Below are 136,205 nucleotides of genomic sequence, written 5' to 3' on the forward strand. Positions count from 1 at the left end.
AATATCTTCAGGTTGATGACAATAGTTTAAAACGTGGTGGCTGCACATCAGAGCGACCGGACTGTGAAGTTGTATTTGAGCGTCATCCAGGATTCCAGGTGCATTTTCATTGTTCGTTTAGCATTACCACACCCATCCAGGAGGAAGATAATGATTAGCGCTTGTTCCGTTCCACGCCCTGAACAAAACGCCTCACCCACATATGACACGCGGGGCCTACATCACGAGCACCCACATGTCAAAACAACAAACCGGCTCGTGGTCGACACGAACCTGTGGCCGTACCCTTTTCTTCCGGCCTTCCGCCCTTCCCTCCCACTGCCTGCGGTGGGCCTGCCACGGATTTTTTTCCCCTCCCAACCCGGCGCCGCCGCGCCGGCCACTGCTTCCGGCGCACCGCGTCGTCCTTTTCTCTCAGCAGATCCACGTTCAGATGTCCAATCAGCGGCTCCCGCTGGCGCACGCTCGCTCGCCGCTGCCTTCCCTATCGGCCTATCCGGCCCGTCCGTCGGTTGGTGTTCAGCACCACCGCCGGGCCACGGCACAGAAGTTGGCCGCCGCCCGCTGATGGAGTGATGGGACGTGTCTACTTGAGGACCTTTCCGATCTGATTGCGCCGCGCCGAAAGCGCCCGCCGTCGAGGTCACCGTCAGCGTCTGGTGTCCGCGCGGCGCCGCGCCCACCCTACCGTGCACCCGCCTTCTCGCGCCGCCCGTTCCCCGGCGTCGTGTCGGGACGGGGCGTGGCGTAGGCGCGTAGCTCTCGTCTCCGCGCGGAGTCTAGACGACGACGCTGTGGCCCGAGCCGCGGCCACGCGACGCGATGCGAGCAGTGGTTAACGAGATCTGCCGAGTGCCACCATTCGCAGTGAGTTGGCCTGGCCCCGCGCCTATTTATTCAATCGGCGCCTTTTTCTCTCGGGCGTCGGGATTCCGGCGAGCTTTTCTTTTGGTGAGTGTGGAGCCGTGGATCGGACTGGGGGCAACCGCCGCCTGTAAAGCGCAAAGGCTGTTCTGTTTTTGGGGGACGCAGGTGGCCGTCGCTGCGATGGACGACGGATCGCGCCGGTGGGCGGGGCGCCTTTTGGTAAGGGAGATTCCGGCGCAAGTGAGGGGAATCATGGCGCTCCGCTGGGCGCACGGGTTGTGCCTGGATCGTGCTCGCGCGAGCGCGCCGGCCACGACTCGATGATTTCGATCCGCCTGCGGGCGGACCCACCGGCGCAGAGAGTGCCTGCCTGCATCTCCGGCGTATGAGCCGCTGGACGATGGTTTAACGCGCACGGCGGCCCGAGCTGGGGCTTGCGTGCGCTCGTGGTGGGCCGTGGACTGGAACCCTTCCCTCGACGGGGCTCCATGACAGTTGAGCGTGGCGAGGCCCACTTTACCCCCATTACATTCCGTGGTTGTCCATGGCTTTCAATAAGCAAGACGAGACAATTGAGCACCAAACGGGCCGTGTACACACGCCGCAGAAGCATGGTAAGGCCCACTTTACCCATTACATTCCGTGTTGCTTATTAAAAGGAAAGTTACCGCATGCATAGTCGCGCTCGCACCGGGATGTGCGACCCCGCATGCCATGAGCGCCCCACGTACGTGCGGTTGTTCCGCGAGCTTTGTTGGCTTTTTACACGAAAGGTAATAGCTAGGTTGTTTGGACTGACATCAACGGATGTAGCTTGCTTCACCCATATATTTCAGGTCTTGATTAATTAGTTTAACTTATTATATACTTTTTATTTATAGTTTATCTTTTTTATTCTGTTTGCACCATCATATTTCTTAATAAATACAATAAATAGTATTATGATTATATATGTTGAAAATATTTTATATATAGCAGCAAGTTATATATAATTATTATATTAACTTATGGGACTTGTGTTATCCACGTAAGTTGCCACGTTGTTTTTGGCATAAGTTGCTACTTGACATACAACACAACTTATAACATGTCATTTATCTTTTAGGGTTTTCTATAGTTTTGGTTTTGTAGTTAGGTTTTTAGGATTTCAAATTTATGGTTAGGATTTTAGAGTTTTTAGAGTTTTTAGCTACGTTAAGGTGATACATTGTGTTTTATTTAAGTTGATAGCATAGCTACACGTAGTTGAGGAACTTTTAATACAAAGTCAGAATAACTACATGTAATCTTTGTATATAAGTTGATACACAAACTCAACACGAGTTGATACAAAATCTACATAACATGACAATGTTGTTGTATATAAGTTGCCAGTACGAGTAAATTTAATTCAAAACGGTCTTGTTTTGTAGATCACATCGTGAGGAACACAATGGTACAAAATGGACGCTTGACGAGAAAATTATCATCTTTCAAAGAAAATAGAATAATGAAATAAAACATGATAACATTGTTTGTCCACTGCTTCCTACCCTCCACCTGGTGCCAGCCGCAAATGCCCTTAATGCCGACTGTAAAAGGTCCGCGGTTGCTGTGTTCGGCTGTTTGCATGTATGGACACGATTTTTGGTTGAGGATGGGTCGCGCGCTCGCCTCCCGCGCGACTGGTCGCGCATTAACGTGCTCCTTATTAAAATTTGGAAGAAGTCCATTTTTGACCATTAAACTATCACGTTTGGTTTTGGCCATCCGACTTCAAAACCAGGAATCGACCATCGAACTACTAAAACCGTTTACATTTGGCAATTCACTAGTTTTGAATGGTGGTTTCGGTGATGTGGACGACACGTTGAGGTAGGGTCCACATGTCAGGTCATTTTTCTCTCTCCTCTCTTCTTATTCTTTCTTCTCTCTCCTATCTCCATGCCCAGCAGTGCTGGCCCGCGGCGGAGCTCGAGCTCACTCGACCGGTCGCGCTGGCCCACTGGGGAGTTGCATCTCGCTGTGGAGCTACAGCTCGCTCGCCTGGCGGCGCTGGCCTGCGACGAAGCTCGAGCTCGCCCGACCGGCCGCGATGGGGTGCATCCCCTGCTCCTTTCCACCTTGTTTCGTTGCCGCCTGCGTCGCCGTACTCCGGCTCTACGGCGGCTCAGAGGCTGGGGCCCGTAGCTCCAGCGCTGCAGCGGCGGTGTGGAGGAAGGGTCGGGCTGGAGCTGCCGCCTGCCCGCACGCGTCCACTGCCGGAGCGGCTAGCCTCCTGCGAGCCGCTGCTCCACCCGCCCACGTGCCTCCACCGCCAGAGCACCCGCCCACAAGCTGCGCGGTCGCCACTATCGCCCGGAGTGCTTGGGCAAGAGAGAGGAGAGAGGGGGAAGAAAGAGGGAAATAGTAGAAATAAGAGATAAAATGAGCTGACTTGCAAGCCCCACCGTCACGTGGTGTCCATATCACCCAAACCACACACCAAAACAGCCCGATGGCGAGATATGCACGGTATTGATAGTTCGATGGCCAAAGATTCCTGGTGTTGGTGTTGGATGGCCAAAATCAAATCGAAGCGATAGTTCGATGGTTAAAAATAGACTTTTTCCTTAAAATTTTGCATCCCACAAAAAAAATTATAGTATTGAAACTGGGTACATTTTGTGTGGTAGAGATAGAAATACGTAGAATAACTTAGTACATATGATATGGAAACTGTAAGATTTTTTGAGTACCACAACGGTTTCCTTTCAAGATATGTGGCAATGCCAATGTTACATGGGACTAAGCATTGATTAACCGCACGATGTTCGGTGTGTTTTGGGCACCGATATAGATGAAGAATTAACGGTGCTCATAACTATTCCTTCCGTACCAAATTATAATTCATTTTAAGTTTTTTAATTCATATATTTTATTATGCATCTAGACAGACATAATGTATATCTAGATACATTGCAAAACATACGAATCTAAAAAAACAACTTATACTTAGGAACGGAACGGAGGGAGTAGTAGTTACAACAACTCTCACTAGCTATTTTTTTTATGGAGGAGAATCTGGAACACACAATCTCCTCACTAAGGTCCTCGTGATGGAGAATCTGGAACACACAACTCCAGGAGGAAGGTTAACAACGGGGAATTGTATCAGAGCCCTCTAACAACGTGTTTCATGCTTTCATTCAAAGCAATCTGCTCGTAGCTGGTAGTCTCAAAGAAGCCAGCTGCTAATGCACATGATCTTAACGTGAAAATGAGGTGCCGAAGAATTGTTTCGGCCGGCCACCCGAGGAATATTTGAAGTTCAATGTTGATGCTGCTGTGCCAAAGAAAGAAAATGAGGGTGCAAGTGGTGTTACATGCAGAGATGCAGCAGGTAATAGTATTATCACTTTATCAGTGAGAGTCTTTGTAGCTCACTGACAATGTACTATTTTTAGATGTTTCAGGGGGTGTTTGGATACACTCCATTAAAGTTTAGCAACTGTCACATCAGATGTTTGGATGCTAATTAGAAGTATTAAACATAGCCTAATTACAAAACTAATTGCACAGATGGAGTCTAATTCGCGAGATGAATCTATCAAGCCTAATTAGTTCATGATTTGACAATGTGATGCTACAGTAACCATTTGCTAATGATGGATTAATTAGGTTTAATAGATTTGTCTCGCGAATTAGCACAGGGTTCTGCAATTAGTTTTATAATTAGCTCATATTTAGTCTTCCTAATTAGCATTCGAACCTCCGATGTGACACTACTAAAGTTTAGCACCGAGTATCCAAAACAGTGTGTAAGGAATCACTGCAGACTTCAATGCAGTGAGAGTTTGTAACTTCAGACTGGCTTGTGGTGCGGTGAGGAGCGTACACAGGATGATTCCAGAGGCAAGTTCTCGGCAGTAATAGGCTCATAGATAAGCACGGATTACTTACATAATTGTCACTCTTCATTATTCCGACAAATAATCACCAAATCACGTATACATCATTCACGTAATAAACTAATGAATTTTATCCACCGCCACCACACCTAGGTCCTAGCCCATCAAGCATAGCTGCACTCGATCGGCGGAACACGGTTGGGACATAGTTGGCCATTTGGCTCGCGGCCCGTGGGCTGGCCTATGGCACGGCACGGTGGCCTTGCAGGCTGGCCTGGCCCAGCCTACACCACGAGCTGGGCCTGGGCCGCTGCCTCAGTCTGTGGGTTGGCTCGACATGGCATGGCCCATCTGGCCCGTGGGACAGTAATGGGTGGCACGGTCTGTTTAGGCCTAACAGGCCTATTTTGATTCGGCTAAGAGGCCAACCCATATATAACGAGGCCATCTATACCTCCCCGATCGAAACCCTTCCCCTTCCCAGGCTCCCAGCCGCTTGACCGCCTTCCTCGCTCGTCGCTCCCCTACTCCCTTGCGACTCGCGAGTCGTGGAGGCTCGCGGCGCCCTCGCCCATTCGCCTCTCTCTACCCCTGGCGGCCCGACCAGCCGACCCCTCGCTCGTTGCGGCTTCCGCGGCCTCCCCTACCCTCGGCCGGCAAGCCCCTCGCTCGTCGCATCCTCCGCCGCCTCCCCTACCCTCGGTGGCTCGGCCGGCCAGCCCCTCGCTCGTTGCGGCTTCCGCCGCCTCCCCGTGCCCTCGGCCGGCCGGCCCCTCGCTCATCGCATCCTCCGCCGCCTCCCCCTGCCCCCGGTGGCTCGGCCAGCCGCTTCCCCCGTGCGGTCGCGCCCCTCCGCTGCCTCTTCCCGTGGCCCTCCGCTGCCTCTTCACGCCCCTTCGCCGCCTCCTCCCACGGGGCCACGGCCCTCCACCGTTGCCTCCACGGTCGGGAAGGAGGAGCTAGAGCCTTGCCGCGGGTCGGCATGGGCACGGCGAGCCTATTAAGGCCCACCGGGCTAGCGGGCAGGCCCGACCTGCTACCTTCTTAGGCAGGTCGTGCCTGGGCCGCTCCTTCGGCACGTGGGTTGGTCCGACCTAGCACGATTACTGTGCGGGCCTAAACAGGCCGGGCCTAATCGGGCTCGTGACAGGGTGGGCGGGCCGCCCATTTGGCCATCTATAGTTGGGAACCTGTCCTTGTCGGCGCAGTAGTGGTAGCTCATGTGGTTCTTCCTGACGCCCTCGTACGCCGCCCGCTGCTCCGCGGTGATGTCCCGGTACCCGCCGCGGTTCCACCACAGGTCCGGCGAGTCGCATGCGTCGTGCTGCCGCCGCTGGCGCAACTGCTGACGTCGAACCCCAAGTACGCCGCCGTGAAAGGTGCTTTGGACCAGTCCACCTTGGTCCGCCCGCCATCCGTCGCCCAGTCGGAGCCGTCCCAGATGCTCGCGCGGATCAGCATCGCCGGATTCGCCGGGAACTCGTACCCGGGCACGGTGCCGGAGAGGTTCTTCAGCACCCGGACCGGCGTGTCGTCGACGAACAACCTGTGGATTGTTGGCATGCAGGATGTGCCTTAGGAGCCGTGGAATTCGTCGTCTGGGACGTGAAAAAATAAAGTTCTTTTGGGGGCTTATTACACGAGCTGGTTGGTGTTCCAGTGGATCTTGTAGTCGTGGAAGTCGGCGGGGGTCGAACCAGAGGTGCAGCCGCTGCTCCTTGTTCTGGCCGTTGAGGATGACGTTGGTCTGGAGGGTGACGGGCACGCCGCCCTTGTCGCCCAGGAACTCGAAGTCCACCTCGTCGCGGCTGCCGTCTTCCGGTTGCGAGATCAGCTAGTCACAAGAAAGCACACGATCTTTGTTAAGTTAATCGAATGAACTAAAAGCTTCGATCTGCAGCAAGCGGATTGTTGCGCTCACATAGAAGGTCGTCACAACTCCGGCCGTGTACCCGGACGGCACCTTCATCCTCACGTGGAAGAACCCTGACCCGTACAAGGACTTGGAGCGGAAGCCGGCACCTGCACAATCATCAATCGCAAACGGCAAGGTTATGGTCTGTTGTCACTCTCGTCGATCATTCCATGCTGACAACAAAACGTAACTATGCATGTACCAGAGCTTTGATCCAAGGTGAGATGGACCTCCGTCCCCTGATTGACCAGGTTTACCCCATTGCTTCACGTAGTTGTCGTCCAACGATGGCGCCGGCCCCGCCTCCGCCACCGGCGTCAAGCCAGCACCCGCCGCTAGGACGAGGAGGAGGAGGAGAAGCCATGGGCGCACCTTGGAAGCCATCTCAAGAGCCAAGCCCAAGAGAAACCGCGCTAAGCCTCTAACTTATTACTTTCTTTCTCTCTCTTGCAAGGTTCTGCTGCGAGGGTTCAACTCGCCTATCAGCCGCGTTTTATGGCTGCTGGGAGAGCATGCACGCTGGCAACAAGAGCGCGGATCGGAGCGTGTCAAGTGTGTGTCATGGACACGCTTGTTCACCTACTCGTTGTGCCTTGTCTTCTCGATCCACTCAAAACTGTTTTGCACAACCAGAATAACTTTGGATTGTTAGTGGAGGATTGAAGGTCATGTGACGTCGTCTCCGATCGTGGGCCTTGCTTGGCTATCACAATTCACAAACACCGGATGGATTTCCACTTATCAGTCAGGAGGCATTCCTACATTTATACATCTTCGAATAATCAATGGATTCTACTAGTGTTAGCCACAATGTCAAGATAGGGAATATGCTTTTCTTTTTTTCACGCGGATCAATGAGATATACAAGGGAACAGTCGAGTCCACGTACGCCAATGCTCAAAATGTCACCAACCAGGCAGCCACAACCAAACATACCACTATGTGTTGTGAGTAGTGGTTGCTATAAGTTTCTCCAGTGCTCGAAACGTAACGCATAAGGCAGATGGTTCAATCTGGGAAACGCAAGTGATTGGAGCTAGTAAGGTGCCAGCCAGTAGGGTTTTCCATCGATTTACCGCGTTGTCTGTTTTAACGTGGCATGCACAGAGGCCTATGATGGCCCCCTTCAGATTTTGCTTTTTCCAGTAACTCTCTTTTTTTTAAAAAATGGAATTGTCTTTGACCTCCGTGAATTCCAGTAACTTTTTAAGAGATAAGGGTACACACGGGTCCCCACTGACCGGATACTGGTCGGTCCTGACAAGTGGGCCCGCCCGACCATGCCATGCGGGTCAAGGCATGAAAACGCGTGGAGCACAAGCTAGGAGGCCAGGCGAACGGATTTTGCCCGGATATCACGGCATACTTGTTGTAAACCGATTCAGATTGCTTTCCGGGTAACAACAGGATTAAACCGATTCAGATTGCTTTCCATGTAACAACCGATTAGTATTAGATCCTATCCGATTGTAACCCTAGGACGTCAGCCAGACGACCAGGGACGCCCCCCAGGGTACATCAACTCTTCGCATCCCATACCGGCAATACAATCCATCAAAACACAGGACATAGGGTGTTACTCTCTAGAGGTCCGAACTTGTCTAAAACCTTGTGCCCTTGTGTTACCATTCAAGCTCTTTGTCTTGCGATCTCCTCCGTCTACAAATCTACCACCTGGGTAACCCCCTGGTGGACTGCTAGTTACTAAATCCGACAGTTGGCGCGCCTGGTAGGGGTGATCGTGAGATCCTCCCCAGCGAGCTCGATGGCATCCAGCCCTGGCGTCATCTTCCCCGAGAGCATGAAGGACTTCCTCACCAAACCGATCCAGCTCTGCTTCGAGAGCATGCCGGTGGACTCCGACTCCACCGTCTCCTTCGCCGACTTGGCGTCCGCCACCAGCTCGGCATCCGTCGGATCTGCATCGACGGAGCAAGATCTTCACCTCAGGATCATCACGCCGCTTGCCCAGTAGGTCAGCGATCTCTCTCTCTCTTAGAGAGGGTCCCACACATGCTTGTGTCAACCCGCCCACCCACACCCTCCGATCTAATCGCGGGGCTAGACCGCATCAGTAACACCATTGCTGAGTGAATCAACCTCTCAGAGGCATCACTATGCCCTAGAAGGTCGATGCATGAGGAAGGTTGCAACGACAGGAATCGACATTGCAGCAGGCGCCGCCAAAAGGAACAAGCTAAGCCAGTCCATCAGCTGCCTGTCGCCCACTCAGCGGCCGGTGCACCGCCCGCCCCACCAGCACCTAACGGCGACAACAACGACGACCAAGGGGGCGCTGGAGGTCGACGCTGGCATCCCTTACGCGCCCGCAATCTCCAGGCCGACCTTGAACAGGCCGATCATGACGTCTTCGCCACACCTCAGGCCAACCTGGGAGCTGTTTTTGCTGATCTAGAAAACCTTCCGCATTTAGAGCAACTGCAGCGGATGCGGGCGCGACTCCGTGTCGCTAACACCTAGATCAAGGAGAAGGCCCAGGCCCCAACACGCTCAAGGAGCCGGTCATTGCACTCCAGATCTACATCTACCCAGCACTCTCAAAGGCGATCTACTCAGAGTAGATCCGATTGTAGCCGAGCCGATCACGACCGCCGAAGGGGAGGTTGGCTGGAGCCCATTCAAGAGGAGGAGGTGGACCAATCCTAGGTTGATGACCACCATCCCAACGATGATGATCGCCGACCAGATAACCACCACCACGACAACCGCTACCATGACGGACGAGGAGACAGTGAACGCTGCAACAGGCCTGGTCAGCAACCTAATTGCGACCTCCGCGACCGCTGCGACCTCCATGGTGAGCTCAACAACCGTCACTGGGAGCGGGATGAGGCAAAGCTTCGATGACATGCCCAGTACAACTGCGACTTCGATGCTCCAGGGGTCGGCAACCAGACAAACCACAATGTGGAGTAGGAGGCCCGCAACCGTTGGGAGGAGGAGGTATGCCGCCACGACAATTACGACCATCGCTATGGAACCCCTGGCGACGCCCACAATCGACCGCAGCATGACAACGACGCACGCCCTAGGCCTCGCCGGTACAATACCACCTCATGGAAGACGACGACATGGACATCGACGGGTTCGCCGCGTCCACCCCCCACCTTAGGGCTATCCAATGGCCACCACCTTCAAGCTAGCCATCAATGAAAAGTACGATGGTTGCTCCGACCCGACGATCTAGCTGAAGACGTACTCCACCGCGGTCAAGGCTGTGAATGGCACCTACGACCAGATGGTCGCCTACTTCCTGGTGGTGATGGAAAGCGCACCTCTCCTATGGCTCGAGAACCTCCCACGAGGCTGCATCAACACTTGGGGTCAGCTCGCCAGAGCCTTCACCTAGAACTATCAGGCTACTTATACCTAACCCGAAAACATGGAAAACCTCAGCCAAGTCCGCCAACGGAAGAACTAAACTCTTCGCGAGTACATCAACTGCTTCTTCGACAACCACAACAGGCTGACCGGCGTTGAGAACCGCGACGTCATCTAGTACTTCCGTACCGGCCTCAAGAACCGCTCGATGTTCTATACCATGTTCCAAGCTACTCCCAAGATGGTCGGACACATGATGCAAATTGTCAACCTTCACGCCGACACAGATGGGGCCGAGAACGTCCAATTCCAGGATGGCAAGAATCGCCACAATGATGACTACGAATCGCCGACCCATCAAGACCACTAGCAGCAGCCTCGGCCGGAGCCCTCCCAATCTCGGAAGAGGACCCCTAAGGTCCTTGCCGCCGAAGCTGACCCTGTGAGGCAGACAACCTTCCTCCAGGAGGAGTTCGATGATACGTTGAACGCCCCATGCCCCTTCCACAAGGATGCATGCCGCAATCTTCTAGACTGCACGGTGCTAAAGAAAGAGGTCGGTGCCCCGGTGGAATACAAGTGGCCTCAGTGGAACGACTATCACAAGGAAGACAACCGCCGCGACAACCACCACCATGGCAACTGCGACAACCGCGACGACCAACGCAAAGAAGAACACTGGGACCAGCGCAACCCCGATGCCAACCAGGGCACTGGAACGACAATGGCGAGTTCTAGCGCGCCAAGCAGGAGGTGATTATCATCATTGGCAGCCCTAAAGCTTTCTGTAGCAACCACAAGCACAAGTTGCAAAGGCGGGAAGTGCACTTCATCTCCGTCACACCAGTCTAGTATCTGCACTGGTCAGAGATGCCCATAATCTTCTCCAGGGAACATCACTGGGTGCACCTCCCAGACCCCGGGTATCACCCGCTAGTGGTGTGCCCCACCATAGATAGAGTCCTCCTCTCCAAGGTGCTGATCGATGGCGGCAGCGACCTCAACATCATCTTCACTGAGACCCTGAAGTGCATGAACTTCAACTTCGAGTGGCTCCTTCCCTGCGAAGACTCGTTCTACAGCATAGTACCCGGCAAAGGATCCTATCCTATCAGGAGAGTCGTCCTGCTGGTCACATTCGGCACCCCTGACAACTACCGCACCGAGAACCTCACCTTCAAGGTTGCCAACTTTAGGACCTCCTACCATGCCATCTTCGGCAGGCCAATGCTGGCAAGGTTCATGGTGATTCCCAACCATACCTACCTCTTCTTCAATATGCTGGCTCCAAACAGTGTCCTCTCCATTTACGGTGATGTTGGAACATCCTACAACTGCGACACGGAAGCCATGCAGCCCGCCGAGACCCTGACTACTCGGCCAATGCCACCATGATGCTTGCCGAGTCTAGGAAGGTGGACCAGAACCAGCTAACGATCACAGAGGCGGATCCGATGCCCATGGCGCTGTAGCTCGACCCGCAAGTCAAGAAGATCAGCCTCGACCTGGAAGACCTCTCCAAGACAGCCCTCATCGGGGCTAGCCTCACACCTAAATAGGAAGATGCGCTCACCAGTTTCCTCTAGGATAACTCGGACATATTCACGTGGAAACCATACGATATGCCCAGTGTCCTGTGGCAGCTGGCTGAGCACTCCTTGGAGCTGAGAAAGACAACAAAGCCGGTCAAAGTAGAAGCTTCACCGTTTTGCTCAAGATCACAAGGAGGCCATTAGGGTAGAACTAAATAAGCTCTTAGCTACCGGATTCATCCGTGAATGTAAGCATCCTGACTGGTTAGCAAATCCAGTCCTTGTAAAGAAGAAAACCGATGAATGAAGAATGTGTATGGACTACACCGATCCCAAAATACACTACCCTCAAGACCCCTTCCCTCTTCACCGCATCGACCAAGTCGTGGACTCCACGGCCGGTTGCACCCTTGTGTGCTTCCTCGATTGCTACTCAGGCTATCACCAGATCACCCTCAACCCCGCCGACCAAGATAGGATCACATTCATAACGCCCTATGGCATCTACTGCTACAACACCATGACTTTTTGGTTAAAAAACACCAGCGCCACCAACCAGAAGGCAATCCAGGGTTGCCTCAAGAAACAACTCGGCAAAAACGTAGAGGCCTACGTCGATGATGTAGTTGTCAAGACCAAAGATAAAAAAAACTTCATCGCTGACCTTGCCTAAACCTCCGACAACCTCCGAGCCTATCGATGGAAACTCAATCCAAGCAAATGCGTCTTTGGCGTCCCATTTGGAAAGCTCCTAGGCTTCATGGTCAGCCAACGTGGCATCAAAGCTAACCCTGTAAAAGTTGACGCCATCAGGAACACGGCGCAGCCGGCTAGCAAAAAGGACGTCATGAAGCTCCCATGCATGATGGCAGCCCTTAGCCGTTTCATCAGCAACCTCGACGAAAAGGGACTCCTCTTCTTCAAGCTGCTCAAGAAGGCAGACAAGCTCGAGTGGGATGACGAGGCCCGCAAGGCCCTTGAGGAACTCAAAACATTCCTATCCACCCCTCCCATCTTGACAACCCCGGCCGACCAAGAAACACTGTAGCTTTACATCTCCGCGACAACATACATTGTGAGCATGGTGCTAGTTGTAGAACGCGAAGAACCCGGCCACGCCCACATGGTGCAAAGGTCGGTGTATTATGTCAGCGAGATCCTAAGAGGCTCCAATGTCCACTACATGCAGGTCTAGAAATTGCTCTACACAATTCTGATCACCTCCGTAAGTTGCGTCATTACTTTCAAGCGTACAAGATCCGAGTGATCTCCTCCTACCCAATCGGTGAAATCCTACACAATAGGGATGTCCATGGCCGAGTCGTCAAATGGTCCGTGGAGCTTAACAAATTCGACATCGACTTCTGCCCATGTCATGCGATCAAGTCCTAGATCTTGGCCGACTTCGTCGCTGAATGGACAGAGATCCAAGAACCGCCCTTCTTGGAGAGGCTGGAGCACTAGACGATGTACATCGACGGCGCCCTCAACCTCGAAGGAGTTGGTGCGGGGGTCCTCTTCATATCCCCAAAAGGTGAGCAGCTTAAGAACGCCCTTAAAATCCACTACAAGGCTACCAACAACAGCACCGAGTACGAGACCCTCATACATGGGCTTCGTCTCGCTGCCTCGCTTGGAATTAAGCACACCCTCGCGTTTGGCGACTCCAAGGTTGTCGTCGAGCAGGTCAACAAATCCTGGGAGTGCACCAAGGAAACCATGGATGCTTATTGCGCCGAGGTTCACAAACTCGAGGTTCACTTTGACGGTTTCGAGTTTCATCATGTCCCCAGGGAACACAACATCGCCGTCGACGTCCTATCCAAGGTCGGCTCAAAACGCGCCCAAGTCTCGGTCAACATGTTCGTCCAGGATTTGAGAAAACCCTCTATCAAGATATTGGACCCGGACCAAGCTGACGACAATGCCCAGACTCAGGCTGACCTAGCGCCCACCGATGTCCTGATGATCGAGGCGAAGGAAGACTAGCAAGCACCTTTCATTGCATTCATCACCGACAACATGTCCCCAGAAGACAAAGCTGAGCACGAAAAGCTCTCACGATGCAGCACCAACTACATTGTGATCGGTAAGGAGTTGTCCAGGAAGTCCGCATCTACCAACATTCTGATGAAGTGCATCCTCCGCAACGAAGACCTTAAACTCCTCGATGAAATCCACTCGGGTTCGTGCGGGAACCATGCCGCCTCGGGCAATTTGGTCAGGAAAGCATTCCGCTCTGGCTTCTACTGACCAACTGCTATCACCGATGTAAAAGAGCTTGTCCAGAGGTGTAAAGGGTGCCAATTTTTCTCCAAGTAGCAGCACCTCCCAGCGCAGACCCTGCACACCATCCCACCATCCTAGCCCTTCGCATGCTGGGGGCTAGATATGGTCGGACCTTTCAAGACCACTCCGGGCGGATTTACCAATATCTTCGTGGCAATTTATAAATTCACCAAGTGGATCGAAATCAAGGCTGTCACCAGTATAGAGTCGGTCAAAGCTACTCAATTCATTGAAGAGCTCACACACCGCTTCGAGGTCCCCAATGGGATCATCACGGACCTGGGAAAACAATTCACAGGATCCAAGTTCTGGGATTTTTGCTAGGACAACCTCATCGACGCATACTACTCCTCAGTAGCTCATCCACAATGCAATGGCCAGGTCGAACGTGCGAATGGGATGGTCCTCCAATCTCTCAAGTCTCACATCTTTGACGACGCATCCAAGTACGCCACCAAATGGCTCCGTAAGTTACCCCACATCATTTGGGGCCTCCGTACCCAAAAGAGTCGGGCCACCGGCTACACCCTATTCTTCCTCATCTATGGCTCAGAGGCTATACTGCCAATAGATGTAGCCTTTGGTGCCCCACGGATTCAATACTACGAGGAAGGGGAAGTAGAAAAGAGTCGTCAGGTCGACATTGATAGCCTGGAAGAGTATTGTGTGGTGGACCTCATCCAGTATGCGCGGTACGTGCAGCAGATTCGATGCTACCATGACAGGAAAGTCTAGGAACACTCATTCAACTTCGACGATCTAGTGCTCCGCTGGATCCAGTCCACAAAGGACATGCACAAACTGTCGGCCCCATGGGAGGGACCCTTCATCATTTAAAGAAGTCATCCAGCCTGACACTTACTAGCTGTAGTAGGCGGATGGCTTAGCATCCCTAATCCGTGGAACATTCAACACCTGCGACACTTCTACCCTTAGGACATTCAAGCTATGTACTCTTTATACCTTTTCAATTGAATAAATACAACCTCAGAGGTTCTTTGTGCACCTACTACCTTCTTGCTTTCTTACCCGAGCTCTTACTTGCACTCGAGGGCTGTCCGACCTGATCGACAGACCATACCCTCACTGCCATGCTCGGGGGCTTCCCCTGTTATGCGCCAACCTCCGGGTCTCACCTCTTCTCCTACCCTTCTCATGGCAAGTATGACTAACTCATGTGGATGGCGTCCTAGCTCGTGAAACCCAGACAACCTTGCATCCGCCCTGTCTACAAGCTTGAGATCCACTCTAAACAGAGTGCTAGCCAGCCAAGGCTACGCTCTTAGCGGCTACAAGCCTAAGCTACACGATGTCCTGTCGCATAAACCAAAGGAGGGATGGAGGCTTTCTATTCACATAAGTTAATCAACAAGTTTACTTGTCCCATGACATAGATTGATACATTTTACCATTTTTTATTACAGGTCCAGTTCTTTAACTATGTCCTCCGTGTCTTGTTGATGTTGCTTGGCTAGCTCCGGAAGGTTATTAGCATCAAAGTCCTCGGCAACGCCCGTTCCGACTCGCTCCATGGCCAGCAGGGGGAAGTGCGTCTTTAGAAGGGCCATGATGTTCTTGGCGCACTCCATGGTGGTCTCCTTCATCAAGGCCCTCAGCCGACTTGGAGCACTCTTCAAACGGTCCAGTAGCGGTATTGGCTCGTCAGGGTTGGCCATGGGCTGGATCATGTCCATCACGTAGCCCGTGGCCGACCTCAGATCTTCCAGCTCCACCTCCAACCCTGCAATGACCACCTGATCATGCTGGAGACTATTCGTAGCAGCAATTAAGAACCAGTCCATGTCCTTGCGCAAGCCAACCTCATAGGCCAGTTTCTACGACACGGCATACTCACGGTTCACAATGACATCGTGGTCTTGCTGAAGTGGGGCATTGGCTTCCTCGCATGTCTCCCTTAAGCCTCTCCTCTTTCTTCTGGACATCTGCAAAATAATGAAACTGAAGGAAAGATATTGGCCTCATCTACCCAAAGTAGATCTTCCATAAGGAATGAAGCTGTACCAGTCAGCAAAGAGCTAAGGTTACCCTGGACCTCCCTGGTGATCTTCTTCTGCTCCTCGATCTCTTGGTCCTTTTGTCAAATCCTCTCTATGGCATCCTCCTTGGCCTTCTTAATCTCAGTTTTCAAGCGCTCGACCTTGTGGCGATACTCAGCATGGTGGATGGCATCGGCTAGATTCTATATAAAAGTTACTCCAACAATTCAAAGAAGGAAGATAGGGGCAGAAGTGAATAGCAAGATTGGTCAACCAACTTACGTATAACACCTCTCCAACCTTGGCCGCAGCTTCCTTCAAGACGGCAAGATCTTTCTTGTCGGTGACAGCATCCTGCGGCTGGGACATCCCGGAGAAGTCCAGGGTGATGGATCATCCTCGTGGGCATCGATGTCGACATCGTAGCCTGCCGCCTCCTTATCGATTGGCGCTTCCCTAGGGGTCTCCTCCATCTGCACCCTGACACTAGCATCTGTGGCCCTAGGCACGGATATAGCAGCGTCCTCGGTGACATCCTGGCACGGTGAAGACCTTGGCCCAAGCCCCTTAGGTCCCGTCACCAAGTTCCTCTCGCTCCTTGCTTGGATAGACGTCATAGATGCAGCCCCTATGGTCGCATCAAGAATCTGACCTTCTACATAGGTCCCAACGCCAGCGTCCTACAGGCTCGACTCGTCCTCGATCACCGCCTTCCTGCTCGGACACCGAGGCATAGAGATAAAGCGAAGCAATGTACAAACAAAACTTCCAACAATATATGATGCCATGATCATACTCACAATGTGCTCTTCTTTGCTCAGAACTTTGGGCGAAGAGGTGCTGGCAGGGGCAGGATCGGCTCCTTCTGCTTTCCCCCACGGATATCCATCTTCAGCCGCTCCTTGAGCCGCTCCGCGTCAGCTACGATCGCCTCAAGGAGCTCGGCCTTCTTCTTCTTTGCGGCTGGGCTGGGAGATTCAGAGTCGTCACTTGGCACCCCAGACGAGGTCTCCGTAGGGGATGCCGCCGCCACAGCAGGTGCCTTCGACTTCATGGCACCCCTCTTCTTGCGCTTCTTCTTTTCCGCCTCCGGCTTCTCCACCTTTGGAGCCTTGGACTCCACCACCTTGCGAACAGCCTAGCGTATCTGCCGCCCAATAGGAGCCATGCCCCCGGCCTCCATCCTGCTGCCCTGGACCGGTACATCCTCGTTGGAGTCGTTCGACTCCCAGTCCAGGGCGGCAGGTGGATGGTCGGTCTTGGTGGTCAGGCGAATCTTGGGTTGCTGCTGCTCGACCCCTCTAGGAAGCGGTGTTGGATAGAAAAACTCATACTCTCGGCTCTGAAAAGTAAAATAAAATTAAGCAGAAACAGACGCAAAAGCGAAGCAATCAAGCCAAATGATGAAATCAAGAACTTACTGGATCGGCCGACCTAATGAGGGAATACACCTTTGGTCATTGCTTGTTCTTCATGACCCCATAGAAGAACTCGTTAACTCGACCGGCAACCTCTCTCCAAGTAACCTTCCATTGTGCCTCCCAGGTCGGATCCAATGGTCCTGAGTACTCATACGTCGGGTGGACCCTATCCTTAATGTGCTTCGTCAGCCTCCAGCAAAAGTTGATGCTCACAGCCCCGATTGTGAGCCCATGACCTTTTAGGTCAGCAATCTCCTTCAACAGCTACTTCACCTGGACCATTTCCACGGATGTTGGCTAGTTTGACCACTCCGGCGTTGTCACAGGTGCATACTCGAGGCGGGGCGACAGCTCGGGCTTCTGATTGGCGACAAGGAACCATTCCTTATGCCACCCCTTGTTTGAGTCCTTGAGCTTCAAATTGAAAACTCTTTGACCGTAATGAGAATCCATACCCACCGATGACTCTCGGTCCCTTCCCCTTTGTCGCCACGATCTTGAGTTGGTACAGATACCGCCAGAGATCGAAATAGGGAGGAATGCCGAGGAAAGCTTTGCAAAGGTGGATAAAAACTGCGACATCCAAGATGGAGTTACGGTTGAGATGTACCAACTCGATCTTGTTTTAGTTGAGCAGCCCGCGGAAGAAATCTCCCGTGGGGATCCCGAATCCATGCTCGAAGAAGGCTACGAAGATGACGGCCTCGGTCCTATCTTCGGTGGGGAACTCCTGGCAAGCGGTCACCTTCCATTCCAGGAGGGACTTGGTATCGAGCAAGCCTTGGTCGACGAGGGATTGAATCTTCTCCTCCATCATCATGAACTTCACCCAGTATCTGGATGGATCCACGGGTTTCCCCTTAAGTCTCACAGCGTGCCTCCTTGGCTTTGCCAGTCCTCGCGCTCGGGGGATGGCCGCGTATCTTAGTTTGGCGTGCCTTCGTGGCTCTGCCAGTCCTTGCGCTCGGGGGCTAGACGCATATCTTAGGTTGGCGTACCTCCATGGCTCTGCCAGTCCTCGTATCTCAGATCAGCGTGCCTCTGTGGCTCCACCAGTCCTTACTTTCGGGGGCTGGACGCCTATCTCAGGTCGGTGCACCTCCGTGGCTCCGCCAGTCCTTGTGTTCAGGGGTTGGGCACCTATTTCAGGTCAGGGCGCCTCTGTGACTCTGCCAGTCCTCACGCTTGGGGGTTGGGAGCCTATTTCAGGTCGGCGTGCCTTTGTGACTCTGATATTCCTCATGCTCGGGGGCTGGGTGCCTATTTCAGGTCAGCGTGCTTCAGTGGCTCTGCCAGTCCTTCATGTCGGCATGCCTTCATGGCTCCACCAGTCCTCATGCTTGGGGACTGGGCACCAATCTCAGGTCGGTGTGCCTCCACAGCTCCGCCAGTCCTCATGCTCGGGGGCTGGGCACTATATTTAATTCTTTTTGCTATGGAAACAATATATCATTTTCTTGACCATTGGATTGATTAGTTTAATTGCTTCAATGCTCAAGGGCTACTCCATATGGAGGGCATTGCAATGGAGTGTGTATTGTGATGCCCTCCATGTGCTTCCCTTCGATCCACAGGATGCCAGACATCCCGGAGCTCAGCAGTCGTACAACCATGCACATTTGGTCATACGCTGTGGAAGCTTCAATTTTTCTTTGTTTTTTGAGCACTGCGCAGCCTCTCCATCACTATGACGACACCGCAATTTCAGCCAAGCACATTACAAGCTTTGTTTTGCATTCGTCAGGTTCCTATTCGGCTCCACATCGCTCGGGAGCTTCAGTATAAGGGTACCCATGGGTCCCCACTGACCAAGATACTGGTCAGTCCTGGGTGGATTTTGCCTGGATATCATGGCATACTTTTTGTAAACCAATTCAGATTGCTTTCCATGTAACAACCGACTAGGATTAGATCCTATCTGATTGTAACCCTAGGTAGTGAGACTATATGGCCAGGGACACTCCTCCCAGGGTACATCAACTCTTCACATTCCATACCATCAATACAATCCACCAGAATACAGGACGTAGGGTGTTACTCTCCGAATGCCCAAATCTGTCTAAAACCTTGTGCCCTTGTGTTACCATTCAAGCTCTTGGTCTTGCGATCTCCCTCGCCTTCAAATCTACCACCAGGGTAATCCTCTGGTGGACTGCCCGTCACTAAATCCGACACTTTCTTATCGGACAATTTTCTATATTTCTTTCGAAGTTTTTCTATACAACTTATCCAAGTAAGTTTTCCATGGAGTTATATATAAGTTTTTAGACGAACTTTGAAAATGCATTTTTTGGTACAATTTTGTCAAATAAGTTTTTGAGAAAATTTATTAATAGCTTTTTTAAAAAAAAACTTGTTCAATAGAAATTTGTACAAAAAGGAAGGCTAAGTGGGAGAGTAAAATGCTTGGGCAGTACATGAACTTGGCAGCTAGTGTCATCTAGGTCCTTAAACTCCCAAAATGCACATTAACATCCCTAAGCTTGCTAATTGGTTCATGTAAGGTCCAAATCATAGTTACTTAGATTAAATGCCCACATGTCTGCTAACGTGGAGCTAGGTGGGGCCCCTTACCCTCTCTTCCTCTATCATCTCCTCCTCTTCCTCCATGGCTCTCTCCCATAGCAGGAGTATAAGCAGCATGGGGACTCAGTTGAGGCAGCAAACTCACGGGGGTGGATGGTGGGTGTGCGTGGGCGGACGACGGCAGCAGCAGCCTAGCGCAGGGGAGATGGCGGTGGCAGACTTGCGCAGGCAAATGACGATGGTGGTGGACCCGTGCTAGTGGAGCAGACGGCGGGGGCGGCCTGACACGGGAGATGGTGGCGGCCGCGTGGGACCCCATGTGGGTGGAGTTGACAGTGGTGGACGTCGGTGAGAGGGACATCGACGGTGGCTCTTCGCAGGATCTCAGGGAGAGAGAACAGAGGAAAGGGATGCCCAAGTTGCTGGTTTGCTTTTCTTGCGATGGAGAAATCAGAGAAGGGAGAAAGAAGCTAGATGTGGATTGTGGCTGATTGATTCCTGCAGTGGAGGAATTGAGAGATTGGAGAGAAATCAGAAAGAGGCGTGAGGGAAATTCATGGCTTGCTTGCTTGGTGGAGTGGAATCAGAGGAGAGATGGTTTCCCGACCGCGTGCAGCGTGCTAAACTGCCTGCTTGCTTTCTTCGCACATTGGAGATGGAGATCAGAAGGGCAAAGAACTGCACGCTGCTGCTTGTGTTAGAACTTGGGGGAAGAAGAAGGCTTCACGGTGAAGGAAAGAAAGCTGCTCGGTGCGGGGGGATGACACCGACAGCCAGCGGCAGCGGCGGTCACGCGAGAACGATGACAGCTTTCCGCGGGCGAACAGGCGGGGTTGCGGGTCGACGCCACTCATTGCTTGACCTTATCAGCGCCTCGCCGCCATCAAGAGATCGAGATGATGGGAGAAAGAAAGGGAGGAATGAGGGAGATGGTAGGTCAATCTGACATGTGGGTCTTGCATGTTAGGCCCATGTCAATGCACGGTCAACATGCCACGCATGCAGTTTAATGCGAGTTATAGAGATTTGGACGTTACGTTATCCAATTAGCAAGTTTAGGGGCTCCAATGTGCATTTTAGGAGTTCAGGAACCTAGATGACACACGCTGCCAAGTTCATGTACCGCCGATGCATTTTACTCCTAAGTGGGACAATAGGTGTGCCTTGTTCGACATACATCTATAGACCCACCAGAAGGTTTGGACAATTCTAAATATGGGGCTGGACATCGAGATGCATCTGGCATGGAGACTATGCCACAGGATGGCGTAGTCTATATGGAAAGACAAGAACTAGTCAAGGATTAGGAAATTACTTGTAGTAATAAGAGTAGAACGACGACACCAAAGTCATCTACTTCCCCATCTACATGGAGGCAGCGCCACTCCAATGGCTCGAATTGTTGGACAAGAACTCCATCGACTTGTGGAATGACCTAAAGGTGGCATTCACCAACAACTACGTAGGGGCAATGAAGCATCCTAGCAACAGGATCGACTTGTCTCAGGTCAAGCAACAAGAAGGCGAGACCCTGCACAGTTACTTACATCGCTTTTTTGATAGAAGGCCACAATCGTGGATATCACAGAGCGTGACGTCATTGACTGCTTCCAAAATGGCCTCCACGACCGCCGGATATTTTAGGATTTCGGCCAAAGACTCCCCATTGATGTCAAATCTCTCAAGATCATAGTACAGACGTGGGCAAATGAAGAAGACTGGGAGATCGGAAGGTTCGAATCCAATTGCAATAAGGGCCAACACAATAATCAGAATAATAGCCAACGCAACAATAAGAACCACAACGATCGCCCCAACAATGACAACTAAAATAACTACTCGTGGCGGCAAAAACCAAGATAGGACCTCATTCAATGAGCTCCAGAAGAAATAGTGCACATGGTATCCATACCATAAGCACTCTGCGATAAATTATTTCAATCTACGCAGAGTCATGAAGGATCTGCCAGAGCCATCTGGCACCAAAGACAAGAGCAAGGCCAAGGAAGACGAAGATGATGGTGACAATGGTAAGTTCCAAAACCCATGCAACACCGTCAACGTCATCTTCGGCGGAACCCCAGGCACTGCTACTAAGCGGTCCCAGAACCTCACTCTTCGAGAGATAATGTCCATTGAACCCGCGACACCAACGTTCCTCAAATGGTTCGAGGTGCAATTTACCTTCTTTGGGAAGGACCAATGGACTAGTTTCTCAGACCTAGGATGGTATCCTCTCATCCTAGACCTGGTTATCGCTGGCTCCAGACTTACTAAAGTACTCATCGACGGTGGTAGCGGTCTCAACATAATGTTCGCCAAGATACTAAAGAAGATGGGCCTCAATGTCACCAATATGCTCACCCTAATGAATTCTCCCTTCTATGGGATCATCCAGGGCAACAAGGTTGTACCCCTCGAACAGGTAGTTTTTCTAGTTACATTTGGTACCAAAGAACGCTATTGGATAGAATACATCCTATTCGAGGTAGCGGACTTCGGAACATCGTACCACGCCATCCTCAGAAGACCAGTATTAGCCAAATTAATGGTTATCTCGCACTATGTGTACTTAGTACTCAAGATACCGAGACCCAAGGGAGTATTCTCCCTGTGCGGAGACTTGAAGAGGTCATACGATTGCGACACAGAAGCTGTTGAGCTAGCAGCAACTACCCAAGTACCAAACTCGATAATGCAAGTCTTCATCGCATCCAAGAAGCTATCCCCGCCAGAGCTTCAGATTCTAGAAGAGAAGTCGGGGCCAACCAAGGTCAAGTCGGCAAGTAAAGTAGATGTCAAAGCCATTGACCTTGAGACTAGTGATAGCACCAAGACAGCCCTGATTAGCATAGGGCTGGATCCTAAATAGGAAAGTGCACTCGTCAGCTTCCTCTGGGCCAACTGAGACATCTTCGCGTGGAAACCAGTGGACATGCTGGGGGTGCCCAGGGAGTTGATCGAGCACTCACTCAACATGAATCCAAAAGCTACACCAAAAAGGCAACGCTTACGATGATTCACCCAAGATAGAAGAGAAACTATCAAGAAAGAGCTGGCCAAACTACTTGCAGTGGGTTTCATAAAAGAAGTCTATCATCTAGAGTGACTCACCAATCCCGTCCTTGTGCGAAAGAAAAACAACAATGAGTGGAGGATGTGTGTCGACTACATAGACCTCAACAAGCATTGTCCAAAGGGTCCCTTTGGGCTTCCTAGGATTGATCAAGTTATCAACTCCACAGCTGGATGCGCCTTCCTCTGTTTCCTCAATTGCTACTCAAGGTGTCACCAGATAGCTCTCAAAGAGGAAGAGTAGATCAAGACCGCGTTCATCACCCCATACAGAGCTTTTTGCTACACAACAATGTCTTTCAGGCTGAAGAACACCGGCCCGACATATCATCGGGCCATCCAAGAATGCTTCAAGAAGTAGCTACACCACAACATGGAGGTGTATGTGGATGAAGTGGTCGTAAATACTAGAAATTTCGATGACCTGATTGCGGATCTACAAGAAACTTTCACAAGTGTGCGAGAATTCCAGTGGAAGCTCAACCCGACATATTGCATTTTCAGCGTGCCTTCAGGGAAACTATTCGGGTTCATCATTAGTCACTGAGGCATTGAAGCTAACCCGAGAAGATCTCCGCCATAACTGATATGCATGCCCCATCAGGCATCAAGGACGTCCAGAAGCTGGCTGTATGCATGGCGGCCCTCAACAAATTCATCTCAAGGCCTAGAGAACGGGACCTACCCTTCTTCAAACTACTCAAGTGGCAAGACAAGTTTTAGTGGACTGAGGAGGCGGATCAAGCCCTACAACAGTTAAAGGACTTCCTATCAAAGCCACCGGTCCTCACGGCGCCAAACCCCAACGAAGACTTGCTGTTGTACATCACCGCGACTACCAACGTCATCAGCATTGTGATCGTGGTTGAAAGACTAAAACTAGGCCATGTATACAAAGTACAGAGGCACGTTTACTTCGTCAGCGAGGTGTTGTCAGATTCCAAGGCCAGATACTCGCCGGTCCAAAAATTGCTATACCCAATACTACTCACCTCGTGAAAGCTATGACACTACTTGCAGGAGCACAAGATCTCTGTTGTCACATATTTCCCTCTTGGAGAAATTCTCCACAATCAGAATGCAACAAGAAGAATATCTAAGTGGGCGGTAGAACTCAGAGCATTGTCCCTAGATTTCAAGTCAAGGACTGCAATCAAGTGCCAGGCCCTAGTCGATTTCATGGCAGAATGGTGGGAGAATCAACTACCAACACCAGCAGAGCATCTAGAGCATTAGGTCATGTATTTTGACAGATCACTCAAGCTCGAGGGTGCCGGTGCAGGAGCACTCTTGATACTTCCAAAGGCGAACAACTCTGTCCTTCAAATCTTCTAGGAAATATCCAACAACAAAGTTGAATACGAAGTGTTTCTGCATGGGCTCCACCTGGCAGTCTCACTAGGAATCAAGCGATTGTTGGTCTACGGTAACTCACTGGTGGTGTTCAATCAAGTCAACGACGAGTGGGATAGCCACAAAGAGAACATGGATGTGTATTTCCTAGAAGTACACAAGCTAGAGAACAAATTCTCTAGTCTGGAGTTCCACCATGTAGTTCGCAACAACAATATTGTCGCGGACATCCTATCCAAGTTTGGATCTACTCGTGCTCAAGTTCCAGCGGGGTTTTCATCCATAAGCTACACAAGCCATCCACAACGGAGGCAGCACCATCAACAACCACTGATTGAGGTCCTATCGCACCAGATCGGGAGGTTATGATGATTGACATAGACTAGAGAGTTCCCTTCATTGGCTACATCAAAGAGCACAAGCTACCGTCAGACAAGATAGAGGCAGAGCAAGTTTTATGGCACAGCAAGAACTATGTTCTAGTTGAAGACAAGCTTTACAGAAGAGGCGCAATGTCAGGAGTACTCATGAAGTGCATCTTACGGCAAGATGGCACGGACATACTGGAGGAGATCCATAAAGGTGTTTGCAGCAATCATGCATCTTCACACACGATCGTGGGCAAAGCTTTCAGAGCAGGATTCTATTGGCCTACAACTCTCCCGGACGCCAAGGAATTAGTCCGCTGATGCCAAGGATGCCAATTAATCGCCAAGCAACAGCATGTCCCTGCCTACAAGCTGATCACCGTACCACCCTCTTGGCCCTTCGCATGCTGAGGGCTTGACATGACTGGCCCACTACCCACGGTGCGTGGAGTATTCAACCAAGTACTAGTGGCAATTGACAAGTTTACCAAGTGGATTGAGGTGAAGCCAGTAACCTGCCCTAAGGCAGACAGAGTACTCGACTTCCTCGATGAAATTGTCCATTGCTACGGCTTCCCCAATCGCATTATCACAGACCTAGGCCCCAACTTCAACAATCATGAGTTCTATGAATATTGCGACAACAGCAGGATCGATGTCCGATACGTCTCTGTCGCTCATCCGCGGGCCAATGGCCAGGTTGAGCGTGCTGATGGGATGATACTGGAAGCTCTGAAGAAAAGGCTACATGATATCAAAAACATGAAAGGAGGCAAGTGGCTCAAAGAACTACCCAATATCCTCTCGAGGCTCCGTACCCAGCCGTGCAAGCCTAGAGGGCAATCACCCTATTTTATGGTCTAGGGATCTGAAGCTGTCCTACCTGCCGACGTCATATGGAAATCCCCAATAGTCAAGCAGTACGAGGAAGGTGCAGCAGAAGAAACAAGGCGTCTAGACTTAGACAGCCTTGAAGAAGCTCACTTGCAGCACTCGTCCAGTATGCAAGGTACCTTGAAGAAATTCGCCGCTATCATTATCGCAACATCAAAGAACTTTCATTTAATATAGGCGTATGATCCTGAAGCGTATCCAAGACACCAAGAGACTGCATAAGCTAAACTCACCATGGGAAGGACCGTTTGTCGTCTCCAAGGTCCCTGGACCTAGTTTGTATAGGCTCCAACATCTCTGTGGTGAAAACATTGACAATTCATGGAACATCGAGCAATTCTGTTGATTTTATCCCTAATTTAGATTCTCATATTCATGCAAATAAGGCATCGGCCCTAGTTGTAGATCTACAATTCAATGAAGCAGTCATATTTTTTGTCATAATACGACTACTTATTTTTGCCTTATCGCGGCTTGCAGAAGCAAGTTTGCAGAGCTATTCAGCTCCCTAGGCAAAACCACCCAATCGCGGCTTGTAATAACAGGTCTGCAAAACTCCAACGAGCTATTCAGATCCCTAAGAAAAAATCGCCCAAATATAGCTTGTATTAACAAGTTTGCAAAATCCCAATGAGTTATTCAACTCATTGGACAGAATCATCCAATCACGACTTGTAGAAGCAAGTCTGTAGTCCACAGAAGAGGTTATTTAACCTTATTGGGACAAATCTATCCAATTGCGGCTTGCAAAAGCAAGTTTGAAGCTAGTCAAGGAGTTATATAACGCCTAATAATAACTTATTGGATAACTCTGTCCAATGCGGCTTGCAAAGACGAGTTAGCACTTCTTTAGGGATTACCTAATCACCTGACAAACTACCCATTGGGCTATTTAGCCTAAGTCATGGCTTGTATAAACAAGACCGCAGTTACAGGCTTTCTAGAGCGTAACATCAATACAACTCAGAGAGGTTGTAAAGATAGGCTCTAGTCATTGAAACCCTGAAAAGACCTATATTAAAAATGTCTACACCCTAGGCAGCTTGAGTACTCGTGCACCGCAACAAAGGAGCACATAACAATAGCACTCACAACTAGCATAAATGAGGCTCACCAAAGAAGCCTTATGCACATACACTTACATCTACCATATGAGAAAATATCAGGGAAGATTGTAAGATGCACTAAAATAACAAGTTGAAAGCAGCAGAGATTGCAACAAGACTTAGAAATATTTACATTGCAAAGCATTCATATTATGTTTTAAATATAGAACTAATGTTTGCTTTAATACAGAACTACTCAAGGACCAGATGATTGACTACTTCTTTTGCAATGGGGTCTATCTCCTGCAAGTACTCCTGAAAGAGTTCGTCAGAGCAGTCCTCTGCTATACCCTCTGCAACAGGAGCCAGATCAGCTTGAGGATAGAAAGACTTGATGAAGCTCAGCAGTTGCTTGGAGACAGACTTCGCCATCTTCTGAATATAGCCGGCGAATTTCCCTAGCATGTCCTTGAGTACTTCAGATAGCGAACAAGGCTCTACACCCTCAATTGGAGGTTCCACCATATCCGCTATTGGCTGGGCTACTTAAGATATCTCCTTCAGAGCGAGTTTGGAAGTTTCCAACTCAGCTTCGCGCTCTCGGATGGTCTTCATGACATTGACCAGATCAACCTCGCCATCCTCATGCATCCACGTCTCCTTCTCTAGATCTCACTCCAACTTCTCACCATGATGCACCAGCTTGTCATGTTGATCTGTCACCCAGTAGAAAGCATTCTTCCAATCGGTGATTGATGCTTGAAGCTCTAGTTCCAATTTCTTATATTATGTGCAACATTAGCACGGAGTCAGCAAGATCATCAGACAATCAGTAGTCGAAATACACCAAAGGAGAGGAGACTACCTTCAATTTTCTAATTGAGAGACTTATTGCGAGCAACAAGATGATCCTTTTCATCCTCCAAGTCTTGAATCCGGCTCTGGAACGCTGCCATCGTGCTATCGTGCTTCATGATCTAGCGGGAGGTATACAATTTTTCCTTGGCAAGCTCTTTCTCCAGCGCTTCAGCACGGAGTATGGTATCACCATACACCTCGAGCATATCTGACTTGCGACGTGAGCAATTGATTAAGTCCTGGAACTCAGAAATTAGTACTCGAACCATCAAATGAGTACAAGCTAGCAAATATTGCGCCAGCAAAGCAAGGCAAATTCAACTCACCTCCGCATAAGTGCCGAGATGATGGTGCATCTCCATGATAGTAGCTATCATCTCTGGGTTCAGCAGTAGATCATCGATCAACTGGATGTCCTCCAGAGTCATCTTCCTATCAGTGCTAGTCCCAACTTTCGTGCTTGCATGAGGGACCATCTCAAGACTTGTCGACGTCCCCACTTGGGAAGATGCATTGACGGCCATGGCATCAAGAACTATCATCGCCTCGACTTCTATCTTTGGCTCTAGGGCTACATCTGCAGCCATGGTGCGAGTGGTAATTGTTGCTTCACTAGCAATCTGTTGCTCCAGGGCTACAGAAGTAGTCACCACGTCCACAACAGCTAGCGCCTCCTCGGGTAATTGATGCTCGGAGGTCGAGATATCAACATTGGTCGCCGCACCAGAAGCAGCAATCGCCTTTTTATGTACTTGTTGCCCAAGGGCTTGCACTACAATGTCAGTCAAAGATGATATGACATTTTGCATCAACGTTGCTACAAATGATACAACACCTAGACTACTTGTTGTCAAAGGTGTTCCTCTACAGACTTGCTTGGGCTGGGGCAACGTCTTGGACTGAGAGGCTACCGCCATTGGTCACGGGCCTCAAGCTAGACCCTCCAAGGTCCATATCAGAGGATTTCCTGCATAAAACAAAGCTTTAGCAACACAACAAGTCGATTTTGAGTTACAATTAGTACTCAAAAAGAGCATAAAAGATTACCTTGACGATCTCCTCAGCTTTAGTGTGGGTTTTCCAGACAACTGCAGCGGCTTGACAGGTGGAGATGGTGCTTCCGGCACGGCCTGCACATCCACAATAGGATATTGGCCAGCTTTAAGCTTCGCCTCTGCTGCTTGAGTTGTATCTGTGCCAGCGGGGTTCATCACCTGAGGATCACCCTAAGGGACATCTTGAGGCTCTGGATCATCCTCAATTTCGATTGGCGACTTGTTTTGAGCGGCCACAGCAGCCGCCTTCTCTGCTTCAGTTGCCTCATCGAGTACTTGCAAACCACCAATGTCATCTTGAGTAGACACGGTGGGGATATTGGAAACGCCTATTGGGAGTACATGATCATCAGGATCTTGTTCTTCCTCATAAGTAATTACCACGGAAGGCACATCTTTGACGGTGACAGACTTCTTCATGACCCATTTTGCAATAACGGATCGCTTCTTCTTCGGCAGTGGAGGAAACGCAGCTTCAAGCTCATCAGCAGCCGAGCGTTTTCTTGTTCCGGAGAAAGACCCAACCTTAGTAGATGGCTGAGCCCTGACTTCATCCACGACATCAGAGCTAGTGCCACTGAAGCACTCAAGTACTTCCTCCTCCTGGTCGCCATCACTCTTTGCACTCTCTGTTGTATACACGCGAGGAGTAGTTTCACAAGTAACATCTGATCCAGGAGGAGGAGGAGGAGCAGAGAAGTACAAGCCGACATCTTCCTGCAAAGAAATACAAGTTAGCAAACCCAACAACTTCAAATAAGTACTCGAGGGCTATGACCACAGGTACTTACAGGCTTTGGTGGGTTGGTGGCACTGAATTCACGCACAATTGTCAGGATCTCAGTCACATGTTTAAACATCTGTTTCAGCCTCATCATAATTTCATCTATGATGAGCTCATCAGGAAAAAGTCTGGATGGATCATTGACACTAGTATACTCATAGCCCCAATGGCATTGTTGCTGTAAGGGCTAGATTCGTCGCTTCATAAAGCTGAAGGCTACTCCAACCCCAGTGAGCCCTTCTTGCTTCAGTTTGGCTATTCTATCAATGAGATTGGGTAGTTGGAGGCAACCCCATGTGTTGGCTCATCAAGCCACCGGTTGTTCCAGGAGGGGCGATGTCCTGTTAGCTTGGGTAGTTTCAGATCATGGTTGCCAATGTAGCACCACTTTTCCTTCCACCTAGTATTGGAGTCTATCAACTCATAATCTAGATACAAGCTGCTGAGTTTATCCCGTATCTGGATACCGACGTCTCCGACTACTAGAGTGTGTTCCCTCATCAGTTGCGTCTTTACACGAAAAAATTTCCAAAATAACTGGAAGTGAGGCTTGATTCCCAGAAAAGCTTCATAGAAGTGAACAAAAATGGCAGTGTGGAGAATTCCGTTGGGGTTCAGATGAACCAACTCCAACTTAATATAATCCAAAAGACCCTGGAAAAAGTCAGCTATTAGCAATGAAAGACCATGCTCGATGAAGTGAGTGAAAATTACCATTTCATTGGGGTGTTCCTCCAATGGCCACGGATTGCTGTAGGTGGATCTCCAACTGATGAAGTCTTGATTTTGGAGTAGCTTGGCGGCCACAAGAGCCTCGATCTCCTCCTCTTTCAAGGATGACCGCTTCCAAGCGCCAGTAGGAGTTGGCGGTGCGGTCTGATCAGTTTTGCCATACAAGCGCCGGCAACTGAAGATCTTTTCCCTTGTCAGAACCTTTATTCTTCTTTTTCCCCTCAGCAGGCTTGACAGCAGCAGCCTTCCTCCCCATCCTTGATGTCACGAGCTTTTTCTGCCGCATACGCTCAGGGGTTGAGTGGTAGGGGACAGTGGCGCTAGCGCTCGGAGATCGGGCAGCGGCGGCGCTGGGGCTCAAGTGTGGAAGTTGGAAAGAAAAATAACGAGGATAACAAGGGATAACTTCCTTCATTATTTATCATACTAGAACGGTAACAATTGCGCAAATGAAGGGATTTCGAATCACAAGATTCCCAAATATCAGGAAACCTGATTGGCAATTACCTTTATTTTCAGGAGGAGATAAGATTTCCTTCAACAGATAGTCACGTCAACCACCCTTATACCTACCAAACTAGTCGGCTAAAGGCTCACGGGTTGTGTGCCACGTGTTTATCGATAAAAAGTTTTTTCTTCAGGTTTTAAGGGAAAAGTGATGCAAATTACAGATTGATACTCAGCCTAATTCTTCAATTCAACCTAAGGCTCGAGGGCTACTCCATATGGAGTGCGACTTTTATCGCACTTCCATATAAAATTCAAGGTTGAAAGATAGAACCCTAAGTTAAATGAAGCTTGAGCACATTCTAGCCGCATGGCAGTTTTTGGAGTTTTTGGGTACCTTTGAAGATTCAACCAGATGAAGTACTCAAAGAGTATCAAAACTAGTGATGAAGTCTACAAAAGTACTCGAAACTGCTACATTTGACTAAAAAGTACTCGGGGATTTATCGTACATACATCTATGGGCCCACCAAAAGGTTTGGACAGTTCTAAATATGCGGCTGGACACCAAGACGCATCTGACATGGAGACTATGCCGCAGGACAACGTAGTCTACATGGAAAGACAAGAACTAGTCGAGGATTAGGAAAGTACTTGTAGTAATAAGAGCAGAACTCCTCTAGTCGTATCCGACTGGTATTGTTGTAACCAACCGACTTGTAACCCTACCCCCGGTAATATAAGGTGAGGCAGGAACCCCCTCCAAAGCAATCCAATCCAACCAACACACAGGACATAAGGTTATACGCAATCTAGCGGCCCGAACCTGTCTAAATCGTGTGTCTGCATTTACCTTCGAGTTCCTGATCTCGATGAGCCCCACTAACCAAAACACTACCTCGAACACTCCCCTCGGTAGGTTGCCGGGTTTAAACACCGACATGGCCTCACCTCCAAACAAGATTCATGTGCATAATTTTCATTTTCCAAGTTAGTACAATTATTAGCAATAGCCTTTCCATGAATAGTCACGGTTAGTTACGTAAACACACTTATTTCAGCAAATAACCACACTCATATCTTTGGTACTTATAAACCTATAAGGAGATTTGACCCATCCAAAGGCACAGCTAGCTTCTTAAGTGTAGACTGTAGTTGCACTCGATCGGCACACTGTTGTTGAACCGGCCATTATCGGCGCAGTAGTCGTAGTACATGTACTCCTTCACGCGCTCGTACGCCGCCCGCTGCTCCGCAGTGATGTTCCGGTACTCGCCGCCGTTCCACCACAGGTCCGGCGAGCTGCACGGCGTCGCGCTGCCGTTGGCGCATCCGCTGACGTCGAAGCCCCGGTACCCGGCCGTGAAGGGCCCCTTGGACCAGTCCACCTTGGTCCGCCCGCCGTCCGTCGCCCAGCCGGAGCCGTCCCACATGCTCGCGCGGATCAGCATCGTCTGCTTCGCCGGGAACGGGTACCCCGGCACGGTGGCCGTCAGGTTCCTCAGGACCCGGATCGGCGTGTCGTCCACGAACATCCTGTGGTGGATTTGTTAGTTAACATGTGCTTTAGGAGCCATGCAATTTATCATTAGGAACATGAACAAAAAATATCTTTTGGGGCTTACACGAGCTGGTAGGGATTCCAGAGGATCTTGTAGTCATGGAAGTCGGCGGCGGGGTCGAACCAGAGGTGCATCCGCTGCTCCCTGTCGCCGCGGCCGTTGACGAAGACGTTGGTCTGGAGGGTGATTGGCACGCCGGCCTTGTCGCCAAGGAACTCGAAGTCCACCTCGTCGCGGCTGCCATCTTCCGGCTGCGAAATAAGCTGGAACATGCACGACGATGTTAGCTAATTCTGATCGACGTGTTCGGATCAGGAAGTGAACGATCGAGAAACCAAGCAAGACGCATAGTGATCGATCGAGTACACTGTGTGTACACAACAACGTCGTCGATCGCGGAACTCACATAGAAGGTTGTGACGACGCCGGCCGTGTAGCCGGAGGGCAGCTTCATCCTCATGTGGAAGAACCCTGAGCCGTACATGGACTTGGACCGGAACCCTGCACCTGCACCCACGAAAGCACGATCACTCACGGGAAGGCTATCATGCATCGCAGCAAGAGAACGCAAACGGCGGGTCAATCTTCACGTTGCATGTGTGAGCAATAAGTTCTTTTATAATTTATATATATATATAATGAGCAACTAAAAAGTTAGCTCATATATACACCTACCAGAGCTCTGATCCATGGTGATGTTAGCCTCCGTGCCCCTGATGACGAGGTGATAGCCATCTGCACCCCACTGCACCTCATAGTTCTTGTCGAACGCCGCCTCCGCTGCTGCCGAGCCAGTGGCTGCCACCAGCAGGACAACGACGACGAGGAGGAAGAGACGCCAAGGACTACAGTTCTTGGCACCCATTGCAAAACCAAGACGACTAGCCTCCTCTAAGCTTAGCTGAGCTCCCGTCCCCTCTCACACCGGCCGCACGCAGCTCACCTCACCCTACCCCCTCAGGCCCTCAACTGTCACGCCCTTCTATAGCCGAGGGATCGGAGAACTTGCACGCTGGAAACAATTGGCAGCGTGTGTGAACTGCGCCTTGTGCACACGCATGGACTACCTCCCTGTCCGTCCCGATGCACATCTCTAATCTTTGCTCTCATTGCTCAGCCACGGAAGCTTGATTTCGACCATGGAACTGATCTCCATGCACTTGCGCAAGTTGTACGCAGCAACTGCCTGCCTGTGTGTATCTAGTTAGGCGGCGTCGCTGTGGTGTGTACGTGATGCCGTCCCCCGTTATGGGGCGCACGCGTTGCTTTTCTTTTCTTTCTTTCTTCGTTGTTTAATTCTTTTTTTTATTAGATGACGCACGCGTTAACTTGATTAGCACAAACACTGCGTCTCCGTGTCTCTTCTAACTTTCTAAGTACTAAGTGGTGCCCGTACTAGCACATGCAGATATGCATGGATTCACACATATCAGCCACAGGGCATGCAAGGATGAAGCCGGAACGTTCTCTTCAATCAGTTATCTAAAAAACGAAGAGAGTACAGCTAGTACACGCCTTGACCAAATGACGACGGAAATGGCATGGGCACGGGCCGGCTTCTCTTTTCCGCGCGGATCCGTCCGCTGTTCACGTACAGGTATATATGGTTCGGCGGCGGTGCTCATATCTTGCTTGTCACCACAAAGTCGGAGTCAACCCAATGATTGGGCTGAATTCGTTCATCGATTCAGAGCCGTGCCCGTGGCAGCAACACGAACGCACGTTCTGAAATGGCCTCAGCCCTCAGACACAGATCATGGAGCTGCGCGATTCAGAGTCTGCCTGAGCACGCGAGGGAAATCTTAGTGCCTGTCCGCTTGTCCGTCACATTTTAGCAGCTCAACATAACCTCGGTCAACCGCATTCTACAAGGGCTATCTGGCTGGCTCCGAATGTAACGCGTGAATCTTTGTGTGACAAGGATACTATTGTTATGGAAGGTTTTACCCTGTAGGTCTTTGTGTACACATGAATGGCATGATAACATGTTTCAATTTCAAGGAATATATGTAACCATACCAACGAAATCATCCACATAATTACAGAACGCGCCAGCATAATCATATAATCCCTCCATCTTTAAAATCTTTGGATGCATGACGTTTAAAACAGGCTAATTAGTTGAGTTTAACATCCATACTATGATGTTAAGTCAAGCTAAGTAGTTTATCAACCACACGTAAAGATTTGCCAAAAGCCAGGCCTGCGACAGAAGGGCCAAAGCCACAACAATGTAAGATCAGCGGTATGTAATATCCATCATATCCAGTCCATTTCCAGCCAATATGAATGGTTCAAGACAAGATTGATGTCTCCAGCAAAAATTGCATATAGACAGTAGAATGGCTAGCCTAAAGTGTTAACTAGTTCACCAAAAATTTCTATACAGGCATAAAGCATGCTCTACCTGGATCTTATTCTTCAGCCTACTCGATGAATAGTTCCCAAAAAGTGCAAAAATCATGTGTTAAAATTGTCCAGTGAGGAAACCACCACCTAAAAATAAATGTCTATCTCCTTTTCGCTCATCTCATATACATGATCACGAGCCTCAGAGAGAGCGATCTGTATTGAATTGACTCAAATTAAGGCATATGAAATTAAATTAAGTATGCTTTCACAGATAATCATTGATAGATGAAAACAAACTAAACTAACCTGTCCAAATTTTGTGAAGAAGTTGTTTCCAAGATTTAATGATGTGACTGCCAGATCTTCATTAGCCTTGAGTGCTTGCGCCAATGCAAATGCTCCGTCATCCTATCCAGAATATAAACTGAAGTTGAGTATAACATCCAGAATGCCAATAACCAATAGAATGGGGGAAACACTGTTCACTTACTCTAATCTCATTAAAACCCAGGTCAAGTGACGTCAAAGATTCATTGATTATCTTGAAACTTCGTGCCAAGCATATAGCACCCTTCAAGAATAAGAAAGTGTCAGCAAGCAAAGCATTGATCATGTACCAAAGTGCTAGTTATAATGAACATGAAGCGCGCATACATCATCTCCAAGCCCATTCGCCCGCAAATCCAATGTTGACAATGTTGTGTTGTACTTCAGACAATCAGAAATAAACTCTGCACCTTGCACACCTATCTGCAGGATATGCAACTTTGCTGAAGAAGCAAGAACACTTAAAGGTAAACCAGCCCATATGATTCTATTCAGTTCTGAGGATCACCTGGCACCAGCCAAGCTTAAGGGTTTGGATCTTCCCATGGAACTTGAGGACATCACACAAAGCCTTTACACCATCTGATCCAATTGGATTGTAGCTCAAATCCAACTACAATGCATATTTTGAATTAGTCTTAGAATTTATCTTGTAGGCAAAAGTTGTCTCAATGGCAATAGGACTTACTGTTGTCAGCACTGTGTTATCCTTCAAAGTTTCCGCAATTGCACTAACCCCTTTGGAGTGAATGTTATTGCCGCCCTGAAAATAAGAAGCTTCAGGGGTTCAGCATGTATACATATCCCCTCTAACGTGGCTCGCGTCCCATATGAAACATAGAATTATCAAGGGAATTTCAAAGAAGGTTTTATTGCCCCCCAAATTATCCTGCTTCAGTTTTCAAAAAAAAATATCCTGCTTCCAAAGAGGACCATTTTAGGTTAGATACGAAGAGAACAAGTTGTGCTAATTACCAAAAACTATGCTGAATCAACAATGTAAAGATCAAGTAGAGAAGCATACACATTGAATGGACAGAGGCAACTTGGGCATAGTTTCCATATGTGTAATATAAGGTAAATAGAAAGGTATGTAAGATTCTGACTTTATGAGGGTTACAACAAAATAAATACTCACCAAATCTATGGTAGAAATTGTTTTGTTATCTTTCAGAGCCTCTGCAATCTTTTCAGCTCCCTGGTGAAATTCATTTTAATCTACATCAGAATGCAGTATAAAAATGAAAATGCACAAGTTTAAATGAACATGCTTATACATTGGATACATGGGAAACATGGAAGGAATCATGAATATACTGAATATATATAACAAGTTGCTAAATAACTGGCCACGTGAATGCAAAACTTTTTACAAACATAATGGAGGAGTAACCAAAAATTGAGGATAGCTTGAGGCATAATTCAAGGCTAATTCAAAATGGCAACATACATTAACTTTCTAAAAAAGGATCCTATTTACATCATGAAACAAGGTGTCTCATATTTCTTATAAACAGGTAAGCTTGAGGAAATATGGAAAGTCTGAAATTAACAGCCAAATGTCTGTAGGAGCACTACATGTGCTGAAGTTCTATACAACAACAACGCGTTAATCTGAAGTTCAGTAATGTCTGTGCATCATTAAATGGTCAATAAGGTCAGTGCTTATGTATTTAGCTAATGCTTCTAGACTGATCGTATGACCATATGTAGACAATCCAATATTTAGGTCCCAGGCATCATGCAAAGAGAAAATAATAAAAGCAACAGTATTACCTCGTCGCCAATGTCGTTCATGTAGAGACTGAACCACAGTAACGACTTCGTCCTTTTGATGAACTCAGCAACAGGACGTAAACCTTCCGGGCTAATGTTGTTGTTACCAATATCCACAACTGTGATCTTCCCTGTAACTCAGCCATGCATGCACATGATTAGGAATACCAAATTAACAATCCAATAAGCACAAGCCTGTTGATAGTTTATTTAGCCAGAAAAAACGAAGCACCTTTGTGAGCAGATAATGCTGACATCAACTCATGTATTCCCTCATTCCCAATCCCATTTCCATGCAAGTGAATTTCCTAAAAAAGGTATAATGCTTAGATGTCATAACCATGCACAGATGAATTCAGGGACATTAGAGAATAGGACAAAAAAGTTATTAGATAGTGAACAAGACAAATGAGAAAGAATGATATGAATATAACTCGAGAAATAATTTCCTAGTTACTGATTACAAATTTACAATTGAGCCCAAGGTCGTAGACGTTCTTAATGAGCTGTTCAATTTGGTCATACATAGTATCACAGGTGGAGTTCTACTGATATCGGCCTACCAATATTGTGACAACATGACTCCTAGTACACAGGTTTGATGATTATTTGAGTATTATATGAGGTACTCCACACTTTACCGATATGTATTTTGAGATCCAACCATATTGTCCCTGTTAGCATCAAGTACTGGGGGAGCAAATTGGTTCATACAAAATTAAGACAAACAGCCAAACCTGAAAGGTCCAAACTATTTTAGTATTTTTACCCCTTCAGTGAGCTAAAAGAGACACTTCTCCACAACTTGATACAAGCAAAGTTGGAATGGAATCTAGTTCACTTCCAAGCATTTAAAAATTTACACAATATCACAACAAGAATATGTTAAAGACTGGAAGTATAATCAAGTGTCTTAAATAGTACCCTCAAAGACTTGTTCCCTAAAACTCCTCGAGCTAGGCTGGATGCACCAAGAGGACCGCCATAGTTGCCACTACGATATATTGAACATTGCGCAACACTAGTTAGTCAGTAGTCCCACAAAATTAACTACCCATCAGCTGTGCTCAACATCATATGCACATTTAACATATATTATATGTAAGGACACTGGGTTGTGAGTGACTAACTTGAGATACAGGCTCCGTATAGAATTATTCTCTAGAAGGGCTTCCGCAATACTCACAAAACCCTGTTTCAAGGAAAAACAAAAGAAAAGTCTGAAAACCTTTCAAGGACATAAGCATATTGTAATTCTTTTCCCTTTTGTACTCAAGTGTGTCTTTGTGGATGCTTATACATACACTGTATTCAATTGCATTGTTGCTGAGCTGTAGGATACGTATTGATTTGTTCTTTTTCAGCATATTTGATATTGCCTTGGCACCCTGAAAAGAAAAGTCAATGTTACATTGTACCACATGGAGGGAATGAGAATGCGAGAGTGGGCGAGAGGGAGAGCAAGCACCTCATCTCCAATATTAATACTGTTCAGTAGGAGCTTCTGAATACCCACATTTTCAATCAATATATCTGAAAGACACTGTAAGCATTCATGAGTGTTACATTCAGTCATGTGCAAAGGAAAAATATGTTCAACTCAGTCTTGAAAACAGTTTCTACCAGTTATAGATTGTCATTTTGTGGACCACGTTTAGTTTGACATGGCTACTTATAAATACTAAAAAATTTGGATTACTAATGAGGCAAAAGACTCCAATTAGAAATTGAAAGAAAAAAAGGTAATCAAAATGCAACTCAGATGGTGATCTAATGGTACAGTGGAGAACATGTTAAAGTGAAGCAAGTACTACCAAAGCTGTCCATACATGTGAGGAGTTTGAGATCAGACCATGCTCCCAATAAGTGATGTTTTTGGCTTCTTTGAAGTCAACCATTTCAAACTTAGATTACAAATTATTTTTGTGTGTTGAATTTGGATATTTGAAAATGATACAAGTAATTTGTATTCGAAAGTAATTTGTAATAACTTTTTTCTATATTTATAAATATACTATAACAGAATCAGTAGTCAAAATTGTGTTTTGGATACCATGTTGATGTCCAAGATGTCACTTATTTGTGACTGGAGGGAGTATGATTAGCATAATAAAGCATGCAAATTACAGAACAATAAATGAAATGTAGAGAAGATAAGATTGAGAAGACCTTAGCTCCTTCGTCTCCAATGTCATTTCCAGATAAATTGAGAGTTTTCAAAGCAGTATTTATCTGAAGAATTCCGTCAAAGGCTTCTATCCCCACAGCTGTTATCCCATTGCCAGCAAAGTCCACCTCCTCTGCACTCTGAAAATACACACACAGCTCATTTACCAAAGTAATGAATAGATGAGACTAAGCTGTTAAAGTGTGAAAACAACTAGGTTTGCCAATATGCACATAGAGTGTACTAGAACATGGCATGAGATCTCTGACCTTGTTATAGGCTAAGCTTTCTGCTAGAAAAAACAGACCCTCATCCCCAAACTGGCGGCCTGTTGAGCAAGTGGGATGTAAGTGTTACAAGTTGGATGCTACTCCATATGATGTTGGAGCTTTAACCCAACATTTCCGGTCAAAGTATTCAAACTTTAGTTCCCTTGAGTTACCTGCCAAGTTAACAGTTTTCAAAGTCCGGAGTTCTTTGTAGAACTTGTTGAGATTTTTCCGTGACTCCTTTTCAGCATTGCGGGTAGATGTTGCCAAATTGGAACCAGCAGCAAAGGACCACATGATCCCAGAAGGCGCAGATTCTCCAGAATCCTGGTCGTTTTTCTTCCCCGGAAGCATATTCTGAACCACCTTCCATATGACTGTCCTCTGAAACAGAGAATTAGTAACCATACCACACTCTAATGGCAAAGCCTCAAAGCTTTGTATGTGACCCCCATCACATTATCAGAGAATGGACACATCCTAAACATATGGCATGATATGCTCCATTATGCAACTATGAAGTTACAATGTGACGTGTGATTGCAATTTAATCTTCCCCCTTTAAAAAGGTGAGGTTAGTTTTACAAAAATAAAAGGACAACATTAAATACAGAAATGATATATTCTTATTCACTTGATGACTAGCAAATATCTCTCTGCGTTTGATGGCACACATTTCACATTTATTTTTGGAATAGGGACTATCCCGGTATCTCATCAACACCAAGGGATATAGTACTTATTTTTGGATTGCAAACTATTCCTGTATCTTATCATCAAATGATACGGGCGATTCTAATTATGACAACTAGGAACTGCAAACAGCGATTTAAAAGGTAAAGCCATACCAAAGCTCAGCACGAGCACCGCCCCGGCGGGGACGACGTAGGGCGCGACGGCCGCCGCGGGGGGCACGGCGGACTCCCCCTGCGTCTCGCGGTAGGCCCTCCGGCGCGCGCCCCCGCGGCCGACCCCGGGGGGCCTGTCCTGGCTGCGGACCCCGTCGTCGAACGCCTCGCGCGCGGCGCGCGGCACCGCCACGCCCAGCCGGCGGCTCCCGCGTGTAATCGGCGGCAGGGGCGGCGGTGGCGCGGGAGGCTTCCCGCGGAACGACGCGTGGCGACGGCGAGCGGTAGGGGAGAGGAGCGGGTGGAAGGACCTGAGGGGGCGCGGGGACGAGAGGAGGAGGGAGGACTCCATTAGACGCGGCGGCTGGGGGTCGGAGGAGGCGATGGGGAGGATCAGGATGAGGGAGAGGAGAGGCGGGTTTTGGGAAGGGAGGGCTTTTGATGATGGGGGAAGGTAAGGTTGCGGATCATGTCGGGCCGGGTTTGGATTTTACTGAAGCACGCCTGCACGTGTTTATCGTTTATCCTGAACTTAAAACAAATTTTAGTATAAAGGAATGTTGCGAAGGGTTGGTTAAATCAACATTTCTCGTTAAATCCTCTCACTGTCTATTTTGCTCATCTACGGCAGTAAAAGCCTGTATTTGTTAAACCGCCACTCTCATGAGTGATCAGAATTCAGAAAAGTGGTTGGTCATTATGGAGTAGCAGAGTATAAAGTCATGTTTGTTTTAGCTTATAGATAGATTGTTGATTGTAGCTTAGAGGTGAATGGTGCTAGGCAATATAATAGGTTTCACGGTGGTGCATGGGCTTCAAGATAGGAGCAGAGATGAGTGCGAAAGCACGAGAGAAAATCACCAAACATGTCACATGGGCAACAAAAAAGACAATATTGGTGAACTGAAAATAGCTAGATAAAAAGAGACTCACTCTCATTCCTCTCGTGGAATTTTTTTTGTTACAAACCGAACAAGATAGTTCGAGTTTCTATTGATATAGCAGAAAAATATAAGACTACGATCCCGGAAGGTCATAGGCAGCTAAAGGAAAAGAAAAGCAAAAAACAAACTAAACTCGTCCGGTTGGATTGAAACATCAACGCGGGTAACCACTCAACTCGAGAACGCCAAACCCGACCAGTTGGATTGGGACATCAACGCGGCCGCACCACACCACTCGACAACGACAGCCGAACCGAAGCCTAATCGCAGCATCCACCAACATTCTCACTATCATGTAGTCTCCGAAACCTCCAGGTGTGACCTTACATTAACACGGAACCGAGGGAAATAGACCGCACCGAGAAGGCTACCGCCATGCGGAACCCATCGCTGTAGTGCCGCTGCAACATCATACTCCACCCGATAGAGTGATACCACCAGATCCGAACCTCTCGCAGTCGCCACCACGATAACACAAACACGCGGGGCCTTGCCATATCCGTTGTTGGACTCCACCTCGCTCTTGCCGCTTCGAAGAAACACCGCGTATGGGGGCCTCGCCACGCTCGCCACAATACTCCATGTCACGGATCCGATTTTTTTGTCGCCATCAGAAGGTGAGCAATATTGCCCCGCTTCTCAAGGTCTCCATCAAACAGCCAAGTCACCGCCGCAGGTCAACTTCACCTCATTGCTCCACCCACGCACATAGTTTTCGCCGCCATGTCAGCAAGTCAAAGTAGTCGCTTGCACTGTCTTCCGACGATGTATTGCACCGGAGTAGCCCATCAAAGCTGAGCAACCCGCCACAGTCCGCTACAAGCCTAGTCATCCCACGATGCTGTTGCTGCAAGCGCCGTCCTTCGACGCAGTCCCACACCCACACTGACAGTAGCCAAGCAACACCAGACACCGCGGTCCGCTGCAAGCAGCCAGCAAGGAGGGGACAACACTAGTGGCGCCGTTGTCGCTCGTCCAGAATCTGGATAGGGCTTTTACCTAGAGAACCCCGTGCAATTGAGATGGAGCTCCAAGATGATGCCCCAACGGGGAGAATGACGCCCTAAGGTGCCGCCGCCATCACCACTGACAAGATCGTCGGCAAAGGCTTTCATCCGGAGCATCACAACCCTAGCTACTGCACGTACACAGCCCGGCACTCCCTTAACAACAACCATGAAAGCCCCCCCGGGGGCAGTGCCGCTGCTGTGCCTCCTCACGCCACGCGTAGACCACCTTCGGCTGCCACACCACGATGCCTCATCACATCATCGGCCCCTACGCCGCTACCAACAGGCCGCCTCCGCTGCCGCAACCCGGCCGCTTACACCCCTCGCCGCAGGGCCTCCTTCACGCGCCTCCTCCTTCTGGGCGCCGCCTCCCGGGTGCACCATGCTGCAAGCACCGGCCCGCCACCCCAACCTTGCGGACTAGCCGTCGTGCCGCCCGTCGAGCCCACAGGCCACGCCTGTCGCAGCCTACCCCACGCACACCCTCCATGCCCCTCGCCGAGCCACCATCGCACGGCCTCGCAGCCCCGCAGCCGGACGTCACCACCGCGAGGCCTCGTCGCCCCTCACTGGGCCGACGCCGCGCGCAGTCTCTTGCCCGTCGTCGGCCATGGCCCCCATGCGTGCCATCCTCGACTGTCGCGCCGCTCCCACGCCGGCCAACGCCTCCACCGCCTTGCGCTCGCGCACAGGTCGCACCCACCGGATCCGGTTGGCGTTGTGCCAAATCCGTGGCCCTCAAGCTCCGCCGCCGCGGGACGCCGCCTATGCCGGCGAGCACCCGCAAGTAGCTCTGACGACCATGCCCAGCCAGATCTGCTTGGGGAACGGGAAGGGGCGCCGCCGCCCTCATTACAAGCCGCACAGGCTTCTGGCAGCCCCCTAGGGTGGCAGCGTGGCGAGAGGAAGCGGCGGCGGGGGCTTCTGTGGCCGCCCGAGTCGCCCCCGAAAAAACACCCTCTCATGGAATCTCGGCACCACACAAAAAATGAATGAAGATTTTTTTTCACAATATTTAGTTGAGTGGGATAGCAAGTTATATTAAAAGGAAATTTGTTTCACAAAGAAAAAGGAAATCCGTTGTTACTACAAAATTGATATAACAAACGTGCACTTTACAGCACCACTACACTGACGACTACGCTTGATCATGAAAAGAAGAAGAAATTAAAAGTTGGGAAACAAACGTCAAGTCATTAGCCATCAACAGATTACACACAGATGTCACGGAATCATACTTCGGTTCCTTTTCTCCCAACTGGTAATTTCTAGCACGAATGTCGACACGCGATCATGCTCGCAGTTGCAGGCACAGGCGCTCGTGCGGTGCACAGGGTACCACCACGAGACAGAACAGGCAGCCGCCGGCCAACATGGCGCGGTCACTTCTCGGATCTGCTTCCGCCGGCCGGCCGTCGGCGGATCAGCCCCCCGGGACGGGGTTTCCGTTGAACATGTCGCACCGCCGGCGCACCTCCCCGTCCCGCCCCGTCTTGACGCCCATGACGCCGAGCTTCACGATGGCGCGCGCGAAGTCGGCGAAGAAGGCCGTCTGGTTGGCGGCGTAGCGCTGCACGAATGGCCGCGTCCGGGGATCGGTCCAGAGCTCCTGGTCCGTGCTGAGCAGGCCCAGGCCGCGTTGGAGGTTGACGAAGTACATGTTGTCGAACTTGCCCGGCGTCATGACGTCGTTGAACACCGCGATGGTCGGGTCCCGCTGGTAGTTCCTGCACGCGTCATGCAGCCCCTTGGCGTACGCCGGGTTCATGGCCGGGTCGTGCGGCGCCGGCGCGGCGCCGCCACCCTTGTTGCCCCGGCGGAAGATGCGGTCGGCGAACTCGGCGCAGTGCGCGAACCCCAGCGTGTGCGCGCCGGAGAGCGCGACGAGCTCCTGCACCGTGAACCCCTTGGCGGCGAACATGGCGACGAGGCGTGGCACGGTGGAGTTGGCGAGCGGGAGCTCGGCGTCGGGCGCGGCGGAGGACGAGGCGAGCGCGTCCTTGCGTCCCAGGCGGAGCGGGTAGAAGGGGCCCCCGGTCATGGTGACGAGGTCCCGGGCCGCGATGGCGAGCACGTCGGCGCAGGACACGACGCCGGGGCACGCGAGCTCGAGCGCCGTCTTGGCGCGCGCCACGGCCTCGAAGGCGTCCCCCGGGAGCGACTGGCTCTGCGCGGCGTCGCGCTCGGACCGGGCGAACGCGGTCGGGGACACCAGCACGGACGCGTCGCAGCCGCTGACGAAGCAGTCGTGGAAGAAGACGCGGAGCACACCCGCCGCGGTGGTCGGGTGCGAGAGCTGCTTCTGGGAGACCACGTCCGTCACGATCCGCTCCGCGCGCGGGCACGTCTTTCTGTAGTAGTTCGGCACCAGCTTGGCCTCCGTCACCATCGCCGCGTCGATGACGAGGAGGAGGAGGAAGAGCGCCGATGTGTGCAAACGGTGAGTGTCCATAGCTTCGCGGTGTGAGATTTTTTTTTCAGTGCACTTGGTGTGATCTTGAGTTGAAGAGGCAGAAGGGTTCTTGAATGGAGGCCAGTGGATGTGAGCGAATGGAGGGGGAGATAACCGCGGGGAATGGTCTTCGTGGCTGGGGGTGCCGCGCATGGTTTAATCACTCGTCAGAAGAAAACTGAATACGAGAAATCAAACCAAAAAAAAGAGATGTTTCCTTCGGACTTCGGTGTTTACCGACCAGAGTCTAGAGTAAATGGCATGCCCTGACGTTTGCTTGACATTCAATCACTTGTTCAGCATTTCAAGTAGAGAATTTGATTGGTTACTTTCGTGTAGCTGATGGCGACTTGGCGAGCGATCTCCTTTCAGCGCTAGGAGAAAATCGAGGCAATTTTATGTTGGACGATGCAACACAAGCCATAATAGTCACACTTCAGACTGAGACACAAGCATCCTGTCTGCAAATGCCACAAGTTCATCCTGGTGCTAGCAACAACAGTGGTCCAACAAGTTCTGCATTCCAAGTTTCAAAATCCACGTCTCCTGACGTATTCTGATGGCTTATGCTGAAGGGAACATTATGAGATCAATGAAGGCATCATTTGTTAACAGTTAACTTCAGAGTTTTACAGAAAACGCAGCCTACCTACATCACTAAACACAAGCACCAGCCGTGCCACGGTAATGCACACGAACGAATTTCGTATTTACATCAGGGGAGTAGTATTTACAGTAGTCGTTAGCCAATCAAAACAATAGACACCCACAGATTCTTGTGACAAACGAATATATAGCTACCCTACGGTTCGCAGCACATAGAACCTTACACAAGCTACAAAGGTCATCAGAGAATATATCCTCTTAATCTCACTCCCATGCATCATGGAGTAGAGAGCAGGGGCCCTCTAGATCCAATGCGAAGAGCAGCAAGCCAGCAACTAGCCAGTGAACGCTTCAGAACATAAGCTAAAATGAATTACTTTACACCATGCCTCAATTCTCAGGCTCACATATGATCTTTACAGGAAATAATAAGAGTGGTATTAAAGATGGGGTGGGGGCTTCAATTGAGTGAAGCGAAGGGGGCAACCTACAAAAACATCAAAAGAGAAGAATCAGCTGGGAATAATGCATACAAAAAAAATAGAATAGCTACAGAACATATAATACATTGCTCAGCATGACTTTCTCCTGTCAAGTTTAAATGGAATGTTCAACCATTTCTTCCTTGGGAACCGCTCTTTTGGTTTCTTTTCGCTTGAATTATCATCTTCACTACCGTATCCCTCCATACAGTGATCCTTCACTTTCTTTTCCTTCTGATGATGCTTTTCTGCATCATTTTTGGGCATTTTTGAAGGTGATTTTGCTTTATTCCTGCTAGAACTCCGTTTTAGAGGTGGATTGTTGGTGTAGGAAGCATGGATTTCATTCCTCTCCTTCAGAAGCTGGTCGATCTACAACAGCTCATGAGGAGTTAGAATATTGTTGAAAGTGAACAATGGTTACTACTAGTAAGACGAAGCCTAAACTCCCAAGTGAAAAATAACTATACTTCAAAAATAGATGTACCGTTTGCATTTCTTGTGTGTATTTGCTAGTCATTTCAGTGAACTTTGCCAAAACCTGAAAATCTCAGTGTTTAAGAATGATTTCCTTCAAAATCGCATATGCAAGGAAAGGATCTGACCAGGGTGAAACAATAGAAGACAAGTTTAGCACATACCTCCCTATACTCTGACTCAAATTTGGACAGCTCAGCTCGTTTTGTGAGTATTTTTGCTTCTACACTTCTCAGCATCTCCTTTTCAGCAGGGAACGATTCACCACACACTACCTCTATAGTATAATTTGCACTCTTGAAGAAATTGTCACCTGAGAGAAGGGTTTAAGAAGTTTCGCACTGCCTCAATTAATTAGAATTGCAACAGTGAACAAAGTGATATACCATAGACAGCAAAAAAGTGGGTTCCAGGTTTCAGCTCATGTATGTCACATGGTTGAAAGCTATCCAATCTTTTAAAGAATGCACCATCAGAATCCTTTGCAGCAGCTGCCTGAAAGTAATTGGAACTTTTTAAAGGGGGAAGATCCACAAAAGGAGAACTTAGACAATGGAATAAAACCCGATCAATCTTGTAAACTCACCAAGTTATTTTGTTCAAAACGGTACACAGGGAAGCCAAGGAAATACATCCCTGCAGCAGTAACCTTTCCAGTTTTCACACTGTCTTCCTGCAACAGGCTGAGCATTAGATGAAACATACTCAAGCCATAACACATAATCTTAATAATTCATCACATCTTGGATGACACGAAGGTCAACAATGTGGAAACATATTTCAATCATTACACAGTTGTACAGTAACTCCACCAGAATTCTCAAGCTTATTGGTAAAGTTGTAATGATTGTGCTATGATGTGCCACGTCTAGAGTCACTAAAAGGTAATCTTACTAACATGAATAAACTACAACCTCATTTTACTCACAGTAATGTATAAATACTGTTGTTTTATTTCTCAGTGTGTTATAGAAGACCTTAGTATGATATGATTATACAAAAATAAGGTTCCAACACATTTCTTCTTTTTTAATTTTCAGTCAGGAACAGGTTAGGAACAAAAGAAAAGAAGAATCCGGTACACATACCTGCAGTGCAAGACTCAGCCCGCCATTTTCTTCAAGTTCAAAATAAAGCAACTGAAATTGAACGAAGAAAACATATGAAATATAAGGACAGGTGGATGCTTTCACGGGCGCGTATGTTTCTCAGATAACTGAATGTGTGTGGGGTGTGTGTTTGTATGGCTATTTTGGCCTTTTTTTCCTTCTATTTTAATGCAATGGTATGCAGTTCTCCTGCGTATTCGAGAAAAAAAAAAAGGACAGGTGGACGGAACAAATCCTATGTGTGTTAAAAGTAGCACATCCAGTCCAAATGGTTGCATACAAGTATTTAGATTTTAGAATTGTCTCATAGAAATGATAGCAGTAGAATTAGCCTCCATGATTTTCACTATCATGTTAGGATCAAAGCTGTGTACTGGAGACAGTTTGATGTTCAAGACAGCACCCATTTTGGAAAAAGGGGTGGTAACTAGTAGGTCATACCGTAAATTTATGAGCAGTCACGTCATATTTGAATAAAAGAATTCAGCTTAATGAAAATATGTTGTAATTCTAAACAATAAAAGTAGAATCATAAAAGTACGATATAGGAGAATAACATGGGAAATTTCTCAAGTTTACTCATGGTATCATTAACTTCGCTCACACTTTTGATGCCTAGCGAAATTCGAACTTATAAACCAGCACAAGTTGCTGGAAACTACCAGAAAGCCTGCTATGGAGCTAAATCCTGAAACCTGGCTTAACCTTAACTTCAAACTAGCCAAACAGCCCACAAAGTCATGTGGATAGATTTGAAAATACAGTTGCATTATGTATAAAACTCTAGTGCCAGTAGTTTTGATTGGCAGTCTGGTTGTACTGGTTAACAACTACAACAGCTCTAAGATGAGGTTCAGATTTTCTCTCAATTAATGAAATAAGTTCTTGGTGTTTCTTTCTCCCCCCTCTAATTTTAGTGTTATTGAGATCCGTCACGTTGAGAAATACTCCCCCCCCCCCCCCCCCCTCTCTATAGATTCCTGACATAATCCAATGGAAGGCCTGCATTTCATTGAAAAGGCTCTACAGCGTAAGGCCCTAAATAGAACATCTAACCCAAACTCCCCATGCCAACACATCATTTAAGTTCAAAGTTCCATACCATTTCAGCCACTGTTGGTTCAAAATTTTATTATGCCTTTTTCATTTTACATGCACAAATAGGGTGTTGACCTAGTAATTCAATGATATATACAACTTCATATTAGATATAAACATCCAAATATAGTATCTAGCCAGTCATATGTGTGGGGTTGGATGCTAGTCTGTTAGTATCACAACTTCAAAACATTTAAAATTTAACCAAACAAACCACATGGAAAGATAAATATTAGAAAAGGAAAACAAAGGATATGGGAACACCAGGACCACATGTACTTAAATATAGCAGATAAATAAAAAAACATTTGGTTGCGAACCTTGAATTTGCTTTTATCGTTTGAGTGAACGCGGCAAACTAGCCCCATTTTCGCTTGTTTCTCGGTTATGTCCACAGAATAGAAATGGGCTGTTTGCTTTTCCACCTGGCCACATGTGACAATTAAGCATTTAATATAAAAAAGGAAGAAAGGAACATTGCAGACAACTGGCTGCCAACCTTTCTCTGCACTGAGCTTCCTAGCTGGAGCTGAGAAACCATAACCGAGCCATTCAATGCCTCCTCCAAAACGGTTGCTGAAACAGTTGTTTTAATTGGCACGCCAAGCTTACTGCATGTATTGCAAACATGATCATATGATAGCACAATACAAACTAGCAAACAATTGAAGAAATATTGGATTATTTACAAGGTTTACCTAAAAAGAGCTGCAAACACGGTGTTTACAGTGTTGAGACTCGATAGGTCCAGCTCCAACTCCTGACTATCAGATTCGATTGCCTAAAGAAAATGCAAAACGTGACAAAAAAAAATCAAATACAACTAAAACACACCCAATGTTGAGTGAATTACCTCGAATCCTGATGTATCGTACTGCCGCCTCTTATCGGGATCTGACAGGATGTTGTAGGAGAATGTGACCTCTTGGAACCTGTCAGATGCGACGGGGTCATCGCCATTCTTGTCCGGATGGTACCTGCCGCAATTTACCAGAAGAAACAGCAAAATGAGTGCTTCAATCCAACATCAGGCTGCTGCTGTGCAGACTGCAGACCAGCAAATGTTCAGACGAATAGTCGCAAGTCGCAACTGATGATAGGGGTAACCAAAAGTGCCCAAGCATAACTGGAAACTCCACAAAGTGCACACGCAACCCAGGCGGCATAATTCGCCAAAAATGTGCCTGGTTTCGCGCAAATTTCGAACAAAATATTTCCAGCAAACTCCTCACGGGACGGGGAAAACAACAAAAGCAGCACAGGCGCCTAAATCTGAGCGGGAAGTGGCGGCCTTACTTGAGCGCCATGCGTCGGAAGGCGCTCTTGATCTCCTGGTCGGTGGCGCTGCGGCCCACCCCGAGCACCTCGTACGGGTCCCTCCTCTGCGCCGCCCCACCCGCGGCAGCCGCCGCGGAGGCGGCCGAGTCGCCCTTCTCCGACTTGAACGACCCGAACCTGGACCCCGCCATGGCCTTCCCTCCTCGTCACCGCACAGCAGCAAGCCGCCACCAAACCTCAAACCCCCCGCACAGCAGCCGCGCGCCCTCGGATCTCACCGCGGCGGGGCGTCCAAAATCACGGACTCCCACACGCGGCCCCCTCCCGAGCACCAGCGGCGGCTGCTGAAAACGGAGCCTACAGCCGCTCCATGAGCCTCCTCCCCTCGCCGGACCCTCGGCGGCGGCGGAGCGCTCAACTAGTCGTTGAGGCCGACGGACTCGGAACGGGAGGAGGCCACGCGAGTCGCGAGGTGAGGTGGCCGGCGAGCTGGGAGGACTTGAGGTGAGGTGAGGTGGGCCGGTGGGGGAGGTGGCGTATTAGGTGTACCTCTCGTGGCGGGGCCCGCGGCTCAGTGGGCGTTGGTAGTGGCAGGCTCCGCCGAGCTGGGCCTCGTACCGGTGGGCTCCGCCGCCGGGGGACGAGGCGACGGTCCGGATCCGCTCTGCGCGGGCGCGGTGGTTAAGAGCAAAGTTTCTTTAAAAAAAATTCTTCCCAAAATTAAATTATGTATGGTGTACTTTTTCCAAAATTTGCTTTCCCCAAAATCATATCATCCCAAGCAGATCTCCAACAACTAGCCCACAATATTTCCAGAGCAACTGGACCCATTCACATGGGTATAATGGACTTTACACAGCAAGACCTTCTGTTTCCGGAGCTGGATCTGTGCATTTTGCCAAACATGTGGATAGCTCTGGTATTTTTTTTAGAGTTGGTGGAGTGGAGCTGCAATGTGGTGGAGTTGGTGGAGTGGAGCTCAAAAATTTGGAGTGAAGTGCTGCCAAACACCCCCTAAATCACGTCATCATAATTAGGCCCATCAGTTGGACAGCCCACCTCCCCTCATGCAGATCACCTCCCCCTCTCTGTGATCTCGTGCGCTGCCGCCAGGAGACTCTCGTCGCCCCTCCCAGCCGCCGCCGCCCTACCTAGAAAATACCTATCCCTACGATCTCCAACTCCAATTGGAGGTAGGCAAAACGGAATCGTAATGAGTCGTGATCTCGTGCGCTGCCGCTAGGAGACTCTCGTCGCCCCTCCCAACCGCCATCGTCCTACCTAGAAAAACCTATCCCTACGATCTCCAACTCCAATTGGAGGTAGGCAAAACGGAATCGTAATGAGTTGTGATCTCGTGCGCTGCCGTCGGGAGACTCTCGTTGCCCCTCCCAGCCGCCGCCGTCCTACCTAGAAAAACCTATCCCTACGATCTCCAACTCCAATTGGAGATAGGCAAAACGGAATCGTAATGAGTCGTGATCTCGTGCGCTGCCGCCAGGAGACTCTCGTCGCCCCTCCCAGCCGCCGCCGCCCTACCTAGAAAAACCTATCCCTACGATCTCCAACTTCAATTGGAGATAGGCAAAACGGAATCGTAATGAAATGAGTCGACGAAGCTTTCTCATGAATCAGGCGAATGGATCAGGTGCGCATGCGGGGGAAAGGAACCGTGGGGGTGATTGGGCGAGGAGAGACCCCGCACAAATATGTGGGGCGTCGGTCTCTCGATTCGGGATGGCAAAAAGATGCGGTATATTAAGGTATTAGGGGTAATTTAAGGGATCTATTGAAGTTGCTCTAAACCGGGCGGTAGGATGGTGGCGGTGGGCCCCGCGCAGGCGTGCACGTGAACGGCAGTTGGGTCTCTGTCTTGTGGGGCTTGAATGTCAGTGAGTTGAACTACCAGGCCTTGTAGCTTCCGTTGCGTTCTGCTCTGCGGGGCCAGGAGAGCTGGTGGATGGTGACAGGTGAACCCGGAGAGCTTGGGATTAAGGTAGTGGGCCCCACAGGCAGTGGCTACCCCACCACCAAGCTGCGATTGCACACTACCGTATGATCTTTTTGTTTACGTGGAGTGTAATTTTGTAAGCAATAAGGAGCTTGCAGCTCTTTTGTTTATCACTTGCCGTTGTCTGCACTTGCACGGCTGCGTTGCACCTGACCTGCATTTGAGGATTCTTGGGAAACAGACAGGGCCAAACAAAAAGAAAAGACCCCTCCAAAAGAAAATGAAAAGAAAAGAAAATGTAAAGCACCTTGTCTCCACTATTGTTTTCCCAGACATTCTGAAGCAGCAGAACTACAACTACCATTAAAAAATCATGTCAGATGTGATCTGACAGCACTTTCTTCACTTGATGCTATGTTCAACACTGGAAGCAAAGATGATAGTACTGGATCATGACTCATGAGTGGTTAAAGGTTCACTCCAAAATACAAAAGTGGCGGTTACTTGTCGGAGAAAGGTCAAAAAGTTGGACTTTCACACCAGATGTTCCCAGCAACACAAGGCTCCTAGATTTAACCCATGAAAGCGCATTACATTACAACACAACAAAACTTCTAGCTGCAGCCGATGACGCCGGTACTTAAACTTCATGTGAGCATGAAGCAAGACACCCAGCCAATCAGATCACACGGCAGCATGGTATGGCACATTGCTGTGCTTCAATTCAAAGCATGAAGTACCAAACGTCCATCAAGGATCCACATCTTGTCCTTCCAAAGCTCCCAAGTTTCCACAGTTTTAAGTCTAGACATCCGCATCAAGCAGGTGGGTCGGCAAAGCTCAGCTTAAGCTTGCAACCTGCAACAATGGTGATTGAGAGAACTGGGCGAATCAAACACAGCAGGACCTTTTAAACACTGTGAGCTAATGCCTGCTCTGAAAGTCACAAGCCACCCCATCAGGCACGAGAGATCCCGTGCATTAGAAAGTCGAAGGGACCGTGTGCATACAATAGGTTGGGTCCACACTGTTCACCATTTTCTTCAATGTGTAATGGGCATGATATATTTCAGTAAGTCGCTAGAGCCATTGCTCTGATTCTTGTTGGAACTTCTTTAGCTGGCCGTATGTCTTGATAAGTAGATAATCTCCATTCTTCTGCTTGTCGTTGGAACTTCTTAGTTGGAAGTAATGAGTTTGCATGTAGGGATATTAATATAACCCAATACAGTAGAGCTGGAAGCTCCCCAATTGCAAAACTTGAAATATCAGGATGGAACTATGCATTCTGCTTTTCATTGAACCTCAGCTTTGCAAAATCCTTTTGCTGCAAGTGCTGTTGAAAGGTTTTGCAACCTCTTATCAAAATAGCAACAGCCATTAATGATGCCTACAGACGAAAACAAACATCCCAGGAAACGGTTCAATAGACTATCACAATGTGCAACAGTTAGGTATGAACTTTCACATAGTCATCAGGGTCCTTTTGCCATGAAAGACAAAGTTCAGCATAAACAAACAGTTATAGCATGGGGCGCATGATTTTCCTTCTACACTGTCCACAATTAAAAAAAAGGGTGGGGGGGGACCATAAATCCCAACCATCAACAACCAGACAGAGAAGTTACCACAAAAAATGAAAGAAAGAAGAAAAAAAACTAGGCAGAGAATATTGAAGCAGTTGATCAAATCAATACAGTCAAAAGTCCAGCTACTTTGCAACTCCTTTTAAAATGCGAAACTGGAAGCGCAATTTGTTATGCAAGAACTATTTCTATCGTTTCCTTAACTGGACAATAAGAAAGTATGAAGCAACCTCTTCAATACAAAGTTAATGCCTATATTAGCCACTTCTATAAGTGCAGCCGTGCAGGCTGCACATACAAAGTGTCAATTTAGAACAACCAGCATTTGTTCAGTTTTGTAAAGAAAATAAGTAAATACTAACTCATTAAGCAGAGCAACTTATGTCACATGGGTGATGAGACAAGAGTTGACAGTAATAGAAGCATATCCAACTTGAGGTATGAAATTTCACGAATTGTTTCATAATGGGAGTGAGCAATGTTGTTAGTTATAAGTCACAAACCTTAAACTACTGCTGAAGCTTTTCTCCAACACAATAGTAACTTGCTAGAGGACAGGCAGCATTGGGAACCTTGCTTTTCTCACCTCCCATCTTTTTGGTACATGTTTGGCAAAGCTTCCCATGAGTTACAAAAAGACAATTCAAATCAAATTTCAGATCATCTGGGATCTTATTATTTAGATGAATATATGCCTTCTCCCTGGTACATGTTGCAGGAACCCAACCCATAGCCTTTGTAATGCGAAGTACCTATTTGCAGAAAATATATTCACTGTTAAATATACATGATACACCTGAACTGGGGCATAGACTAGATATGACAATGATAAATGGCAAATGAATATTCGCGTACATGAGTATCCACTGGAAAATCATCTTTCTGAAGATAGAACATCAGCACGCATGCCACCTGCCATACGACTGATATATTAGAAAACGCATCAATATGTGCTTGCTTACTCCAGCAGCCTACAATGACAGGAAATCGTCCAACTAAAAAGAATGTATTAACCAGCTCATAGCACATCACAAGCAGATTGTGCATCATAGACATTTCTAAGTAAAACATTATTTTCATTAGTTTCAACAAGGAAGTTTGAGTTCCTTCCTCATGGGGTTATAAACTCTAAAACGATGACACTGACAACACGGGAAACTAACTACCGTTAATCACAAAAAGTTAAAAGTAGCACTGTACTCTGAACCTTGAACAAGGTACACATCATCAGCTGAAAACTCAGCCACCTGTTTTTGTTAGACATTCATTGCAAGACAAAATTGGTTGTTGGTGGCAACCACCAGCCACATCAGTAGCTGTCCAAGTGTTTAACCAATCTAACATAAATTGCTTCTATAAGGTGCAAGACTACTTTTCCTTTCCTTAAATGAGATACTATTTTTTTAACAGTAAATATTCCAATCACAAGAAGCTGGAATCTCCTGAGTTTTTCCTCTTTTAGCACCATACCATCAACATTATTGCTTTTCTTTGCATTTGCAGCCTTCACTGAAAACATGGAAATCAAGCTAAATAGCTTGAAAGAATATGAAAAGAAGGCCAAGCGGAACATCCTGCATTACCCTTCTATCATTATCTCGTGCCTCACATCACTCATCAGCTAACCACTATATTTAAGACTTCAGTAACATCTCATCAGGTCATATTTACATCAAATCAAATTATGTGAAACATTCATACATAGAACATCATTTCATTGTTTTGAACTGTTCGAGTTCCCGTACATAGAACAAAGTCCAAACACAAATGCCAACAACTCCAGCAGCTTAAGGAAAGGTACACACCATCAACAACAAGCTTTCGGTCACCTGTTTCTGTTGGCCATTCATTGCAAAATGAAATTGATTGTCAGTGGCTACCACCAGCCACATTAATATTTGAACTTCAAACAAAACATATATTGCTTCCATAAAGGCTCATGCCTTCCTTTTAAAAAACGGAGATTTGCTAATCATTTTGTGCATTTGTAGAAAAATACATTAAGATTTTTTGCACGATTATTTTCATATATTAGGAGCATCTAATACTAAATTAACTCTAGAGATACAAAATTGCATGAAAAGTAATAATCAAGCATTCTTAAAGTATGTTTTTGTAATATAGGATATCATGTCCTCTATCATGTGGAGAATAAAAATAGACAAATCTCATTAGGGGACAGATTGGGCAAATGAAATAGTATAGGTGAGCAAATTGAGTGATTTTTTCCCAGGGGTCAAAGGACAAAATGGATTTCTCGGGTGTAGTACAATAGACCTTTTCTGTCACAAGAAGAATGGAAATTTGTATTTTAGATTTCTTTAGAAAAATTATGGCATCAGAACTACTCCTTTTATGCGCATTTGCAACCTTCGCAACAGAAAAATCAAGTTAAATGCCCAGAGAAAGGCCCTACAAAGCCCTGCATCGCCCCTCAGACGGCCATCTCATGCCTCTCATCACTCATCGGCTAACAACTGCCCCTCAAAGTTGAAGGTTTGTTCAACGAACTCTCACCAGCCCACCTTTACAACTAATCAAAAGCAATATTTTACTTCATGCATGGCATGCAACATCCCTTTGAACAAGATATTCAGTTTATTGAAAACTGAAAAGAGCAAGAAAGTGGTCAGACTCACGGTCTTTGGCCCGATTCCTTTGAACAGCGATAGCTCCCTCTTCACCTCATCCACCGACAGCTCCCGCAGGTACTCGAGGCAAATCTTGCCCCTCTGCTCCCTCACGCCCCTCAGCATCGCCCGTATCCTCGCTGCCTTCGTCGCCGCCAGCCCGCCGCACCGGATGGCGTCCTCCAGCCTCGTCCCCTCCTCGTCCACCACCTCCATAAACAAATCGGGAAGGATGAAACAGACATTTAGTGTCCGGAGGTTGTAGAACCTTCACGAAGGGGAAGCTAGCGGGCAGCTGTCAACTGGCCGCTAGTAAGTACTCCTAGGTAGCACTCACCTGGTCCCAGGAGGGGAATGCGGCCTTGAGCGACGCGAAGGCGCGGCGGGAGATGACCTCGGTGGTGTTCTGGGAGAGGAGGGTGGTGACGAGCCCGTCGAGTACGGTGGGGGACGGAGGCGGAGGGTCACCGTCACCGCTGCCATCCTCTGGCGAGCGGCCACCAAGGCGGAGGCGGCGGAACGGCGCGAACTCCTCGGGGAAGCCGTGGAACGCGAGCAGCGCGTCGCGGACGGCCAGGCATTGCGCCGGGGAGGGGGAGGCGTGGGACGGGTAGGGTTCCGGCGAGGTGTCGCGCGTCGCCGGCGAGGCCGGAGCCTTCCGCTTGGGCTTCCGGGGCATCGTGGAAAAAAGCGGTTGCGGCGGCCGCGGGCGCCGGCGAGTCCGGTGGAGTAATGGGCGTGGGCGTGGACTGGGCCGGATTTTAGTTTGAGCCTGTGAGCTGAAGACAACCAAAAGTGAGCAGCCTCCTGCTGGGGACCTTGTGATGTATTATGGGCCATTCTGGAGGAAACCTTTTGGGCCGAGAGAGAAAAGGCTGCGGTTTTCGGGCCATGCGCAATTTGCCGCCCAGAAAAAAGCTTTGGTTCGTCATCATCGTGCTTTCCTTGCCATCTCGGAGACTTTCCTCGCCATCGTGCTTTCTTTTCCTCTAAGCAGCGGCCAGCCCACTCGAAAGGATAACGCATTATCGCAGCCCAGACCTTTTGCACTGCTCGATAAATGTTCTCCCTTTTTCTCATATGGGAAAAGGAAAGGGGAGACAAAAGGGATATGGTTATATGGATCTGCAAGTTGAAGTGTTGAACATTCGCGGATCTTGTCACGATTTTTTCCGAAATCATATCCATATACGAGCACACTTAAATACATGAATACACGCACACAATCATATCTATATAAGCAGTTTTAATATACTAAGCCGACTGATCCTCGATATTGATGAAGTCACTACTAGCATCGAAAATGTGAGCACCCGTGCTAAGTCGATGACTCAAACTCGAATAGGCAGTTTTCACTATGAGCGCTCAGTTTGCATGTATATATACTTACATCATGGAAGTTCCACGGGACAAGTACTTGCTTCAAGCTCTTCATTCGAGGAGATTTGTTCATGTATGCACAAAACAACACATTTGACCTCCACCTAATGTATATGTCAATTTGCACACAATGTTGCTTCCTGATTCTTTGACTTTGGCCACAGTATGCATAAGATATGCACTTCACCACAGTTGGTTACAACTGCCAAACTGTTGTACCGAAAGTCTGAACTCTCAACTGAACGTTTGCTGTCAAACTGGAGAAAAGTTATGTTAGTCGATCGCCATTATTCGCCAGTGTCGATGTTCCTACCCCCACGTTCCCTAGCATTTTGGGAGCCTCATGAAATTCGACCAAGCTTCATATCCTTGCGTATTTTCCACACAAATTATTGGAGTAGCTTGGAGACAGACGCTACATTGCTACAATTCTGCTCGAAGACTCGTTAGACAGTGCACAGCCCCCTGACGGTATAGCATCGGAATTCAGAAAACCGCTCGCTCATTCAGGCATGGATCCATCTCGACACGACGACACGTCGGATCAAAAATATTTAGATAGTTTATGCATGCGCCGGCAAGGGACAGATTGCAGAATCTTTTTGCTGGTTAAGAAAAGAAAACAGATTGCTGAAGAGAGCCTGCAGAGTGAAGACAAGTAAGGCAGCTCTAGTATCGATTCCATTACGTTATTGATGAGCTCTTGGCAGAACCAGCAACCCTCTTTGTCAACTGCAACCAATCAAGTAGCCGTATCCGTCGTTAGAAAAGGATCAGGACGTGATGCATCGATGCCAATCCAAACAAACAAACAAATCCTGCGCGAAACATGTACGCAATGCCACAGAGGACTGACAAAGCAATTGTTTATTTGCGCTAACCTGCAGTACGATCAAATAACGCATTCTCTAATTCTGTCTCGCTTTCTCAGATAACGTAGGCTGATAGGCGCCATGTGACTGGATCCGCCCTTGACACCAGCAGCCGTTCGCCGGCGAGGTCACTGCTGAGCAAGTCATCCAGCTGCTGAAGGCTTCCAAGAAGAGCAGGTGTTCGGGGATCTCTTCAGAATACTCTTTTTCCAGCTCCAGTTCCAATTATGCGGCCACTCCTCGCAATATTGTTCAGAGATCTCACCTAGTTCTAAACCTACTGCAGACTGCAGCTGGTAGCAAGTCTTAGTCATCGCCATGCCTCCATTACAAGTGAAGTTATCATGAAAAAGATGACACTGTCACAGTGATAAACAAAACATGCGTCCAACACTAGTGGGCTAGTGGCTGAATTGGAAGTTTGGAACGGACTGCCTGATTGCATGGAGGTAGTGAAGGAGTTGCAGGCTTGCAGCTGGAGCACTAGCTTTGATGCCAATCCTGATTTCACACTCTGGGTGCTGGCTGGGGATTCCACTTTCCTTGCCTTCCAAAAAGGTTATGCACACCACCCTTGAAAGTAGATTCCATTCCAGCGTTTGCTTTGCTTGCCTGAAATCTTGGCCTTGCATGTTGCTTTGTTAACTTGTCATGGCAAGCCTTGGCATGCTCTGGACCGACCATCTGATCATGTCTGGAAAGTACTAAATTTTAAGCATACTTTATTCATTTATTTATCTTTCAAAAACTTAGGAGAACTTTTTATCCGTAGCATTGATCCGTGGCCAAAAGAGACCGAGAAAAAATAGTCTGAAATCTAATGGAATTGTTTGACCTGTTTGGATCGATATATAGAGATAGATGCTTCTCTCCATGGACTGGGAGTGCCTTGCATGCCACCGAACTGCCTGCAACTGTCAGCAAATTCGGTGGCGATGAGTCGATGACAACGACACCTCATATCGTATGCTTAAGATACACCAGTTTTTAAAGGTCTGGAAGAAGCAACTGTTTGGGGTTTTGGGAGGTCCACAACCCAGTGGTACATGGAATAATCGAGCTTTCCAGTTATGAAACCAAAGTCAAATGACAAAACTTTGCATCCTAGATTATCTAGGTGGGTGTTTGGTTCCAGGGACTAAAGTTCAATTCCTATCACATCGAATGTTTAGATACTAATTAAGAGTATTAAATATAGGTTAATTACAAAACCAATTGCATATATGAAGGCTAATTCGCGAGATGAATTTATTAAACCTAATTAGTCCAGGATTTGACCATGTGATGCTACAGTTAATATTGTGCTAATCATAGATTAATTAGGCTTAATAAATTCGTCTCGCGAATTAGCCACGGCTTATGCAATTAGTTTTATAATTCGTTCACATTTAGTCCTTCTAATTGGTATTAAACATCCGATGTGACCCAAACTAAAAATTAGGGCCTGTTTTCTTGCAGTTGCTAAACTTTAGATGCTAAAAGTTGCTAAACTTTAGCATCTAAAGTTTAGCCAAACCTGTTTTCTTCCACTTGCTAAAAGGCATTGAATGAGAAGGTTAAAGACATGTTTGCCCCTAATGATTGCTACCCTTCTTTCTCTCTCATCTCACTCCTCCCTGGCGCCATTTTTCCTCCCTCCTCCCTGGCGCTATTCTTCTGGTTCGACTGCTCTTGGCGCCAGGAACTTGGCGCCATTTCTTTCCTGGCGCCATGCACCTTCCTGCCCATTTGTTCCATTCCTAGCGCCGTTTAGCCTACTAACGTTGCGTCGATCAATAAAATGGAATGCCACGATGCTGGCAGCCATTTTTTTTATTGAATCAAAAAATTATTGTGCATCCCAAAAATTACATTATTACAACAAAAAAGTAAAGGATCCTATGACCTATTGAACAATCCATCGGCTATCCAATCCCGAAACTGGTTCATGCTTTGATCTTCATATTCATGTTGGGTAGCACCTTCATTTGCTTGAGATGATGGTCCTTCAGAAGGTGTAGCATCGTTTTCTTCATGATCCGCATTCTCAAAATTAACATCACCAATAGCACTCTCTCTAATGAAATTATGAATTGCCATGCAAGCAATAATTATTTGACTTTGCTTTGCCATTGGATAAGATGGTAAATCGCGCAGAATACGCCATTTGTTCTTCAACACCCCAAATGACCTCTCGATGACATTTCTTAATGATGAATGTGCATAATTGAAATGCTCCTTTTTACCTCTGGGAATTCGTCCGGCTCGAAATTCTGGTAGATGATATTTCGTACCCTTGTACGAGGCAAGATACCCAATACGGTTTGCGTATCCAGAGTCGACAAGATAAAACTTCCCTGCACATCAACAGTTCTCGTGTTACATATATCCACAAACATCAAAAGTACTACGTGCAGATAGTTCATAGATGAAGGAAGTACCTTCAGGGGGGTGTGGAAATTTATCGCCATACTTGTCCAATGCATCTTTGAAGACTCTCATGTCATGAACCGATCCAGGCCATCCCGCGACGACAAAGGTAAATCTCATGTCGAAGTCACATATGGCTAACACATTCTGGCTAGTGTACCCATGTCGTCCCGTATGTTGGACAGCCTTATCTGCTGGCACAACAACAGGCACGTGTGTCCCATCTATAGCCCCAATGCAATTGTCAAAGTATGGAGAGAACCGTGCTGACCTCAACTTCGGATGCACAGTACTGAATGTTGGGTCAACTGGTCTAATGATATCCCCTGCTAGTTTGCAAATGCTGTGTAATACTTTGTTGAACTTCCTACTAATTGTGCAAGTAGACCTAACAAAACGGTCTTCGGCTTGCCTCATGCTTTGGGGGGCACCACACATCCACAGGAATAAAGCTAAAGACTCTACTGATGTCATTCTCCTAGTAGACTTTAATCCATAAGACTGTACAAGAAGATTATGAAGCCTATCAAAAACATTCCTATTCATCCTGAACATGTTGTGACAAGATGATCTATTTCCTAAAGTTTTGATAACCCATTCATATCCTGATTCTGTTGGTACCCTATAATCTGATCTGTTCAAATGTGTGGCATAATAGTACATACCGAGGAAACCACCCATTGCAACAAATTCTCTTCTTATCCTTTTCCTCTTCTGAAACCAGTCATCAACATAGTCAAACACATCAACCTGTACATAGAATGAAATAGTCCACAAATCAGCCATGTCATAGTACATACAAAGCATGATTAAAAGTTCTGAACAAGGCAGCCATGAAATTGATCTCAACTAAACAGCCACAAATCACAAGACAAATTTATTAAAAGCTCTAATATGACTACAAACACAACATGACAGATTCATAGTTCTCAACAAATTGTCCACACAAACCACAAATCATAGTTCACACAAATTTATTAAAAGTTCTAACATGACTAGCAACACAACATGACAGCTACAATTCATGGCCGGCCAAAGGTCTTCCCACACTTAGTTTGCAACCATTTGAACCTTGCTTCCTTTGTCGATAGTGTGCCAAAAGCTACCCTGTTAAGTCTATCCCTAAACAACTCCATAGCAAAAAAGTACTCTTCTGACTCTTCTGATGCTCCACACTCCTGTGCCAATAGAAGGCTTGCTCTGAACTCATCTTCTTCTTTGTCATGAGAATGCCTTCTAAATTCCAACTCCAGCTCCTTCTGCTTCAGTTGTTGTTGCAGTTCCATTTCCCTCTGCTTCAACTGCAACTCCATCTTCACCCTCATGGTAGTGTTATCTTCAGAGATCCCCTCATGCATAGTGTCTATGAGGCCCTTGAACATCTTGAAAAAAGGACTTTTACTCTTCTTTTGAGGGCTTGATGCTGTATCATTTGTACTGGTACTCCTTTTCTTGCTGCCATTACTCATAGGGCTCATAGGGCTCTGTTCAGGGTAGTCCTCCACATCAAATTGGAAGTCATCTTCTTCAGGTACCTCCTGCCTATCTTCATCCACATCTCCTGGTATGGTTGTAGTTGATCCATCAACTACATTTTTGTGGTACATCTCATACAGCAGCTCAAGATAGTGAGGTAGGAACTTGCTAAATTTACGGCATTCTGGATACTGCAATCGAATGACACAGGAATTCAGAAACTATATGTACTCCAGGCACAAAACAAAAAGAAATTATCACAAACAACAAAAAAAAACTACCTTGCAGTATTTATCCCACCAGGCTTTACTTGCTGAAATGGCTCCATTATTTTTCCTACCTAATCCTGATTGTTTCATCGCGAAAACGTAAAATTCATATAATTTCTTGTATTGATCCCACCTATTTCTGAATTGCTTCGGTTCATGCCTGATGGTAGTCCTCTCCGCAAATTTGGCAGCTATTTCCTTGAAACCTCTAGAATTGACCACCCCACCTGTTGCATTGCCTATACGGATTTGTTCCACAGCTAATTCGCAAAAAATTCCTGTGTTTAATTCACTCCAGTTTGCTCTATGACATTTGTTCTACCAGAAAATGAAAAACATAAATACAATTCACAAAAACATGGAGATGCACACTGCACAGTGAGGACAGGATGCTTACATGATGATCCTCCCCAGATTCCTCGTCCAATTGTTCAACATCCTCTGTGTTCATGGATGTAGAATAGGCAGCAGAGGTTGCGCCTCGTCCCAATCTCCCCCGAAGATGTTGCCGGATAGGAGGACTTGCATCTGAATATGTAAGATCACAACACTCAGAACCGCAAAGCTTGCAAATCATCAAACCATACAACCAATTCAGTAGGTCTTTACCTGAAGGCGGCGAAGGTGAAGCAGTACCTCGCCTTCCCCGACCACGGCGGCCACCACGTGCAGTGCCACCCCTTCCCCGGCCGATTGGAACACCACCATCGGTCTGACGGGGAGGTTGAAACGAGCCGATCTGAACACCATCGCCGCGTCCTCTTCCAGACTCCAGAATGTCAGTGTATTCATCGAGGTAGGGGAAGGACTCGTCCTGGGAGTTCAGATCAAGATCCTGCATGTTGACCCTCCCAGCCGAGAGAGATGGAGCCGCCCGAGCGCGCGACGGGCCTTGGGACATGAACTCCAACTCCTCTGGATCGGGAATGGGCGCAGGAATAGGGAACGAAGGGGCCGCCAAGGATGAAGCACCCTGCGATACCCAATCACGGTATCCGGCCATTGCTCGGAGCTGTTGCGGTGGGGATGGGGTAAGGGGAGTTGGAGGTTGCGGTGACTATGGGGATGGAGCAGGGGCGGCGAGTATGCCGGATCCGGGAGTTGTGGTGGCGAGGATGGCGGATCCGGGGTGGGAGTGGGGGGAGGGGGACGATGGGATGGCGGATCTGGAGTTGGAGTTGGAGATAGGGCGGCCTCCACCAGCAGGCGGCGGCGGCGGTGGACTCCGGGGGTGGCGGCGGTCCTGGACTCCGGGGGGCGGCGGCGGCAGTGGACTCCAGGAGCCGGCGGCGGTGGGGCTAGACTCCAGGAGCCGGCGGCGGGCGATTGTATGGGCAGCGCCGGTGGATGCGTTGCGGCGGCGGCGGTGGATGCGGCGCGGCTAGGGCGGCGGTGGATGCGGCGCGGCTAGGGCGGCGGTCGATGCGTCGCGGCTAGGGCGGCGGTGGGGCTCGACCCCAGGAACCGGCGGCGGTCGATGCGTGGCGGCGGCGGCGGATGCGTGGCGGCGGCGGGTGTGGATGCGGTTGCGGCGGCGGCGGTCGATGCGGGGCGGGAAGGGGGTGGATGCGAAGAGCAGCAGAGGAGGCGGGCGAGTGCGGGATGGGTATGCGGGTGGGCTGCGTGCGGGAGTGCGGGAGTGCCAGACAATAATGAGGGGTACAAGGTGTCCAACCCACCTTTTAGCAAGTTTTAGCAACCCAAAACTTGCTAAAGATCTAAACTTTAGCAACTCAGCTTTAGCAAGTTTAGCAAGACTGTTTTCCAATTTAGCAGCTCAAAGTTGCTAAATTTTAGCATCTAAAGTTTAGATGGATGGAAGAAAACAGACCCTTAATCTATGGATCCAAATACCCCTATGTATACGCGTTCAAAGACAGCTGTGGGGTCTGTTACATGGATGTAATTCCAAGGCGATGCATGCCTTTCACTTGTAGAACCTTACGAATGGCTAAATTTTAAAAATATACAACCATCATGACGTATGCTGCTAAAACTACAACATCCCTCCATAGCTTGCAATTTTCCACTAGAAAAATTGAACTCGACCAAGTTTTGAAGGAAAAAATACCATTGTTACCCCTCCCAACAATGAAAAAACGAGTTTTTGTTCCGCCCCTTGGGTGCCATATATATGGGCCTAGGCTAAATGTCTAAGGTCTCTAAAACGAATGTATCAGTTTAGTGTGTATTTGGTTGTTTGTATCATTTGGTTCAGGTATGAAATGGTTCAAAATAAAAATGATCATTTTGTTAATTTGGTTAGGTGAATTGTACCAACCCATCCAGAATGAAGCCATCCCACTTAATACATTATTCTACTATTAGGGGTGAACCATGCAGTACAAGCAAATTGGTTGGACTCCACCATCCAGAATCATCCGTACATACATCATATGGTGTATGCAACCAAACACACCCTTAGTCTTTGTGAAACTAATCCCAAGAAGTTGTAATTTCTGGGTAGTTAGGCACAAATAATTGTAGTTTTTTCTTTGGCAGTAGATGATAGAGTAGCAGTTTCTTACGACACGTGTTGCAATAGTTTGCAGATTCTTGAGATTTCATAAGGAACTCTTTTAAGCGCAACTCAATTCAGTGGCAATTCTGTACTAGCGACTTTAGAGATCACCGTCGTTTTCGCATCCGTGCCTGAGCACGGACTTCAGAGATCACTGTCATTTCGGTCGACACTTAAGTGAGAAATAGGAGCCTATCGCAATCATGAACTGCAGAATGTGCACAGACTGTGAATTCGGTTGAGATTTTTCCTTCGTTTTTTTGCTATTTCGTAGCCTCCTTTGTTTTTACATGATGGCATGGGGATGTTGAACCTTCTGCCGGTAGCGCGTAGCGATGGCGAGTGACGACTGACGACTCGCACTAAAAGCCCACGACTCGCACAACTGCAAAATCACGCAGACAGCTGAGACGCTCTCGACGACTTCACCCCCGAGCCCATGGCGACGGGCACCCGCCGGCCCTGGTGGGCGCCGCCGCCGTCCACGGTGACGGCACCCCCCTCGGCCCCGCCTTTCCCCTCACCGCCGTCGTCGTTCACGGCCGACCCGCCGGAGGAGTTCCTCTGCCCGATCTCCGGCTCGCTGATGGCGGACCCGGTCGTCGTCCCGCCGGGCCAGACTTTTGAGCGCGCCTGCATCCAGGTCTGCGCCGCGCTCGCCTTCTCCCCGCCCGCCGTCGCCGCCGACCTCGCCGCGTCAGTCTCCTCCTCGTCCCCGCTCGTGCTCGTCCCCAACGTCGCGCTCCGCACCGCCATCCTCAACTGGTGCGACCGGCTCGGGCTGCCGCACCCGGCCCCGCTGTCGCCGGACACCGCCCACGACATCGTCTGCCGCCTCATGCCGCCTCAGCGCGAGGACCAGAGCTCGAAGCCGCAGCAGCGGCCACAGGTCGCCTCCTCGGTCCGGTTTAGGAGGCAGAGCGTCGACGGCTTCGCGCAGGAGCCCAGCCCCAGGCAGAGGGGCGACGCTCTGGAGGAGGAGATCATGGCCGTGCTCGGGGCGGAGGGCGCCACCCCCGCGGAGCAGGCGTCGGCGATGGCGTCGCTGCGGCAGGCGACGCGGGAGAACAGGGAGGTCAGGAGGCAGCTCTGCACGCCGCGCCTCCTCGCGGCGCTGCGCCCGATGCTGCTCTCGGCCGACGCCGGCGTGCAGTCCAACGCGGCGGCCGCGATGGTCAACCTGTCGCTGGAGCCCGAGAACAAGGTGCGGATCGTGCGATCCGGGGCGGTGTCGCCCCTCGTCGACGTGCTCCGCGGCGGCCACCCGGAGGCGCGCGACCACGCCGCGGGCGCCATGTACAGCCTTGCCGTGGAGGACGAGAACCGCGCGGCCATCGGCGTGCTCGGCGCCATCCCGCCGCTGCTGGAGCTCTTCGCGGGCGCGGCCGGCGCCGCCGCCGCCGGCTACCGCGCGCGGCGCGAGGCCGGGATGGCGCTGTACCACGTCTCCCTCTCCGGGATGAACCGGTCCAAGATCGCGCGCGCGCCGGGCGCCGTGCGGACGCTGCTCGCGGCGGCGGAGGCGCGGGACCGCAGCAACGAGGCCGACGCCGCCGCGCTGCGGAGGCTGGCCGTCATGATCCTGGCGAACCTGGCCGGCTGCCCCGACGGGCGCGCCGCACTGATGGACGGCGGCGCGGTGGCCGCGGTCGTCGGGCTGATGCGCAACGGCTCCGCCGCGCCGGGGAGCGCGGAGGAGGAGTACTGCATATCAACGCTGTACGGGATGAGCCGGGGCAGCATGAGGTTCCGGGGCCTCGCGCGCGCGGCGGGCGTCGAGGCCGCACTGCAGCCGGTGGCCGAGGGCGGTGGCGGCGTGGGGCGGGACATGGCGCGGCGCACGCTCCGGGCCATGCGCGGGGAGGACGACGAGGCGCCGGTCACGGCCACCGGGCTGCTCGGCCGGCAGTGGGACGACGGGAGCGTCGTGTCGGAGGGGCTCGTGTCCATCCGGCGGCCGCCGCACCGGAGCAATTACGCCGGGCCGTCCGGGTCAAACACGACCCAGTTCTGAAAAGTCAAAGTCTTCGTTTCTGCACTCTGTCTTGCTCCTTGTTGCGTGAAGTCTTTGGAAGTCTATTTGGCATTTTGGCTACCATAACAGAAAAATATGGTATGGTCCTTGTGTTGTATAAACTGTAAGGTTGATTCTTTTGTTTGAACTGAAATGTAACTTTATTTGATTTGTGCAGTTTTTGGGATTATGTCAAAGTGTAATTGAGAATAGAGAAAAGATTTTATTATGGTCCTGTGATTCTAATATGGAATTGACCTTATGCAAATTTAAGCCCTATTTGGAACACGATTCTAGCATGAACAAGGCTGCTTCTTATGGGATTTCTATTTTACAATCCCCAACCGTAGTTCCACTGCCTTTTTTTTTTTTATAGAAAAGGTTGTCTCATTCATTCAAACAATGTTTCAGAGTTTACAATGCCATGAACACAACCAGGGATACAATGCCGGTAGACAAGCTCACTCGATCTAGCCAACAAATGAGCCACCTCATTTGTTCCATTGCGTTGTGTGAGTGAGTCACAGGTGCTCTGAAGGAGCTTTCAGACACGTGCATACTCCAACAATGTTCAGGAACAAATATTGTCTTCGCAGTAATGACTAGTAAAGGATCAATGATTAAGTTGATTCCATCACTTGAAATGTTGGTCTATTGGCCATTACCTCACCAGATCTGAAGTCAACTCTTTGCTACGTTTCCGTTAGGGACAACAAAACATAAAATTCCCGTACTTGCGAGGAAATTTAAAGAAACATAAGGATAACGTTACAATACTTTCAATGCATAGTTATATTTCTCATTTGCTTACATGTCAACAGTGCAACAAATTCCATGAATGTTCAGATTTCAGGATAACAGTTTCAAGCAAGTTTCAGACAAAAAGTTTCATAGAGATTTTTCAGCATCTCCCAAGAGTTCTAAAGAACTTTCAAGTAAATTTCATCAACATATTATGACCCCCGAAAAGACTCTTCCTGGTCAGGTGACCAATGCCAATTTGATCAGTCAAACCTTGGAAATTGTAGGATACAGATCAAGAATGCATAGTGCACACAGAAACTAGTTCTCTTTTTTCCCAATAAATTGCTCACGAAGATGTGATGGGCAACAATATCAACAACCAAAACACTAAGTCTATTCAGTGCACAGAGATGTCTTTACACTATGAACAGTATGAATTTCATCTTTAAGAGCATGCACAAATGAGGTATTGATCCGTGATTCCGTGAAGCATTATTTGCTTATGAGGACATCACTGAGTGCTGATTCCTGCATAGACCGAATGCATGTTAAATAAAATGGTTCTGAAGAAACGAACTACAAATTGACTTGTATTAGAGCAGATACAAAAGTACAAGCTCGGATTTTCTAAGGTCTTGCATGCTCACCTTCCGAATTCAAGGTACTGGGAGGGGGATATGGGTTTAGGACCCCCAAACCAATCAATCAAAAATATGTTCTCAATTTCCAATTTGAAGATCTTGAAATGATGGTTCTTTGGCCAATCTATCAAACAAAACATATGGTTATTGAGATAATAGATCGGATCAATAACCTCTCTGCACATGCATGATTAGAAGTATGCATTTACCCTTCATTTCAGGATGTTTAGTGAAAAGTGCTGACTTGGCCAAATCTGCTTCAGGTGACTGAAGGTCAACCAACTTCAACTGCAAAGGACAGTAAATGCCACTTCATATCACGATTTTACCTTTAAACAAAAAGAAAGTTACAACATAATAGAGTGGGCTCTACAGCACGCAATAATTAGCAAACCCTTAAGTGTCAATGCCCATTACAGAAGGGTATTAAAATGTCTTGCTTGCTCCTCTGCTTATTGCTAGTTTGATAAATCCATGCATGATAATTTACTCCACCTTTAGTCCACATCCTAAGAGACAGTTTCAGCAACATAGCTTGGAAGGCTCAACAAAAGGTTTTCAGTGTTTGTATGATTATAGAGGAAATCGACACCAAGTTCTACCTATATAAGAGTCTGCTACTTCCAATGTTGGCAATGTATTTAATTTCATTTCCTTTTTCGAGAAAGTATCCCTGTTCTTATTCTTAGCAATATATAAGTTTAATAGTGGGAACACACAAGCCTCTACAAGTGTGCAGCTTATAACCCTTTCAAGGGTGACAAAAAGCTACTAATGAAAATTCAATCCTGTCAGTAAGTATCGATTCCAAAGAAACTTTAGTTGTGAAATTCAAAGGTAGAAAATAAATAGAGCATTCTAAGTTCTCTTGCCACCAACACCAAGCAATATATTTTACAGGAAATTAAGCTGCAACTGCAAGTGAACAATCATCTTATCATGGTTGTAATTTGTTAGTACCTTTCCATTAAGAGTAAGTTTTGCACAAGTAGGGTTTTCAGGATCAATCTTCCCACATGTCCCGAGAGGGAATTCGCTCAGGGTGAAGGAGGTCCTTTCGTCCGCCAGCGCATCTCGTGCAGTAGGATCCAAAGTTGTCAGGTAGAAGTATGGGATTCCATGGCCCTCACCAGGTAACCCATCACTATACGAAACTACATTGCTGTACATTTAAGAAGGCAAGAATAAAGTTAACCAACCAGAAGAGAGTATATATGTTGCCAGTTTGCAGTACTGAGACAAGAAGGAATACCCAAATGGAGCCCCGTTCAAATCACTTGATATTGTGCTGCAAGATGTGATCAGGTATTAGTGAATAACCAACCAAATAGATTATTGATCTACAATTATCTCTGAGCAACAAACAGAATAGAGCAAATCTATTAAATTACAGTTCTACCACGCAAGGTAAAGAATGCAGTGATGCTAGTTATGTGATGTTCTACAAATAAATCAATTGTGGGTTATCTTCAGTCAATTTGCATATTGGGGTAGTGATTTACTCAAAATCTTCATCTTTTAGGGAAAATCGGGTCACTTGACGGTCAAACCAGTCTTTAAACTTTCGAAATCTGAAGTTCTGAACAGGACTGCGAACTCCAAAGCAAGCAATAACATGGTTCCGTGCAATTCGTACACATTCTCAGCACTTGCCGGCACTAGCTAGGAATTCCGAATTCGCATCAACAAATTTCCCAGCTAAGCAGCGGTAGTTCCCAGCTTCCCATTCGATCAAACGAACACATGCTGCTACCTCTAAGAAGAACACCTGTTGCTAAAGGAACTAGCTGCGGCACCAAATCGCAGCGGTAAAATAAGAGAAGACGGGTTTGGGCGGAACTGGATGGGACCTGAGGACACCCCACGTGTTCTGTGCGGCGAGCCACCTCGCGGTGGCGGTAGCCTCGGAGGGGGCAGGCTTGTCGTCGACGATCGGGCGGGCGGCTGAGGCCGGCGCCGGCGGCCGGAGGACGAGGAGGAAGGCGGCGGCGAGGGCGAGGCGGGCAGGGGAGAGCATCGCGATTTCTTCCTTTGGCTGTCAGCTAATCGGGCTGGGGTGGGAGTCGTCGAGTTCGATGTCTGATGTCTCGGCTTCTTCAGCCTGTAGCGAATCTCTTTCCCCCGTGGTGGATGCGACGAGACTCGCCTGCAGTTGGTGCCCTGTGTTGAGTCACTGCCGTGTGGATCCGGGTCCACATGACAGGGAACCAACTGCAGAGGATACCTGTCCGGTGGATGTGGATAGGATCGGAGGAGCCGGACACAGCTGATGAGCTGAAGCTGAGTGATGGACTTGGATGCCACGAGATGAATTTTTATTTATTATAGGGGAAAATCGTAAAATCAATTAACATTACTTTGAAATTCTCCCTCCAAAGTTGTTTCGTTGCAAATGCACACCTCTTACTTCACTCTGAGGCAAAAACTGTGCACTGCGTGCTTGTCAATTTCACCTTTTTTCCCCTGATGTCGCAAATGATTCGCGGAGGCAACTCAAAATCAAAATAACATAATTGGCTCTTTTTTTGCAATATTTTCTTAACACATATTTGCATAATCCCATTTAATCCAGGGTAAAAGCTTTGGGGTATGTTTTGGCTTGCAACTTTGCTACACTTGTTTAACTTGTGGCCAAGATAAATGACGCAAAGGTAGCCAAAGAAAATCATGCCATAATTTCATGCCTAAGGTTCTATTTGGGGGGAAGTTACTAGTTGTTTAACATTGTGGCAAAGTGAAATGACGCACAACTTAGAGCTTTTGAATTTTTTTGAAAAGCTGCTGCTATTTTTTTTCTGAAAATTCAATACAACTTTTAAAAAATATGTTTAGCTTTCTGAGCTCAAAAAGCTAAAAAAACCTTAAAAAACCGAGCTTTTAAGTTTTCCATATAAACTCAGCTTTTTCGAACTTCTGATTTTTCGAAAACTGCACGGAAAGTTTGCTGTTTGTTCGAGCTTCTGGCAGAGGGCCTCAGTCATATCTAAGAGAATCGTGCCATAGCATCATTACCAAGGGTTTATTTGGGAAAAAGGATTAGAGCCTCTTTCAAACTAAAGGATTCTCAAACGTAGAGATAGAAAAAAGAATAGGATTTTGAGTTAGTTGGTAGTTGCAATTCTACGTGCCAATAGAATACAAGCACTTTCCAACCGAGGGTCCGGAGATATCACATAAAAAATAGGAATGTAAGAAAAGATATAAACTCAAAGAGGTTGGACCCCACATTAGAACAACTTTGAATTCAGATGAATTCGCCTAGGAATATATAAATTTTAGGATGGCCAACACTCTTTTGTTACAAAGCTACTTCATGTAGGATTTAAACCCTACAAAATTCCTACGCCAATATTTATATGCGGAGGAACTTAATTAAGACAAAGACTCATTTCAAGGCAAGCAACTTAACAAAATGGGGCTATTTGCAAAGTTTAGTGATATCCTTGCCTAGTTCCAAATTTTAAGTCGTTTTGACTTTTCTAAATACATAGTTTTTGTCATGTATCTAGATATAGCGTTATCTAAGTGTATATCTATTGACACCGGATTTTGACCAATCCTATAAATTCGGAGTACGAGATAATTGGAGTCACGTACATCAATAAGAAGCTAGCATGCGCGCACATGGGCATGGAGTCCAAATCGGCTTCATTGGATTGATCGGCAAGGAGAGGTAAGACTGATATAAAGGAAAGGCCAGCATGTATGGATAACAATGATTAGAATATACAACATGGATTCTGGTGCACTTTGCATGCCATACATGGGAGGCTACCAGAATAATTATGCATGCGGCCGATCTTTGCATGCACGGGAGGTTGTTTTATAGAATAAAATATTTAGAGATAGAGTTGGGTTAGTTAGAGATAGAGTTTTTTATTAGAAAAGATTGTGTACGTGACTTGCCTTGTACGTGGTTAGATGCCAATTATGTAACATCCGCCCTATAAATATAAAGGGACGTGGCCATTGTAATTTTCATTACACGATCAATACAAACACATGTACCTTTTCGGCTTCACGCCATTGCATTAGGAGTAGAAGTAATGTAGCTTTCCGACGAGTCCCTTCTAGCAAGCTGGGCTGTATCGACTTCGATCTCCGGCAAGCTGCAAGTTTCGTCACTAGGTGTTCTAGGCTTTAACCATCGGACGTATCGTTGTGGTTTCGTCTAGTTTCATATACCAGTTATCGAGTATCTTGGATCTTTGACTTACGACGCATCACTTCTGTCTCGATCTACGGTATTCACCAGTTATCCCGCCTTGATTAAGATTGCGTCGGCTGATATTTATCTGTTCTATCGTCTTGCCGTTTACAACATATTAATTGTTATTAATTCTATCGGAATAGACGATAGATTTGTTTTTAATAGCCTGTTGCATCTTAATCTTAGTTAATAATGAAGTTAAACTTTAAATTCCTAATGCGTCTACGAACAAATGGGTAACTAGATTTCCAAAAAAAAATGAGCTCTTTCGGTCATTCAACATGCTGAGCGAGTGAGAACCAAGCACAACTTAATTGGTTAGTAAAGTTTGTTATACCTTCTACTCATCAAGGATGAAGCTCAAATTTTATGTATTTGTTACGCCCGATTTTTTTATGTATTGTTTGTCTGATTAATTAATGTAGCATGCGACGTGCTTTTTGATGGAGAAGTGTATGCAATTGATATTTATAGGACAGGCGTTTATATGCGTGGCCGCGTTTTGTTTTCTAAAAAAATACTAAATCTGTCATCTCGAAGAATATACTTGTGTACACATAGCTACGGAGTACACCTCTACCGCTAGTCTATCTACGGCACTCATAAACAAGAAACGTTCACCCTCCAAATCTTCACGTCAGAGTCCAGCGATCCGCTGCAAACATGAGCTGCAGAGCAGGAGCAGCACCCGTCGCACGAGCCATCGTGATCACCTCCCGATTTCTTCACCAACGTCAAGCTCTTCACTGCTCCAGCATGGCCGTCGAGCACGGCCAGACAGGTGTAGCCCGCTCCTGCCGCTCCCCTCCTCCACACTCTCACCGTCCTGTCCGCCGAACCGCTGCACACCACGTCCCCGGCGGCGGCCACGCACAGCACGGCCTTCATGTGACCCCTGAGCGTCGCAGTGGCAGACATGGCACCACCGCCTGCACACCCCCAGACCACGACGGAACGGTCGCACGCGCCGGAGTAGAGCACCCGCCCGCCGACACCCAGCGCCAGCGCGTTCACCGCCGCCTTGTGGCGCTCCATGGTGCCGACCAGCGCGAGCTTCCCCTGCCGCCCCGGGCGGCGCCTCCACGCCTTGACCGTCCTGTCGGCCGAGCCCGTGTACACGCTCCCGTCGGCCGACACGGCCACGGCGTTGATGGCGTCGTCGTGTGCCGCTGCGATGGACTCGGCGCAGCGGAGGCCCGGCAGCCGCCACGCCTTGAGGCTCCGGTCCCACGACACGGAGTACATCTCCGCGCCGTCCGGGGACAGCGCGAGCGCGGTGACCGCGTCGGCGTGGCGCACCCAGGTGCGCCTCCGGTGCCGCCGGACCTCCACGTAGTTGCTGGGGAACAGGAACGTCCGCAGGTGGTCGGCGGCGGTCGGCAGGACGGCGCGCAGGGCGAGGTGGTGGTCGGAGCTCCCGTTCCTCCGGGCGGGATGATGCCACACTCTGATCTTGCCGTCCTGGTGCGAGCTGACGAGGCCGTTGCTGTTGGCGATGGCACACTTTATGGAACTGTTGGTGACTGCAACCGTAGAGCTGGACTGCCCGTGCTCGGCTTGTCGCACGTCCATGGCCATGTCCAGCGGCCACAGCCTGATGTGCCCATTTGACGAGGCTATGTAGAGTGAGTCGCCGTCGATGGCGAGGCTGGAGACGTAGAACGAGTTACCTTTGAGGGTGGCAATGCACTGGTAGAGGCATGAACTCAAGCTTGGGTTCGCGGAGTTCTGCAAGGAAGGGCGATTCGATTGCGACAAGAATGATATGGTGTGTTCCGTCTCAGACACATCCTGGGCTTGGGTTTCTTCTTGCCTAATAGAACTCATGGAAAACCTGTCATTGGAGTCAAGAACTCACTGCATACTTGCAACCTGCATGTGGAAGCATAGAAAGAAGGTTATGATAAGCATCAGTAAGGCAGTGGGTTATCTTTATAGTAAGTGACCTGAAGGATGAGATCACAGTGCAGAAAGATCCAGCTGAGAGGTACTTGAGTGGGGGAAAAGACAGTCTGGAGCGCTTTAGATTCTGGGGACAAAACTCTTGGTAAAACGTCTGTGTCGACATAGCTACATTCAAATAGAAAATTATGCGCCTATATGGACTAGCTTTCACCGGATAATTCATGGCGACTTTCTAACAGGTAAAGGTGATCTAGGCTCCTCATTGTTCCTAGCAGAGAAACAGGTCTAGGGTCTGTCAAGAAATGCATATGCACACCTGATGCGGATTTGCCTTGCCGTGTTGGGAATACATTCAGCTTCCTTTTCTTCCTTGCCCCGCCCCGCCCCGCCGCCACCCCCCACCCCCCAAACACACACACTTTTTCTTCCATCAAAAGTGAGCTTGCAATGATAACTTGGGTGTAATTTGATCTGATCTCCATTGAAGCTCGTTTCAGAGTGATTTCAACAGATTTTGCTGCAGTGATATATTTTGTAAACATGGTAAAAGAAGAGAACTCTATGATTTGTTATCATATCAGATATTTAACATCAAGAAGCCCCATAACCAATGCACCTGGCAACAACTACTACTTAACGAGGCACATCAATATGACAATTATCTCGCACTCAAAACAAGTTTCAGGTAAAAAAGGGTATTCGATGCAAAGACATGGGGGCCATGTATCAATTTCCATTTACAGTTGAGGTGCAATTCAACAGAGCATTTGGACATAAACTTGTTATGAACAACATAGGGTTGGTGTTTTTCTTGAAGAAAATTGATGGAATTGTATCGCCAAAGCTCATGGACTCAGTTCCACTCAAAAACAGTTGCATAAAGCACTAAGCCACAGAATTTTTTAAGCTAAAAATTGCAATGGTTCTGCCCTACAAATCAAAACGATTCTCAAATGTAAAGAATATCCTAAAGACAGGATTAGCTACTTTAAATCCCTCAAAAACAGATTTTAGCTGCTTTAAGGTCTTCTGTCTGGTGAAAACTGTGCTCTCAAGAAGCAAAACTAAAAATTAATAGCCTAGCTGTGAGAAGAATAGAACTACTACGCTAGCTCGGGAAGGACCCCACTTGAAAAGCCCAATCGATATGTCACAGCACAAGAAGCAGACAGACACTAAACATGTTGCATTATCCATTGCTTATCATCAAGGACCGAAAGACATGATGCAACACAACAGCGATAAGATAGGCACTGCTAAAGCTAGTGCAGGAAAGCCTAGTGTATCACCAGATAAACACAAGCTCTGCATTCTCACTCTCACAACTAGTGAATTCTCACTTGACAAACAAAAAAAGACTCGTGAAGGAGAGGAGAGGTATGAAATTAATCAGGAGCCACTGCCATATGAAAAGTTTAGATCTACTGATCAGAACAAATAGATAAACTCTCGGAAGACTAGCAGTTGCTGAGTTATGAGATAGAAGAACTATGTGATGATTTCAAGCTTGAGGCTTAGCCATAAACAGTGAATAAAAACTTAAAATGTCGTCAACTTGTTCACACACATGTGCATGCACACAAGAGCATATGCACAGGATGATAAATTAGTATACTCGATATATTTAACTAGGAAGTTAAAGTGACTTTATGGAGCCTTTCAGAAGCACTCAGACAAGATTTGTGCCAGAAACAAGACCATAATTCTTGTCGAACTAGCTCAGCTCCTACAATTAACTTTCAATTCATGAAAATTAACATAAGAAAAGTATCATAAGTTCAACGGGCAGAAATGCATACATATGACATCACAGTATCAGCAACTGAAGCCAAAGACCAATAGTTGAACCCAATAATCAGTCATGTGAGAACAACTTACCATGCAACTTGAGAATTGATGTTAGACTTATCTTTCAGCAGAACTGCCTTCCAAATGTGAGACACTCATTTTGTGGCCTTCTGGTTTTTCTAAAGAAGCCACTGTTGATCCAGCTTGGGTCTTAGCATGTAAATTCTCTCCATGAAAGCAACACATATGACAAAGACAACACAGTGTTATAGGAGAGCCTCCTTTCTGCCTACCTCTCTCCTCTCTTCTCTGACCATGAGTGATTATGTAGTTGTAGGACAACCGTGCTAGACAACTTGCTGCAGAAAAGACACATGACTGGTGGTACAACTTGGCCATGGCCTATTAGTAGCAGGTTGAAATTTGTAAATTGCTTGTGATGAATCAAGAAGAAATGATGGTGATCAAGATGAATCCAATATTTTCATCAATTGCGATCCTACTTCAAATAATTCACTTCGGGGTTTTGGGCAGTAATCTAATCCACATACAGAAAATTATCTGTAAGCCATGATCTTCGCTAACTGGGGTTAAAATAACACTTTGGTTCTCTGCACTTTAGACTGACTGCAAGTTAATTATCTCGATGTGGCCAATGAAATGATTCTTCTTTCCTGGTGCATGATACAGTTGTCTGTCCTCGTCTCGGAAATTACAAGAAAATCCATATTAGGTATACTGTACACACATCATATGCGCATAGATATTTCTGGATAAGAGAGACTTTCCTGTTAGAATGTTTCCATAAATGACACTTTTCCAAGAACTTGCTATCATAGTCTAACATTCTGTTCACAGAATTGAAGTAACTCAGTTCGAGACTAATTTCCGCATTTCATTCCCATGAAACTTTCTTAAACATCATCATTTTTAGAAGGCTGACTGTCTATTATAATTGACTTACTGCACATGGTTCCATTGTCTGTTACTAGATCTATATCCAAAACTTTTGTTTGCCCTGTGATCGTTGTTATACTTGAATCCTTTGTGGTATGGTTCAGCAATGATGATGAGCTATATTTTGTACCTCAAACACGGTGGGATAGGAGCCACAAAAAATTCTGTAGATGTTTAAGCAAAAAACCAAGCATTATTAAGCAATAGAAACAGAGATAAAATAATTCGTTTCTTAACCATAATCATCATGCTCCCATGCTCATGCTCATGCAGTTTGCTTAAAAATGAAAATGAAGCATATAATACATTATTGAAACTAGAAGTGCACTGGACAAGTTATAGATGCCAAATCAATGATAGATAGAATTCATGTACACGACAAGCATGTCATCATTCATCAATGAATATTGTGTACTTGAAAAACATGGATCATTTAGTAGCCACAAATACAAATAGAATCAATCATCTTTGCTATGAGCACTGCAGGCAGTTCTGCAGGCAATCCTCAACATGCATTTGTAGCTGAAATATGAAGCCTTAATCCAGCATAAAAAAAACTGAAATCACCCAACAAGAAAGGACAACTTTGCCAAGAAACAATGGCAGCAAATAAAACTGCAAATACCTTTGCAATCTGTCATCCAGCTTCCGGAACCAGATAAATGGACATGATGAGCCCCCTCTGAATCTGAGTATCAGTAGATCTTGATTTTTTCGAAACACACAACCCACAAGGGCAGCATTCACACAAGAATGCAAATGCACTTGCAGCTATATGCTTCAGAAACCACATACCTAGGCACAACAACATCCTGTACACAAATGTTAAACTGTCCAATGACCCCTCCACCCATAGGGATACGTTCCTGCTTGCCAACGTCTCCTTAAGCCAATGGTCTAAGGTCAGTAATGTCAACATTGCAAATTGTGTGCATTGAATGCACTGAGAATACCAACAGATGCCACCATAGTCATAATCCCATCATCCAAACACCAGATCACCATTATTCACAGGCAGCTAATGCCTGGCAGGATAGTGTGCATCAGATTCCAGCAAATGCTCCTGCCCAAGTATGGCCAGTGGCAGTTGCCTCTCTCAGGGGATTTCAGCACTTTGCAATATCAGATTCTTAGCCTAGGATCTCCATTTCTTGTGAAGAAAAGATAACATTTTATCAACAAAATGGGTGTCAACATGAGCAAAGCCATGAGTCAGAATTTGGGCCTTCTCATCGAGGTAATGGAAGAAGAGGCTGAAACAGGAGCGGAGAGGGTTTGGGCAATTCCAAGGCTAAATATACCCGCCAATTCGCATTCAAATTCTCAGTGCATCACATTATGGAATAATCTAAAAGGTATGTATTGATTATTTCATTAGCAGTAAGAGAAGATTGATGTAACTCTGAACATATATATTTATGCTGCAAAACTGAACAAATTAAAAAATTATGTACTAAAAGAAACTAAAGTAAGTGTCAACTAGTTAGACAATATAGTAAGTGGAGAAAAAGCACATTGTTCTCAAAGTGGAACATGGGTTAACTTTATTTCTCAAAGATCTATCTGAACCCAACAAATTACAATATTATACAGATGTTAACTCTATTGTATGCAGATCAAACTAAGCAAGATATCTTTCCACATGGACAGAGAACAACCATTATCCAAGCATCAAAAAGTGAAGACTGTATTGAAATGAGGTACAGAAACACACAAACATCTCGCCACATCATTCTGCAGCTCTGTAGATGCCTTCCTCAACTGCAATAATCTACATCAAAAGCACCCCAATTCCAGCTGCATCACTTGGAACCAGGAGCGTGCAGCGGGATCTCGTCATGGGACTCCACCCCATTCGCCGCTGGCGCCGCTGTGTTGGTTATCCCTTCATCTTCCTTCTCCTCATCCGAATCCAGTGTGAACTGCGACATGATCGGCACCCCCTCCATCTGCACCTCCTTACCCAGAATCCTGTACCCGCTGGGTGGCCGGTTCGCCCTGGATAGGACGGCAGCGTACGCGGCCGCGCCAGCGATGACGAGCAGCGCGAGGTGTCCGTTGAACTGCAGCGTGGCGACAGACCGCGCGCGGTGGTAGTCCTCGTGGGTGCGGCACTTGATAGTGTAGTCGGCGCGGCTGGCGGCGTGGAGCGCGCAGCCCTGCGCGATGGCGCTGGTGAAGAAGGAGAACCCCATCTGCACCATCCAGGTGCCCTGCAGCGCCAGCCCGGCCGCGCGGGCGAGCCGCGGCGCGGCCTCCCCGGGGCGGTGCGCGGCGAGCAGCGTGGCGCCAAGGCAGAGAGCGATGGGGACGAGGAGCAGGTCGAAGTAGCGGTTCTCGATCCCGGCCGCGGTGGAAGGGCGACGGTGCGCGAAGAGGAGCAGCTCCTGGGCGAAGGCCGCGGCAAGGAGGAGGTCGAGCAGCGGGAGCGGCAGGGGCGCGGCGAGCGGCGCGAAGGGCGCGAGGGAGTAGAGTAGGAAGAGCGCGGAGGCGGCGAGCGTGGGGAGGGAGAGGTGGTGCGCGGAGACGAGCGCCGAGAGGAGGCAGAGCGCGGAGAGCGCCGCGGCGAGGAGGTGCCGGAGGTGCAGCGGCGTGGCGAGGCGGCGCGGGAGGAGCCGGTGAGGCGGGACGCGGACGGGCAGGGGCAGGGACTCGAGCGCCGCCAGGGCCAGGAGGCCCAGCCCGGCGCCCGAGTAGGCGAAGAGGCCCGGCATGGGGCGGGTGGGTGTGGTGGGCTCGCCGCGCGCCGCGCCGGTGGTCGAGGTCGTTGCCGGCGCGGTCGGGTGTGCAGCGGGGCGGCGGATCTGAGGCTGGGGAGGGGAGTGGGAGGCGAAGGGGGGCTGGCCCGGTTGGCAGCGAGCACTTGTCTTGGAGCAGGTGGTGAGACGAGTCAGTGGTTGGGTTGGGTGGTTGGCGTCGCGGTTTGCGACCGGAGGCCGGCTCGGGTGGCGACTTGCGCGGGTCGCTTCCAAGTGGGGTCCGGCTGTCAGCTGGGTCGTGCTCGTCGGCATCGCGGGCAGGGACCAGACACGTCTGACAGAAATACGTTTTGAGAGAAAAAACACGTAATCACGGCACAAACCCCATCCAAAGCTCGCACCTGAGTTGAGGCGCGCAAAGCGCCGCCGCCGCCGCCGCTCGCGAGAGAGAAATGTCGCTCTGCTGCGGCAGCACCGCCGCCGGCCGCGGCTTCCTCCTCCCTAGCATACTCCTCAGCCGACGCCACCTTCCTCGACACCTCCTCCTCAACCTCCGCACCACCGCGACCGTCGCCCCCACCGCCGCCGCCGCCACCCCCCTCATCTCCTCCCTCTCGGCACCGCAGCAGCGCCAGGTCGCCGTCTACGTGGAGGCTCTCCTCGACTGGAACCAGGTCCGTCCCGAGACCCTGAGCTCCGCAGCTACTGGCCAAATCCCTAGGCGCCAAACACTTGCGGCGCCGACGCGCGGCCCCCTATGCGTGCTTCTCACGCTCTCGAATCTGTTCAGAGGATGAACCTCACCGCCGTCACTGACGAGGCCGAGGTCATGACGCGCCACGTGGCGGACTCCCTCGCCGTGCTGCCCCCGCTGGAGCGTGCGTACCGCTCCACCACCGGCGGCAGCGACATCGACGGCGTCAGCTTTATCGACGTCGGCTCTGGGGCAGGGCTGCCGGGCCTGATCCTTGCGATTGCAAGGCCAAGTAACCTCCTCTCTCTAAGCAGATAATTGGTGGTGGCGCTGAGAAAAATCTTGTGCCTTTTGTTTCTCCGGCTGGCTCAATGTGGATTCGTTCTGTTTATTTCAGGCTGGAGATTTACACTGCTGGAGTCGATGAAGAAGCGGTGCACGTTTTTGGAGCATGCCGTTGAGGCCATGGGGTTGTCAAATGTGGATGTGGTGTGTGACCGGGCGGAGGTAATTTGGCTTTGAGCTCCATGGGTTGCTGTGAATTATGAAGCGCTTTGGCCTGAGCTGGCCAGCATGCCTGACATGAGTTGGCCCAGTGTGTATCTCTTGGTAATCTTGAACCCAACTACATCGAAGACTAAGCACTCCTTATACATGTTTATATCTGTAACAATGTCAAAGTTAGACTCGAGGGAGTGGGAAGGGGAAGAAAAGACGCCCCTGCGTCGCTCCCGTCGGGGCGACACGGGCAGAGCCCAGTGCCGCTGCTGCGAGCCCCTCCCACTCCGCGGTTCATCTCCCTCATCACCACCGGAGTGGCCTGTGCGGAAGCTCGTGCGGCCACTAGGATGGCAATGGCGGGGCCTCTCCAGGTTGGGGCTGCCTTCTTCTACGGACGACGGCTTCATGGTTGCCCGGCTTCCGGCGGCTTGGGCTGCCGGCGTGGACGGGGCTGCCTGGATCCGCGGCCAACACGGCTGGATCCGGTGGAGCCGGCCCCGGATCTGCAGCCACTTTGTTAGGGTGCGGCGGTTAGGGGGGGGGGGCGCTTGTAGCTGTCGGCGTTGGGGTGTTGCGGTAGCGGGCCGAGGTGGCAAAGGGCGCATGTTGGTGCTGTGGTGGCTAGTGACGGCCGTGTGGGTGCCCGTGGCCATGGGGAAGGCATCGGCGTGGCGACGGCACAATGGCCGTGCTGCATGCGGCGTCGAAGGGAAAGCACAACAGAGGAGCGGCTCCAGCTTCAGCAGTAGCCGGTTATTGCATTGAGGCCGTCGGATTTGGCTGCACGCTGGCCGTTGTCGAGATTTGCGGCAAGGGAAGGTGTCGGTGGGAGGTGCAAGGACGACCAGAGGAGTTACAACCTCAGCATGCGATGATGCAAGGTGTGGCACGAGGGTGGCGTGTGATGGCCGTGATGTTGGGGGGTGGCCGTGCGAGGCGCAACCGGTGTGTGCAATCTGCATCCGCTGTGGCAGAAACAAAGCAGCTGGCAGCACTATGCATGGTGGTGTTGCAGGAAGGTTGACGACGCCGTGGCGATAGTGGCCCATGGGTACGGTGGTGCCGGGAGAGGACGACGAAGGGCGACTACAGCCAGCAAGTGCGAGATGAGTTTCGTGCGCCCATGGCGAAGGATCTGTGGTGCTTCTAGATCGGTTCACGGTTAGTGTGCCGGTGGCTATGGTGTTGTGAGCATGCCGGCCTTGCTGTTCGCAGCGGATCGTGGCGCTTAGCCCTGCTTGGCAACGACTATTGTGGTACGGGATAATGTCGGAAGACGGCGCTTACGGCAATGACGACGTGTTGCCAACACAGCTTGCAGCGGCCTGTGGCGGATAGCTCGGCATGGCTGGGGCTAGTTCGGTGCAGGACATTGTCGAAAGATGGCGCAAGTGACAACAATGGTGTGCTGGCATGATGATTGTGCTCGTATATGTGAGGTGGGAAACGGTGATGTCGACTTGATAGTGGCGGAGCTCAGAGATGGGATGAACCTGTGTCATCAGAGGCCTCTAGGTGACATTGTTCGTGGTGTAGCCGAGACTTTGGTGATGGCTTGACAGAAGGAGATCTCGGGGTGGTGGGGTGGTGCTGCACACTTCGTCAACGGCAGTACCAAAAACGGGTTTGGGCCGTGGAGTCTTGCGGCAGGTGTGGTGAGGCCCCTGCGTGCTGTGTTTCTCGAGGCGACGAGTATGGAGTCCAGCGGCGGATGTGGCGAGGCCCCCGCGCGTTGTGTTTCCGTGGCGGTGGTGCAAAGCAGCCTTGGAGGGCCTAGACCCGGTGGATTGCTTCGGTTGATTTGGGGAGTGGTGGTGCTGCAGCAACACTATGCGCGAGGGGTCTTGCTTGGCGATGGCCCTTTTGGTGCAGTGTTGGTCTGCTTCTCTTTTGGTTTCTGACGATGTGGGAGCCACATTAGAGTTTTCGACAACTACATGTGACCTGTGGACGAGGATGCATGACGTGGTGCCGTGGCGGCTATTGGCCCTACATGGTAGCGACCATTTCGGCAACCGGCCAGCAGTGGTGTGGTGCTTTGCGGCTTGGTCTTGGTGGTGCAGTTGTCATGTTGTTTTGCTCGAGTGACGTTGTGGTGGTTGAGCAGTGTACTGTTGGTGCCGTGCGAGCACACCACTTGTTGTTTTTCTGCTGTATCACCCAGTCTGGATTTTAATCTTCTTTTTACTATAATCGGCAGCTCTCCTGCCTGGTTTGTTTCAAAATACATGCTTATATCTATAATAAAATCAAACTGTTGTGGACCTGAAATAAATAGTTGTAAATAAAACCCATAGCTAAATCCACAAGTTAAGATATGTTTACATTGTTACTAAATTATTTTTTTGAGGGAAACAGGAGGGGTTGCCCCGAGGGGTTGTTACTAAATTATGCACATTCCTACCGAAAATGGTATGTGAAAATTGAAAAAAGTATATGGTAGTCATAGTTCTTAACACTGCAGATGACCGTTGCATCTCCTCTAATATACTTTTTGTAACCACGGTTGGTTAAAGACATATAGTCTTCTAACAAAAGCAAATTCCATATTTCTCAGTGTTGAGGAAGAAATAGCGCATGCTTAATTGAACAGAACCAAATCGACAGTATTAATCTTGAATGACACAGCAACCACAATGCAATCCCCACTTGGACATTTAGTCGAGCATCTGGTGAACGACAGCTATTTGAGCACAGCAGAGGAAGCAGGAGGATCCACAGTCGTGGCTTTGCCACGCACTGGTTGGAGTGGACCAGTTCTTATGCATCTAGTTTTCTCGTCCTATAGGATTTTTTGAATTTGAGCCCCATGTCAATCTCTCAGTATGGGGAAAAGAATCTGGACACCATCAATGTTAGAAGCACTTAATCATCTCAATTATTCAAAAATATTGATTAAACATTCACAAGTTCGATGAAGATATTATATGCAGAAAGCTCTTGAAATGCCTTGACAATAATGTGAGATACATAGTGTAGATAATATATTACATTTTTATTGATAAGGTAAGTCCGTGAAAAATTTATAAACATAGGTTCTGAACATGAACAAGTTCTGAGCATAAGCACTGCAAGAAGTTGTATAAGTATGTAGATGGCACCAGAGATGGTAGCATTACACAAAGAGGATTAGAATCCCAACTTGGACCTATATCAGCTTGAAGCCACTAACGAAATTAATTATGGAGTTTTTATTTTTAAACCATTGGATCATCCTAGTCTATCCTATGGAGACATTTAATGTCTGTTTTAATTGAAATTGTACACTGAAACTTAAATACAAACTTAGAACTAAAGTGAAGATTCGATCTGTTGTAAAATACTGTTAGAGGTGAAAAAGAACTTGTTAAGCGCCGGTTCTGCCTTTACCTTGTTACTCGGAGTGGTAAAATGTCATAGTTGTAAATATCTGCAGATAATGGATGGGGAAAAAATCTGCAGATAAGCAGCTATGAAAAAAAAAAAATCCTAGATTAGACTTAATACTTAAATTGTAATACCTATTTCCATTATTTCATACATTTCAGGCCAGACACTCAAAATAATAGACAAAAATTAATGCAATAATAGATAAGCCTATTTGTAAATCATTAAACTGTAAATAGCTAGCCTGATCTCCCGAGACAGTGATTAAACTGTTTGAACAGCATCTGAGTCAAGCAGCATAGAGGATAGACATGTCCCATGGACAAGCAGAAGAGGAGGAGAAGATGTTGGATTGAACATCTGAGTCAAACCGCATAGAAGATGCCTGCTCATTTCCTTCCCCAGATTTGGGTTCAATGTGTCCTTATTTCTGGTTGTGGTTGGTAATTCAAATAGTTATTCAATCACCACAGTAGCTCACGTAGGCAAATGATCGAGCATATCGTGTGCATAACAGAATTCAACTGAGAGCAACCAACATCATCTCCACTGGTATGAGTACTTGGGCTCGGCTGCAGCATGATACGACGCCAATCAACGACAGCAGGCAGTTTCGACATCTCAAGCTCACGGAAGAAGGATGGCCTTTCCTGAGCTACAACCACTCCGATTCGCCGCGTCCTTACCATGCTACTGCATGCAGCCAGCGTACATCGCAGTCGCCAAGGATGTCTCACCTTGGAGCCGCGGTGCCGCGTGGCTGGGGGTGCAACGACCATGTATTGTGACCAAGGTCCGGCGGACGGCACTGTGGATGGAGCGCAGCAGGTCGGCCAACGGCAGCGGTGCGACGGAGATCAACTCCAGGTCTCCAGCTACCATTCCTTTGTCCACCCTCTCCTCCACCTTGAGAACACATGGGGAGGATAAAGGTTGCGCTGCCGCTTCTCATCTGAGTTGTGCCGCGCCGCGCTGCCACCACATCTCCTCCTGATGATCGCCATGGTGTCGGTGCGCTTCCATTGGCCTCCACAAGGCAGAGAGAGTAAGACGCGGCAGGTGGAGCGAATGCTCTTCAGGCGGACAGCGCAGCGATAGGGTATGCGATCGGGACGAGATGCTGGAAAGTTCGACACAAAAGGAGAAAGGTCTGGTGAAACGCGAGGTGCTGTGCCCGTGGTCCAACGGCTGACTTAACTGCAACAGGAAGATCGAACGGATGAGCTTCGCTGGTGACGTGGCCTAATAAAATGATCGTGCTTGGCGCAGGATTCATACTATAGAAATTACTAATTGTATAGCAGAATTGCAAATTAGATTGCTTGAAGTTTTGTTTTCAACTCTAGTTAGTTTTCAAACTCTATTATGATGATTTTACCGAATTGATGACAACACCTTGAGGAGACGCGTTTCTGCGTGTTTCTGGGTGAATAGAGAGAATCTTTTAACACATTTGATTTCTGACATTTACCATGAAACTAGCCATTGTAAGCTGCTGTCTATTGTCTACATCACCAAGTGTATAGAATTTCTGTCCATGTTATTTATGACCATTTTACTTGCATGGCTTTATAGGACAGAATGTTGGCCAAAGTCTTGATTACAGAGAAGCGTATGATATAGCGGCTGCAAGAGCCGTTGCAGAACTGAAAGTTCTAGGTATGTGATATTTGAATTCCTGTTACGAGACCTGTTATGGAAAATTTATCTGGATTTCTCTTTTGCAGCGGAATACTGCCTTCCATTGGTTCGTGTTGGTGGTTTGTTCATAGCTGCAAAAGGTCATGATCCCCACGTAAGTCTTGGATTTCTTATTTAACTAGCCTTCTGATACCATTGTATTTTCCATCAAACCTAAGAACATAGTTTCTATGAATATGTATTGCTGACTTGCTCTAGTTGCATGCTTTTCTTATAATCTAATTTCACATTTCCTTGACAGGAAGAAATAAAAGATGCTAAAAGTGCTGTACAGAAATTGGGTGCTTCCATGCTCGAATTGTGTAATGGTAAAATATTCCTATCCTTCCTTAATGCTTAATTGCTTATAGAAGGCATTGCACTAAATATGTTGTAATCTGCATATAAGCAATTTTACCCTCTCTTAACCTAAATGTAGAAGTGCGAGTTTGTTCCCTTTCTGACTAAATGGCATCTTTCCCTTGTAAAGTTTCTCTGGATTAGATAATACTGATGAGTAGTCATATTTCTATTTTGCATATTTTAATGCCTGTTGCCATTTCAGCAAACAATTGCTAACCTGATTCCTTTCTAATTCTCATGAATATAGTTATGTTGCTTCTATGTCTTGTGCATCCAGCCTTTCAGGTTATGATAAGCATAGAATTCTTGGTAACATGCTAAGCCATAGTTTCTTTTCAGTTGAATCAATGGGACCTCATGGTCATCGGACGGCTGTTATATACTTTAAAGAACGAGCTACTCCAAAAAAATACCCGCGCCTTCCAGGTATTTCCCATGTGCCATCATGAAAAAGCATCTGGTGTTGGAAATTTTATAATAACTGAAGCTGAAATGTTCCATTGGCTACACCCAGGTACTCCTTCCAAGATGCCCTTGTGAGAAGCGTGTTATTGTTGGTGTAGACCTTTTGCAACTGCTAAAATCTGAAAATCACAACTGATCTATATCAGAGGTCATCAACTGGAAGATGTCTTTGTTAGAAGCACAGAGTAATCGTGCTACCTTACAATCATATCCTCACTCTGCTGTTTTGGGCAACTAATTAGCTTGTCCTACACTCCTACTCGTCATATATTTAAAACGGATGGGAGTAGTTTCTAACAGGATTCAGTAACTCTGCTCAATCGAATGAGACTGAAAAGTTTATTGGTGTTCATGCAACTGTCAGAACTGGACATTTTCACGAAGTGCAATAGGTTGATGTACCAATTGTATGAATCCTCAGTTCCTTTCATGACTTGTATCTTGTGGACGGTTTGGAATTGGATAGTTCTTGAATAAGAAACTAGCAAATGAGACCTTTAGGATACGTGCTGTCGTATACTAATGTTAGTTCTTGGACCTAGACAATGGCGCCGTAGTCATCAACTGCTACGGCCCCAAGCTGTTCTATTCCATGCCATCATGGATTCATGGATGTGTTTCCCTTTAACATATTTCAATGACTAGGGCCAACTTGAAAGAATTTATCTTAATTTGTCACCTACAAATAACATTATCAAACGCTAATTGCGGCAACGCATGCGCGTCAGCACATGGGTACCATCATTGCTCTCTCTTAAACATCCTTCTCTGCCTGCCTGTAGCCCTGTGCCAAGTAGCAACCTGCCAAAGCCGGCTGCTATACTATTCTAACCAAAGAGGAGCAAGGAGCAAGAACTAAGAAGCTTCACATCTACTCCTACCTTCTCAGGAACAAGACACCACACCGGCCCTGTCACCAACACAACACACAACAAACACGAGACTTATTCCCCAGCTTGACCAAATCAAACTCGCAAACAAGCAAGGACGGGTTGTGTCGTCCAAGCCGTCCCTTGCTGGCTGACCAAGCCCTTGTTTACTTCCCTCCAAAATCCCAACTTTGACACTATGCAAAAAGAAGATTCCCCATCACATCAAACTTGCGGTACATGCATGGAGTACTAAATGTAGATGAAATCAAAAACTAATTGCACAGTTTTGTTGTACTTTGCGAGACGAATCTTTTGAGCCTAATTACTCAATGTTTGAACAATAATTCACAAATACAAACGAAATGCTATAGTTGCGCATTTATAGCAAAATGCTAATTTTGCCACTCCCAAATTGGGAACTAAACAAGGCCCAAGTAGTCGTCGTTGGACCTGTCAGCCCTTCAAATTAAAACGCCTACGAGTTGTGCCGCCTCATCCATTCTCACCTGTACCTTCAATCCCTTTCTCCCCGGACGATGACCATGGCCAGCACCACCTCTCCTCTCCTCGTCCTGCTCTCTGCCATGGCGGTGGTGGCGCTCGTCGCAGCACCAGTCTCGTCGGCGGACCTGCCATCCACCTTCGCGGACATCGCGTCCAAGATCCCCAACCCGTGGTCGGCCTTCAGGAACCTCACCGGCTGCCACTTCGGCGAGGAGCAGCAGGGCGTCGCCAAGCTCAAGGACTACCTCGCCCACTTCGGCTACCTCCCGGAGTCTTCCGGGTTCACCGACATCTTCGACGCCGACCTGGAGGAGGCCATCAAGGTGTACCAGCGCAACTTCGGCCTCAACATCACCGGCGTGATGGACGCGACCACGGTGGCCCAGATGATGGCGCCGCGGTGCGGCGTCGCCGACGTCATCAACGGCACCTCCACCATGGGCGCCTCGTCCCACGCCCACGGCCGGAACCTCTACTCCTACTTCCCGGGTTCCCCGTCGTGGCCGCGCTCCAAGAAGAGACTCACGTACGCCATTACCGACACCGCCGCGACGACCATCGACCGGGCGACGCTGAGCCGGGTGTTCGCGCGGGCCTTCGCGCGGTGGTCGGCGGCGACGACGCTCAACTTCACGGAGACCGCGTCGGCGCGGGACGCCGACATCACCATCGGGTTCCACGCGGGGGACCACGGCGACGGCGAGGCGTTCGACGGGCCGCTCGGCACGCTGGCGCACGCCTTCGCGCCGACGGACGGGCGGTTCCACCTGGACGCCGCCGAGGCGTGGGTGGCCGCCGGCGACGTGTCGCGGGCGTCCTCGGACGTGGCCTATGACCTCGAGTCCGTGGCCGTGCACGAGATCGGGCACCTCCTCGGGCTCGGCCACTCGTCGGAGCCCGGCGCCATCATGTACCCGAGCATCACCCCGCGCACCAGGAAGGTGGACCTGGCATCGGACGACGTCGTGGGAATCCAGAGCCTGTACGGGAATAAATAGAGCATTCTAAGTTCTCTTGCCACCAACACCAAGCAATATATTTTACAGGAAATTAAGCTGCAACTGCAAGCGAACAATCATCTTATCATGGCTGTAATTTGTTAGTACCTTTCCATTAAGAGTAAGTTTTGCACAAGTAGGGTTTTCAGGATCAATCTTCCCACATGTCCCGAGAGGGAATTCGCTCAGGGTGAAGGAGGTCCTTTCGTCCGCCAGTGCATCTCGTGCAGTAGGATCCAAAGTTGTCAGGTAGAAGTATGGGATTCCATGGCCCTCACCAGGTAACCCATCACTATACGAAACTACATTGGTGTACATTCAAGAAGGCAAGAATAAAGTTAACCAACCAGAAGAGAGTATATATGTTGCCAGTTTGCAGTACTGAGACAAGAAGGAATACCCAAATGGAGCCCCGTTCAAATCACTTGATATTGTGCTGCAAGATGTGATCAGGTATTAGTGAATAACCAACCAAATAGATTATTGATCTACAATTATCTCTGAGCAACAAACAGAATAGAGCAAATCTATTAAATTACAGTTCTACCACGCAAGGTAAAGATTTGACCAATACTATGATGCAGTGATGCTAGTTATGTGATGTTCTACAAATAAATCAACTGTGGGTTCTCTTCAGTCAATTTGCATATTGGGGTAGTGATTTACTCAAAATCTTCATCTTTTAGGGAAAATCGGGTCACTTGACGGTCAAATCAGTCTTTAAACTTTCGAAATCTGAAGTTCTGAACAGGACTGCGAACTCCAAAGCAAGCAATAACATGGTTCCGTGCAATTCGTACACATTCTCAGCACTTGCCGGCACTAGCTAGGAATTCCGAATTCGCATCAACAAATTTCCCAGCTACGCAGCGGTAGTTCCCAGCTTCCCATTCGATCAAACGAACACATGCTGCTACCTCTAAGAAGAACACCTGTTGCTAAAGGAACTAGCTGCGGCACCAAATCGCAGCGGTAAAATAAGAGAAGACGGGTTTGGGCGGAACTGGATGGGACCTGAGGACACCCCACGTGTTCTGTGCGGCGAGCCACCTCGCGGTGGCGGTAGCCTCGGAGGGGGCAGGCTTGTCGTCGACGATCGGGCGGGCGGCTGAGGCCGGCGCCGGCGGCCGGAGGACGAGGAGGAAGGCGGCGGCGAGGGCGAGGCGGGCAGGGGAGAGCATCGCGATTTCTTGCTTTGGCTGTCAGCTATAGTTGGCCATCCGGGCCACCCGGCAGCACGGACACTATCTGGCACGGCACTATATGGCACGGCACTATCTGGCACGAGTACTTAACCGTGCCGTGCCGTGTAGTGCCGCCGTGCCTAACTGTCGGCACAGGCACGGCACTAACAGGCAGTTAGCGTGCCGTGCCAGGCCACAGGGCACGGCGGCACTGCAGTGCCCGTGCCGGCCCTGGCACTAAGTGTGCCTACCACAAGTCCACAATACCACTCTTTTTACACAGAATTACAAGCACAATACAAAACTATTAAGATTCACAAGTAGTGGAGAACTTATCTTGTTGTATTCACAAATTTGTAACAAAGTCACAAGTCACAACCCAGTCACACAGTCATAGAGATAACAAAATAACATTTTATTGGGAGCTTTAGTGCAATGGCTGCCTCATTAAAAACCTATCTAGGTAAAACTCACCCTTGTGAGAAACCCTAGACAGGAAAAAAGAGTACAGCCCAGCTCCAATTATAAAGTTCATCACAGTCCATGAGTCCAGTACTTAATATTACAGTCGCATTACATAAATGATAACTAATCAAGATAAAGTTCTTCAAAAGCTTCTTCAAGTTCCTTGTCCTCCACCATGTGTTGCAGTCTTGCTTCTGCAGCCTCCCAGTCTTTGATGCAGGTGAGCATCTCCACCATGTCAGGCTTTAGCTTCCTCCGCCGCTCCTCGATGATCCTGCCAGTCATATTAAAAGTGGATTCTAAAGATATGGTTGAAACAGGAACTGTTAATATATCCTTAGCCATGGTTGACAACACTGGATATGTGAGTTTGTGTTGATGCCACCAGTTCAAGATGTTAAAATCATCATCTAAATGATTCACTGTGTCACAGTCCAAGTAAGAAACAAGTTCAGAAACATTACCACCTGAAGAACTGGCAGCATGCAAAAAGGCAGTTGCAGATGTATCTCTAGCCATGCTTAGAGTAGCAACTAGAGAATGCATGCCACCAGCAGAACCAACATCATCATCATCATAAATTTCATCCCAAGCAGACCTTTTCTTACCAGATAGGTTAGGAGGTACAGTCCTCCTCAACCTAACACCTCCATATTTCTCCTCATACTTGTTGTAGACATCAGTAAGTCGAGCTCTAGTGCTAACTTGGTAAGCACTGTAATCTGTACTGGTAAGGGTACCCAACCTCCTGAGCACTCTATTGAAACCTTTCATTTTAGCTCTAGGGTCCAGGATGAATGCAAAAGAATAAAGCAAAGGTATGTCCCTCCAGTATTTGTTATACTTGTCTATCATAGGTTGAACCACATGTCTGATGTGAGTATCATTAGCATAATTCTTTAAGTGCATAGCAATCTTAACAAGATAATGAATCATAAGTGGAGATGTAGGATAGTACACACCAGACAATGTAACTGTAGCATCATAAAAAAGTTCAAGAAATCTTAGCACTTTTTCTGCCATAGCCCAATTATCATCAGATAAAAGCAACTGCTCACCTTCAACCCTAGGATATTGAGCAACTATGAAAGTTGTGAATGGGACCTTATGAGGAAACAAATGCTTAAGCATTAGATATGTAGAATTCCACCTAACTTCCATGTCTAGCTGAAACTTTCTAGACCTAACACCAGTGGCAATGCAATAACTTTTATATGCAGCAATTCTCTGATTAGATGAGTTTAAGAAAGATATTGCAATTCTAAACTTCTCAATCAATAGCTTAAGAGCAGTTAGAGCCTCCTTAACAATCAGATTGATCAACGGCGAGGGCGAGGCGGGCAGGGGAGAGCATCGCGATTTCTTGCTTTGGCTGTCAGCTAATCGGGCTGGGGTGGGAGTCGTCGAGTTCGATGTCTGATGTCTCGGCTTCTTCAGCTTGTAGCGAATCTCTTTCCCCCGTGGTGGATGCGACGAGACTCGCCTGCAGTTGGTGCCCTGTGTTGAATCACTGCCGTGTGGGTCTGGGTCCACATGACAGTGAACCAACTGCAGAGGATCCCTGCCCGGTGGATGTGGATCGGATCGGACAAGCCGAACACAGCTGATGAGCTGAAGCTGAGTGATGGACTGGACGTCACGAGATGCATTTTTATTTATTATAGGGGAAAATCGTAAAATTAATTAACATTACTTTGAAATTCTCCCTCCAAAGTTGTTTTGTTGCAAATGCACACCTCTTACTTCACTCTGAGGCAAAAACTGCGCACTGCGTACTTGTCAATTTCACTTTTTTCCCCTGATGTCGCAAATGATTCGCGGAGGCAACTCAAAATCAAAATAATATAATTGGCTCTTTTTTTGCAGTATTTTCTTAACACATATTTGCATAATCCCATTTAATCCAGGGTAAAAGCTTTGGGGTATGTTTTGGCTTGCAACTTTGCTACACTTGTTTAACTTGTGCCCAAGATAAATGACGCAAAGGTAGCCAAAGAAAATCATGCCATAATTTCATGCCTAAGGATCTATTTGGGGGGGAAGTTACTAGTTGTTTAACATTGTGGCAAAGTGAAATGACGCACAACTTAGAGCTTTTGAACTTTTTTGAAAAGCTGTTGTTGGTTTTTTTTCTAAAAATCCAATACAACTTTTAAAAAATGTGTTTAGCTTTTTGGGGTCAAAAAGCTAAAAAAAAAACTAAAAAACTGAGCTTTTCAACTTCCCATATAAACTTAGCTTTTCCGAACTTCTGGTTTTTCAAAAACTGCACGAGAAGTTTGCTATTTGTTTGAGCTTCTGGCAGAGAGTCTCAGTCATATCTAAGAGAATCGTGCCATAGCATCATTACCAAGGGTTTATTTGGCAAAAAGGATTAGAGCCTCTTTCAAACTAAAGGATTCTCAAACGTAGAGATAGAAAAAAGAATAGGATTTTGAGTTAGTTGGTAGTTGCAATTCTACGGGCCAATAGAATACAAGCACTTTCCAATCGAGGGTCCGGAGATATCACATAAAAAATAGGAATGTAAGAAAAGATATAAACTCAAAGAGGTTGGACCCCACATTAGAACTGTGGCGGAACCGTCCAATTTAAACTGGTTTAAATGCGTCTAATTGCTGCCGACGCAACAATTATTCGAAACGTATTTAAAACAGTGTAAATCCGGTCGTCCGTCGAGTGTCCCTAGGACTCCTCGAAAGATCCACGTTGTATTTCATAGCCATACATCAGGATAGTATCCGCGATGGGATAACATCAACAAATATTACATTTTACATACATATAAAAGGTACGAGTTATTACAGAGCATAGATTGAAGCAAACTTAACAGTGCAGTGTTAGACAGAGTTCTAAGATTTAAAACATAAACAGTTCAGGAGGAGATGAGCATTTAAAAACTTCTTCTTAAAGGTATTGTGAGACTCATAACAATACCCTAGGGCTTCGGGGCTTCCTCTTCTGTAGACTCCTGCGGAGCTTCTGAAAGATAGCCACAAGGGATAACCCTGAGTACGGGGTACTCAGCAAGTCTTACCCGACTAACCAATATAATAACTTTCTTTGGATGTATATGATAGCTTTTGGTGTACTTGGCTGATACAACTTTTGCCGAAAAGCTTACTACAAGTGATGCCTTAGTTTTATCTTTTATTTGGGTTAAGTTATTACCTAACCATTCTAGATGATGAGAAAAGAGTAAATACAACAATAAGGTATTTAAGCCATACATCACTCATTTATCAGAAAGGTATATCATTCATGAATTTACACTACGATGCTCAACAGTGATCAAGTGCATTCATAACCGAGAATTGCGGCGATCCGGATCAATTTACATCCTGCAGGAGAGTACTCTGATCACCAGTTTTATACGACTGTCCAGGTCGTACATAATGACCTTTTGATTAGCAAAATCTATGATTGGGAATAAGACTACCCGGACCCAGGGACGCACCCCCACATGGGACCCCACGTCTGGCCCGATCACCATGTGAGTTTCAGGCTATGCCCCTGCCAATCTCCAGCACGTCAAGCGCGGGTACGAAGTATTCCCGATCAGAGAGTTTACTAACCTACTGGGCTTTACTGGTCCCATACCCAGTAAGTGATCAGATGCTTATCACTTGATCAAAGGTTAAGACAACGAATCGGGCCTTAACCAAATTAATCTAGCAGACAGAACTACATCTCTAGCTTCTGTCTGCTTCTCAATTTCAAGTCATCTTCCCATAAATAACATGTATGACTCAAAAGTTTCTCCTTAAGGTTGGTAAACCAAGTATTTAAGCAACTTAAGCAATTCTAGACTTGGGTATCTTCTAAGGTTTGAACAAGTGGCAAAGATGTCCTTAAAACAAGGCATGATCATACACAAGAATAGGTTTCAAGCAACTCCTAGACTTAGTGCATACATATAGCAAATAACCGATAATTGGACACATGAAATAATAACTCTAAAATAGATAGGTATAAATGCACCGGGGCTTGCCTTGTTCGCTTAAAAAGTTAGTGTTGTATGACGGGTTGACTTCGCAGGGGACTAATTCAAAGACTTCTTCGAACTCCGAAGATCCTTCTGAAAATTCCAAATAATCTCCTTCTGGTACTTCAGGATCTATAGCACAATACATGCAGGGGTTAGGAATGCAAAATTTTGAATAAAAGACTATACAACTTTCCTTCATGATAAAGTTGCAAGCCAGCAAGGACTATACAATCTATCATGATAAAGTTGCAAGTCAACACACAAAAACCCCAAAAGATTAACCCACAATTTTTATTTTCTTACCTAATCCTTACTGAAGGCCTTTCTTTTATTTTTAGCAAAGGTTATAATTATTTTCTAACTTGAAAACCTAATTTCCTATGGGTTAAGAATAATTTGTGATTAAGAAAATGTTATTCCATATTTTATACATTTTATAAATATTAAGTATTTATTTAATTACCTTAAAAGAAAGGCATTAAATAAATACCCAAATTTTTATTATTTTTCTAGGGTGTAAAAATTTTAATGCATAAAGGAAAATAAAACAAGCCTAACAAAATTGGTTTCACTAATTTTGGACACTCCTAGAAATTTCTGTGATTTAAATGGGGGAATTCGGATTTAAACTAATTATTCTATAAAGGAAATCTAATTTTCCCGAAAAAACACCCCCGGAAAACTTTTCTCACGCAGCTCGACTCTACCCTCTCTCACGCGTGCTGGGCCCGTGGCGCGGACCCCCCTTTTCTCCTGTTCCACTTACCCGCCGGCCTTTTTCTCCTCCTGACGGCCCCTTGGGCCGTTTTCTTTTTCTTTTTCCTTTCACCGGTCCGTTACTGGCCCAACGGCCCACTTCTTCTTTTCCTTTCCTCCCGTGAAAACTGGCCTACGAAAACCTTGGGCCTCCGGCCTCTTTCTTCAGCGGTCCACCGCACCAACACCTGGGCCGTCGACATTGCGGCCCAGCTGACGCCGTGCTCGACCGGCCCCTCTCTTCTCCTTCTCCCCTCTGACTCGCGGGCCCGACGCTCCAGCGTCTTCTTCTTCCTCCCGCCAAAACGCGCGCGCGACAGGGGGCGGCGCGACTCGCCGGCCGGCGCCCTACCGGCGGCGGAGCTAGGTCAGGACAGCACTTCTGTGCCTTCACGCACCCGCGCGCGGCAACAGCTCCTCGGGAGATGGCCGGAGCCACTCCCTCCACGGCGGCGGGCGGCGGCACCTTCGGCCGGTCACGGCTACGCACGACGTCGGCACAAACTACTCGAACAACTGCTACTACACCATCCTAGTATCCTAAGGACCTGCCTAAGACTACCCAAGAAGGAAGGGAACCAGCGCAAGGGGTGCTCACCGTGAGCGGAAGGCGCGGCGATGGCGGACAGAAACGGCGGCGGTTTAAGGTGTGCCGGCGAAGAAGCTGGGCAACAAGCTGCTGGGGTTGCTGGTGGGATGTGGGCGGAGGTGTGGACGGAGGGAATCGACGGGAGCTGTGGTGTGGCGGTGGAATTTTACCCGGCGGCGGTGTTTGACAGAGAAGGCGGCGGCGGTAAGAAAAAGCGGCGGTAAAACAGCTGCGCGGGAGCGGTAAATATATGAATGGCTTACCGCGCGCATGGGCGACACCGTGGCCTACTCGTAGGCTTGCGTGGTGAGGAGGTGGCGTAACCGTTGCGCTGGCGAGCGACCGACGACGGCGGCGGCGACACGTCGAGCTCGCTCTGCTGCTCTTCCCCTTTCTGATTTCGGGTGCCCGAAAATTCAGAGTTTCCTCACGGTTGATTTCCAATCCGACGGTGTATAAGTGTCTTAACCGAAGTTGTAGATAAACTTGAACTCTTCAAATTTTATTTTGGCTCTACCCCGAGATAAACATCCGAGCACAGTGTAATTTGAATTTCTTTCTCTACTTCAACTGAATTTCACTGAACTCAAAGTTCAGTTCGTCAGTAATACCACAGTGTCATTTGCCTTACTTTGGGAACAAATTTGGTGATCCAAACCCTCCTTTTCCAGTCCAACTTCTTCCCATTCGTGTTCTACCATATCCAAGGTTTCCATTTTGCCCAAAAACACATACCTCTTTTGATCCACATTCCTCTGAAATCCATTTCAAAGTCAGCCACCCACGGCTGTTTCAGACTTAGTCATTTCGGCAAGACAATCACCTGTGACAATGTGCTGACTTTGAGCTTGGATTTGAATTCGTTCCCCTCACTATTCCTGATCAACAACAACCAATTCTAGGAGTCCAAAGTTCATACTTCAATATGGTATAGTTGTCCTGATCCACTTACTTGAAAAATTCATCAGAATTCAATTTTCAAAATGGACTCTGAGGCTGTTTTTCTGAATTTCTATTTTCGGACGATGAACAGTGAGTTCAGTTTTCCATTTTCTTTCTTTAATTCCTTTGAGATATTTAGGACCATTTCTGTTTCAAATTCTTGATCCTCAAGTTCTAATTACTCTTACACTTCTATTCCATATTTTTGCCGAATTTTTCTGAATTTCAAATTCAAAATTCGAATTTCGGCCAAATTTGACCTGAATTTGATTTTCGGCCAATTTCTTTTTCTTTTCTTCTCGAATTGCTTCCAATTCTTCAAAATCACTTTGATGACTAAAATGGCAGGTGTTACAGCCTCTCCCCCTTAACAGAATCTTGTCCCGAGATTCTCGGGGTTAAATCCTTGGTTTTGAGAATGGAAAGAAAACTGCGTCAGGTCAACTATTCTTCCTTTTTCTGTACAAGGATAGTGGGGTGGCTTGTGTTCATCTATTCCGGTGGATGTGGATCGGATCGGACGAGCCGGACACAGCTGATGAGCTGAAGCTGAGTGATGGACTTGGACGCCACGAGATGCATTTTTATTTATTATAGGGGAAAATCGTAAAATCAATTAACATTACTTTGAAATTCTCCCTCCAAAGTTGTTTTGTTGCAAATGCACACCTCTTACTTCACTCTGAGGCAAAAACTGCACACTGCGTACTTGTCAATTTCACTTTTTTCCCCTGATGTCGCAAATGATTCGCGGAGGCAACTCAAAATCAAAATAATATAATTGGCTCTTTTTTTGCAGTATTTTCTTAACACATATTTGCATAATCCCATTTAATCCAGGGTAAAAGCTTTGGGGTATGTTTTGGCTTGCAACTTTGCTACACTTGTTTAACTTGTGGCCAAGATAAATGACGCAAAGGTAGCCAAAGAAAATCATGCCATAATTTCATGCCTAAGGATCTATTTGGGGGGGAAGTTACTAGTTGTTTAACATTGTGGCAAAGTGAAATGACGTACAACTTAGAGCTTTTGAACTTTTTTGAAAAGCTGTTGTTGGTTTTTTTTCTAAAAATCCAATACAACTTTTAAAAAATGTGTTTAGCTTTTTGGGGTCAAAAAGCTAAAAAAAAAACTAAAAAACTGAGCTTTTCAACTTCCCATATAAACTTAGCTTTTCCGAACTTCTGGTTTTTCAAAAACTGCACGAGAAGTTTGCTATTTGTTTGAGCTTCTGGCAGAGAGTCTCAGTCATATCTAAGAGAATCGTGCCATAGCATCATTACCAAGGGTTTATTTGGCAAAAAGGATTAGAGCCTCTTTCAAACTAAAGGATTCTCAAACGTAGAGATAGAAAAAAGAATAGGATTTTGAGTTAGTTGGTAGTTGCAATTCTACGGGCCAATAGAATACAAGCACTTTCCAATCGAGGGTCCGGAGATATCACATAAAAAATAGGAATGTAAGAAAAGATATAAACTCAAAGAGGTTGGACCCCACATTAGAACAACTTTGAATTCAGATGAATTCGCCTAGGAATATATAAATTTTTGGATGGCCAACACTCTTTTGTTACAAAGCTACTTCATGTAGGATTTAAACCCTACAAAATTCCTACGCCAATATTTATATGCGGAGGAACTTAATTAAGACAAAGACTCATTTCAAGGCAAGCAACTTAACAAAATGGGGCTATTTGCAAAGTTTAGTGATATCCTTGCTCAGTTCCAAATTTTAAGTCGTCTTGGCTTTTCTAAATACATAATTTTTATCATGTATCTAGATATAGCGTTATCTAAGTGCATATCAAAAGCTATATATTTAGAAAATCAAAACATTTATAATTTGGAATGGAGAAAGTATTAAACTTCCTTAAAATTGTTTCTTGTGTGATCTCAATCTATTCGGGCTAGCCAACCCCACCAAGTACATACATGAGCTTGTTGCACACTAACATGTACGAGAAAAGCAATACTTCCTCCATTTATTTTTAGTAGGCTTGTTAGGGATTTAAAAAGTCTTTAAAGATATATTTTGACCACTAATTTATATTATAAATATATTATCAATTGCTACAAAATTAAAGTGGTACAATCTCCATTTTAGATAATTGGTAACTTTGACTTTCATTATTCAATATTTGATTAAAACTATATGTTCAAATATTTGGTTAAGTTAAACAAGAAAGTATCACTAGATAGGTTACAAAAGGTACTTCAAAGTTAAAACATTCACTGAAAAGACGAACATTCAAACAATGAATAGTGAAGTCGAAGTTGTTAATTATTTTGAAGCATAGGATTGCACTAAAAAGATATTTGAAATACAAATTGTATTCATATAACTTTTTACATTAAGTATACATATAATTTGATTAATTTATTGGTAAAAATAATGAAGTTAAACTTTAAATTCCTAATGCGTCTACGAACAAATAGGTAACTAGATTTCCAAAAAAAAAGAAAATTGAGCTCTTTCGGTCATTCAACATGCTGAGCGAGTGAGAACCAAGCACAACTTAATTGGTTAGTAAAGTTTGTTATACCTTCTACTCATCAAGGATGAAGCTCAAATTTTATGTATTTGTTACGCCCGGTTTTTTTATGTATTGTTTGTCTGATTAATTAATGTAGCATGCGACGTGCTTTTTGATGGAGAAGTGTATGCAATTGATATTTATAGGACAGGCGTTTATATGCGTGGCCGCGTTTTGTTTTCTAAAAAAATACTAAATCTGTCATCTCGAAGAATATACTTGTGTACACATAGCTACGGAGTACACCTCTACCGCTAGTCTATCTACGGCACTCATAAACAAGAAACGTTCACCCTCCAAATCTTCACGTCAGAGTCCAGCGATCCGCTGCAAACATGAGCTGCAGAGCAGGAGCAGCACCCGTCGCACGAGCCATCGTGATCACCTCCCGATTTCTTCACCAACGTCAAGCTCTTCACTGCTCCAGCATGGCCGTCGAGCACGGCCAGACAGGTGTAGCCCGCTCCTGCCGCTCCCCTCCTCCACACTCTCACCGTCCTGTCCGCCGAACCGCTGCACACCACGTCCCCGGCGGCGGCCACGCACAGCACGGCCTTCATGTGACCCCTGAGCGTCGCAGTGGCAGACATGGCACCACCGCCTGCACACTCCCAGACCACGACGGAACGGTCGCACGCGCCGGAGTAGAGCACCCGCCCGCCGACACCCAGCGCCAGCGCGTTCACCGCCGCCTTGTGGCGCTCCATGGTGCCGACCAGCGCGAGCTTCCCCTGCCGCCCCGGGCGGCGCCTCCACGCCTTGACCGTCCTGTCGGCCGAGCCCGTGTACACGCTCCCGTCGGCCGACACGGCCACGGCGTTGATGGCGTCGTCGTGTGCCGCTGCGATGGACTCGGCGCAGCGGAGGCCCGGCAGCCGCCACGCCTTGAGGCTCCGGTCCCACGACACGGAGTACATCTCCGCGCCGTCCGGGGACAGCGCGAGCGCGGTGACCGCGTCGGCGTGGCGCACCCAGGTGCGCCTCCGGTGCCGCCGGACCTCCACGTAGTTGCTGGGGAACAGGAACGTCCGCAGGTGGTCGGCGGCGGTCGGCAGGACGGCGCGCAGGGCGAGGTGGTGGTCGGAGCTCCCGTTCCTCCGGGCGGGATGATGCCACACTCTGATCTTGCCGTCCTGGTGCGAGCTGACGAGGCCGTTGCTGGTGGCGATGGCACACTTTATGGAACTGTTGGTGACTGCAACCGTAGAGCTGGACTGCCCGTGCTCGGCTTGTCGCACGTCCATGGCCATGTCCAGCGGCCACAGCCTGATGTGTCCATTTGACGAGGCTATGTAGAGTGAGTCGCCGTCGATGGCGAGGCTGGAGACGTAGAACGAGTTACCTTTGAGGGTGGCAATGCACTGGTAGAGGCATGAACTCAAGCTTGGGTTCGCGGAGTTCTGCAAGGAAGGGCGATTCGATTGCGACAAGAATGATATGGTGTGTTCCGTCTCAGATACATCCTGGGCTTGGGTTTCTTCTTGCCTAATAGAACTCATGGAAAACCTGTCATTGGAGTCAAGAACTCACTGCATACTTGCAACCTGCTGCATGTGGAAGCATAGAAAGAAGGTTATGATAAGCATCAGTAAGGCAGTGGGTTATCTTTATAGTAAGTGACCTGAAGGATGAGATCACAGTGCAGAAAGATCCAGCTGAGAGGTACTTGAGTGGGGGAAAAGACAGTCTGGAGCGCTTTAGATTCTGGGGACAAAACTCTTGGTAAAACGTCTGTGTCAACATAGCTACATTCAAATAGAAAATTATGCGCCTATATGGACTAGCTTTCACCGGATAATTCATGGCGACTTTCTAACAGGTAAAGGTGATCTAGGCTCCTCATTGTTCCTAGCAGAGAAACAGGTCTAGGGTCTGTCAAGAAATGCATATGCACACCTGATGCGGATTTGCCTTGCCGTGTTGGGAATACATTCAGCTTCCTTTTCTTCCTTGCCCCGCCCCGCCGCCACCCCCCACCGCCCCAAACACACACACTTTTTCTTCCATCAAAAGTGAGCTTGCAATGATAACTTGGGTGTAATTTGATCTGATCTCCATTGAAGCTCGTTTCAGAGTGATTTCAACAGATTTTGCTGCAGTGATATATTTTGTAAACATGGTAAAAGAAGAGAACTCTATGATTTGTTATCATATCAGATATTTAACATCAAGAAGCCCCATAACCAATGCACCTGGCAACAACTACTACTTAACGAGGCACATCAATATGACAATTATCTCGCACTCAAAACAAGTTTCAGGTAAAAAAGGGTATTCGATGCAAAGACATGGGGGCCATGTATCAATTTCCATTTACAGTTGAGGTGCAATTCAACAGAGCATTTGGACATAAACTTGTTATGAACAACATAGGGTTGGTGTTTTTCTTGAAGAAAATTGATGGAATTGTATTGCCAAAGCTCATGGACTCAGTTCCACTCAAAAACAGTTGCATAAAGCACTAAGCCACAGAATTTTTTAAGCTAAAAATTGCAATGGTTCTGCCCTACAAATCAAAACGATTCTCAAATGTAAAGAATATCCTAAAGACAGGATTAGCTACTTTAAATCCCTCAAAAACAGATTTTAGCTGCTTTAAGGTCTTCTGTCTGGTGAAAACTGTGCTCTCAAGAAGCAAAACTAAAAATTAATAGCCTAGCTGTGAGAAGAATAGAACTACTACGCTAGCTCGGGAAGGACCCCACTTGAAAAGCCCAATCGATATGTCACAGCACAAGAAGCAGACAGACACTAAACATGTTGCATTATCCATTGCTTATCATCAAGGACCGAAAGACATGATGCAACACAACAGCGATAAGATAGGCACTGCTAAAGCTAGTGCAGGAAAGCCTAGTGTATCACCAGATAAACACAAGCTCTGCATTCTCACTCTCACAACTAGTGAATTCTCACTTGACAAACAAAAAAAGACTCGTGAAGGAGAGGAGAGGTATGAAATTAATCAGGAGCCACTGCCATATGAAAAGTTTAGATCTACTGATCAGAACAAATAGATAAACTCTCGGAAGACTAGCAGTTGCTGAGTTATGAGATAGAAGAACTATGTGATGATTTCAAGCTTGAGGCTTAGCCATAAACAGTGAATAAAAACTTAAAATGTCGTCAACTTGTTCACACACATGTGCATGCACACAAGAGCATATGCACAGGATGATAAATTAGTATACTCGATATATTTAACTAGGAAGTTAAAGTGACTTTATGGAGCCTTTCAGAAGCACTCAGACAAGATTTGTGCCAGAAACAAGACCATAATTCTTGTCGAACTAGCTCAGCTCCTACAATTAACTTTCAATTCATGAAAATCAAACTGTTGTGGACCTGAAATAAATAGTTGTAAATAAAACCCATAGCTAAATCCACAAGTTAAGATATTTTTACATTGTTACTAAATTATTTTTTTGAGGGAAACAGGAGGGGTTGCCCCGAGGGGTTGTTACTAAATTATGCACATTCCTACCGAAAATGGTATGTGAAAATTGAAAAAAGTATATGGTAGTCATAGTTCTTAACACTGCAGATGACCGTTGCATCTCCTCTAATATACTTTTTGTAACCACGGTTGGTTAAAGACATATAGTCTTCTAACAAAAGCAAATTCCATATTTCTCAGTGTTGAGGAAGAAATAGCGCATGCTTAATTGAACAGAACCAAATCGACAGTATTAATCTTGAATGACACAGCAACCACAATGCAATCCCCACTTGGACATTTAGTCGAGCATCTGGTGAACGACAGCTATTTGAGCACAGCAGAGGAAGCAGGAGGATCCACAGTCGTGGCTTTGCCACGCACTGGTTGGAGTGGACCAGTTCTTATGCATCTAGTTTTCTCGTCCTATAGGATTTTTTGAATTTGAGCCCCATGTCAATCTCTCAGTATGGGGAAAAGAATCTGGACACCATCAATGTTAGAAGCACTTAATCATCTCAATTATTCAAAAATATTGATTAAACATTCACAAGTTCGATGAAGATATTATATGCAGAAAGCTCTTGAAATGCCTTGACAATAATGTGAGATACATAGTGTAGATAATATATTACATTTTTATTGATAAGGTAAGTCCGTGAAAAATTTATAAACATAGGTTCTGAACATGAACAAGTTCTGAGCATAAGCACTGCAAGAAGTTGTATAAGTATGTAGATGGCACCAGAGATGGTAGCATTACACAAAGAGGATTAGAATCCCAACTTGGACCTATATCAGCTTGAAGCCACTAACGAAATTAATTATGGAGTTTTTATTTTTAAACCATTGGATCATCCTAGTCTATCCTATGGAGACATTTAATGTCTGTTTTAATTGAAATTGTACACTGAAACTTAAATACAAACTTAGAACTAAAGTGAAGATTCGATCTGTTGTAAAATACTGTTAGAGGTGAAAAAGAACTTGTTAAGCGCCGGTTCTGCCTTTACCTTGTTACTCGGAGTGGTAAAATGTCATAGTTGTAAATATCTGCAGATAATGGATGGGGAAAAAATCTGCAGATAAGCAGCTATGAAAAAAAAATCCTAGATTAGACTTAATACTTAAAATTGTAATACCTATTTCCATTATTTCATACATTTCAGGCCAGACACTCAAAATAATAGACAAAAATTAATGCAATAATAGATAAGCCTATTTGTAAATCATTAAACTGTAAATAGCTAGCCTGATCTCCCGAGACAGTGATTAAACTGTTTGAACAGCATCTGAGTCAAGCAGCATAGAGGATAGACATGTCCCATGGACAAGCAGAAGAGGAGGAGAAGATGTTGGATTGAACATCTGAGTCAAACCGCATAGAAGATGCCTGCTCATTTCCTTCCCCAGATTTGGGTTCAATGTGTCCTTATTTCTGGTTGTGGTTGGTAATTCAAATAGTTATTCAATCACCACAGTAGCTCACGTAGGCAAATGATCGAGCATATCGTGTGCATAACAGAATTCAACTGAGAGCAACCAACATCATCTCCACTGGTATGAGTACTTGGGCTCGGCTGCAGCATGATACGACGCCAATCAACGACAGCAGGCAGTTTCGACATCTCAAGCTCACGGAAGAAGGATGGCCTTTCCTGAGCTACAACCACTCCGATTCGCCGCGTCCTTACCGTGCTACTGCATGCAGCCAGCGTACATCGCAGTCGCCAAGGATGTCTCACCTTGGAGCCGCGGTGCCGCGTGGCTGGGGGTGCAACGACCATGTATTGTGACCAAGGTCCGGCGGACGGCACTGTGGATGGAGCGCAGCAGGTCGGCCAACGGCAGCGGTGCGACGGAGATCAACTCCAGGTCTCCAGCTACCATCCCTTTGTCCACCCTCTCCTCCACCTTGCGAACACATGGGGAGGATAAAGGTTGCGCTGCTGCTTCTCATCTGAGTTGTGCCGCGCCGCGCTGCCACCACATCTCCTCCTGATGATCGCCATGGTGTCGGTGCGCTTCCATTGGCGTCTCCACAAGGCAGAGAGAGTAAGACGCGGCAGGTGGAGCGAATGCTCTTAAGGCGGACAGCGCAGCGATAGGGTATGCGATCGGGACGAGACGCTGGAAAGTTCGACACAAAAGGAGAAAGGTCTGGTGAAACGCGAGGTGCTGTGGCCGTGGTCCAATGGCTGACTTAACTGCAACAGGAAGATCGAACGGATGAGCTTCGCTGGTGACGTGGCCTAATAAAATGATCGAGCTTGGCGCAGGATTCATACTATAGAGATTACTAATTGTATAGCAGAATTGCAAATTAGATTGCTTGAAGTTTTGTTTTCAACTCTAGTTAGTTTTCAAACTCTATTATGATGATTTTACCGAATTCACTACCGGAAACAGTAACTTTGCCGAGTGCCCCAGGCACTCGGCGAAGGGCCAAGGGTTTGCCGAGTGTAACACTCGGCGACCTTTACTCGGCAAAGTTTTTCTCGGCAAACAGTGTGTTTGCCGAGTGTCGACCATCGGCCAAGTGCCGCAATACACTCGGCAAAATATGACACTCGGTACAAAGACGTTAACGGGCTGTCACGGCGACGGAAGCTTTGCCGAGTGTCTGACGGCCAACACTCGGCGAAGTCTACATCTTTGCCGAGTGTTTCCCTAAATACACTCGGCGAAGTTTACATGTTTGCCGAGTGTTTCCCTAAATACACTCGGCGAAGTGTACAGGTTTGCCGAGTGTTTCCCTAATTACACTCGGCGAAGTTTACATCTTTGCCGAGTGTATTTAATAAAACACTCGGCAAAGATGCCCGTCCCGCCATTTTTTATGCCCCCTTTGCCGAGTGTTTTTTTGAAAACACTCGGCAAAATGGTCTTTGTTTGCCGAGTGCCTACCCTATGGCACTCGGCAAACAAGCAATTCCGCCAAATTGTTTGGCCCCTTTGCCGAGTGTTTGAAGAATACACTCGGCAAACCCGTCTACTACTACCAGAAATGGCCTCTTTGCCGAGTGTTAACACTCGGCAAAGTGTCCTAATTCCTGCTACAAAATAGAAATGTTAGGTATAAAGGACCCCTCTCGAAAACAACCACAGATACACAGGCATATTAATTGCAGCACAAGCATATAAATTCCACCACAGGATTCACAAGCACACAAATAGCATTCATAAGTTCTCGTCTAAATAAGCAATTCACATGTTTTGCATCACAAACACAGAAATGACAAGTCACTGAGGAGGATGAGGAGGACGTGCAGGTGGCCACTGCCCCCAGGAAGATTCTGCATTGGACGCCGCCGATTGATTCTGCACAAATGTAGGTAAAGAGATTTCATAGTCTAAACAAGTAATTCTAGTGGAAGTAAGTCTAGATTGATTGTAAGGTTGAGATTGACTCACAGGAGTAGCTGCAGGAGGTGGTGGAGGTGGCGGGAAGAGGTTCGGTGGCATAGGTAGTGGAGTTTGACCTAAACTGTGGAACACACTCTGCATGTATTGGAACATCTGCTCCGTCCTCTGCCTTTCAAGCTGCCGATCCGCCTCGATCCTCGCCTCTAGTTCCTCTTGGCGCTTCCGTTCTACCTCCACCTGGGCCTACAATATTTCATCCCAACCACTTATTGTCAAGCAAAAGGTAAGTACAAAATGAATGAAAAATTAAAGAAACACAACTAACCTGCAGAGTCTGCATCTGTAGCTGTGCAGCGGTAGGCCGTGGCCGTATCGCGGGGCTCGAGTCCGTGCTCCTTGCTCGGATCTGGGAGAGAGTGGGAGTACTGGCAGTGTCGATCACGCTATCTCCAATCCAATACCTGCCATGCTTCTTCCCTCCTCCTACCCTCATCACTATTTCAGCATCGATATCCTGAGAGCTCGGATCGAACTCTGGCCCGTGAACCTCCCTCGCCATGGCTGTGTACTCGGTGACGCGGCTGTGGATGCTGGGATGGCTGTACGCCTCGGGCGGGTCCTCCGGGTTGAAGTCGATGTCTGCCGTGGCCTTGCCCTTTTTAGACATAACCCATGCCTTGAACCGGGAGCACTCCTGACCATCATGTGATGAAGTCTGCGGAAAAAATGTAAAATGATTACAAAATATGCAGTATTATGTCTGAGAAAACAGAAATGAATTCACGTACCCATTTTTCCTTGTACTCATCAAGGCTCAGGCTACCTTGATGGTGTGATGCTTATGGCATCTGCAGACGCCGCTCCCGGCAGGCATTGTGGATCTCCAACCACCCAGGCTGCAACCACACGTCCACCATTTTTTCCCAGCACCGGGTAAAGGATCGGCACCACCACGGAGGCACCTATATGAAGTGTGACATATAAATAACGGAATTAAGCGTAATTAATCTCTCAAATAGTAAATATAGTCTTTATGTACGTACCGCCATGAATTCTTCCTTGGTCAGGTTCATTGTCCTGGCCTCTTCTTTTTTGATCCTCATCCTTTTGTATTCAGCATAAAAGTCGATGATGGCCTGAACGCGCGCCTCGTAGTGCATGTCCTTAACAAGCTTCTTAGCGGCTTGTTCAATCACGGAGGCCGCCCTAGCCTCGAAGCCCTCCTGACATCTATAAAAGTCCTGCGTATAGACGGCAAGCATACAATTATTATATCAAGAATGTATTAAGCAATGTAGTGCTGCGAAGACTTACCCACAGCTCGACCTTCACCCGCTCCGCCTTGTTCGCAAACTGCCTGTGGTCACGATCACCGACGTCGGTGGCAGCGACGTAGTGGTCCCACGTGTAGGCCGGCTCCTCCTGTCCGACGAAGACCACTAGACCGGGGAAGTGTAGCCTACACAAAAGACCGACGATGCCGTTGACCTTGCGGTTGTGGGCACCCCCACTGAGCTTAGTCCAACTCCTGCACAAGTGATTAATATGTGAGTTTGAACATATCAAAAGTACAGAGAATATGTGAAGAAACTTACTTTGCCCCAGCGGGTTGAATCAGGGGGCGTAAATGAAGAGGGATGGGTCGCCTCGGGAGGGACGAGGGACCTCGCAACCAGATCTTGGACTGCTCCTCCCCTCCCTCCTCCCCTGCCTCCTCCCCCTCCTCCCTCTCCTGCTCCTGCTCCTCCTGTACCTCCGCCTCGTCACTAGAGGCGTGCGCGGAGGGTACCTCCTCCTCCTCCTCCTCCGACGACGACGAAGGCACAGGCGACGTGGCCCTCACCCCTTTACCCTTTCCTCGACCCCTGCCCCAACCCCTGCCTCTAGCCAAGACCTGTGCCCCCACCGCTTCCTCCACGGGTGCGTCACCCCTGCCTCCACCCCTCCCTCGACGCCTTCCTCGACCTCTCGATGCGTCTGACCGTGTACCTGACCCGGAAGCTGCAGCTTTTAATTTTTCGTAAAGCGCTGCGATCTTCCTCGTACCGCCCACCATTGTTCAATCACCTGCATTTGCCAAGAGTAAACCAATCAGCACATATATAAATAAAACATAATTTCAAAAATAACATGGTATGAAAAATAATAAATAAATTATTACGATCCATACATGTCTTAGAAATAATCGTCATGATCGGGATTAGCTGGATCATAAGTCTCATCGTCACTGTCACGCGTGTCAAACAAATCATTCCCGTGCTCCGAAGTTTTAGCGTCATCATCAATGTCCTGTCCTAACTGTAACCGCTGAAGTAATTCTAACTCCTTCATATTATGAACCTCCTCTCCAGCGTCATCGTCAACAACCCTTTCATTGTCTACTTCCATTGCAAAAGCGTCGGTTAAATCAATCTCAAAAATCTCCGTCATATGTGTTGGGGTTAATGTTGTAATCTTCATTATTTGGTACAGGTAGTTTACCGTGTGGCGATACCTTGTACACAACATCCCAACCCTTCAGACGATCGTCAGTTTGGCACGGGTATGACAAATAATAAACTTGCGTGGCCTGTTGAGCCACAATATAGACATCGTCTCCTTGGAAGACGGATGATTGCCGAATTTCGACTAACCCAAGATTAGGTGCCCGTCTCACGACTGATGGATCAAACCAATGGCATTTGAATATGACATGATTAAGAACTTTGCAACCATGAAAAATTAGTTCGTATATTTCTTCAATTCTTCCGTAGTACTCGACACCATCAGAGCCTAGCGTGAATACTCCGGTATTTGTCGTTCCTCGATTGGGCCGACTCTGCTCATGGATTGTTGTGTGAAAACGATAACCATTTACGTCATAACCGGTAAAAGATCTGACCCTGTAGGCATAGCCATCGGCAACCTGTCTAACCTCAACATTTATAGACGAAACGGTTTGAGCCTGCAAGTTGAAGTAGGGTGGTTCGTTATATTATTCGCATGTACGGCAAACTTGGAACGTGGTAATCATGAACGAGCGAAATTGGATTGTACCTTATGTTTGAACCAAGAAATAAAATCGGGCATTCCATTACCCGCACCCTTTTGAAGAAGGGTCTCGGCTTCGTGCGGGGTAGGTTCCCTTGAATTACGCCAGAATTTACGATGAAATTCCCTGTACCAACGAGAAACATGAGAGTTGATCCCAGAATAGTGATTAATTGAGAACAAACTAGTTTGTTCACAACTTACAGTATGTACGGCTCCACCTCGGCAAGGTTGGTCAATACATACAGCATGATAGTGCGCCACTCTTTATGTTTCAATTTCTTCTGTGTCGCACCACTTGCACTTCCAAGTTGTCCTCGAAAAAGGCTAAGGCTCGATTCAACTTCTGAGTCATTATAACGAGCGGGTGGATTGTGCACGCTAGGAAGGTTGTCAGCATAGTATTTGGTTGTGAAGTTTGACACCTCCTCCAGAATGTATGCCTCTGCAATGGATGCTTCAATTTTGCATTTATTTTTACATTTAGTTCGAAGGACCTTTTGACATCTCTCAATTGAATAGCACCAACGACCCTGCACAGGCCCCCCCATTCGTGCTTCATACGGGAGGTGCAAAATCATATGCTGCATCGGATTGAAGAAGCCAGGCGGAAAGATCTTCTCCAACTTACAGAGCAACACAGGTGCCATTCTTTCCATTTCTGCAACCACGGTCCGAGATAATTCCTTAGCACAAAGCTGACGGAAGAAATTGCTCAACTCCGCTAGCACTTGCCAGACATTATTAGGTACATAGCCTCGAACCATCACCGGGAGTAGGCGCTCAAGCCATACGTGGTAATCATGACTTTTGAGCCCGTTGATTCGCATAGTAGCTAGGTTCACTCCCCTCTTCAAATTCGCTACATACCCATCAGGGAACATTAACGTTTGGAACCATTCTAATACCTCGCTCTTTTGGGCCCTCGTCAGGACAAAATCGGCCTTAGGCTTTCTCCACGACTTGCCGGCTCTAGGAGGCACCATGTCTAGCTTTGGTCTGTTGCATAACCTTGCTTGATCCACTCTAGCCTTAACGTTATCCTTTGTCTTGTCAGGAATGTCCATGATTGTACCAAAAATTGCCTCAGCGATGTTCTTTTCAGTGTGCATAACATCAATGTTATGTGGGAGAAGAAGATCGTCAAAATAGGGGAGATTCCACAAGCAAGACTTCTGAGTCCAAGCATGTTGCTCGCCATATCCCACAAACCCACCTTCATGATTATTGACCTCAAGAGCGTCTATCTGAGCACGAACCAAGGCTAAGGTCAACATCTGCGGTGGGGGCTCATTAACTACGACATCTTTCGTAAAATTTCTAATATCTGTTCTGAAAGGATGGTCAGGAGGAAGGAATTGTCGATGTTTGTCGAATGAAGAATACTTGCCACCCTTGGTCAACCAAGTGAACTTCACTGAAGCCTTGCATACTGGGCAGGGGAACTTCCCGTGAACACACCAGCCACAGAAAATACCATATGCCGGCAAGTCATGCAGGGAGTAGTGGTACCAAATATGCATCTTGAAGTTTGTCCGTGTAGGCCGGTCGTATGTCCATACCCCTTCCTCCCATGCACGGACCAAATCATCTATCAGAGGCTCCATGTACACACTCATATTATTCCCTGGGTGTTCTGGAATTATCAACGATAAAAATATGTTTTGTCGCTGAAAGATGACACCAGGGGGGAGATTCAGGGGGATAACAAACATAGGCCAACATGTGTACGGGGTAGCCGCCATTCCATATGGATTGAACCCATCTGTTGCGAGCGCAACACGTACATTACGAGCCTCTCGAGCTTTCTCATCATAAATGGCATCAAACTTTGTCCAGGCTTCACCATCGGATGGATGTACCAGCTTGTCAGCATTGTATCGACGTCCGTTTTTATGCCATGTCATTTGTTTCGCGGATTCTTCACACATGTACAGCCGTTGGATCCTCGGTATGAAGGGAAGGTACCGTAGAATCTTCACAGGGATTGCAAGCTGCTTCTTCTGACCGTCACCAGAGTCTACCTCCAGGAATCTAGATGATTCGCACTTCACACAGTACTTGGCTTCCGCATATTCTTTCCTAAATAAGATGCATCCCTTCGGGCAAGCATGTATCTGCTCGTATGGCATCTTAAGTGCACGAAGAAGTTTTTGTGCCTCATACTGTTGGCGCTAGAAATCGGTCAACCGAATCCCAGCGACCGACACACGACCCGGGAGAATCTGCTTAGCTCCTGTTCGGGTGAATGCCCTGATGCGGTTCGCGCGGCGTGCCAGCCAATCTGACCTGTTGATTGGCAAGGAAGAACACGTGTCAGGTTCAGAAACTACGATCGGCTAAGTTTCCGATCGAGAGAGTTTATCAGCGAATCGGCCGATTTACTATGATAATGAAATCGGCTATAAGACAGCACGATCCCTGTAGCCTTGTAGACGGAAAAATACTAAAGTAATCGGTACAAAGCTTGTGATAACAGCACTAGGAAAAGATCTAATCGGCAACGGATGGATCTAACGATAGAAAATAATGAAAGCCGATACTACCGATTCCTAGCGGGATAATTGGTGATAAAAACTAGGAAAACAGGTAAAAACCTATGAATCTAGTTGATATCGATAACTGATGAATAAATCTAAACGAAACAACAGCGATGCGCCGGAAGTTAAAGCTTAGATATTACTCGATAAACGGAACTTACAGAATCGGCCGGAGATCAAGATGATGCAGCCCTGCCAATCCGCACGAACTCGTGAGAAGAAAAAAGTAACGGCGAAGTCGCCTGCTCGAAAGTAAGTACGAAGAAGAAAGTAACTTGTTGTATTGATTGGTTGATGATTACAGATTTACAAAGGTAGCTATTTATAGCCCCGTACAGATAACTTCTTAACCGACTAGAATTCTATCTCTAATTCAAACAGAAAACAAACATCTACAAGCACAATTCATGCTAGGTTAGTTATCCCACGCTTCGTGGGCTGACCCCCACCTTATCCTTCCATCCCTTTCCAAACCCATACAGGCCCAATTAGCCCATCCTCTTAATCGGCCGATTTCCCATCGGCAAAAGATTACCGATTGGGATTCTGGTGCATTCATCCTGAAGTGAGACAAAAGTCGTCAGCCGATCCCGCACTACAGCACCATTTGACCGATTCCCAACTGTAGTTCTCCGATTTCTTTCTGCTTGGCGCCGATTCTACTGGTGACGAAATCCGGCGTCAACACATGCCCCCCAGTTTCGGAGTAAAACACAGTCTTTTACTTTGAAATTCTTTTATAACCTCTCCTCCAAAACGGCCGCAGTGAAAATATCCTTCCGTTTCGCGGTCTCCCGGCTGATCATTGCAATTTTGAAACGGGCGCCCACGACAGCCACTACCCCGAAAAACTCGAAGCGCCGGCGCGGTGAAAATTCCATCTTTACCCTTTCTTCAGGCATCCTATAAATAGCGTTTCACCGCAGCTCATCTTCAAGCTCACGTCTCTTTTCCCAACGCGCGCGCATCCTTCTTCTTTCCACACTCTCCCTTGCCATCGAAGTCTTCTAGTTCCAGTTCCTATTACTTCTTCCCCCTTCCCTTCGATGGCGACTCCTTCCGGCAGCTCCCCCGCACGCGATGCTCCAGAGATAGTGCCTCCGGTGGTGGTAGCGACGGCCGTCACTTCATCTGCAGATGAAAGAGCTTCATCAGAAATCCCAATGGCGGTCCCCATCACGGCCCCGTCATCCACATCCGCATCGGCGACCACACCGATTACTCAGAACTTTATCCCGGAGGTAAATACCGAATCCTTCCCCTATCGGCAACGTATTTATCTTAGATCTACTCCTTACATTCCTATGCCCTTTTTCCTTTTTTAGGCGGTTAGGCATAGAATTACTATTCATCTCACGGGCAGTCCTGGCCTTGTTTACCTTGGTCCCATGGGAGACCCAGATCCGGCAGATCTTATAAATTTGGAAACTGACCGGGTGCCCTTCAAACGATCCGATATGAACTTAGATCAATGGGTGAGCACTTTCAGATCTTGGCCGAATGAAACCCTAGGTTGGAGGGAATGGTACCAACGGGTGGCCGCGTCCAAGAGTGTCTTGTGGGAAGAGCTCAAAATCGGCCAATGCATCAACCTCTCCCTATCTCAAATGGAGAAAAATGAGCTGTTAGTGATGGCGGCTTCCTATTTTTGGTCTGACGCACTTAATGCGTTCTTATTTGGACACGGTCCTATGACCCCCACCTTGGCCGATGTGGTCCTCTTGACCGGCCTGGACATATCTTCCCCTGACACACCCTTCCACCTTTTGACCACAACGTCGCATCGGCTGGACACAAGGGGAATCGACGGCTGGAAGGGCTTTATCAGTAGTAACAAGAAGACCGGTACTGTTGAGAACAGGGAACACACAGCTTTCCTGATGATGTGGCTAGAAAAACACCTCTTCTGTGGAAGAGCCGCCGGCCCAACAACCAACACCCAATCCTTAGCTGAAGCACTATCCAGAGGAAGCCATATTCCTCTCGGGAAACATCTTCTGGGTGCTGTGTACCATATGCTCCATGAAATCGGCACAAAACTTTTCAAGGGAGAACCAATCGGCAACCCAGGTGGGCCTTGGTGGTTTGTCAATCTATGGTTGAACCTTTACATGAACAAAATCACCCGGCAACCAGTGGACCATATGATGTTTCCCAATATCGAATCGGCGGAGGACCCTACCGAGCGTCGCCGATGCATGTCTTTTGGTGAAGCAGCGTCAGCTTTTCCAGGTTGTGCGTATTCTGCTACAAAGGTAGCCGAGTACTTTCGGTGCTTTTATAATGGATTTAATGAGGACGCGACTATCTGGTTTCCATACCAGCGAGACATTCCAGTCTTTGAGCTCCCCTCCTGCTTCGATTCAACTTCTGGCCGGTTTGATGAAGATCTTTATGAAGAATTGATCAAACCAGGGCTCCTACCGGCCAACTTCTTTTCAGGGAAAGATGCCCCTACATACAAATTCTACAACCCGTCTACTGCCGCACGACAATTCGGCATGGGTCAATTGCCGATACAAGTGTATTTTGCTGGCCGAATCAAATTCAGAGATGTGCTCACAACTGGCCTGGATTACTGTCGGCTGCGAGACCGAATTCCGGACTCTAGTACGATTAATTTGAATGATTGGCTATTATTTCCATTTGCCGTCCATCCGTTCAAACTTTGGTGGGCCGAATGGAAGCAATTTCTATTCTGCAACTCAGCATCGGCATACTGCAACCTTCTAGATCCGGCCAACATTGATCCAAACGCCGAGGTATTTCTGATTACCGATTTTTATTCTTCCCAACATGATTGAGCACTAATAATTTCACTGTTTCTTTAGGCCGAGAATCGGGCCCCTCCAACGCACAGCCGCAGCGGTCGGCTAATAGAGAGCTATCCATACACCACCTATCCTCTCATCGGCTACGACGCTCCGTCAGTTGACATGATCGCTGGCCGATCGAAAAAGGTTCATAAGAAGGTCGTCAAGAAAACCAGTCGCCGAGTCCGGGCTCGTACGGAATCGGCGGATCCTCCTGTGCTCGTATCGGCAGAAGCTTTGACTGCACCACCTTCCCAGGCCGCACAAAGTGCCAATACTCAAGCCATCACACAAGCCGGAGTGGCTGCCGCATCATTATTATTGGAAGCTATACAAGTAAGTCCGAGCTTTACTATCCCCGATTGTCGTTTTGATATTAGCTCTTCTTAACTTTGTACTTCTTAGAGCACCTCTGCGGAAATACCGCAATCGGCGACGACTCGACCGGACACCAATGCACCTCTGCCCTCATCCATTGAGGTACGGTACTTATCTTACGGATTTCCTTCGAGTATTTGCGTAATGTATCTAACCGATTTTTGACGCAGGCCATCGGCACACCGAGCGCTTCCCTACAACCGATTTCTTCCCAGGGAGCTGGTCCGAGCACCGCGCCGATTATCGTGGAGTCCTCTTCATCAGATGAACCTATGGCGCAGGCCACTGAGCAAGACATGACGGCTTTACAAGCGCAGCATGAAGAAATTCGTTTTAAAATGGTAAATTCCTAAACCAGCTTTCAACCAGCCGATTTGCTCTGATCCCCCGCCGATTCACCCCTTTTCCTTATTTTCTTAGGAACAAGATTCCCCCAACAACAGCCTCTTCTCCTTCGCGGTTGCTCTTTCTGATGATGAGGAAATCGCATCCCGCCAAGTTGCTCTAAGCTCCGTTCCTGACGACGTCCGAGCTAAACTTACCAACATCCGATCCCTCCTGCAAGGGGACATCGGCCGATTGGTAGAAGATGCTTCGCCGATTCGGCAGCTCTTTAGTGACGTCAGCGGACGAGTACCAGAGGAAGCGGAAGAGGCCTTGGCACCGGCGGCCTTTATCGAGTCCATGAGGATCCCAGTTTTTAGGGCCCTTCGTCATATGGCCGATCGCGCGAAACTGGCCAAGACCCGTGAAGATGAAAACGCTTTTAAGCGTCAGGCTCAAGAAGCGAATCGGCGTATCCATGTCCTAGAAGGTTCACGCCCGGCGATCATTAGTGAAATAGATCGCCTCAAACGTCGGAGGGCGGAACTTGCCAAAGAGATGGAGCAAGTGACCAAGGCAATCAGCGCCGAAGAGAACAAACTTCAAGAGTTACCCTCTGCTATTGCCGATTTGACACGGGAGAGGCAGCGTTTTGCTCAAGAGGCTCTGAGACTCCACCGCAACGCATCGGAGGTCCCTGGATCGGCAGAAGAAGACCAACGGGTTCTTGATTCTGCCGATCAGATCCGGCGTCGGGCCATCACGGCTATCGATACCCTTTTGGGTGATCTGTAAAACACTGACCGTTTTGTACAAACATTTACTACCTTCTTTGACCGACCCTTCGCGACGCCCTCTATTTACTGCCTTCCTTATTACCGATGGGACGTGGCCTCATCAGATTTCCACGTATTTTCCCCATAAATATCGACCTCGGCGCCTACTCCCGATAGCATCGACTCGGCTCCCATTTCGCTTTTCCTCTTCTTCTCATCAGTGCGACTATTTCGTCATGGCCTCATCGTCATCCTCTTCTGTCAACCAGGTGAAGTCCCGACCTCCCCTCTTAGATCTTAGGAAACGAATACTTCACCTTATTCCTTCTTTGTTTCAGCCCCAACGCCTTGGTCCGGAGCTCGTGCGCGCCATCGAGTGCATCCACTCCGAGGACCCGTTGACCCCGGAGGACAAGGCTCTGATTCTGGCCCACCAAGAGGAGCTCCAAGACCACATTACTGCAGAGGCTCGTGCAGTCTTGGATGCCGTGGTGAATGAAAGCCGTCGCCGATCTCCAGTCATGAGGGGTCGTCGTTGTGACGTTCCTGTAGATGACGTCACTTCGACAGCCCGCGCGATCCTGGGCTACCTGGAGAGGAACGGCGGCCAGCGGTCTTCCACCGATAGGGTCCGTCTGCTTCCTCGGCCCGTCATCCTGGCGGCGGCAGAGGCCTCGCGCCTTCGTGCTTTGGAGCGGAATGGGAAGTCATCTCAGAAGAAGAACAATTAGTTTGTTTTTTGTAATTTTTTTGTTCTAAGGGCGACTAATGTTTTGTCGGCCATGTAATCTGTCGCCCGTACCGAATGAATGTAATCGGCCACTCCAGTCGATTTTATGTGCTTCTTAAACCGACTTGTATCGGCTGTGTATGATTGTGTTACGGTTGATTTCTTAGGCTCCAACCCATATACTTGGGTAATATCTTTTTAAGTACCTTCCATTCATAGCTCTAGTGAATTCTTCTCCTTCTATTGTTTCCAAAATGTAGGCATTCCCTGGAGCGCATCTGCCGATTTTATACGGCCCTTCCCAGGTAGGAGACCATTTGCCGAATTTAGGATCTTTCAACCCGATCGGTAGTACCAACTTCCATACCAAGTCTCCGGGGGAGAACTGCTTGACTTTGACCTTCTTATCGTACCACCTGGCCACCCTCTTTTTATTCTCCTCGACACTTATCAGAGCCCTTAGTCGTTGGCCGGCCAAATCATCAAGTTCTCCTTTCATCAGAGATGAGTAATCATCGGCTGACAACTGGTCCTGAAGTGAAATGCGCCTTGATCCTGCCCTCGACTCCCATGGCAGTACTGCATCATGACCGTATACCAACTGATAGGGAGATAACTTAGTGGCCCCATGACAGGCCATTCTGTACACCCACAGGGCTTCAGTCAAACATAGGTGCCACTTCTTTGGGTATTCTTCAATCTTGCTTTTGATCAACTTGATTATTCCTTTGTTGGAAGATTCTGCTTGACCATTGGCTTGAGCGTAATACGAAGAAGAATTTAACAACTTGATGCCCATATCGGTCGTAAATTCCTCAAATTCCCCCGATGTGAACATTGTTCCTTGATCGGTTGTTATAGTTTGAGGGATACCGAATCGGTAGATGATATGGTCCCTTACGAAATCGGCCATGATAGCCGAAGTCACGGTCCTTAATGGGATTGCCTACACCCATTTGGTGAAGTAATCAGTAGCCACCAGAATAAACTTGTGCCCCTTGCTCGATGGTGGATAAATTTGGCCGATAAGGTCTATTCCCCACCCTCTGAACGGCCATGGTTTGATGATGGGATTCATGGCCGACGCGGGTACATGTTGGACATTTCCAAACTTTTGACACTCCTGACAACCCTTATAATACTTGAAACAGTCTTCGAGGATCGTAGGCCAATAGTACCCGTTGTTTCTGATCATCCACTTCATCTTATGTGCCGATTGGTGAGCTCCGCATACCCCTTCATGGATTTCTCCCATTAGAGTCTTGGCTTCTTCTGTCCCAAGGCATTTAAGAAGGACACCGTCGATCGTTCGGTAGAACAGATCATCTTCGAGCAGTACGTACTTGGTGGCGTGAAAGCGTACTCGTCGCTCCACCTTTTTAGACGGATCCTTCAGGTAATCGGCAATTTCTTTACGCCAATCATCGGCTGCAAGTTCTAAGGCCATGGCGCCCAGAATCGGCCGATACCCAGATGCGTGCTGGGCGAGTTTGTTCGCTTCCTCATTGCGATCTCTTGGAACATGCTCGATTACTGCTGATCTGAATCCTTTTAAAAGCTGTACGCAATCTTCATGATAGATTCTTAATATGTCATCTTTGCACTCAGCCCTTCCGGTTAGTTGATCCACAATTAGCATAGAATCCCCGAAGATCTCAACAGAATCGGCCTTGACTTCTCTCAATAATTGTAAGCCTTTCAATACGGCTCTATACTCCGCTTGATTGTTAGTGGCGGCGGTTTCTATCGGCAGAGAAAAATCATAGCTTGCCCCCCGAGGCGATATGAGAACGATGCCGATTCCTGATCCAACCCCGCATGATGACCCGTCAAAAAATAATTGCCAAGGTGCTAGTTCCACGAGGGTGATCTCCGGTCCACAGTGCTGGGCGACGAAATCGGCCATGACCTGACCCTTGACGGCTTTTGCCGATTCATACCGTAGGTCAAATTCTGATAAAGCTAAGATCCATTTACCGATTCGTCCTTTCAATATCGGCAGTGATAGCATGTATTTCACTACATCATCTTTGCATACGACTACGCATTCTGTCGACAGTAGATAGTGCCTGAGTTTGGTGCACGAGAAGTAAAGATACAAACACAAACGCTCTACCGGAGGATATCTTGTTTCGGCATCCAAGAGTCTTCTACTGACGTAATAAATTACCCGTTCTTTGCCTTCAAACTCTTGGACTAGAGCCGACCCAATAGCTTTTTCATCGGCTGATAAATACAGTTTAAACGGTTTACCAGTTTGAGGGGGGGACCAAGACTGGCGGTGAGACCAAGTATCGCTTGATATCCTCTAACGCCTTGCGCTGTTCTTCTCCCCATATGAATTCCTGGTCGGGCTTCAACTTCAGAAGTGGCGTGAACGCCTGGAGTCGTCCAGATAGATTAGATATAAACCTTCTGATGAAGTTTACCTTGCCAATTAGAGACTGTAGCTCAGTTTTGTTCTGTGGAGCAACGACTTTGTTGATGGCCGCTATGGTCTTCTGATTGACTTCTATACCTCGTTCGTGCACCATGAATCCTAAGAATTGTCCGGCGGAGACGCCGAAAGCGCATTTGTTGGGATTCATCTTAAGACCATGCTTTTTGGTACACTCTAGCACCCTTCGCAAATCGGCCAGGTGTTCCTCGTGGCTTTTGGACTTGACCACAACATCATCGATGTAGATCTCCACCAGGAGGCCAATGAGTTTGTGAAAAATGTAGTTCATGGCCCTCTGATATGTAGCGCCAGCATTCTTCAAGCCGAAAGTCATCACCACCCACTCGAATAAACCGAGATGTCCCGGACATCTGAAAGCCGTTTTGGGTATGTCCTCTTCGGCCATAAGTATTTGATTGTATCCGGCGTTTCCATCCATGAAGCTAATAATTTTGTGTCCCGTGGCGGCGTCGATCAGTACATCGGCCGTAGGCATGGGGTAACCATCCATCGGTGTGGCCTGATTAAGATTCCTGAAATCAACGCAAACGCGCAGCTTCCCGTTTTTCTTGTACACTGGCACGATATTAGAAATCCACTCGGCATAACGACATTGCCGAATAAACTTTGCTTCAATTAGCCGAGTTATTTCAGCTTTTATGTCTGGTAAAATTTTAGGATTGCATCGCCGTGCGGGTTGTTGGTACGGCCGATACCCTGGCTTTATGGGTAGCCGATGTTCAACAATAGATCGATCTAAACCGGGCATCTCGTGATACTCCCAAGCAAAACAATCCTTGAATTCTCTTAATAAATTTGTCAATTTACACTTATACTCTGGGTCTAAATCTGCACTAATAAAAGTCGGCCTTGGTTTGGTTCCGTCACCTAAATCTATCATCTCTAATGAATCGGCCGACGTGAATCCGTGCCCCAGCTTCCCGTCTTCTCGGGCGAACTGATCCATCTATTGCGCTTCTTCGGAGCCGACTGCTCGGATCGGCTGTAGGCCAAAATCGGTGACCTTCAGGAAATTGGTTTCCCACACCCTACCTGATATGCATCTGATGGTTTCGCAGCTCCATTGCTGTGCGTCGGCTGCTGCGATGCTGTACGCAAAGTCGGCTTTGACCACCTCGATGCTATCGCCGACCCATTGTACGAGGCACTGATGCATAGTTGACGGGATGCAGCAGTTTGTGTGTATCCAGTCTCGGCCAAGAAGCATATTATAGGACCCTTTGCCATTAATGACGAAAAACGTGGTAGGAAGAGTCTTACTGCCGATGGTGAGGTCGACGCAGAGAGCACCGCGAGCGTTTGACACCTTGCCTTCGAAGTCCTTGAGCATCATGTCCGTCCTAGTTAGGTCGTCGTCGCTCTTCCCCAGCTTCCGGAGTACGGCATACGGCATGATATTGACAGCAGCTCCTCCGTCGACCATCAATCTAGTGAGGGGACGACCGTCAACATGCCCTTTAAGGAACAACGCCTTCATATGTTGTCGTTCGTCGTCTTCGGGCTTTTCGAACGTGGCCATCATTGGTTCTAAAGCCAACCGCACTGTCTGTTCCTCTATCGCCGATACGTCCTATTGATCGGCAGGGGTCATGAACTCCATCGGCAAAATGAAAACCATACCGATCTCGACTGCCGATTCATCACCCGCCGACTCATTGTTTCCCTTGTCGTTTCTTTTGGGGCGCCACACCCGAGGCCTCCCTTCCTTCTTGTCCATCGCGCTCTCTTCCTCTTGCTGTTCCCATTGGCGGAGGCGTTGGATCCTCCATTTTTGTGATTTGGTTAAACCATCGGGGCACCACCTGGGGTTTATTGGCCTTCCTTCTTTCCTGGCGCGTTCCCACTCCGGCTCGCGTCCTAACGGGTTCTCGTCCGTTACCCGAGCGTCGGCCATATCTTCGAGCCGGCTGTGAACGTTGGCTTTGCTATTTGATTGATCATGTTGATCAGCCCTGCCCCCCTGCCTATTATGGCTTCTTTCCTCTGACCGATCATATCGGTCACTTCTGCCCCCCAGCCGATCGCGCATGGGAGGGCGCTGGTCATCTGGGTTGCGCCAATTCCTGCTGATCGGCTCTGGCCTTCCGTCTCTGGAGCGAGACCTGGTGAACGGCCGATTGCCTCGATAGGGGCCGTTGCACTCTGGGCAAGTATCGGCCGATGGTAGTCTGAGGTTATTTTCCCAACAATGAATGAAGAATGGGCATCTCCAGTGCTCTTCGTGCCGACGCATCGCTTCCTCTCGGGACCTCGAACGTTCATGTTGGCGTTGGTACTTTTGGAGCAGGAACTGGGAAGTAATGCGTGGCCCCTCTGACTCATCATCATCGTCCTCCATTCATCGTTTTCCTTTGATATCTTCAGACGTAACTTGATTTCTGGGATCGACAGCGCCACTCTTTTTGGCCGACTCGGACGTTAGCACTTTTGTTTGGAGAGAATTCTTTTCCGTATCAACCATGTTGGTAGGAAAGGGGTGCTGGTCGATCTTCATTGGTTTGGCCGATTTTGCTGGCACTTCAAATTTGAGTCTGCCTTGCTCAATAGCCGACTGTATTTGTTGCCTGAAGATTTTGCACTCGTTGGTATCATGTGATGTGGCATTGTGCCACTTGCAATACTTCATCTTTTTCAATTGTTCGGCAGAGGGTATTGTATGGTAAGGCGAGAGTTTAATCTGCCCTTCCTGGAGTAGAAGATCGAAGATTTTATCAGCTTTAGTTGTATCGAAACCGAATACTTCCGGCTCCTTTTTGCCGAATGGGCATGATATCGGCTTCTTTCCCTTAATCCACTCTGCAAGTCCGATTTCGGCATCTTCCTCCGAATACTTCCAGGAATGCCACTTTCTTCTGGAAATTCCTTCTCGGGTCGAATGGACGCACTTCCTGCCCGGACAATCGGTGGACAATCTGGCTCAGGCTCTCGAACTCTTGTGAAGCATATTTCTCTTTAATGTGTGGCAGCAGGCCTTGGAAAGCTATATCGGCCAACTGCGCATCGGTTAGAGCCAGGGAGTAGCATTTGTTTCTGATTTCCTGAAACCTCTGTATATATGAGGGTATCGGCTCATCACTTCTTTGCCGGAGGCTAGTCAAATCAGACAGCTTCATTTCATGGACCCCAGCATAGAAGTACTTGTGGAACTGTCTTTCTAGATCGGCCCATGTGATAATTGAGTTTGGTGGCAAAGTTGTGAACCATTGGAAGGCCGATCCAGACAAGGATGACGAGAACAACCGTACCCGCAGGGCATCTTGCGTAGCTGCCTCTCCGCATTGGATGATGAATCTATTCACATGTTCTACGGTAGAGGTGTCATCCATCCCCGAAAATTTGGTAAAATCAGGAACTTTGTACCGATGGGGGAACGGCAACAAGTCATATGTAGATGGGTATGGTGTTCTATAGGTATAAGTTTGCATTTTCGGCTTCAAGCCGAATTGTTCTTGCATTACCTCCGCAATTTGCGCCGACCAATCTGGTTGTTGCTGGGGAACAGTTGGCTGTGGTATCGGCACGTGCTGATAAATCGGAGGCTGAATAAAAGGAGATTGATGAAAAGGTGGTATCTGAGTGTAAGCTGGCGGTGTAGTAAAAGTTGGTTGTTTGTATGAACCACTTGTTTCATCATATAGCATGAGCTCTGACGTCTTGTTGACCTCCGGAGCGACAGGCTGGTATGGTGGTATGATCGGCCGGGTGGCCGTTTGGGAGTGTGTCTGGAACGGAGGATTTCCTTGACTGACCGATTGGTTCAGACCGGCCACGTTTAAAGGTGCCCCCCAGGGTGAAGGGCTGACTGGAGGGAATGGCGCAGAGGACAGTTGGGTAGAACCATATCCCAAAGGAGTTGATGACGCAGAAGCACCGGATCCTCCAACAGAAGATTGGATCGGTTGTGAAGCCGGATAAGCCTGATTTGGTGGAATCGGCTGAAAATACGTTGGTCCCCTGTACCCTTGAGGTATACCTCCGGCGAAGGAGTTGACAACGGCATTGTGCACCATGTTTGAAAGCACCGGGGATTGATTGATGAAGGCATGATGAAGAGATTGTTGAATCATATCGGACATTTTATCCGAATCCTCGGAAATTGTGATTTGTCGGGGAGTAGGGAAAGGAGTCTTTTTAACAGTCTCCCCGCTCCTGGAACGACTGAAGGATTTTAAGCAAGTTTTCCGAACTTGTTCCAAATACTTATTCAGATCTTCCTTTTGGTCGTCCTTTAGATCTGCTTCCGTCACTTCGATGACGTTATCTTCGGAGACTTCAGCAGCTTTCGACATGTTAGCAGCTGTATTGGTCCCACTGGGCGTGCCAAAAGTGTGTTGGCGCTAGAAATCGGTCAACCGAATCCCAGCGACCGACACACGACCCGGGAGAATCTGCTTAGCTCCTGTTCGGGTGAATGCCCTGATGCGGTTCGCGCGGCGTGCCAGCCAATCTGACCTATTGATTGGCAAGGAAGAACACGTGTCAGGTTCAGAAACTACGATCGGCTAAGTTTCCGATCGAGAGAGTTTATCAGCGAATCGACCGATTTACTGTGATAATGAAATCGGCTATAAGACAGCACGATCCCTGTAGCCTTGTAGACGGAAAAATACTAAAGTAATCGGTACAAAGCTTGTGATAACAGCACTAGGAAAAGATCTAATCGGCAACGGATGGATCTAACGATAGAAAATAATGAAAGCCGATACTACCGATTCCTAGCGGGATAATTGGTGATAAAAACTAGGAAAACAGGTAAAAACCTATGAATCTAGTTGATATCGATAACTGATGAATAAATCTAAACGAAATAACAGCGATGCGCCGGAAGTTAAAGCTTAGATATTACTCGATAAACGGAACTTACAGAATCGGCCGGAGATCAAGATGATGCAGCCCTGCCAATCCGCACGAACTCGTGAGAAGAAAAAAGTAACGGCGAAGTCGCCTGCTCGAAAGTAAGTACGAAGAAGAAAGTAACTTGTTGTATTGATTGGTTGATGATTACAGATTTACAAAGGTAGCTATTTATAGCCCCGTACAGATAACTTCTTAACCGACTAGAATTCTATCTCTAATTCAAACAGAAAACAAACATCTACAAGCACAATTCATGCTAGGTTAGTTATCCCACGCTTCGTGGGCTGACCCCCACCTTATCCTTCCATCCCTTTCCAAACCCATACAGGCCCAATTAGCCCATCCTCTTAATCGGCCGATTTCCCATCGGCAAAAGATTACCGATTGGGATTCTGGTGCATTCATCCTGAAGTGAGACAAAAGTCGTCAGCCGATCCCGCACTACAGCACCATTTGACCGATTCCCAACTGTAGTTCTCCGATTTCTTTCTGCTTGGCGCCGATTCTACTGGTGACGAAATCCGGCGTCAACACATACATAGACTTTGGCAAGATGTGACCCTCCGGGAGCAGGCTCCCAAAAACTGTCAACATAATATCGAAGGCGTCTCGACTCAAGCTAAACTGGGACTTCACGGCCATTAGACGTGCAATGGCATCCAGTTGAGAGACCTTGGTATGCCCGTGAAGGGGTTGTTGTGCCATAGACAACATGTCGTAATACGCCTTTGCGGTAGCCTCGGGCTCCTCCTCCCTATGAGCTTCATGATAGTCATCTAACATGTCTCCCACCCCGGCGTCATCATCATATTGCTCGATACGTTGTCTGATGACCTCGTCCCTCCCACGATCGACCTCACCATGGTAGATCCATATGGTATAGTCTAACGTAAATCCGTGCCTAACAAGATGTTTACCCATTCCTAACTTGGTTTGCCGACGCATGTTTCCACATTTGCTACACGGACACCAAGTTTCTCTTCCTCCTTTGATCCTTGCAAATGCCCGTTCCAAGAAAGCATCGGTCTTGTTTATCCATTCATCGGTCAACGAATTCTGACTAGATCGGCCCGTGTACATCCACTGACGATCCTCCATCCTCTAGCATACCAACGAGTAATATAAACACTCAAGTTGCATCTACACGTTCCTATATTGTCTATTAGGTAAAGATAGGTCCTAATCCCACACGAGGATGTGTAGGTGGGATTACTTTCCATGGTCTACTCCGACCCGAGATAGAATTTCGGCAGCACCTCCCCGCTGTTCTCCAAATACACGTCCTGTGATGGAGATTGTGTATCCGGAGAACAATTGGGAGGTGCTGCCGAAACTCTAACTCGGATCGGAGTAGACTATGGAAACTAAACCCACCTACACATCCTCGTGCTGTCCAAAGTAACGTGGACAATTCGAAACAGATACGGTTATAAATATGCAAACATCTGCATATTTCCAAACGTATCTCTTTCGAACGTGAGACGCCTAACTAGGTTACGTGATATACGACCATCATACGGAAATAGATGTTTAGGATGACTCACCTTGCTATCGTACAAAGTGACGACTCGAGGACGGTAACGTAGCCTCTCCTGCAAAAAAAACATACAACTGTCAACTAAAAATTTCGGCAGCACCTCCCCTACACGTGGAGGTTTCCATAACCTGCATCAAATGAAACGGCACGATGGCCGACAACCACATGTACGGAGCAAGGAATGGCACGATGGCTCACTTCCACAAACATTCTTATAGCTTAAATTCCAAAGCCAACCATCATTTTCTAATTTCAACAACTAAAGTCCCACAATTTCCTAATTTCAACAACGAAAGCCCTACAATTCCCTAATTTCAACAACTAAAGCTCTCTACAATTTCCTAATTTCAACAACTAAAGCCCTACAATTTCAAATTTCTAATATCTTATTTCTAATTTTAACCTACTATCTAAGTCAGATTTCCTAAATTCAAAAAAAAAAAAACTACCTACCGGGTGAGGGACGCCGTGACGCAGGGACAGGGGGCGCCGGGGCCGGGCAAGGGGCGCGGGGGGCGGCCGCCGGGCACAGGGAGCCGGGGGCCCGGCGTGGGCGACCGGCGGGGCAAGATGGCGGGGAGCCGGCGCCGGGCGCGCCGGTGGCAGGGAGCCGGGGCCGGGGCGTCGGCGGACCGTCGGGCGGCGCCGGTGGCGGGGAGGCGGGGCCGGGGCGTCGGCGGTCGGGCGGCACGGAGCGCAGGCGCCGGGGGAGACGGGCGGCTGGGGCGGCCGGTCGGGTTCGCCCCGGGTAGGGGCGCCGGCAGGGCGGTGGCGGTGGGCGCCGGCGGGGCGGGGGCGGTGGCGGCCGGCGGGGCGGTGGCGGTGGGCGCCGGCGAGGCGGTGGCGGCCGGCGAGGCGGGAGTCGCGTCGGGCGCGGGGGCCGGCGGACGGGGCAACAGAGGCGCGGAAATGAATCGACGAGACGCTAAGTCGGGAGATAACTTCGAATCTTTGCCGAGTGCCCGCGATCTGGCACTCGGCAAAGGCTTTGTCGAGTGCCAGATCGGGGGCACTCGGCAAAGCACTAGTGTTTGCCGAGTGCTCAGATCCAGGGCACTCGGCAAAGTTAATTCGGGTTTTTTTTTTGCAAGCGAGGCCGAAGAAAGTGGGCCCGTGCAACTAGTTTGCCGAGTGCACATAGAAAACACTCGGCAAAATACCATTTTTGCCGAGTGTTTTATGGGTACACTCGGCAAACGTTACATGAAATAACGTATTTTAGTGGCCTTTTTCAAATATACTTGTTCAAAATTGTGTCAAAATCACTAAAAAATTGTTAAATTAGTTTTCTACCGAAATTATTCCATTATTTCATGCAGTTATAGCTCAAATTCCATTTATATCTAATAAAAATCTATAATTGCATTTAATCAATAAAAAATATCAAATGCATCCGAAAAATTTCCAAAATTTGACATGAACCAACATGTGTTGTATGTTGCCTGTACAAAAAGATTTGAAGGCACTCCTTAATTCAAGTGTCACTTGAACACCAAATCTTATTGGCTCCTTTCTAACTTCTATGAATCCTTCCAGGAGATTAGTCGGTTTCTAAGCATCATAGGTCAGAAATTGGGCGAAACGTTCTCAATTTTTTACCACAGCCTACACACATAATATAATGACATCTTGACAAATCTTGTGATTTTCAGATTTCGTTTGGTTTTTTTACAATTTAACAACCATTGAACCACAGGTTCGTGGTCGTGTTTTTTAAAAACAATGTTCAAAATTTCTTTTCATTTTCTGGTTGAGACCTCAATTTGGTCTCCATAATATGAATATGATTTTTTCACTGATTTCAATCCATTATTTCAAGTACTTGTAGTTAAAATTTGACTTCAATCAAAAAATTCCTATTAATGCAAACAAAGCATTAAAAATCCCAAACAGACCCGAAAATAGACCAAATTTTAATATGTATAACCAAATGTCCTACGTGGGGAGTAGGAAAAGTGTGGAAGCTGTTGGAAGGAATTTTTTTTTTGTTTGCCGAGTGCCCCTAGGATGGCACTTGGCAAAGTGTTGCGTTTGCCGAGTGTCCGGCTGAGGCACTCGGCGAACTTTTGAGTGTGCCGAGTGTATGCGTCTGGCACTCGGCGAACCAGACTTTGCCGAGTGTCACACGGCAAACACTCGGCAAAGGTGTAACGGCCGTCCCACCCTGTTAGTGCACGACGCACGTGCGCCGCATGCGATACTGATTTACCGAGTGTGTCTTCTTTGCCGAGTGTCGAGGAGTTGTTTGCCGAGTGCCTGATTTTTGGCACTCGGCAAACCTCCTTTTTGCCGAGTGTTTTATGTTCGCCGAGTGCCTCATTGTGTACACTCGGCAAAGATGGTGTTTGCCGAGTGCCCGAAAGAATGCACTCGGCACACGTTTTACACTCGGCGAATTTACTGTTTCCGGTAGTGATTGATGACAACACCTTGAGGAGACGCGTTTCTGCGTGTTTCTGGGTGAATAGAGAGAATCTTTTAACACATTTGATTTCTGACATTTACCATGAAACTAGCCATTGTAAGCTTAAGTTGCTGTCTATTGTCTACATCACCAAGTGTATAGAATTTCTGTCCATGTTATTTATGACCATTTTACTTGCATGGCTTTATAGGACAGAATGTTGGCCAAAGTCTTGATTACAGAGAAGCGTATGATATAGCAGCTGCAAGAGCCGTTGCAGAACTGAAAGTTCTAGGTATGTGATATTTGAATTCCTGTTACGAGACCTGTTATGGAAAATTTATCTGGATTTCTCTTTTGCAGCGGAATACTGCCTTCCATTGGTTCGTGTTGGTGGTTTGTTCATAGCTGCAAAAGGTCATGATCCCCACGTAAGTCTTGGATTTCTTATTTAACTAGCCTTCTGATACCATTGTATTTTCCATCAAACCTAAGAACATAGTTTCTATGAATATGTATTGCTGACTTGCTCTAGTTGCATGCTTTTCTTATAATCTAATTTCACATTTCCTTGACAGGAAGAAATAAAAGATGCTAAAAGTGCTGTACAGAAATTGGGTGCTTCCATGCTCGAATTGTGTAATGGTAAAATATTCCTATCCTTCCTTAATGCTTAATTGCTTATAGAAGGCATTGCACTAAATATGTTGTAATCTGCATATAAGCAATTTTACCCTCTCTTAACCTAAATGTAGAAGTGCGAGTTTGTTCCCTTTCTGACTAAATGGCATCTTTCCCTTGTAAAGTTTCTCTGGATTAGATAATACTGATGAGTAGTCATATTTCTATTTTGCATATTTTAATGCCTGTTGCCATTTCAGCAAACAATTGCTAACCTGATTCCTTTCTAATTCTCATGAATATAGTTATGTTGCTTCTATGTCTTGTGCATCCAGCCTTTCAGGTTATGATAAGCATAGAATTCTTGGTAACATGCTAAGCCATAGTTTCTTTTCAGCTGAATCAATGGGACCTCATGGTCATCGGACGGCTGTTATATACTTTAAAGAACGAGCTACTCCAAAAAAATACCCGCGCCTTCCAGGTATTTCCCATGTGCCATCATGAAAAAGCATCTAGTGTTGGAAATTTTATAATAACTGAAGCTGAAATGTTCCACTGGCTACACCCAGGTACTCCTTCCAAGATGCCCTTGTGAGAAGCGTGTTATTGTTGGTGTAGACCTTTTGCAACTGCTAAAATCTGAAAATCACAACTGATCTATATCAGAGGTCATCAACTGGAAGATGTCTTTGTTAGAAGCACAGAGTAATCGTGCTACCTTACAATCATATCCTCACTCTGCTGTTTTGGGCAACTAATTAGCTTGTCCTACACTCCTACTCGTCATATATTTAAAACGGATGGGAGTAGTTTCTAACAGGATTCAGTAACTCTGCTCAATCGAATGAGACTGAAAAGTTTATTGGTGTTCATGCAACTGTCAGAACTGGACATTTTCACGAAGTGCAATAGGTTGATGTACCAATTGTATGAATCCTCAGTTCCTTTCATGACTTGTATCTTGTGGACGGTTTGGAATTGGATAGTTCTTGAATAAGAAACTAGCAAATGAGACCTTTAGGATACGTGCTGTCGTATACTAATGTTAGTTCTTGGACCTAGACAATGGCGCCGTAGTCATCAACTGCTACGGCCCCAAGCTGTTCTATTCCATGCTATCATGGATTCATGGATGTGTTTCCCTTTAACATATTTCAATGACTAGGGCCAACTTGAAAGAATTTATCTTAATTTGTCACCTACAAATAACATTATCAAACGCTAATTGCGGCAACGCATGCGCGTCAGCACATGGGTACCATCATTGCTCTCTCTTAAACATCCTTCTCTGCCTGCCTGTAGCCCTGTGCCAAGTAGCAACCTGCCAAAGCCGGCTGCTATACTATTCTAACCAAAGAGGAGCAAGGAGCAAGAACTAAGAAGCTTCACATCTACTCCTACCTTCTCAGGAACAAGTCACCACACGGGCCCTGTCACCAACACAACACACAACAAACACGAGACTTATTCCCCAGCTTGACCAAACCAAACTCGCAAACAAGCAAGGACGGGTTCTGTCGTCCAAGCCGTCCCTTGCCGGCTGACCAAGTAGTCGTCGTTGGACCTGTCAGCCCTTCAAATTAAAACGCCTACGAGTTGTGCCGCCTCATCCATTCTCACCTGTACCTTCAATTCCTTTCTCCCCGGACGATGACCATGGCCAGCACCACCTCTCCTCTCCTCGTCCTGCTCTCCGCCATGGCGGTGGCGGCGCTCGTCGCAGCACCAGTCTCGTCGGCGGACCTGCCATCCACCTTCGCGGACATCGCGTCCAAGATCCCCAACCCGTGGTCGGCCTTCAGGAACCTCACCGGCTGCCACTTCGGCGAGGAGCAGCAGGGCGTCGCCAAGCTCAAGGACTACCTCGCCCACTTCGGCTACCTCCCGGAGTCTTCCGGGTTCACCGACATCTTCGACGCCGACCTGGAGGAGGCCATCAAGGTGTACCAGCGCAACTTCGGCCTCAACATCACCGGCGTGATGGACGCGACCACGGTGGCCCAGATGATGGCGCCGCGGTGCGGCGTCGCCGACGTCATCAACGGCACCTCCACCATGGGCGCCTCATCCCACGCTCACGGCCGGAACCTCTACTCCTACTTCCCGGGTTCCCCGTCGTGGCCGCGCTCCAAGAAGAGACTCACGTACGCCATTACCGACACCGCCGCGACGACCATCGACCGGGCGACGCTGAGCCGGGTGTTCGCGCGGGCCTTCGCGCGGTGGTCGGCGGCGACGACGCTCAACTTCACGGAGACCGCGTCGGCGCGGGACGCCGACATCACCATCGGGTTCCACGCGGGGGACCACGGCGACGGCGAGGCGTTCGACGGGCCGCTCGGCACGCTGGCGCACGCCTTCTCGCCGACGGACGGGCGGTTCCACCTGGACGCCGCCGAGGCGTGGGTGGCCGCCGGCGACGTGTCGCGGGCGTCCTCGGACGTGGCCGTGGACCTCGAGTCCGTGGCCGTGCACGAGATCGGGCACCTCCTCGGGCTCGGCCACTCGTCGGAGCCCGGCGCCATCATGTACCCGACCATCACCTCGCGCACCAGGAAGGTGGACCTGGCATCGGACGACGTCGTGGGAATCCAGAGCCTGTACGGGGGCAACCCCAACTTCAAGGGCGTCCCGACGACGACGCCGGCCACGAGCAGCCGGGACATGGACAGCGGCGCCGCCGGCGCGCGCTCCCGGCCGTGGGACGCGTTGGTTGCCGTCCTAGCGGCGGCCGCTGGGCTCGTGGTGGCGTTGTAGTGAGCGGCAGCTTCCCGGTCTTCGTTGACCAATGTGCTCTGCTCTTTTACTTTTTACCTTCAGCTGATTTGTATGGTAGAGTAGTAATTTGTTTATCTGGGGGTAATTCTTGTGTAGATCGGTAGATACATTTGTAATTTACCTGTTACATATATAGACACATGGATTAGAGAATCCAATTATAATTTCTATCGAGATACGGAGTAATATAGAAAATGGAGTGAGATGGCACTGATGCTTGAGTTTTTGGGGTTGGTGAGATCGAGACCAGTGCAGAATGGGTTGTGCCATGTTGGTCCCACTGGCGGCACACTGCTTGATGCCGCCACAAGGTGAAGAGAAGATATTTGAGGTGAACAACAAAAGGCCTGCATATTTGAGCATTTGAGGAAAAAGAAGAAAAAGACGGGTTCCGAACTTTCTGTTTAGCAGTTACGCTCTAACTTGATTTCCAAAAGAAATACTAATCATCTTGTGTCACTTGGTAGCCTGATATAAGCGGAGAGAGTAAACCTCTGAACTGTAGTTTTGTCGCTTTGGTCAAAAAAAAAAAATCAGATTCTCCCGCCGTTGATAGCTTGGCCCAACCCAGCCCAATCAAACAGCAGTCTACATTTTTATTGTCACGTAGGCCTCGGAATGTGTGTTGTTGGGCCACCGTACCAGCTGGATTACATGATGAGCCGATCATTAGCCCATTTAAAACGGAATTTTTCAGAAATCCATTCAAAACAGAATTACGAGGTATCGATTGGTCCCCACCGATCAGCTCCAGCAAGTGGGTTCGCCCGATTATGCCGTGTGGGTCAAAGTATGAAAACGTGTGGAGCACAAGTTAGGAGGTCGGACTAACGGATTCTATCCGAATATCACGAGATATTTGTTGTAAACTGATTTAGATTGCTTTCCATGTAACAACCGACTAGGATTAGATCCTATGTGATTGTAACCCTAGATCGTCAGCTTATATAAGGCAGCTTGGGATGCTCCTACCCCCGAGGGTATATCAAATCTTCGCATCTCATATCAGCAATACAATCCACAAGAACACAAGATGTAGGGTATTACTCTCCAGAGGCCCGAACCTGTCTAAACCTTGCGCCTTTGTGTTACCATTCAAGCTCTTAGTCTTGCGATCTCCCTCGCCTACAAATCTATCATGTGGGTAACCCCCTGGTGGACTGCCGGTCACTAAATCCGACAGTTGGCGCGCCCGGTAGGGGTGATCGTGAGATCCTCCCAGCGAGCTCAATGGCATCCCGCTCCGATGTCATCTTCCCCGAGAGCATGAAGGACTTCCTCGCCAATCCGATCTAGCTCTGCTTTGGGAGCAAGCCGGTGGACTTCGACTCCGCCACCTCCATCGCCGATTCGGTGTCCGCCGCAAGCTCAGCATCCGTCGGATCTGCATCGACGGAGCGAGGTATCCACCCGAGAATCATCATGCTGCTTGCCCAGTAGGTCAGCGATCTCTCTCTCTCTCAGAGAGAGGGTCCTGCACATCCTCGTGGCAACTTGCCCAACCACGCCCTCCGATCTAATCACAGGGCTAGACCGCATCAGCAACACAATTCCTGAGTGCATCAATCTCTCCTCAGCAGCACTACGTGCTAGAAGGTCGGTGCCGAGCCTTCCTCGCGCCCCTTTTGGCCTCAAGAACTCGGCTGTTGTGCTTTCTGAAAAACTCACACAGTCATTCCAAATCCAATCTGAAGACCCACCCGAACCCACCTAGGTTTCGAACTGTGACGAACATCCAACACCTGCAGCGCTTCTACCCTTAGCACTTAAAAGCTATGTGCTTACTTTACATTTTACATTGAATAAATAAAACCTCAAAGGTTTTTTGCGTACCTATTACCTTCTCGCTTTCTTAGCCGAGCTCTTAATCATGCTCGGGGGCTGTCCAACCTGTTTGACAGACCACACCTTTGCCTTTACGTTCGGAAGCTTCCCCCGCTATGCGCCAACCTCCGGATCCCAACTTTTCTCCTACCTCTCTCAAGGTTGTGCGTCTAACTCATGTGGATGGCATCCTAGCATGTGAAATCTAGACAACCCATCGTTCGCCCCATTTACAAGCTCAAGATCCGGTCTTAGCAGAGTGCTGGCCAGGCAAGGCTATGCGCTTAGTGGCTACAAGCCTAGGCCACACGATGTCCTATCAAACATACCAAGGGAGGGAATGAGTTTTGCCTTTAGATAAGTTAATCGATAAGTTCTCTTGCCTCATGATACAGATTGATACATTTTACAGTTTTTTCATTATAGGTCTAGTTCCTTAACTACGTCCTCCGCGGCTTGTCGATATTGCTCGGCTAGCTCCAGGATGTTACCAGCATTAAAGTCCTCAGCAACTCTCGTTCCGACGTTGTAACGACTCAGGTTCATCAGCCGAGTTAATCTTAAGACAAGTTCCCAAATTTGCAGTTCTAATCAGCCCCGACCCCTGAAACCCAACAACCCGTTGTTTCTCTCTAAATCTCGAAAGCCAGTGTTCCTCCAAACTTTGGAGCTGTGGGAGAGCTAGAGTTTGGAAATCGGACCCACAACCAGATCCCATGGATCTCTCGGGTCAAGCGCGCCAAAGCAAGCGTGCGCCCTGCTTCAGAGTCTCTCCGCCACGTGGCTTAACCTCCCCGATGAGCCCCGCCTCGCCCAGTCGCCGACCACGACCAGATGGATCAGCACGCCTCCCTCCCAATCGCGCGTAGAAGCACCCTGCAGACTCTCTGCCTCGCCTCGTCTCGCTCGCAACCTCGCCGGCCGCGCCAGGCGCCCTGTCGCCACTGCGACCAGAGATTGGCCGCTGCTACGCCAGACCGCCTTGCCTCCCGCACTCATCATCTCACTCGAATCCCCGGCCGCGCGCCCTGATGCCTTCCGGCTTTTTCGCCGCCCCCTCAGTTGCGCTGCCCACGCGCGCGCCCCACGACGATGCCGCCTTCGCCAACCACGGATCCAACAGTGACAACTCCTTTTCCCACCTCGCCAGTAGCGTGCCCCGGCAAAGCCGCTGGTCTGCGCCTGCTAGCGTCACCGCTCGCCCTATCACCTCACTTGCAGCGCTCTCGCCTGCAGTGCCCCTTCCTTCCTTCCTGCCACACGCTAGCCGTGTCGCCGCCCCCAATCCGCCGCTTAATGTGACCAGACCCGCGCTCGCCCTCACCAATCCTTCTCTTTGGCAAAACCGTGCCTGCATAAGCTCTGTCTTCAGTGCCCAATGACCGAAGACCCTATCCCCGAAGCTCCGCTTCGCCGGCCATTGGAGACATCGCCCAATCGCCGCCAAGGCAGAGCACTCCATCCTTTTCAACCCTCTCTTCGCGCTGCCCGGACTCCCTCTCTTCCGCACATCTATAAAACTGAGTACCAGAGCCTCTACCGGAGTTCCCTTTGCCATCATTGCCTTGCTGCATCTTTCTCTATTTCGTGCTCAAGCGCTGCCACCTAAGCTCTTGAGAAACTCTCCTCTCCGCTCAGCACCCGCCTTTTCCAACCCACCAACCGCTTGTTTCCTCCGCACGGTGCTAGAGCTTACTTGTGTCAACAAGAAGCACCGCCGCCGCCGGAGTACCGCTGGACCTCACCGCCGTCCAAGCCTTAGCACCTTTCATCGCTCCGCCTGAGCCTGTTCTTTCCCGACCCCAAGACTTCACCAGTAGGCCTAAAGGTAAGCTGCTGACCCCTTTCCGGTTCGCCTGACCCCTTCCCAGTTCGTCCGACCCCTTTTTCCGTCTCGCCCGACCCTGTCTGTTTCGCCCGACCCTTGTCCGTCTCGCCCGAGGACTTGGCTGTATCTTATTCTTTAACCCGAGGGTATCTGTGTAAAATTTTGAGGACTTCTCTGTGTTAAGTCTGAGGACCCTGGTACAGTTATTCCTTAGGTCTGAGGGTCAGATCATAAGTTTCTCCCAATCCGACCCTTTTGTCTTGTTCTTTATCAACTGAAGCTTGGAATTCCACACTTTTTCTGTAGCTTTGCTACAAGTTTCTAGGCTAAAGCTTGCAAGTGTTGTTGAAATAACTGTCTAAGTGTTAACCCCTGCATTTGCATTCGTGTAGAACTAAATCTCGCCGGCGGCACATACGAGCTGCATCCGGTGCTAGAAAATGGAGCAGTAGCTGAGCCGCCGACCGTAGGAGCTGAAGCAGAACTCGCAGAGGACCAGTTTGCCTCTACCCCGCTCGAAGGCAAGTACCGGAGCATGACCCCAATTTTCTAAACTTGCACATGCCTTCCTTCGTTTGTATGTGCATTTACGTTACAGGAGTTGTTTAAAACCATAGATGCATGACTTAGTTCCCTTGATCTGAACACTAGTTTAAGTCCGAGTAGTTGCATTGCTTAATAGGACTCGGTAAAAGTCGAGTGATTTCCTGTCACTCGCGAGTTGTAGGAGTTGGTTGTTCTCCTTCTGGTTACAACTATAAGGATGGTGGACGGGGCAGGACCTGGTGAACTCTTTTGGTGGTCGGTGGATCGCCCCGTCTGTCTATATGAAGTTGCTTAAGGTCGGAAAGTGTTGGTGTTCATGATCAAGTGTTTGAAGGTACTAATGTCATACCTAGTATGAGATGGGGAAGCCTAGTACCTGATAGAACTAGGGCGTGACCTATACCCCTGTTGTCCCTGGAACGAGGTTCCCATGGTGCATCATGTGGGTGCAAGTGCAGCCACAGTACGGCAAGAGGTCGGGACTATGGAGCATGGCATGCCAAGGGAAGTTTGGACCTGACATGTGCCTGGGAATTGATGGGGACGGCCGATACAGGAAGCGACCCTTTGTTGTGCGTGGATGTCGTGAGATTAGGTTCACCATGCATGGTTAAGAAACTCGAATCGATTCGTCTGCCTCTTACAGTTTGAGACTGCTTGATCGCTATGCTACACTGAGTAAAGATGGAACATGATGATGATATGAACTCGATGCTTGTTCTATACAGTGTTGTTGGAAACTATGTTTGTTTAGCATAAGTTGCCAATGTAGACTGGTTAATGAACTTAGAATCTGAGCTAAAATATTGAAAGTAAGGACCCACTGTAGTCGCTTTTGGCAAAACAAACCCCTCAGCCAGAGAGCCTTGCATGT

At 47.9% G+C, this 136,205-nt stretch overlaps 16 protein-coding genes, 1 long non-coding RNA gene and 1 pseudogene across 19 annotated transcripts; 5 read left to right on the top strand and 13 right to left on the bottom strand.

The window, feature by feature from the left end:
- Positions 1-5,718: 5,718 nt before the first annotated feature.
- On the bottom strand, positions 5,719-7,035 carry LOC117853403 (xyloglucan endotransglucosylase/hydrolase protein 3-like; annotated as a pseudogene).
- A 24,282-nt stretch (positions 7,036-31,317) lies between these two features.
- LOC117853079 (xyloglucan endotransglucosylase/hydrolase protein 3) lies at positions 31,318-34,029 on the bottom strand. The gene is made up of 4 exons (XM_034735445.2): positions 32,608-34,029; positions 32,339-32,439; positions 31,996-32,195; positions 31,318-31,906 (listed from the first exon to the last, which is right to left on the bottom strand). The coding sequence occupies exons 1-4, from the start codon at positions 32,795-32,797 to the stop codon at positions 31,501-31,503; spliced, it is 897 nt and encodes a 298-aa protein (XP_034591336.1). The 5' UTR covers positions 32,798-34,029; the 3' UTR covers positions 31,318-31,500.
- A 151-nt stretch (positions 34,030-34,180) lies between these two features.
- LOC117853078 (uncharacterized) lies at positions 34,181-40,095 on the bottom strand. The gene is made up of 17 exons (XM_034735443.2): positions 39,672-40,095; positions 38,997-39,200; positions 38,824-38,882; positions 38,557-38,694; positions 37,856-37,930; positions 37,692-37,775; positions 37,518-37,579; positions 37,312-37,381; positions 36,620-36,695; positions 36,388-36,518; positions 35,750-35,809; positions 35,300-35,374; positions 35,120-35,224; positions 34,939-35,034; positions 34,775-34,855; positions 34,591-34,692; positions 34,181-34,497 (listed from the first exon to the last, which is right to left on the bottom strand). The coding sequence occupies exons 1-17, from the start codon at positions 40,021-40,023 to the stop codon at positions 34,429-34,431; spliced, it is 1,839 nt and encodes a 612-aa protein (XP_034591334.1). The 5' UTR covers positions 40,024-40,095; the 3' UTR covers positions 34,181-34,428.
- A 2,578-nt stretch (positions 40,096-42,673) lies between these two features.
- Positions 42,674-44,612, bottom strand: LOC117853071 (peroxidase 31). The gene has a single exon (XM_034735436.2). It carries the CDS (start codon positions 44,228-44,230, stop codon positions 43,049-43,051), a length of 1,182 nt encoding a protein of 393 aa, XP_034591327.2. The 5' UTR covers positions 44,231-44,612; the 3' UTR covers positions 42,674-43,048.
- A 153-nt stretch (positions 44,613-44,765) lies between these two features.
- LOC117853070 (chaperone protein dnaJ 16) lies at positions 44,766-49,631 on the bottom strand. Its single transcript, XM_034735435.2, has 12 exons — positions 49,146-49,631; positions 48,703-48,826; positions 48,548-48,630; positions 48,349-48,460; positions 48,170-48,274; positions 46,731-46,781; positions 46,229-46,315; positions 46,029-46,137; positions 45,807-45,955; positions 45,653-45,706; positions 45,251-45,537; positions 44,766-45,170 (listed from the first exon to the last, which is right to left on the bottom strand). Exons 1-11 carry the CDS (start codon positions 49,316-49,318, stop codon positions 45,256-45,258), a joined length of 1,329 nt encoding a protein of 442 aa, XP_034591326.1. The 5' UTR covers positions 49,319-49,631; the 3' UTR covers positions 44,766-45,170; positions 45,251-45,255.
- A 1,782-nt stretch (positions 49,632-51,413) lies between these two features.
- Positions 51,414-56,050, bottom strand: LOC117851387 (putative DNA glycosylase At3g47830). Of its 2 annotated transcripts, none has more exons than XM_034733195.2 (5): positions 55,632-56,050; positions 55,304-55,504; positions 53,520-53,576; positions 53,251-53,416; positions 51,414-52,468 (listed from the first exon to the last, which is right to left on the bottom strand). In XM_034733195.2, the coding sequence occupies exons 1-5, from the start codon at positions 55,971-55,973 to the stop codon at positions 52,374-52,376; spliced, it is 861 nt and encodes a 286-aa protein (XP_034589086.1). In that variant the 5' UTR covers positions 55,974-56,050; the 3' UTR covers positions 51,414-52,373. The 2 variants fall into 2 exon arrangements, with proteins under 2 accessions (XP_034589086.1, XP_034589087.1); XM_034733196.2 differs by having other exon boundaries at positions 53,168-53,416; positions 55,632-56,043.
- A 3,272-nt stretch (positions 56,051-59,322) lies between these two features.
- LOC140222408 (protein ALP1-like) lies at positions 59,323-60,510 on the bottom strand. The gene is made up of 2 exons (XM_072292931.1): positions 59,967-60,510; positions 59,323-59,882 (listed from the first exon to the last, which is right to left on the bottom strand). Exons 1-2 carry the CDS (start codon positions 60,508-60,510, stop codon positions 59,425-59,427), a joined length of 1,002 nt encoding a protein of 333 aa, XP_072149032.1. The 3' UTR covers positions 59,323-59,424.
- Positions 60,511-64,422: 3,912 nt separating this feature from the next.
- On the top strand, positions 64,423-66,464 carry LOC117853806 (U-box domain-containing protein 39). The gene has a single exon (XM_034736093.2). The coding sequence runs from the start codon at positions 64,661-64,663 to the stop codon at positions 66,233-66,235; it is 1,575 nt and encodes a 524-aa protein (XP_034591984.1). The 5' UTR covers positions 64,423-64,660; the 3' UTR covers positions 66,236-66,464.
- Positions 66,465-67,285: 821 nt separating this feature from the next.
- LOC117853807 (uncharacterized) lies at positions 67,286-69,740 on the bottom strand. The gene is made up of 6 exons (XM_034736094.2): positions 69,471-69,740; positions 68,873-68,908; positions 68,581-68,782; positions 67,830-67,908; positions 67,627-67,744; positions 67,286-67,507 (listed from the first exon to the last, which is right to left on the bottom strand). The coding sequence occupies exons 1-6, from the start codon at positions 69,635-69,637 to the stop codon at positions 67,480-67,482; spliced, it is 630 nt and encodes a 209-aa protein (XP_034591985.1). The 5' UTR covers positions 69,638-69,740; the 3' UTR covers positions 67,286-67,479.
- A 2,590-nt stretch (positions 69,741-72,330) lies between these two features.
- LOC117852220 (protein JINGUBANG) lies at positions 72,331-74,081 on the bottom strand. Its single transcript, XM_072293109.1, has one exon. The coding sequence runs from the start codon at positions 73,655-73,657 to the stop codon at positions 72,431-72,433; it is 1,227 nt and encodes a 408-aa protein (XP_072149210.1). The 5' UTR covers positions 73,658-74,081; the 3' UTR covers positions 72,331-72,430.
- Positions 74,082-77,995: 3,914 nt separating this feature from the next.
- LOC117852219 (uncharacterized) lies at positions 77,996-79,491 on the bottom strand. The gene has a single exon (XM_034734218.2). It carries the CDS (start codon positions 79,489-79,491, stop codon positions 78,283-78,285), a length of 1,209 nt encoding a protein of 402 aa, XP_034590109.1. The 3' UTR covers positions 77,996-78,282.
- A 140-nt stretch (positions 79,492-79,631) lies between these two features.
- Positions 79,632-86,753, top strand: LOC117852221 (uncharacterized). The gene is made up of 8 exons (XM_034734220.2): positions 79,632-79,853; positions 79,970-80,165; positions 80,271-80,380; positions 85,321-85,399; positions 85,468-85,535; positions 85,683-85,749; positions 86,123-86,209; positions 86,298-86,753. Exons 1-8 carry the CDS (start codon positions 79,632-79,634, stop codon positions 86,321-86,323), a joined length of 855 nt encoding a protein of 284 aa, XP_034590111.1. The 3' UTR covers positions 86,324-86,753.
- A 627-nt stretch (positions 86,754-87,380) lies between these two features.
- On the bottom strand, positions 87,381-89,886 carry LOC140222458 (uncharacterized). Its single transcript, XM_072293110.1, has 3 exons — positions 89,637-89,886; positions 89,023-89,058; positions 87,381-88,932 (listed from the first exon to the last, which is right to left on the bottom strand). The coding sequence occupies exons 1-3, from the start codon at positions 89,801-89,803 to the stop codon at positions 88,665-88,667; spliced, it is 471 nt and encodes a 156-aa protein (XP_072149211.1). The 5' UTR covers positions 89,804-89,886; the 3' UTR covers positions 87,381-88,664.
- Positions 87,657-88,758, top strand: LOC117851641 (metalloendoproteinase 2-MMP). The gene has a single exon (XM_034733498.2). It carries the CDS (start codon positions 87,657-87,659, stop codon positions 88,620-88,622), a length of 966 nt encoding a protein of 321 aa, XP_034589389.1. The 3' UTR covers positions 88,623-88,758.
- Positions 89,887-90,394: 508 nt separating the features above from the next.
- Positions 90,395-91,294, bottom strand: LOC117853407 (zinc finger BED domain-containing protein RICESLEEPER 2-like). The gene has a single exon (XM_034735778.1). It carries the CDS (start codon positions 91,292-91,294, stop codon positions 90,395-90,397), a length of 900 nt encoding a protein of 299 aa, XP_034591669.1.
- A 7,957-nt stretch (positions 91,295-99,251) lies between these two features.
- LOC117851726 (protein JINGUBANG) lies at positions 99,252-100,713 on the bottom strand. 2 transcript variants are annotated; one of them, XM_034733603.2, is made up of 2 exons: positions 100,422-100,622; positions 99,252-100,345 (listed from the first exon to the last, which is right to left on the bottom strand). In XM_034733603.2, the coding sequence occupies exons 1-2, from the start codon at positions 100,451-100,453 to the stop codon at positions 99,352-99,354; spliced, it is 1,026 nt and encodes a 341-aa protein (XP_034589494.1). In that variant the 5' UTR covers positions 100,454-100,622; the 3' UTR covers positions 99,252-99,351. The 2 variants fall into 2 exon arrangements, with proteins under 2 accessions (XP_034589494.1, XP_072149212.1); XM_072293111.1 differs by having other exon boundaries at positions 99,252-100,713.
- Positions 100,714-127,771: 27,058 nt separating this feature from the next.
- On the top strand, positions 127,772-128,741 carry LOC117851486 (uncharacterized). Its single transcript, XR_004639552.2, has 3 exons — positions 127,772-128,026; positions 128,095-128,162; positions 128,310-128,741. It is a non-coding gene; the product is annotated as an uncharacterized lncRNA (long non-coding RNA).
- Positions 128,742-129,824: 1,083 nt separating this feature from the next.
- On the top strand, positions 129,825-131,307 carry LOC117851485 (metalloendoproteinase 2-MMP). The gene has a single exon (XM_034733311.2). The coding sequence runs from the start codon at positions 130,006-130,008 to the stop codon at positions 131,110-131,112; it is 1,107 nt and encodes a 368-aa protein (XP_034589202.1). The 5' UTR covers positions 129,825-130,005; the 3' UTR covers positions 131,113-131,307.
- Positions 131,308-136,205: the final 4,898 nt, after the last annotated feature.

The sequence above is a fragment of the Setaria viridis genome, chromosome 4 (genome assembly GCF_005286985.2).
Source record: "Setaria viridis chromosome 4, Setaria_viridis_v4.0, whole genome shotgun sequence".
Lineage (NCBI taxonomy): Eukaryota > Viridiplantae > Streptophyta > Magnoliopsida > Poales > Poaceae > Setaria > Setaria viridis.

Coding starts and splice junctions, on each gene's coding strand:
- LOC117853079 (XM_034735445.2), bottom strand. CDS start 32,797: ATGGGTGCCAAGAACTGTAGTCCTTGGCGTCTCTTCCTCCTCGTCGTC. Junction 32,196..32,338: donor GCGTCGTCACAACCTTCTAT/GTGAGTTCCGCG, acceptor TGCATGTTCCAG/CTTATTTCGCAGCCGGAAGA. Junction 31,907..31,995: donor TGGAATCCCTACCAGCTCGT/GTAAGCCCCAAA, acceptor AATCCACCACAG/GATGTTCGTGGACGACACGC.
- LOC117853078 (XM_034735443.2), bottom strand. CDS start 40,023: ATGGAGTCCTCCCTCCTCCTCTCGTCCCCGCGCCCCCTCAGGTCCTTC. Junction 35,225..35,299: donor ATAACACAGTGCTGACAACA/GTAAGTCCTATT, acceptor TATGCATTGTAG/TTGGATTTGAGCTACAATCC. Junction 35,035..35,119: donor TTAAGCTTGGCTGGTGCCAG/GTGATCCTCAGA, acceptor CATATCCTGCAG/ATAGGTGTGCAAGGTGCAGA.
- LOC117853071 (XM_034735436.2), bottom strand. CDS start 44,230: ATGCGCGGCACCCCCAGCCACGAAGACCATTCCCCGCGGTTATCTCCC.
- LOC117853070 (XM_034735435.2), bottom strand. CDS start 49,318: ATGGCGGGGTCCAGGTTCGGGTCGTTCAAGTCGGAGAAGGGCGACTCG. Junction 48,631..48,702: donor ACGATACATCAGGATTCGAG/GTAATTCACTCA, acceptor CATTTTCTTTAG/GCAATCGAATCTGATAGTCA. Junction 48,275..48,348: donor GAAGCTCAGTGCAGAGAAAG/GTTGGCAGCCAG, acceptor ACATGTGGCCAG/GTGGAAAAGCAAACAGCCCA.
- LOC117851387 (XM_034733195.2), bottom strand. CDS start 55,973: ATGCCCCGGAAGCCCAAGCGGAAGGCTCCGGCCTCGCCGGCGACGCGC. Junction 53,577..55,303: donor AAGGAATCGGGCCAAAGACC/GTGAGTCTGACC, acceptor GTCGTATGGCAG/GTGGCATGCGTGCTGATGTT. Junction 53,417..53,519: donor ATTTTCCAGTGGATACTCAT/GTACGCGAATAT, acceptor TTCTGCAAATAG/GTACTTCGCATTACAAAGGC.
- LOC140222408 (XM_072292931.1), bottom strand. CDS start 60,510: ATGTTCAGGATGAATAGGAATGTTTTTGATAGGCTTCATAATCTTCTT. Junction 59,883..59,966: donor ATTTCCACACCCCCCTGAAG/GTACTTCCTTCA, acceptor GTTGATGTGCAG/GGAAGTTTTATCTTGTCGAC.
- LOC117853806 (XM_034736093.2), top strand. CDS start 64,661: ATGGCGACGGGCACCCGCCGGCCCTGGTGGGCGCCGCCGCCGTCCACG.
- LOC117853807 (XM_034736094.2), bottom strand. CDS start 69,637: ATGCTCTCCCCTGCCCGCCTCGCCCTCGCCGCCGCCTTCCTCCTCGTC. Junction 68,909..69,470: donor AACACGTGGGGTGTCCTCAG/GTCCCATCCAGT, acceptor CACATCTTGCAG/CACAATATCAAGTGATTTGA. Junction 68,783..68,872: donor TTGAACGGGGCTCCATTTGG/GTATTCCTTCTT, acceptor TTAAATGTACAG/CAATGTAGTTTCGTATAGTG.
- LOC117852220 (XM_072293109.1), bottom strand. CDS start 73,657: ATGAGTTCTATTAGGCAAGAAGAAACCCAAGCCCAGGATGTGTCTGAG.
- LOC117852219 (XM_034734218.2), bottom strand. CDS start 79,491: ATGCCGACGAGCACGACCCAGCTGACAGCCGGACCCCACTTGGAAGCG.
- LOC117852221 (XM_034734220.2), top strand. CDS start 79,632: ATGTCGCTCTGCTGCGGCAGCACCGCCGCCGGCCGCGGCTTCCTCCTC. Junction 80,166..80,270: donor CCTTGCGATTGCAAGGCCAA/GTAACCTCCTCT, acceptor TGTTTATTTCAG/GCTGGAGATTTACACTGCTG. Junction 80,381..85,320: donor TGGTGTGTGACCGGGCGGAG/GTAATTTGGCTT, acceptor TTTATAGGACAG/AATGTTGGCCAAAGTCTTGA.
- LOC117851641 (XM_034733498.2), top strand. CDS start 87,657: ATGACCATGGCCAGCACCACCTCTCCTCTCCTCGTCCTGCTCTCTGCC.
- LOC140222458 (XM_072293110.1), bottom strand. CDS start 89,803: ATGCTCTCCCCTGCCCGCCTCGCCCTCGCCGCCGCCTTCCTCCTCGTC. Junction 89,059..89,636: donor AACACGTGGGGTGTCCTCAG/GTCCCATCCAGT, acceptor CACATCTTGCAG/CACAATATCAAGTGATTTGA. Junction 88,933..89,022: donor TTGAACGGGGCTCCATTTGG/GTATTCCTTCTT, acceptor TTGAATGTACAC/CAATGTAGTTTCGTATAGTG.
- LOC117853407 (XM_034735778.1), bottom strand. CDS start 91,294: ATGGCAGAAAAAGTGCTAAGATTTCTTGAACTTTTTTATGATGCTACA.
- LOC117851726 (XM_072293111.1), bottom strand. CDS start 100,578: ATGAGTTCTATTAGGCAAGAAGAAACCCAAGCCCAGGATGTATCTGAG.
- LOC117851485 (XM_034733311.2), top strand. CDS start 130,006: ATGACCATGGCCAGCACCACCTCTCCTCTCCTCGTCCTGCTCTCCGCC.